General features: G+C 44.9%; 3 protein-coding genes across 15 annotated transcripts; 2 read left to right on the top strand and 1 right to left on the bottom strand.

Moving 5' to 3' along the window:
* Positions 1 to 1,395: 1,395 nt before the first annotated feature.
* On the top strand, positions 1,396 to 40,762 carry MSTO1 (misato mitochondrial distribution and morphology regulator 1). 5 transcript variants are annotated; one of them, XR_003997648.1, is made up of 17 exons: positions 1,396 to 1,530; positions 2,807 to 2,942; positions 3,283 to 3,352; positions 11,086 to 11,161; positions 12,002 to 12,056; positions 12,921 to 13,062; positions 13,223 to 13,340; positions 13,435 to 13,569; positions 13,865 to 14,017; positions 15,186 to 15,317; positions 15,630 to 15,814; positions 16,184 to 16,288; positions 16,401 to 16,516; positions 16,801 to 16,926; positions 20,160 to 20,199; positions 38,034 to 38,225; positions 40,216 to 40,762. XR_003997648.1 is itself a non-coding variant. In XM_030542006.1 (16 exons), exons 1-15 carry the CDS (start codon positions 1,438 to 1,440, stop codon positions 20,168 to 20,170), a joined length of 1,653 nt encoding a protein of 550 aa, XP_030397866.1. In that variant the 5' UTR covers positions 1,396 to 1,437; the 3' UTR covers positions 20,171 to 20,199; positions 21,524 to 21,771. The 5 variants fall into 5 exon arrangements, 4 of the variants coding, with proteins under 4 accessions (XP_030397866.1, XP_030397865.1, XP_030397864.1 ...); XM_030542006.1 differs by lacking the exons at positions 38,034 to 38,225; positions 40,216 to 40,762 and adding an exon at positions 21,524 to 21,771; XM_030542005.1 differs by lacking the exons at positions 38,034 to 38,225; positions 40,216 to 40,762 and having other exon boundaries at positions 20,160 to 20,357.
* Positions 17,459 to 65,464, bottom strand: GON4L (gon-4 like). 8 transcript variants are annotated; one of them, XM_030541996.1, is made up of 33 exons: positions 65,182 to 65,464; positions 64,004 to 64,579; positions 60,022 to 60,243; positions 58,524 to 58,720; positions 57,012 to 57,086; positions 56,603 to 56,653; positions 56,099 to 56,149; positions 55,397 to 55,492; positions 53,687 to 53,806; positions 51,763 to 51,933; positions 51,286 to 51,348; positions 50,671 to 50,863; positions 48,167 to 48,268; positions 47,353 to 47,393; positions 46,512 to 46,615; positions 42,614 to 42,812; positions 41,937 to 42,023; positions 40,772 to 40,943; positions 39,823 to 39,967; positions 39,097 to 39,265; positions 38,288 to 38,404; positions 35,774 to 37,510; positions 34,932 to 35,193; positions 31,366 to 31,547; positions 30,767 to 30,964; positions 30,165 to 30,308; positions 27,858 to 28,001; positions 27,409 to 27,528; positions 26,946 to 27,059; positions 23,531 to 23,738; positions 21,778 to 22,606; positions 19,271 to 19,373; positions 17,459 to 17,898 (listed from the first exon to the last, which is right to left on the bottom strand). In XM_030541996.1, the coding sequence occupies exons 2-33, from the start codon at positions 64,551 to 64,553 to the stop codon at positions 17,749 to 17,751; spliced, it is 7,116 nt and encodes a 2,371-aa protein (XP_030397856.1). In that variant the 5' UTR covers positions 64,554 to 64,579; positions 65,182 to 65,464; the 3' UTR covers positions 17,459 to 17,748. The 8 variants fall into 8 exon arrangements, with proteins under 8 accessions (XP_030397856.1, XP_030397855.1, XP_030397858.1 ...); XM_030541995.1 differs by lacking the exon at positions 65,182 to 65,464 and adding an exon at positions 64,731 to 64,816; XM_030541998.1 differs by lacking the exon at positions 65,182 to 65,464 and adding an exon at positions 64,731 to 64,816 and having other exon boundaries at positions 39,097 to 39,247.
* A 966-nt stretch (positions 65,465 to 66,430) lies between these two features.
* SYT11 (synaptotagmin 11) lies at positions 66,431 to 101,688 on the top strand. Of its 2 annotated transcripts, none has more exons than XM_030542009.1 (4): positions 66,431 to 67,189; positions 88,637 to 89,460; positions 94,211 to 94,331; positions 98,604 to 101,688. In XM_030542009.1, exons 1-4 carry the CDS (start codon positions 67,156 to 67,158, stop codon positions 98,912 to 98,914), a joined length of 1,290 nt encoding a protein of 429 aa, XP_030397869.1. In that variant the 5' UTR covers positions 66,431 to 67,155; the 3' UTR covers positions 98,915 to 101,688. The 2 variants fall into 2 exon arrangements, with proteins under 2 accessions (XP_030397869.1, XP_030397868.1); XM_030542008.1 differs by having other exon boundaries at positions 66,432 to 67,189; positions 94,211 to 94,334.
* Positions 101,689 to 109,449: the final 7,761 nt, after the last annotated feature.

Raw genomic sequence — 109,449 nt, 5'->3', positions numbered from 1 at the left:
TCACCCTGCTGTGCCCCACTGCCCTGGCTGGCCCCTCACCTGGCCGGGCCCCACTGCCCTGGCTGGCCCCTCACTTGCCCTGTCCCAGTGCCCAGCTGGCCGCTTGTCTTAGGGGCTGATCTCACCCCGCCATGCCCCACTGCCCCAGCTGGCCCCTCACCCCGCCAGGCCCCACTGCCCCAGCTGGCCCCTCGGCCTGGGGGCTGATCACAGCCCGCTGTGCCCCATTGTCTCGACTTGCCCCAGTGCCCAGCTGGCCGCTCGGCTTGGGGGCTGATCTCACCCTGCTGTGCCAGACTGCCCCAGCTGGCCCCTCGCTTGCCCTGCCCCAGTGCCCAGCTGGCCCCTCGGCCTGGGGGCTGATCTCACCCTGCCGTGCCCCACTGCCCCAGCTGGCCCCTCACCCCGCCGGGCCCCACTGCCCCAGCTGGCCCCTCGGCTTCGGGGCTGATCTCACCCTGCCGTGCCCCACTGCCCTGGCTGGCCCCTAACCCCGCCGGGCCCCACTGCCCCAGCTGGTCCCTCGGCCTGGGGGCTGATCACACCCTGCCGTGCCCCATTGCCCCATTGCCCAGCTCGCCGCTCAGCTTGGGGGCTGATCTCACCCTGCTGTGCCCCACTGCCCTGGCTGGCCCCTCACTTGCCCTGTCCCAGTGCCCAGCTGGCCGCTCGTCTTAGGGGCTGATCTCACCCCGCCATGCCCCACTGCCCCAGCTGGCCCCTCACCCCGCCAGGCCCCACTGCCCCAGCTGGCCCCTCGGCCTGGGGGCTGATCACACCCCGCTGTGCCCCATTGTCCCGACTTGCCCCATTGCCCAGCTCGCCGCTCAGCTTGGGGGCTGATCTCACCCTGCTGTGCCCCACTGCCCTGGCTGGCCCCTCACCTGGCCGGGCCCCACTGCCCCAGCTGGCCCCTCGCTTGCCCTGCCCCAGTGCCCAGCTGGCCCCTCGGCCTGGGGGCTGATCTCACCCCGCCGTGCCCCACTGCCCCGGCTGGCCCCTCACCCCGCCAGGCCCCACTGCCCCGGCTGGCCCCAGTGCCAGCTCCACAAACGGCTAATCCCGCGCTGGGGCTGGCGCTGTAGGTGCCTGGGGGGGGGCCGTGGGCTCGAGGGGCAGGTGGTATCTCTGCGCGCGCAGTCGAACGCGAGGTCTCGCGAGCTCCCAGCGCCTTCGGCGGAGGAGTCTAGGCGCCAGGGCGGCCCAATCTCAGCGGCCGCGAAGATTGACGGGCGGCGAAGTCGCACGTGACTGTTTTGCTAGGATACGCGACCCAGTCGCTGTTGCGCCGCTTCCAATCAGGAGTTGCCCCGCCCACATTTGGCGACGTTAGTTGCGGATTGGTGGGACTCTCAAATGGCAAGTGCTTCAGCCAGTGGGGCCAAGTAGTTAGGCTAAGCCCCGCCCCCAGCCCGTCCTGGGGCTTGTGGTCGAAGCATGTTCGAGGCGGGTGGGACGCCGCGGGCGGCGCTGACGCTACAGCTGGGCAGTTACGCGGGGTTCGTGGGCGCGCACTGGTGGAACCTGCAGGTGTGGAGCCTCCTGGTCCGGTCCTGAACCGGCCCGGCCCGGGCCTGGCCCTGGCCCGCCTCAGCCCCCTTCCCCCCCCCCCCCCCAACAGCCTGGGCCCGGCCCGTCTCCCCCCCCGCCCCCCCCAACAGCCTGGGCCTGCCTGTCTCCTCGCCGCCCCCCCCAACAGCCTGGGCCCGCCTCCCCCGCCCCCCCAACAGCCTGGGCCCGGCCCGTCTCCCCCCAACAGCCTGGGCCCGCCTGTCTCCCCCCCCCAACAGCCTGGGCCCGGCCCGCCGCCCCCCCCAACAGCCTGGGCCTGCCTGTCTCCTCGCCGCCCCCCCCCAACAGCCTGGGCCCGGCCCGTCTCCCCTCCGCCCGTCTCCCCCCAACAGCCTGGGCCCGGCCCGTCTCCCCTCCGCCCGTCTCCCCCCAACAGCCTGGGCCCGGCCCGTCTCCCCTCCGCCCGTCTCCCCCCAACAGCCTGGGCCCGGCCCGTCTCCCCTCCGCCCGTCTCCCCCCAACAGCCTGGGCCTGCCTCGTCTCCCCTCCGCCCCCCCCAACAGCCTGGGCCTGCCTGTCTCCCCCCCCAACAGCCTGGGCCTGCCTCCCCCGCCCCCCCAACAGCCTGGGCCCGGCCCGCCTCCCCCGCCCCCCCAACAGCCTGGGCCCGGCCCGCCGCCCCCTCCAACAGCCTGGGCCTGCCTGTCTCCTCGCCGCCCCCCCCCCAACAGCCTGGGCCTGCCTGTCTCCCCCCCCAACAGCCTGGGCCTGCCTGTCTCCTCGCCGCCCCCCCCAACAGCCTGGGCCCGGCCCGCCTCCCCCCCCAACAGCCTGGGCCCGGCCCGCCTCCCCCCCCAACAGCCTGGGCCCGGCCGCCTCCCCCCCCAACAGCCTGGGCCCGGCCTGTCTCCCCCCCGCCCCCCCCCCAACAGCCTGGGCCCGGCCCGTCTCCCCTGCGCCCGTCTCCCCCACCAACAGCCTGGGCCTGCCTGTCTCCTCGCCGCACCCCCCAACAGCCTGGGCCCGGCCCGCCTCCCCCCCGGCCCTAATGCCCCCTCCGCCACCGGGCTCCCCGGCCCCAGCATAACACCGCATCCCCGCCCAAACCACCTCCCTGGCCCAGCCTGCCTTATCTCACACCCGCTCTTCTCCCCGCCAGCCAGTAGCTGGAGCGGAGGCTGCTGGGAGGGCAGCATGCGTGCGGGGGCGTAGTGGGGACCGTGCAGGGGACCAGGTGTGTGTGTGGGAGGTTGCTCGGTCTCCCGGTAGTACCGACCCTCTCTCTCCACCGTAGGATGCTGCGTTGCGCTGCGAATCAGAGGTGCATGAGCAGGAGTGCAAGGTCTGCCCCGATGTGCTGTACCGGGCTGGGCGGACCCTCAGTGGGCAAGAGACATACACACCTCGACTCATCCTTATGGACTTGAAAGGTAGGGGTGGGAGGCTGCTGCACCTCGGGGGGGGGGGGTGAGTAAAACCCTGATGCCAGTGGTCCATGGGAGGTACCTGCAAAGGATCTTGCCCCAGTGGGGAGGACCTCCCACCAGCAGTGCTTTGCTGACCCCTCATGTTGTGGTGCTAGAAGCATCACTTCATCCCACTGTCTGTGCAGGCGCATGGTGCCTGGTGGTGCTAGCCTCAAACCGCTGTGGGGTGGGGTTCATCTAGAATGGAGAATATGGTGCGATTTCTTACTGTCTTTAGTCCCAAGTACTGCAAACCTTGACAATATACTAAGCAGCAGCTTCAGTGACCTACTCTCTTATGCAGGAAGCCTGAACTCTCTGAAACAAGAGGGATATTTATATGGGGACATGAAGATAGACACCTCGGTAGCATGGTGAGTGTTACCATTTGTTCTTTCATCCTCTTAGCTGGAGAGGTTATGCTGCTGCAACAATGTGAGTCATGTGCCTCCTGCCCTTCTTCTCTGGAGCCTGCACTTAGACCTAGATGGACCTCAGCTGTTGGTCTTTCCCCAGCTGCTAGTTCTTAGACACATTGTTCTCTCTCTGCCATCTCATGCTCTGCTTTAAAATGGACAGCAGCTCAGTGAGAGATTTGTAGCTGTGCCTTTGTAGTGGCCTGGAAGCACTAGTGAATGCTCTGTATTGTAATGGTGCTACTTGGTCAGCTGCAAGGCTTAGCTCAGTCACTGCACAGCTGCTTTCAGGTGTTGTGGCTGTACTAAATAATCATAAAAGTTAGGTTTCAGAGTGATAGCCATCTTAGTCTATATCAGCAAAAACAATGAGGAGTCCTTGTGGCATCTTAGAGACTAAAAAACTTATTTGGGCATAAGCTTTCATGGGCTAAAAAGTTAAGAAGTGTCAAAGACATGTTAGATGCTATCCTGGGTCCCCTCCAATCTGGCTTCTCCCCTTTCCCTAACAACTGCTCTCATTCAGGTTTCTAATGCCTCTTTGTGCTTTCAGGGCTTCTTACTCAGTCCTCAGCTTTCTGAAGCTTCCAGCTGCTTTTGGTTCTGATCATAGAATATCAGGGTTGGAAGGGACCTCAGGAGGTCATCTAGTCCACCCCCCTGCTCAAAGCAGGACCAATCCCCAACTAAATCATGCCAGCCAGGGCTTTGTCAAGCCTGACCTTAAAAACCTCTAAGGAAGGAGATTCCACCACCTCCCTAGGTAACCCATTCCAGTGCTTCACCACCCTCCTAGGAAAAAAGTTTTTCCCAATATCCAACCTAAACCTCCCTCACTGCAACTTGAGACCACTGCTCCTTGTTCTGTTGTCATCTACCACTGAGAACAGTCTAGATCCATCCTCTTTGGAACGCCCTTTCAGGTAGTTGAAAGTAGCTATCAAATTCCTTCTCATTCTTCTCTTCTGCAGACTAAACAATCCCAGTACTCTCAGCCTCTCTTCAGAAGTCATGTGCTCCAGCCTCCTAATCATTTTTGTTGCCCACCCCTGGACCCAGACTAATGTTTGTTTTTTCTTATATTATAAATTCTTCTTTGGGAAGAGATTGTGATTCCTGTTTGTATGAAAATGATCTAGTATGTTATGCATGATACTGGACTGCAGATAATTATTAATCTAATTCCTCCTGCTGCATGGGAGGTCATGATTAAACATTTGGGATCTCTGTTCTCAGCCTGAAACTGTCCCCCCCAAGTGGATTCACAGCTCAAAACTGAAGTCCTCTTCTATTTGCAAAAGTTTCCCCTCTTGCTCCCTCTCTTCCATGGCCTGCTATAAATTAAAGGAAGTTAAAGAAACTGACAAACACAACCTCTTTTAGTAAAGTCCCATGGACCTAGAAAAGATGGTTACTCACCTTTGTAAGTGTTCTTCGAGATGTGTTGCTCATATCCATTCCAGTTAGGTGTGCGCGCGCCGCGTGCACGTTCGTCGGAAGATTTTTACCCTAGCAACACTCGGTGGGTTGGCTGGGCGTCCCCTGGAGTGGTGCCGCCATGGCGCTGGATATATACCCCTGCCGACCCAACTGCCCCTCAGTTCCTTCTTGCCGGCTACTCTGACAGTGAGGAAGGGGGGCGGGTTTGGAATGGATATGAGCAACGCATCTCGAAGACCAACAGTTACAAAGGTGAGTAACCGTCTTTTCTTCTTCGAGTGTTTGCTCATATCGATTCCAGTTAGGTGATTCCCAAGCCTTACCTAGGCGGTGGGGTCGTAGTGAGATGTGGCAGAATGCAAAACTGCTGAGCCAAATGCTGCATCATCTCTGGACTGTTGAACCAGAGCATAATGCGAAGCAAAGGTGTGGACCGAGGACCAGGTAGCTGCGCGACATATTTCCTAGATTGGTACGTGAGCCAGGAAGGCAGCAGATGAAGCCTGAGCCCTGGTAGAATGTGCGGTGAGATGGCCCGAGGGAACATGAGCCAAGTCATAGCAAGTGCGGATGCATGCCATCATCCAAGAGGAGATCCTCTGGGAGGAGACAGGTAGTCCCTTCATTCGGTCTGCCACTGCAACAAAGAGTTGGGGCGATTTACGAAAGGGCTTCATCCGTTTGATATAAAATGCGAGCACCCTTCAGACATCTAGGGAGTGCAGTTGTTGTTCCCGTCATGATGAGTGCGGCTTCGGGAAGAAGACCGGAAGGAAGATGTCCTGATTGGTATGAAAGGCCGATACCACTTTAGGGAGGAACACTGGGTGTGGTCGCAACTGTCCCTTGTCCTTGTGAAAGACTGTATACGGTGGGTCCACCGTGAGCGCTCGGAGACTCGTCTGGCCGATGTAATGGCTACGAGGAAAACTGTCTTCCAGGACAGGTATAGCAGCGAGCAAGTTGCCAACGGCTTGAATGGTGGAGACATAAGTCTGTTTAAGACTAGGTTGAGGTCCCAGGTAGGGGCAGGGCGGCGTACTTGGGGGTATAGGCATTCCAAGCCCTTAAGGAACCTGGAAACCATAGGGTGTGAAAACACGGAGTGGCCACTTTCTCCTGGGTGGAAGGTAGAAGTGGCTGCCAGGTGCACCCTCGATGATACCGCTAGGCTCTGCTGTTTGAGAGACCAGAGGTAGTCCAGGATGGTGGGGATCAAGACCTCGATGGGAGTAACATTTTGTGTTTTGCACCAGCAGGAGAAATGCTTCCACTTGGCCAGATACGTAGACCAAGTGGAAGGTTTTCTGCTACCCAGGAGTACTTGTTGCATTGGGGCAGAGCAACGTAACTCTGACTGGGTTAACCATGCAGGAACCATGCTGTGAGGTGAAGGGACTGCAGGTCTGGGTGGTGAAGCCTGCCGTGGTCCTGAGTTATGAGGTCTGAGGTGTAAAGTAGATGGCTCTTCCATGGAATCAGGAAGGCGTCTGAGATCGAACCCCGGGAGAGACCTTGGAAGGAGCAGTACCTCTGGCATTTCCTGTTCTCGCGGGAAGTGAAGAGGTCTATGTGGGGAAATCCCCACTTGCGGAAGACAGAATGTATAATGTCCGGACGAATCGACCACTCGTGAGACAGGAAGGATCTGCTGAGTTGAACTGCCAGAGTGTTCCGAACTCCTGGGAGAAAGGACACTACCAGATCTCTCGAGTGGGCTATGCAAAAGTACCATAGTTGGATCGCCTCCCGACAAAGCGGGAAGGATCGTGTCCCTCCCTGCTTGTTTATGTAGTACATGGCCGTTGTGTCTCAGTGTTTACAGACAACACAACGGCCCTGTAGGTGTTGCGGGAACGCCTGGCATGCCAGGCGGACTGCTCTTAGTTCTCGGACATTTATGTGTAACGCCAGCTCCTGAGACGACCAAAAGCCTTGAGTGCGAAGATGTCCGAGGTGAACACGCCAGCCGAGAGATGACGCGTCCATCGTCAGGGACATGGAGGGCTGTGGCAGATGAAACGGCAGTCCTGCACACACCAGGGAGGGCGTCAGCCACCAGTCGAGGGAGCTTAGGATGCTCGGGGGAATGGGGATTACCATGTCTATGGCATCCTTGCCTGGGCGGTAAACCGAGGTGAGCCAAGTTTGAAGGGGACGCAGACGTAGTCTGGCGTGCTTGGTCACAAACGTGCAAGCAGCTATGTGACTGAGGAGGCCGAGACAAGTGTGAGCCAAAGTTGTTGGGAAGTTTTGAAGGCTTTGTATAGTTGATACTATTGCCTGAAATCGGGGTCGTGGTAAACTGGCCCTTGCGAGATTGGAGTCCAGGATGGCCCCAGTGAACTCTATTCCTTGCATGGGCAGTAGAGTAGATTTCTCTAGGTTGATAATCAGGCCTAGTCGCATGAAGAGGTCCTTGACGACGCCCATATGACTGGTGACTTGGGCCTCGGAGGTCCCCCGAATGAGCCAATCGTCGAGGTACGGGAAGACATGTATTCGACGACGGAGGGAGGCAGCGACTACAGCCATGCACTTCGTGAATACCTGAGGGGCTGTAGAGAGGCCAGACGGAAGGACCGTAAACTGAAAATGCTGATGGTTGAGCACAAACCAGAGGTACCGTCTGTGCGGAGGATAAATGGCAATGTGGAAATATGCGTCCTTCATGTTGAGGGTGGCATATCAGTCTCTGGGATCCAAAGATGGGATGATGGTCCCCAGGGATACCATGTGGAACTTCAACTTTTTCATGAACTTGTTCAGTCCTCGCAGGTCTAGGATAGGCCTGAGGCCTCCTTTCGCCTTGGGGATTAGGAAATATCTGGAATAGAACCCCTTTCCCCTTAAGTGCTTCGGTACCTCCTCTATAGCTCCCATGGCAAGGAGTGTCCGTACCTCTTGCAAGAGGAATTGCTCGTGAGAGGGTCCCTGAAGAGGGACAAGGAGGAGGGTTGGGAGGGAGGGAGTGAAATAAACTGGAGGTGGTATCTGAATTCTACCGTGCGTAGGACCCAACGATCCGAGGTTAAATGGGTCCACGCAGGGAGGAAAGGGGAAAGGCAGTTGTAAAACTGAAAAGGATCCTGGGAGACAACTAGTACACGGCCCTCGAGCGCACCTTCAAAAGTTCGGTTTGGATCCCATCGTTGACTTGGAGGGACCATTATTCTGACCCCCTTGAGGCCCAGACTGTTGTCTGCAGTTGCCTCGACCTCGCCTCCTGCCAAAGTCCTGTCTTGGTCTAGGCGGCGGGTAAGGGTGTTGAGGTTGGGTGCGGAAGGATCTTCGTTGAGTCTGTGGTGTATGCATCCCGAGCGAACACATAATCACCCGATTTATCTTTCAGACTCTGTAGCCTAGGGTCTGTCTTCTCGGAGAAAAGACCCTGGCCATCGAATGGCAAGTCTTGGATAGTGTGCTGAAGTTCAGGTGGCAGGCCTGGCACCTGAAGCCATGATATATGCCTCATGGCGATTCCAGAGGTCACAGTTCTGGCTTCCGAATTGGCAGCGTCCAGCGAGGCCTGGAGAGAAGTTCTTGCCACCTTCTTTCCTTCCTTCAATAGTGCCTTAAATTCTTGGCGGGAGTCTTGTGGGACCAGCTTTGTGAATTTCCCTACCACCTCCCAGGTGTTGTAATTATACCTGCTAAGTAGGGCTTGCTGGTTCACCACCCTGAGTTGGAGGCCCCCGTGGAGTAGATTTTACGGCCCAACAAATCCATGCGCCTAGCCTCCTTAGATTTTGGGGCAGGGGCTTGCTGGCCATGGCGCTCCCGTTCTTTTACGGACTGTACGACCAGTGAGCAGGGAGGAGGGTGCACATATAAGTACTCGTACCCCATAGAGGGCACCATGTACTTCCGTTCCACTCCTCTGGCCGTGGGCGGAATAGATGCCGGGGATTGCCAGTTGGTATCTGCCTTAGCTTGAATCGATTGAGTGAACGGTAAGGCCACTCGAGTTGGTGCATCCGCCGACAGTATATCTACCACGAGGTCCTCAACCTCCGGAACCTCCTCCACTTGGAGGTTTATATTCAGGGTGATGCGCCTCAGGAGGTCCTGGTGTGCCCTGAGGTCAATTGGAGGCGGGCCCGATGAGGATGTCCCCGCTACCGCTTCATCCGGGGAAGAGGAAGACGAAAGTCCCGGGACGAGTGGGTCCTGTATGGTCTCCTGATCATGGGGGAGGTCAGGGACCGGTGGGACTTGAGGGTCCAGTGCATGGATGGAAGCTTCCTCCGTACCCGCAGGAGGGGGGCGGCTGACAGTGGCCTCTGGCACCCAGTGTTCCGATGGAACAGAGCGTGATGTCACTGCGGGTCCACCTTGGGCTTGGTGATATGCGCAAGGTGTCCAGAAGGACCACTGATGAGGTCCCTGGTCTGGGCCGTGGGTCTCTTGGAAGACTCTGCTGTGAGTATCCGAATCACAGTCGTGTGCGTAGGAGGCACTGTCCGTGTGTGATGATACTGATGTATGGCGAGATGGCCACGGAGGAGCTGAAACCACTTGGGAAGGGTCTCTGCGTCTGGTTGATCCGTCTCCACGCGGCACCGGAGAACGTTACCGGGCGCCATACTGGTACCGGGAATGAGACCGGGATCTGCGACCGGAGTGGTGCTGGGAGGTCGACCAGGACCTCGAAGCTCTATGTCGAGAGTGGCTGCGAGAGGTGTGGTGCCGTGAACGGTGCCGGGAGCTGGATCGGTGTCGAGAGTATTGGGTTGGCGAGCACGATCTCGAACGGTGCCACGAGTATGACCAGTACCGAGATGGAGAGCGGTACCGGGACTGCGAGCGGCATCGGGACCGGGATCGGTGACAGGACCGAGAATGCCGGTGAGACCTCGATTGTGTTGGGTGCCTTTCAGAGGTGCCGAGCGAGGATGGTCTCAGGAGGGCAGGCTTGCCTACTGATTGGATAACCCACACCAGGGGTTGAGGCAGCGCAGGGTCTGTCAGGTCAATCAGCTCCCTTGCCATAGAGAATGTCTCTAGCGTGGAGGGAAGGATAAGCTCAACCACGGTGCATGCCAGGGAGCTGTCAGGCACCGGACTCGACAGCTCTTGCGAGGCCGGAATCAACAGCGCTGAAGTTGTCGGTGCCGGGTGGTCCGACTTAGGCGGGTGCTCTGACTGCGACATAGGCACGGGCGTCGCAGGAGTCTTGTGCCTCTTGACCCGCAAGGAGAGAGAGCGGTGCCGGGCAGGTTTCTGGGCCAGCGACGGTTGGTGCCGAGGGGCCTTCAGCACTGGAGCGCACCGGCACCGTGAAGATGCACTTCTTCCCGGTGCAGACTGTCTGGCGCTCGGTGCCGAGGGCGGAGGAGTAAGGGCTGCCTCCATCAGGAGCTGTTTGAGACGAAAGTCCCGCTCCTTTTTCGTCCGTGGCTTGAAGGCCTTGCAGATGTGGCACTTGTCTGCGAGGTGGGATTCCCCCAGGCACTTAAGGCAGGAGTCGTGAGGATATCCTGTCGGCATCGGCTTGCGACAAGCCAAGCAGGGTTTGAAACCTGGTGAACCGAGCATGGGCCCCGGCAGCGGGTGAGGGGAAAGGGCTAATCCCCAACCCCTCTTAACTATATACAATAACTACGTTAAAGAACTAATAAAACTAAGTAGAAATAAAGAAAATTGAACTATATACACAATAACAATGAAAGAACTACAAGAAGCTAGGGAGGTGGAGATCAGCTAAGCCACGCTCCACTGTTCCAACGACCGACATGGGCGGTAAGAAGGAACTGAGGGGGCGGTTGGGTCGGCAGGGGTATATATCCGGCGCCATAGCGGCGCCACTCCAGGGGGCGCCCAGCCTACCCACCGAGTGTTGCTAGGGTAAAAATCTTCCGACGAATATGCATGCGGCGCACGCACACCTAACTGGAATGGATATGAGCAATCACTCGAAGAACAAAGAATTTTCTGCTGCTCTTGTAGCTTAGAAGGAATCATCCCCTCTGGGTAGGTTATTCTTAGAATTGTCCACTAGGTGGTTTCTTGCATCGTCTTCTGAAACATGCAGTGTTGGCTATTGTAATTAATTAGGAATTACCATAACAGATCAATGTTCTTATCACAACTCAAGAGCCAGGTTGTATTTAGTGAGGTAGATACTAGACTGTAAGCTCTTTGGGGTGGGGGGACTGTCTTGCTACATGCATGTAGAGTGCCCAGTGCAACCTTGTTCTCTGAGGTCTCTTTATGCTCCTGTAGTACAAATAATGAGATTTATTTTTCAGGCAGGGTAATCTGATGACTCATCAAGAAGAGCCTCCTGCAAAGAACCTTTTTCTACAGGACCTCAGCAAACTGGAGGTGAGAAGCCAGAACTCAAGGTGTAGAGACTGAACGGGTTTGATTTGTATCCTAGAACCAGAGATGCTAAATTAACAGGGTTTTGTTCTCGGCAACAGGGTTTGTTAGATATTGTTGTTGGTAGGTTTTGGTGTCTAGAACTTTCTACTCCCTCTACCCCACATACAAACAGCTGACTTCTCCATGTCTCCAGTGGCAATGCTCAAGGGCAGAGAGACTGAGAAGCTGCAGTAAAGGCAGGACTGTAGGTTCTGGATTTAGTTATTGGTGATGGGTGTAGGCGGAAAAGCTGTCCTTGCACAAACTGTGTAAAAAGTACAACCGTAAATGGACCAGAGACAGCCATTGGAATTGCAGCAACAATAGTTTGGTTTTGTTTGGTTTTTTTCTCCAGAGGATTCAAGAGCTGTGAAAGGGTCTTTTCTCTAATGTTGAGCTGTCTGTGCAAATCAAAAGTCTCCTGTTTTGATGTGAAAGAAATGGATGAAACATTGTCCAAATAACACATCCCTGTAGCTTGGCAGTTGGCCTACAAATTCAGGCTGAACATCTACCATTGGTGTCCTTGATTAAGACTGCATTCCTCCCCTAGTGCCCTGCAGCATGCGTTATACTAGTTGTTGCCTGCATCACAGTACTGCTGTTTGTGTGAACCACTTTGCGGTCATTCCGGATAAAATTACTAGAGAAATGAATGAGACTTTATGAACTGTACAGCATAGCATAGAAGCCCAGATGTAGAACAATGTTCAGAGCCCCATCCCACTATATTGCCCTGCTACCCATTTACAGGTGAGGCAAAGCCATAGTAAAACCTGTCTCTGGGGCTTTTTATTGCAGGGAGGCATGTCCTCTGATGGAGACTTCAGTCCCAGAGCTCTTCCTCTCAGTAAAGGTGTGTAAGTCTTCCATGCCTGTCTGTCTAGGTCAAAGATTACAGAAATAGAGAATTGTAAAGCGAGTGAAATGGGGAAGGGACATCATTGCAGTCAATCAAGAGATTAATTTTGATTAAAGAATGTAAGAAAGGCCATTCTAGGTCAAACCAAAGGTCCATCTAGCCCAATATCCTGTCTCCCAAAAGTGGCCAATGCCAGGGACTTCAGAGGGAATGAATAGAACAGGTAATAATCAAATGATCCATCCTTGTTGCCCATTCCCAGCTTCTGGCAAAACTGAGGCTAATAGCCATGGATGAATTTATCCTCCATAAATTTATCTAGGTTTTTTTAAATCCAGTTACAGTCTTGGCCTTCACAACAGCCTCTGCTAAAGAGTTCTACAGGTTGACAGTGCGTGATGGGAGGAAATACTTCCTTTTGTTTTAAACCCATTGAAAAGTCCCAGTCTTATTAATCTCTCCTATTTTAAGTCCAAATTCATCATACTCCGTCCTGTGGCTGCTTTCCTCCATTGGTTGGTTTTGTATGCTAGTATTCAGCTCTACAGCACTCTATTTAGCACAAAGTATAATTTTACACACAGGTAGTAGTCTTATCACAGTGCTATTCTGTTGCTATGAGTCTGTGACAGGCAGGGGTTTGGAATAATGCCATGGTGTGAAGGGCAAAGGAAATAAGTTTGGGACTAGGTTAGTTGGTTACCAAGAGAATTATGGGTAAAGTACTGGGAGCTTGGTTTAAAATAAAAAACACTTTAGCAGAGAGCCCTGTGATCCCCACTGTCTGGGTTATTAGAAGCTGAGTGTTGGAAGGACCCTCTGACCTGAACCTTTTATCTGTAAATGTTCTTCTTGCAGATGTATCTCAGCTCCCTACACAGTTGCATGTTTCCCAAAAGGGTCACCAGTTGGAAGGCAGTGTGCGGGTTTGGTCTGATTACCTCCGAGTGCGTCTGCATCCTAGAAGCATCTTCATGATAAATCAGTACAACGATGATGGGTATGTCTATTTCACTTCAAATGCAAACTGAGGCAAAGTGGTAGCTGCACGAAGGGGCACAGCTGCTGACTGTAACTTAGGGATCAGCCTAACTGGATACGTGCTAAAAGACACAGAAAGAGGGAGTGGAGTTAGATGCTCACTTTGTCCCTTCTGTTAGGGAGTCCAGTCAACTCGAAGCCTTTGGACAAGGGGAAAGCCTCCTGCATGACCCCACTTACCTAGAGGAGCTGGAAGATAGATTGCACTTCTACGTGGAAGAGTGTGATTATCTGCAGGTACATGGGGTTACATTAACCTGACCTGGTTGGGGAACTCTGCCAATTGAACTTTTGGTAGAAATTCAAATACTATTTGTCCCTTTTGGTATAGGGTTTTCAGATTCTCTGTGACTTGAACAATGGATTTTCTGGAGTTGGAGCTAAGGTGACAGAACTTCTCCATGATGAGTATTCAGGGAGAGGAATTCTGACATGGGGATTGACTCCAGTCATTGATAACGTTGGGGTAAGTGTGCAGTGGGAAGAGACTCTGCCTGATCTCCTGACATTAGTGCACACATTCTGACTCAGACTGCTTCCTGTAAACCCGATATTGAGAAGGAAGAGGGTTGATCAAAAGAGCATCTCAATGCAGTGGGTACTGCAACAGTAGCTGCCCTTCTATCTGCCTGGCATAGCACTTTTACTTCCAAAGGAACCTAAGGCCAAGGCAGATTAATTGGGGGGCATTATGTTTAATTACTAAATTGTTTAAGTGCCAAGCAGAGCTGTGTGGATTTTTTGGCATCTTTTGTCTGCAGGTGTCCTGGAAGGATTTTTACAGGCTGATGAACACAGTCCTGGGAATTGTCCATCTCTCCAGTCACAGCTCACTCTTTTGCCCACTGTCACTCAATGGAAGTCTGGGACTCAAACCAGAAGCCCCTGTTACACTCCCATATGTACATTATGATGTGAGTATACACTGTCACTGACTGTGCAGACAGACTGGAAGCTTTTGGGAACTCTTTGTCTGGAAAGGCTGACCACACTAGTGTGTATATTCTGTATTGTCAGAACTTTGTGCAAGAAGGGCTAAATCCTCCCATGCTAAAAAATCAAGCTATGCTCTATATAGAGGGAAATTCTAAATAATAGTTTGTCTTGGGGAACCTGCTTAATCCCATCCCTAACATTTGAAGTTGATTACATAATTCCATCACTGTATATTTCCTCAATTTTAAACCTACAGCCCCCTTAGTTCTGGTCTGTCCAGTGACTGTGGTGATCTGTTTAATAACCCTTAGATTACTGACAGGCCTCAATTATTTACCAGCTGTTTTCTGCTCGCACATGAGCCTACATTTCAATTACCTGTGCTGCCATTTACTGCACTCTCCATTTTAACTCTGGGTTATGGCCCTTTACAACATTAGTTGTAATAATTGTAGGTTGCTGAATTGTTTCACACACTTACCTTGTGTTGTAGGTAGAGCCCTGCATAGATACAAAATTTGTATGCCTACATGATCGGCAAGCATAGTCTGCAGATATAAAGCGGGTAGCCACAGATTTGCAGGACTCTAGTTACAGGACTAAGATGGATTCATTCACATAATTGAATTCAGTTTGCAGAGTCTCGACTCTTGTTTAACTGGTTCAGTCCAAGGCTGGAGCTAATGCATATGGGTAACTGCACAGGAAATCTAAACTGGTGCAAAGTTGTAATTGCAGGCTGACACTGGCTCATTGCACTTTGATTTAATCAGCTTCTTACAATGCTAGTTGAATTGCAGAAAGCTCAAAACTTTGTAGATTCTAGGATGTGGTGTCAGTGACCTGAACCCCCCAGAGGGAATGCACAGCAGAATATATGGGATGACCATAACACTAAATTGTGTCATTGGAGAAATTACTAATGAGGTAATCAGCAATAGCAATTTTTTTATTAACAGATTTCTACTGAATGAATGTCAGCAAGTTATTCAGGCTTTAAAATGTAACATCAGTTTGTGTCCTCTGGGCTGTTTTGCTCTGAAACAGGTTTAGTTGGTTTGGTTAAGGAACTGAACAATCTGAAATTCAATCTTAAATGACCTTTTCCTCCTGTAACTTTGCTGTGGTTTAATTGTTCTTCTGTAGGCCTCTCTAAACTTTCATAGCAGTGCAATCTTGGCAACAGCAATGGATACCTTCAGTGTTCCATACAGACTCCATTCCTCCCAGTTCTCCATGGTACAGCTTGCTGATGCATTTAACAGCTCTGGGAGAAAGGTAGTGTTCTTCTAAGAAAATCATTATCATTCAGCCCTTCCAGCCTCACTGTGCTCATTGGTGTAAGATAGAAGTAATATGGTGAATGTGTTACTATAGCTATTCTGTTTCATACCTCTCACTGGCAGAATCTTTCCTCTTGCCTATAAATTGAGCCTCTGTGCATGTGGATGTTATATAACATGCTGCATCAATGTCTGCTGGTAGTTTTGAATACAGATCTCTTGCACAAGTCCCCCCTGATCCCCAGATAAAACTAAGCTCAAATTATTACCAACATTTCTATTGGCCTGTTCTCCCTCTGGCTCTCAGGTTGTGGCTGCAGGAGCTGCTGTGCCCTTTCCTATATCATATGGTCAGTCTCTCCCAGATGCTTTGTGCAGCTACCAGCTTGCAGTGCCATGGACACCATTGTCTTCATGTGGGGAGCAAAAGGACAGCTGCTGTTTTGCTCAGTCTGTTGTGCTGAGAGGAATTGGCAAAGAAAGTCATATCAGGTAAGAGAAACAGCTAGATCAAATACTTGTCTTTCAGAGCTGGCTCCTAGCCATGGTGATCTCTGACAATAGGGGCTTCTTTAAGGATTTAAAGGCTATAGTCCCTCCCTTCTCATCCAAAAGAACTGAAGCAGGTAACCTTTCAGATATGTGGAAGGCCTGCTTTGCTTGTCAGGTTACCACCTGACAGGCTGGTGTCAATAAGGGAGAATCTCTTGGTACTGAGAATTACAGTACCCTTGCTCTAGTACATGCTGCTGTTTTTAGATCAGTATAGAACCATTGCTGGCTCCCTATAGCTCAGCCACAGGTACCAGCATCTCAGTTCAGACACTCCTATAATATGCATTTACTTGTTTTTCTTTGCAGTAATCTTCCTCCAGGGTCACAACCCAAGTCTGCCCTCCATGTTTGTGAAACTGGAGAGGAGGTTCTGGGAAGCTACTTACATGCTCGGTGCCCAGGGACATTCAGGTTGGTGATATGCTCTGACTAGCCAGCCTGGGGGAATGGGTCACTGACTGCTAAGTATGAAACTTCTATAGTGAATTTTGGATAATTCTTCCTCACTTTGTTTCATTGGCAGCACCTCATATTTGCTTCAGGGCCCATGTAAAGTGTTAGCCCCATACCCCCAATTTTTCTCTGCTCTTCTAAACAAGCAAGGTTTCCTCCTGGACAAGCTTCCCAGCTGCACAACAGGTAAGATACTCTCACACACCCTATGTGTGACAAACTGCTCACTACCATACAGCTGCATCAAACCTATGAGGAAGGGGTTAATGCTTAGTTAATATCCTCTTAGTTTCCAAGCTTTTTTTTTTCTTTAAAACAACAGCTGGAAAATAGCTAGCTTGAGTAGGGCCAGTGCATGCCAATGACATTGTCTTATAGGCTCTCCCAAAACCCCTGCCCCCTAGAAGAACTTAAGGGGACATACTCTGAATGTAATGACAGATGATTCAGTGGAGATGTTTTTTCCACAGCTGTTGAAAGCATTCCTGTCCTAACAGCACTGCAATCATCACCTACTCTGCACAGTGCTCTCTACAGTTTATATAAGGAGCTGCACCGAGTGGATGTACGGCGCTGGGCTAGCTTTTTCTCTGCAGGCATTGAACTTTATGATTTTCAGGAGGCCCTACATGAGCTAAGAACGCTGTCCCAATGCTATAAAACAAGCTCTGACTTGGATGAATCTGAGGATGAAGCAGACTAACTCTACTTCCTATCACTTTAGGAAGAAGAGAAACTTAAAAAAAAATAAAAAAAAAATCAGTGTTGAACTAGGGCACTGACTTTAAAGAATAAAATGTTAATTTGCAGTAAGCAACAGTTGTGCTCCATCTTGTTACACAAAGAGAGGGTGGTATTAGACACCTGTAATTCAAGCATGGGACTTGCCCATTTACAGCAGCAGTGTCCATCATTTATCACAACAGAATAGAGTTATGCTTTAAAATGAGACTGAATAGCCATAGATCATTTCAGCTTATAGCCTTTCCAGATATAAAAAAGGGGACAGTAATGAAATTTACAAAGTTTGAGTGGGAAAGCATTTACTTTACCTGAAAACAAGACACAGCTTATGATATAGCAGTAAAAAACTTGTAATTATTGTATCTGCAATAAATCACCAGGATGTTCAATTTAAATCTTTATTACACAGAGGCAGAGCCTAGCCCCAATAGTGTCTTTATAAACTTTCCCCTTTTAGTCATGCAGATCACATTTGCAGAATGAAAAGCTGTCAGGGTAAAATTATCCTACTAATTTTGTAGGAAACATTAGACCTGTGCTCCTGTAGAAATGAAATTTAGTTGATTTACATATGTAGCAAGATTATCCCAAAAAGTAAGGTGCCATTTTAATTTACAGTCCTGTGCAAATATTCCTGCCTCTACCAGCAAACTGGCTAGTACCTAAAGTGTAGTTTACTCATCCTGTTCTTCTTCAGAGAGGAGCAGATCCTTATCTGACAGCTGGTCAGTATTGCTGGTGCTTGTTGCATCTTCCTCATCCTCAGAGCTTCCGTCATAGGATGTATGGAAGAGCCTCATCAATTCCCTGAACCGGTGGGACACCTGACCAGAGAGAGAGTTGAGATTAAATGGCTCATGCACTGGGGTCTGTAGGTCCTACCCATCCATAACACCAAGATTAGACATTACTGTGAAAGCAGAAGCATTTAACATACCCCAATCCCATCAAAGGAGAAAGAAATGAAGGACTCAGGAATCATTTAAAAAATCTTGGATGCCAAGCAGTCAAGTTACAGAGCTGAGTTAATTATCTAGTGTTAATAGCAAACTGTGGAACATCACAGAGCTTCCTTAAGGCAAAGCCTTTACACAATCAGCCTAGTACATGATGGTGGGAAACACAAGTGTTATAGCTCAGAACAGCTCACACCTAGCAACTCTGCCAGTGCACCACCTCCTAAAACATTGTGCAATTAGTCCCAGCACTCTTCTGCACCGACCCATAAGCTATGAAGGTGGACTTTTTTTTTTCGTTTTGTGGCACAAGGTAGCCTGGGTGCCAAGCCTAATGCAGTAACCATCTCTCAGTCCCTTAAGCCAGTGGTTTTCAAACATTTTTTCTGGTGCCCCAGTTGAAGAAAATTGTTGATGGTCGTGACTCAATGGAGCTGGGGGATGAGGGGTTTGGAGGAGCTTAGTGCTGGGGCAGAAGGTTGGAGTCTGGGGGTGAGGGCTGCAGGGTGGTGATAGGAATGAGGGGTTCAGGGGGCTCGAGTGTGGAGCCAGAGAAAAGGGGTTTGGGGGGGCTCAGGGCTGGGGTACACGCTTACTCTGGCATCTCCCACTCAGCAGTGCAGCTGGGGTGCAGAGGCAGGCTTCCCACCTGTCTGGCACTAAGGACCATGCTGCATCCCAGAAGCAGCCAGCAACAGGTCTGACTCCTAGGCGGAGGCACACAAGCAGCTCTCACCCACTGAGCTTCCCAGCCAATGGAGTGCAGTGCACAGAGCCCCATGGCCCCCCTGCCTAGGAGCTGGACCTGCTGCTGGCCACTTCTGGGGCACAGCACATGTTGGAACAGGTAGGGACTGACTAGTCTGCCTTAGCCGGGCAGCACCACCAACAGGACTTTTAACAGCCCAGTTGGCAGTGCTGACCAGAGTTGCTATGACCCAGTGCTTTACATTCTGTGACCCAGTACTGGGGTATGACCCACAGTTTGAAAGCCACTACCTTAAGCAGTGGTGCTCAAAATATTGTATTGGTGACCCCTTCCACACACCAAGCCTCTGTGTGTGACTTGTTTATATTGAATACTATTATAAATTCTGGAGACAAAGCAGGTTTTGGCGGTGGAGGCTGACAGCTCAACCTCCCACCCGACAATCTCATGACACCGTCCCCCCCACCCCAGTTTGCAAACCCTTTAACAGCTTTCAAAATGATCTTCACCCTCTCACATACAAGCACTTACCTCACTAGCAGTTTTATTGCCCAGTTCCTGTGAGATGGCACTGAAGGTTTCCAGGTGGGCTCCTCGCTCCTGGCAAGTGGTAAGAATGACACGGTCAGCCTCCCTGTAAGCAATACACCACAGTTATGGACACAGCTTGGAGCAGGAGGAAGAGACTGACCCTACAGCCGCCTCAAGTATGGAAAAAAAAAAAAAACCCAAAACCCAACGGTGCACTTCAGGGTGGGATGCACAAAGGGACTCAGGTTGTTGCAATGCTGAGCATCATGGTGTCTAACTTTTAGGTCCTTAGAAAAATCACAGGAACAACTCTGCAATCCCCAAAGCCCAAGTTAGCCATCTATGGGGGACCTTTGACTGCGCCTCAAAGCCAGCACAATAGGCCAGGAGCCACCTAAACTACCCACTGGGAAATACCAACCAGAGCTCTTTCAGAGAGGACAACAAGTCTGGGCTGCACAGAAGACATCTAGCTCTGCTAGTGAGCCACACAATGGAAAAGATTGGTGCTTGGCTGCTCAAATGGTGTACAGAATTTGAAATAAAACAGCTGGGGGTGGTGCTGCGTGAAAAGGGACAACACTGCCCTTGGAATCTTTAGCTTAGTGAATAAGGTACTCATCCAAAATATAGGAGGCACCCCCTCCTCCCCTTCTGAGGTAGAAGTGATTTGAGCAGGGATCGCCCACCTCACACAAGTATGCTAGGCTCGGCTGTGGAGAGTCTCTTACATTCTCTAGCTTAGTTTAAGTATTCCATAGTTTAATTAACATGGAACTTCAATAAGAGAGACTGAGGGAGTGCTACATCAGCATAGTCCATAGCCTAGTTGTTAGGGTACTCAACTGTGAGGTGGTAAATCCCTGTTCATATTCCTTCTCTCCCTTAGGAGGACAGTAGACTTGAAGTAAAGATTGCTAACATTGTGGGTGAGTATCTTGGCCCCTAGGCTGAAGACTATAAGGGAGATCCTCCCGCCAAGGCTATCTATGTATGAACTCACCAGAGAGGCTGGAGCTGGGAGGCATGCTCAGAGGCAACTGTCACAGAGTGTAAAGGAGTCAGGGCCCTGCACCCCCAGTTCCTGTGATTCACCATGACTCTCAGCCAGCCAGTAAAATGGAAGGTTTATTAGACAACAGGAACACAGTCCCAAGCAGGGCTTGTAGGTACAGCCAGGACCCCTCAGTCAGATCCCCAAGGGGATAGGGAGCTTATCCCTCAGCTTTGGAGTTCTCTCTGCTTCCCCAGCCAGCTCTAAAACTGAAACCCCTCCAGCAGTCTCTTCCAGCCACTACCCCTGGCTCCTCCCCCAGCCTTTGTCCAGTTTCCAGGGCAAAAGGTGTCACCTGGGCTCAACCCCCCTCCTGGGCTCAGGTTACATGCTCAGTAGTATCCCATCACCAATGCAGACAGTCTCAGTAAAACTCCCACGCAACCTTCCCAGGTCAATGCGCCCCACTCCCTACTCCGTCACAGTGACCTACCACATTGGGTCCCTTGCCTACAACTTGGGCAGCCACACACCTATTTTTCATTGTTTGTGAATCACGCTGAGGCTTAGGTGGGACATAGGTGTCCAGATGCCTACAATAGTGCAGCAGTGTACATCCATATGCAGGAGACAGGTGCCTTGCTGCCTAGAGTGAGGCTGCAGCACACATGGCCCAAGGGGGGGAAAAAAAAAGTTGGGCACTGAGTAAATTTAGGTGCAAGAGTTAGGCAACAGCAAGCAAGCGTTTCATGAACATCAGGTGTGCCTAAAACTAGGACTTAGGCATCTTCATGGCTCTCACCCTAAGAGTGTCTCTCAAGAGCTGCCACACACTGGTGATGGCCAGCTTCAGGCATTGTGCTTAGCCTTTCTTGGGCAGGTGCATAAGCAGCAGGTTGCATAGGAAGGGGAGGAGTTGCCTCCCCAAATAGCCAGGCATAACCCCACCCCTGCCGTGATGCTCCCTGAGTCCGGCTGCAGCTCCAGTAGTCCTCCCAGCTCTGGGGTTGCGGCCGCGCACTGTCCATGTGCCCGCCCCACCCCACCCCAGGTTGGGGCCCCCTGCCCTCCCAGTGCTCCTTTGTGACTGGGGGGCTAGCTGTGGGACTGGGCCGGTGGCTGCGGTGTGGGGGAGGGAAGGGGGCGCTTGGCTCTGGTGGGGCCCTGGGCAGAAGGGGTGGGACTAGCCTCCCCCAGCCAGCAGTTCACGTGCTGCCCTTGTGCAGGGGGGCTCCTAGGGAAAATCCCTTCTTTCCCAGCTCAAAGTACTGGACTTATTAGAACCTGCCTGAGACAACAGTTGGGATGAAAAGTGTTATGCTGCTGTTCTGGGCTGCTCCAGTAAGAAACTAGACTGGAGAACAAGATGAAGATAGACGAGAAGACACAAGGAAAGACATCAGAAATGGGAGACAGCAAGATGGAAAAAAGGGAAACTACAGCAGCTGAGAGATGAGCCACTGCAGACACATTATAACAACAGGAACATAAAATATGATGCACGAGGACATACCTGGTCCAGAGAACAACCTTCTCCCCAGTAGAGCTGACTTTGCTATTCTTTGCACACACGGTGGCTTCCATGATTTTCTGCTGCTGCTCATCTTCCCTTTGCCCCATGTCAGAAGGAACTGCTCTACATCCCAGCTCTTCAGACTGTTGGTGCACCTCAAAGCAGCAGTTACTTTTATTTGACTTTAATCTGCTCTGTGATTCCTGGTCAAAAGGAGAGACTCCAATGCAGCCAGTACCATCTGCTTCGGATAGTATATGATCACTGGGGACCTGCAAGTGGGAGCTCTTATCCAGTATTTTCAGCCTGAGTTTTCTAACTGCTCCCAACCAATTCCTCTTCACTTCAGGTTTTCCTTTCAGAGGGAAGGACAATCTCTCCATTTCTCTCCCTCCTGATTTTGAAGGAGCATGTCCAGGTTTAACTGATGACTTGAACTGAAGAGCTACATTCTGTTGCAAGCTCCTTCCAGGGAAAAGATCAGCTCCCATGCAGCCTGTCCTTGCAGCTGAATCAGACCCTAAAACATGCTTGGCAAGGCCAAGGGAACCCTCACCAGTCCCTCCTTGTCTCTGGTTTAATCTGGTCTCACTATAACTTCCTAGAGCATAAGGGTTGCTTTTGTTCTGTTGAGGCAGCTTTATATTAAATCCAGAGTCAGCAATTCCAATTTGACTTTCTTTTGCGGTGTCCACAACAGCAGTGACCCTAGCTTTTGCAGAGCACAGAGGGCTTCCTGTAGAGCTCAGTTCTAGGACCCTGCTATTCGGCAATCCTCCTTCAGAAGACACGCCTCTGCAGCAAATCAACTGTCCTTCTAGTTGAGATCCTGCCCAAGAAACCCCACAAGATTAGTAGAAGGAACTTCTGAAGGACAGAGATTTTAGATTGGAGCACAAAGTGCTATAAACCAGAGAATACAGTTTTAACCTCTGCTGTGTTTTGCACAGATCACTCCCCAGTGCAGTTTCCCTACGTACGTTACTGTGTAAGAGTGCTGGGTGCAGAGGTAAATCACAGCTAGCGAGGCTGTGAATATCCTGTGCCTGTAAAAAGGTGTTACACATGCTAGTATCCCAATGTGGACTAGGTGCTGCCTGCCTCTTAATAGTAAAACATGGAAAACAAGATGGCAGCTCCATATATGCTAGACATCCCGAGCAAGTTGTAATCCAACTGCACTTATGGACAGGAGGGGTATGCCCTCTTAGTGTATTTACACTGCCAGTCATCCTGTGTATTTTGTGTGTGTCGGACAGAAGGGAAAGTAATTGAGGAGGAGATAATTTAAAAGAAGGCTGGGAGGAGGTTGGTTTGAATTGTTGTGTTAAGATCCCAGAGGAGGGAGAATAACTTCATAAGTACTCTGGATAGATGGAACTGCAGGGAAAAGTGTGCTGGCAAGGAGATCTTACATAAATTAGTAATTTTATGGAGGTGTCAGGAAGGCTCTCCAGTCCCGTGGAGGGGAGAGTTCCACAAACAATTCATCAGAATAGTTTAAATTTGATGGGGGCTCAATGTCCAGGTGGGCTAAGATGACTGACATGGGGGCACGTATACTCATAGATTGGGTATTTAGGCCGCCTAGAGCCAAGGGAAGGCACATGGAAGGAGCTGAATTAACAACTATTTCTAATCATCCTCATTTTAACCTCAATGAATTTGCATTTAGACGACACTTAAGACCCATCTCAGTTTGTCTGCACAATTTACAAAGTGAGAGCTGCCCATACATATGACATTCACAGACCTGAAGCCAGGGAGTCTGCTTTCCTAGACATGTTTTTTGTTCTGCTCTGGCCATTCTCCTCTTCATCCCTGTACTCCAGAGACTCCTCTGCAGGCTCCTTACATGTCCCAAGCTCCTTCTCTTCAGGCTGAGGGCTCAACTCTCGTTGAGTCAGGCTGTTAGTGAGCTCTTGAGAATCTTTATTTTTATAGGATTTGCTATCACACACCTGAAGATCAGAAGAAGAACTTCAGAGATTACAAACGGACTCTCAGGGTATCTGACCAACCCATAGCACCACAGCTCTTGTGTAGAATCATAGAAACAATGGGGCTGGAAGGGCCCTCTGGAAGTCATGAAGTCCAGCCCCCTGAACTGAGGTAGGACAAAGTAAACTTAGACCATCCCTGACATGTGTTTGTCCAACCTGGTCTTAGAAACCTACATGATGGGGATTCCACAGACTCTCTTGGAAGCCTATTTCAGATCTTAACTTCCCTTATCAATGAAAGGTTTTTCCAAACATCTAACCTAAATCTCCCTTGCTACAGATTAAGCCAGTTACTTCTTGTCCTACCTTTAGTGGACAGGAAGAACAATTGATTACAACAGCCCTAAACATATTTGAAGACTGTTATTAGGTCCCCACTCAGACTTCTTTTCTTAACACTAAACATGCCCTGTTTTTTTTAACCTTTCTTCACAGATCAAGTTTTCTAAATCTTTTATCATTTTTGTTGCTCTCCTCTGGATGCTCTCCAATTTGTCCACATGTTAAGTGTGGTCCCAGAACTGGTCATAGTACTCTGAGGCCTCCCCAATACTGAGTAGTGTGGAACAATTACTTCCCATGTCTTGCATATGACACTCCTCTTAATATACCCCAGAATAATATTAGCAACTGCATTACATTGTTGATTCATAGTCACTTTGTGAGCCACTATAACACTCAGATCCTTTTCATCAGTACTACTGCCTCTCACTTATTCCCCATTTTGCATCTGTGTTTGATTTTTGCATCCTAAGAGTAGTACTTTGCACTAGTTTTTTTTTAATTTCATCTTGATTTCTGAACAATTCTCCAATTTGTCAAGATCCTGTTGAAATCTAGTCCTCTCCTCCCAAGTACTTGTAACCTCTCCCAACTTCATGCCATCTGCAAATTTGATAAGCACACTCTCCATTCCATTATCCAAGTCATTAATGAAAATATTGAATAATATCAGACCGAGGACTGACCTGACAGACCCCGCTAGATACACACTCCCAGTTTGGCAGCAAGCCACTGATAACTACTCCTTGACTAGTCTTTCAACCAGTTGTGCACCCATTCTTAGAATAAATTAATCTAGACCGCGTTTTCCTAGAACCCTCACTATCCCTCAGTCCAGACTCCGCCTTCAACTTAGTGGTTTATGTACTTTGTCTTTAGGAAACCAAACTTCTATGTCCATGAACAGATAAAGGTTCAGCTCACATAGTGTCTAAGCAAGCTTCCTCCACACCATTTTGCTTGTCCTGGAAGAGCGCAAAAATCTCAGTTATGTAACACAGCAAGGGAGGGGTAGTAAAAGGGAATGGAAGGCATATAGGAAGAGAAAGGTTAACACGGTTAGAGCTCATAAGAGGGAGGTGCTTATTTGGGTGGTTCCCCTTTGGATGTTTGTTTTAATTAGGACTGTCAGACGATTAAAAACATTAATTGTGATTAACCGTGCTGTTAATAGAATACCATTTATTTAAATATTTTTTGATGTTTTCTACATTTTTCAAATATATCGATTTTAATTACAATACAGAATACAAAGTGTACGGTGCTCATTTTGTATTTATTTTTTATTACAAATATTTGCACTGTAAAAAAAAAAATTGTATTTTTCAATTCACCTAATACAAGTACTGTAGTACAATCTCTATCATGAAAGCTGAACTTACAAATGTAGAATTATGTACCAAAAAAACCTGAATTCAAAAATAAAAACAGTGTAAAACTTTAGCGCCTACAAGTCCATTCAGTCCTACTTCTTGTTCAGCCAATCGCTCAAAAAAGTTTATTTACATTTATGGGAGATAACACTGCCCATTTCTTAATTACAACGTCACCTGAAAGTGAGAACATGTGTTCGCATGGCACTGTTGTAGCTGGCGTCGCAAGATATTTACATGCCAGATGCGCTAAAAATTCATATGTCCCTTGATGCTTTAACCACCATTCCAGATGGCATATGTCCATGCTGCTGACGGGTTCTGCTTGATAATCCAAAGCAGTGTGGACTAACATGTTCATTTTCATCATCATGAGTCAGATGCCACCAGCAGAAGGTTGATTTTCTTTTTTGGTGGTTTGGGTTCTGTAGTTTCCAAATCAGAGTGTTGCTCTTTTAAGATTTCTGAAAGCATGCTCCACATCTCATCCATCTATTTTGGAAGGCACTTCAGATTCTTAAATCTTGGGTTGAGTGCTGTAGCTATCTTTAGAAATTTCACATTGGTATCTTCTTTTCATTTTGTCAAATTTGCAGTGAAAGTCTTCTTAAAATGAGCATGTGCTGGGTCATCATTCAAAACTGCTACAACATATGGCAGAATGCAGAAAAACAGAGCAGGAGAAATACAATTCTCCCCCAAGGAGTTCAGTCACAAATTTAATTAGCGCATTATTTTTTTTAATGAGCATCATCAGCATGGAAGCATGTCCTCTGGAACGATGGCCGACGCATGAAGAGGCATATGAATATTTAGCACATCTGGCATGAAAAATTTTTGCGACGCCAGCAACAATAATGCCATGCAAACACGTGTTCTCACTTTCAAGTGACATTGTAATTAAGAAGTGGGCATCATTATCTTCATAAATGTAAACAACCTTGTTTTTCTTAGCGATTGGCTGAACAAGAAGTAGGACTGAGTGGACTTGTACGCGCTAAAGTTCTACATTGTTTTGTTTTTTAGTGCAGTTATGTAACCAAAAAACCTACATTTGTAAGTTGCACTTTCATGATAAAGAGATTGCATTACAGTACCTGTCTGAGGTGAATTGAAAAATACTGTTTCTTCTGTTTATCATTTTTACAGTGCAAATATTTGTAATAAAAATAATATAAAGTGAGCACTGTATATTTTGTATTCTGTGTTGTAAATGAAATAGATATATGAAAATGTAGAAAAACATACAAAATATTTAATAAATTTCAATTGTTATTCTATTGTATAACAGTGTGATTAATCGCAATTAATGTTTTTAATTGCGATTAATTCTTTTTTAGTTAGTCGCATGAGTTAACTGCGATTAATCAATAGCCCTAGTTATAATACATTACAATCTGGAGACAGGAAGAACAAGCCTGGGTGAATTAACAGACACCATACAACAGGATACACTGTTACAACTGTTCCTTGCCCCCACCATCCCAGTGCTCAGCCCCCTTCAACTGACCTTACAGCTGGAATGGCTGCAGGTCCTCCTCTTGCTCTTCTTTAGTTTGGGGTCACTGCTCCCTTCATGGCAGGAGCATGAAAATTCCTTCACCCCATCCACCCACTCCATCTCCTGGAAATAAACACACCAGCTGACATGGACTTTCCTGATCCACACAGAGCACTGCACAGATAACACGTACACACCAAACAGAAGCAGGTCACAGGCTGGCCAGTCCACAAAAAGAGCCAGAGCAGGGCCAGTCTGACACCCCCCAGGGAGAACTAAAGCAAGTAAATTGCCAACAGAGATCGAAGCGGCTGAAATTTGGGCAGAAGCATTTTAATCCCTTTCACAGCCTGTTGCCTAACTCTTTAGAGACTAGGACTATTTCTACAGACATTTGTCTTCCTAGACATGTATTTGCCTGGAGTATGAAAGAGGCCACATGCTGTGGGCTAGTCAGATATCCCAGTCCCACCTTGTCATTGTTCTGGCCTCCAATCTCTTTCCTCTTTTTATTTTTCGAGGCTGTGTGCATCTTGGGGGTTTCCTCCTCCTCTTCTACATCTGGTAACGACACCTCTTCAAACCCATCAAACTAAAAGAAGCACAGAGGCTGTGTTACCAGTACAGCAAGGGGAGCTTTCAGCAGACTGACCTTTCATACTCTCTCCTACAAAGGGCTTTCTTTGCATCAAGGCCCATTTCAGGGCAGCGTGACAAGTTCACAGTAATGTCAAAAGTAACAAGTGCTGAAAGAATTTGAATTTTCCACCCCGACCATCCCCAGCCACCCACAGTCCCAGATCTTTATCCCAACTCTTCCTTTCTGGGTCTGTCACCTCCCTATTAAGACTTTCAGTCTGAGGGATCCAAGCCTTCCTACTTCTCTCTCTCTCTCTCCTAGTTTAGAGAAAGGGTCTCCACCTCATACTCTTTCTCCTCTGTCCAGTTGATCTCCTCAAAGTCTCCCATGCGGCTGGCTGATGGACGTAAATGATCAAAGAAGATGGAGAATTCATCCTGCAGGTGGTCATGTCCTTTCAGCAGCTGCCACATCTGGGTCTTCAACTGTGGGAGAAAACTCTGGAGTAAGATAATGGTGGAACATGGCAACGGCTTCAAGGTCTGCACGACAAACAAGACCCTTTGCTAGAAACAAACACAAAAGCTCAGGCTCAGTGTTACCAGCTGTACTGTATTTCATTTTTGGATCAGAGTACTTCCAGGAATCATCCTGGCACTGAAGAATCTCCCCAGAAATCTTAGGGAGAGGTTACTTGAGAGAAACTAAAGCATCAACCTGCAGGGTAATAAAAGCAAGGTGGGAAAGAGAAGATACATAGGGGCCAATTAGCTGTACAATCTTGTGCAGGTAATGATTAGATCAGTTCTCTCTGCTCTTACTCCAGATGAGGGGTGTATCTCAGAGCTGGTTACACCACTGCAATCTGAAAGTCAGAGGGGAAAGCACTATGGGGTATGTATCTCTGCATTCTCAGGGCTGGCTGAGGGGGAGGGGAAGATATAGAACAGGCCTGCACAACATGCGGCCCGCGGAGCCTCACTGTGTGGCCCGTGGGGGGATTCTAAATCCCCCGCACATGGCGCTCTGAGGACAGCCCAGAGCCCTTTAAATATCAGCTGGCCCGGAATCAAAGGGCTCTGGGCTGCCCACAGAGATTCCCAGCTGTGGCTGGGATTTAAAGGGCTCACGGCTGCGGGCAGCCCAGAGCCCTTTGAATCCCGGCCCACAGCCGCTGATTGCCCCCTCCCCAGACTCCTGCCCCAACTGCCCCCCAGGACCCCCACCTCTTATCTAATACCGCTGGTCCTTGTCCCCTGATACCCCTCTCCCAGGACCCCTGCCCCTAACTACTCCCCAGGACCCCACCCCCTATCTAAATGCTGCTTCTCCTTGTCCCCCGATTGCCCCCTCCCGAGACCCCCCCAACTTTCCCCCAGGACCCCACCCCCTACCTGTCCCCTGATAAACCCCTCGGACTCCCATGCCTATCCAACTGCTGCCTGTCAGGACTGTCCCCCTGAACCTCTGCCCCATCCAACCCCCCTGCTCCCTGTCCCTTGACTGCCCCCCCCCGAACCTCCTACCCCTTCTCCAACCCCCCACCCCCTTACCGTGACACTCAGACCAGCGTGTCTGGTGCCATGCAGCTCCAGACACGTTGCTGCCATGCTTCCCCGCGGAGTCCACAGGCCCCCCACCCCAGCACCTGCCTTCCAGATTTGAACACCTCAAAATTCAGGAGTGCTCAGTCTCAGTTTGGGCAGCTGTTACTTCATTTCTCTCAAATCAAATACACTGATTCACTGTAACTTGCTGTAGAAAAAGTAGGATAAAATTGAGCAAGAAATGCTTCCCAGTGGTTATTGGGACTGGAATTGCTATTTTCAACAGCCATTGCCTTTTTGTTTGTTTAAAAAGAAGACAGTGACATTGCATTGGCAAATTCCCCATAGAAAGAAAAAGTGGAACAAAAGAATAATAAAGGCACCTCAACTTTTCCTCATTTATGGAGGACAGTCTTATAATATGCATCCAGATATCCTCCAATCACACAAGCTGAAAATTGTTCCACTTTGCTGCAGTTCTGTAACCATAGGGGAACCAATCCTGTCTGTTTTGTGCACATCCAAAATTCCTGCTGAATGACCCGCCCTGGGAGTGTTACCAGTGACCCAGGGCTGGGGCGGCGGCAGGTGTGTGTGGGGGCACTGATGGGGGGAAGCCCAGGGCTGGGGCAGCAGCGGGGTGGGGGGAGGCCACTGGTGGGGAGGAAAGGGGGAAGCCCAGCACTGGGGTGGCAGGGGGTGTGGGTCGGTAAGGGGGAGAGCCCAGGACTGGGGAAGGAGGGTACGGGGGGAGCCCAGGGCTGGAACGGGGGGCAGCCAAATTTTTTTTTGCTTGGGGCAGCAAAAAACCTAGAGCCGGCCCTGCCGGGTTCCCCCAGCCACTGGAGTGCCGGGCCCTTTAATCTGACCCTGAGGGCTCCCAGCCACCTTTTCAGCTGGGAGCCCCCGGTTGATTTAAAATAAAGTATCACCTCCCCACCCCCAGCCTTCCTTTTGGCCCACAGCTGTTTTGGTGGGGCGGCACTGGGGCGGGGTGTTTCTGCAGGGCTGGGAGGTTTCGGCCCTCAGCTGTTTTCTTTGGAGTAACGTGGCCTTCGCTGCTTTACGAGTTGTGCAGGCCTGATATAGAAGTTTGGTTACCTCTGCAATGTCCTGGGGGAGGCAGTCTGCACAGCTTTGCAGCACTTTGATGATCTTTTGATGGTGAGTGGGATTTTCAGCAAAGCAAATTTCCAGCTGCCTGAGGAACTTCCGGCTTTTGTCAAATGCTTGCTGCTCTTCAAACTGATCAGAGAACAAGGAGGATCTTTTCACTCCGGATACACCAGTCTATATTTACAGGCATTTCTGATCTGCTTTGAGAAGCTATGTAAAGTATATCTGCTCCAGCCAAGAGTTTTACAACTCACTTTGGACTGCGGACTGCAGGCCTCAAACAGAAAACTGGTTTCAAATCTCTTAATGGCTTAAGAAGTGCAGTGCAGAAGTTAAACAAGGCCACGTTTACTGAAAGCAGTTTAGATTTAAAAATTTACAGATATACCAAGTTACAGAAGGCTGTAGCTGTGCATCATGCTGCAGCATTCCTCAGCACTGGAAGATTTTATGGAAAAGTTAATTAAATAATTAGCACCTCCATCCAATTTATCCCTGCCTCTATACTTAATTCTTCCTCCATTCCTGCAAGGTTCACTACACTTGTCTTCTCAAACTCTCCTGTTTGCTTCTTCCCTTTTACCTACCAATCCACACTCCAGAGCTTGCTCAGGCAAAAGAAAGGCAGCAAAGTCTGTGAGTAGCTGTGGCCACTCCTGCAGGAGGGTCTGGAGAGTGGAATACAGATCCACGGCAGTTCGCTTGTGAGTGCTGGTCTCAAACTCATAGATAACACGAAGAAAGTCTTCATACTTCCCAGGCACATTCCGCAAAGCTTCGCGCACCTGCAAAGCGCATCAGACAGTTATGAGACTTTCTCCCCGCTTATGAAAACTCAGGAGGAAAGAAAAGTTAATTCAATAGCTACTTCAATACTCAGCACTTCTACATTACTTCACTTTTTCAAATTGCTGTACCAACAAACTAATTATTCTCTAGATTCAGGAGCTTGGAATGGTCACAAGATAGGAGTGATCCCAAGTGGGTTACAAATTTTGGAAACACATCAGATCTGGATGGATTCTTCAGCTAAGTGGCTCAGGTGTTAATTCTGTTGCAGAGGAAACATTTATCAGGAAATGGTAACTGGACATGCCAGCAATTTGATTTTCTTTATTTTAATAGAAATACAAGATTCACGTTCTGTCTGATGACAAAGCTCTAAGGTCAGCCTGTTCGTTCTTACCCTGTTCAGATAGGCTTGTGCAAATGCCAAATCCTTCTGTTCCCTGAGAGGGTCTCTCTCCAGAATCTCCTCATCATACAGCAGCAGCAACTTGGAGGTGTCTTTGCTGGCACGAGTCCGTCCCCTCTTATTCCTGGCTCTGTGGGAGTTCCTGTTTTTCCCAGGCACTTTCACATTCTCATCTGAAAGCACAGTCCCCATGCAAATTCCTCATTCCAGGGAAATGCAAAACCCGTCGATGTTGGTGCTGTGGACCATACTAACTGCCAGGAAAGGGTTCCCTTCCTTTTATTCATCATTAGGCCCTGACCCACAGACATACTCACGTCCTGTCAGAGCAAGGAATGTGTTTGTGAGTCATATAAGCTCCCCTTTATTTTGTGGGAGTCCACATAAAATGAATGTAAAGAGAAGTGAACTGTGTATTATAAATTTTATTGAGTATCCTTATCCCATTGAGTCAGCTGAACAGATTTCTTCTTTAGAGTGTGGAAACACTTGCTTCATTTTCACGGTCACTGAATCCTTTCCAGACTTACAGCTCAAATTACACCCAGTTAGCAGAGACCATGAGATAAAGACCAGTCCAAGGCCTTGATGCAGAGACTGAATGAACTGAGTACAGTACATCTGATCTCTGTTACTAATGTGCCTCAGATTCTCATATTTTGGAGCGTTAGGGCACAACAGAGCTCGTATCACAAGGGATGAAGAATAGGAAAGATACTTCAGTGATGAGGGAACTTGTCTAGAACTTAGGAGACACAGATTCAGTTTCCTGCTCTGCCACAGGTTTCCCAGGTGATCTTGGACAAGTCACTTAACCTCTCTGTGGCTCATTCCCCATCTGTAAAAGGGGAATAAGAATACTTCCATACTTCACAGGAGTGTCATGAGGATAAGTACATTAAAGACTGTGAAGCACTGTGAAATCAACTTATGAAAAGCTCTACATAAAAATCTAGATGGTGGTATTATTATTATTCATGAGGGTCTAGGTCTCTGCCTTTTCCTGGGCCTGCTTCACAATCTGGGAAGGCGCAGTCTGCTTTTGGAAAATAAATTAAAAAAAAATGCCAGAAGCCCACAGATCCGCTGGATTTAGGGTTATTTTCAGCATTGCTAGCTCTATCTTCCTCCCCATTCCTAAACCCTGCGGTTTTGAGTCCTGCTTACTGACTTCACTTACATGGGGAATTTTTTAGTCCCATTAGCAGATTCTGCTTTGTTGCTAACGTATCTGGATTCTATTCTGAATTACACAGAATAAGCAACTCCATTCTGACTGCAGAATCTTTATTATCAGTGATGTCTGATGAAAAAAGAATCCCAATCACTTTTCAGTTCCCAGGATGAGCCACCGGAAAACTCATCTTGTGACTTGTACATTCAAACAATATGACCCGTAAAGGCCAGAAAGAGACCACGGAACCCCACAATCTCATTTATGCAGTCAGATTTCAGAGTATAACTGCACTGCAAGTGGATAGATAGGAGGGGATGCAGAGAACTGTTTTTGTAGACTCGTTTCTCAAAGCCTCTTTTCCAAAAGCAAGGCAACACTGTTAAACCTTGAGGAAATTACACACTTGTTGTTTTGCTGCAGCAGACCAGTTCTGTTTCCGCACCGTGACAGTCTGCACCCCTATGTTCATCCCTTTTACAAGACTATGATAAATTTTGTATAAGGTATACTTTGTGAGGTATCGCTTGAAAACTCAAGAAATTGGTGATCATGATTGTCCTGGTAAAATACATGTAGTAACATTGTATATAAAGTTATAAAATTCTACTCTATGACATTACTAAGACATGTTCCAAGTTTAGAAAAGCAGCCACAAACCAGTTCCTCAGAGACAAAAAGCAAACTGATGCCTCAGCCAGGTGTTGTCAAAATCAAATGGACTATCACCTGGTTAAGTGTTGCCAACTTAGCTACTTTGTCACTAGATTTAGTGACTTCCTAGTGAAGAAATAAGCGTCAAAGTAACCAGTGACAAATCTAGCAACTTTCACCGCTGATTACAGTGACATTCAGAGAAAAAACCACCAATATGCATAGTCAAAAAAATCATTCTCAAGCAGCTCAATAATGTTAATAAAATCCACTCTATGCTCTTACTACATTCTGTTGCACTCCACGTCAATCTCATTATGTCTCAACTGAACATGTCCTCAGAAGGAATCACATTCCAGGGCTTCTCGGGCTGAGATCACTAAAATCTGCAGGCAAGGAAAAGAAGTTGGAGGAGGCTAATTAAATGCTTTACTAAAGCCAGGTGCACTTTGGAGGGAGCAGCATATTAGCCAGGGCTTGCTTTTAACCAAATGTGTTTTCTCACTGCTCCATAGTAAGATAAAAGGTGTAGCTATCTTGATTTCGGCTCCCCTTTACTCCTTCCCCTGGGTTGGCCTGGGATTAGCTGCCCAGCTGTTACATTTGAGCCCACTACACAGCAGCAAGAAAGAATACATTTGGATAAAAACAAATCCTGGCTAATGTGGTGCTGTCTGCAAAATGTGCCTGGCTTTAGCAAAGTATTTAATTAGCCTCCAGATTACAGCGATTCCTTGCCTGCAGATTATAGTGATCTCAACCTAAGAAGCCTTGGAATGAGTTTCCTTCTGAGGACATGCTCAATTGAGATGTAATGAGATTGACTTGATGTGAAACTGAATGTCATAAGAAGAGCATGAATGGGTTTCATTAACACTATAGAGCTGCTTGTGAATTATTTTGTAACTATACTCACCTGGGCGCACACACACAATATATACCTCATACACACACACACTCAGGAGGTTCCAATCATCACAGACTGTGTCTCCTAAACCTCAGATGGAGATGATTCTTAAAGAAGAGGAAAAAAAGCATAAGAATGGGGAACAGATCCCCCAAGTTATTCCTCTTTCTTTCTACCCATGGTGGCCACAACATCTGAGGAATAAACAGCTTTGGACTGAGGGAAGGATGCTGTCTGAAAGAAATTCAGCCAGTAGAACTGCTGAAGCATGTGGTGAGAGAGACTTTTGTGTAAAATTCACTTAGCTGGTTAAGATAAGTGTTACCTTTTACTTTTATTTTCTTATTACCAATTCTGACATTTTATGCCTCATTACTTGTAATACTATAGAAAGCCAGTTTCCTGTTTTATCTGAACCAGTGTCCTTGGAATGAAGTGTCTGGGAAACTCCATTTAAGATAAGAGGATTTGGGCATATTTTCTATTAATAAAATGACAGACTTTATATGAGCTTGTGTCGTCCAGTAGAGGGCTAAGCAGTACAAGATGCTCATTTCTAGGGGAAACTCTGTGACTAGGAATTTGCTTGGTATTGCTTCACAACAGTGTAACTCAAGAGTTGCTGGCCATAGCACTCATACAGTATAGTTAGAGTAATTTACATGCTGAAGTCTGCGTGTGAACAGACCAGGAGTGGTTGCTCTCACAGTGAAGCAGTGTAAAAGGTACCTCAGGTTGGAGAATTGAGGGGACACAGCTATTCAACAGTCCAGATTGTACCCTAAGTAATGTCACACCTCCATAGAGAGATAATTAACTCACCTGGTGGCACTCTGTTGGTTTCCACCTCTGGGGCAACCTTTGTAAAAATGAAGGCAGATTTGGGTTCCTCTGCTAAATCTTCAGCTATCTCATCTGTCATTTCATCTTCTTTTTGCAAACTCTCCATTCCTTCCCCTTCTCCCTCCTCCTCCTCTTCCTCTTCCGGCTCTGAGTTCTCTTCCTGGGAATTCTCTTCCTCAGAATCTCCCTCCTGGCTCAGATGCCTCTCTGTTGCAAGCCAAGTCAGTTTTTCCATTGTCTCCTTTAGATCAAAGCACCCAAAAATCTTTAGTCCTTGTATGCCATTCAACTACCTCCTCATTTAATTATAATCCGAACTACTAACCCCAGGTATCAATTTAGTTCTTGCCAACTAACGATTAACATAATTAACAGTGACATGACACCATCTAACCCAGGAACGGAAGCTGCCAGCCTCCACACTGCTGCTAAAATCGGAGTAATCTGACATTCATTTACAAGTGTGAAACTGTGCATGTATTTCTTTGGTAGAGTTTTGTCTATTTTTTATGCTCTCTTTGAATTACTTTATCGTGGGGAACTCTCATTAAAAATAATTTCTGCAAAGTACGCAGAACAAACAAGGAGCAAGCTCAGCTGAGGAAGCCCTTACAACTCCAGAAGAACTGAAACCTGGCCATTTGCAATTTATGCTCCTAACCTAGTCTGTAAGCTCCTCAGGACAAGAGTTGGTCCTTTAATTTGTAATGTGCCATGCACACTCTTGGCACCATATAAATACACAATGAGCTGGTTCTTACAAAAAAAGTGTGGCTTTATCTCATTTGCAGAATTCATTATCTAGGCTGCTATGTTTTTACCTGAAGTTCTGGCACAGAAAGCACGGACTCTTCTGATGAGGAGGAAGAAGAAGAAATGTCATCAGCATCTTGAGTAAAATCATCGAAATCCTCCTCCTCTTCCTCTTCTTGTCCATCCTTCTCTCCCACTGCTTCAGGGCCAGCTGGTGTCCCTACAGACTGACCATCCACACTGGATGAGTCCTCTGGTTTCCCCAATGGACTACTGAATTCTGCATCAACATCTACTGAATGAGAGGCATTCTTGGAAGACTCATGGCTCATTTCCATCCCAGCTGTATCAATGTCTTCCAACTGCTGCTCATCCTGGGTGGGTGCCTCTACTTCTCGTCCCTTCTCCTGATGGGAGGTGCACTCTTTTTTAATTTCCTTTTGTTCACTCAGATGCTCAGATGGGACCTCCATGTCCAGCTCTTGCCCTAGATCCAGTATGAACTCCTCCTTTATTTCAGCGTTCAAGTTTTTCTTCTCCTGAGTTGGGTTTTCTTCTTCTAGGGCATCACTGGAATCTTCAGGTTCAGTTTTCACTGTTTCTCCTAAATCCTCCAAATGAGGTAAGAGGTCCACTGGTAATGGCTCCAAGGCCGCCTTTTCCATTGTCTCCACAACTATCCAACTATAACACTCACTCTCTTTAACCTTCTCCTGGCTGTCACTGTCTGGAGTAGCAGGACCTGTGCTGTGTTCCTTCTTGGGGGAGATGGCAGAACATGAAGAGTAAAGCTCTCGGGGTTCGACTTTAGGCTCAGCTATGGGGAAGGAATTTTCATCATTTACAGCAAGATGGGAAGTGACTAGATTCAACTGCTCTTTTTCTTCAGCAGTTGATGAAGCAGGAAGACCTACAGAGTTAGGAGAGGCTATCAAGGGAGGAATAGAAGAGGACACTAGAGGCTGATTTAATGGGCATGGGAAGGTGGTGGGATTTACCAACAAAGCTGTAATTGGAATAGCCTGAGTGCCGCTGCCAACTGTTGTCTTTATGGGCTGAATCATATTGCAGCCATTGCCAATACTAACCACTTTCACTGTAGCAGCAGGTACCGTAAAGATGACAGGGGCTGGATGGATCAAAGGGGCAGCCTTTATCAGAGGGGTGGATTTTGTTCCCTTTTTCTTTTGGTACCCCCTGCGGACACAGGGTTTGCGGATTTTTGAGGCAGTCAATGCTGGCATCATTTTTGTCTGAAAAGTCACAGGGGTTGAGGATACTAGTGCTGGTGGTATATCAGCTGGAAGAGAAGTTCTGGAATCAGATTGTAAAGTGGAAAGCACGCTTTGAAATTCAAAGCAATCGCCACTCCCCACTGCTGAAGGGATGTTCAAATGCTGCATTCCTGGTATAGTCTGCATAATTGTAGCTGGCTGGATTAACCGGGGAATTTGAACCACAACTTTGCTAGGAGGAGCTTCTGATTGGGGTAACTTTACAGCAGCTTTCTGAATATTAATAGTGTTGGCACTCGGCTGCAGACAAGGACTTGGTCGAATGAGTAGGGGCTTCAGGGCTGCAGACCCCTGCCGCCTCCAAGCTCTCCTGGAGAAACGGTTGGCAAGAGGCTTCAGTGTCAGCACTATTCCCTTGGGCATGAGCAGGGGGTATTTTTCATCACACTGCGATTCCAAAGTTTCTTTTTCTGTCCTCAAAAGAGCAGATTCTGTACTGGGTGAACCTGCTGCCTCCCCAGCATCTTCTGCTAATTGCTTCAGCTCCCTTTGAAGGGAGGATAAACTTGCCTGCAGGAGAAAAGAGCTTCAGTTATTTAAGTCCCCTGACCCTTACCACCTTCAGGCAACACAGAAAACATTATTCCAGCGCAAGAGGCAGTGACTTATTTTGATTCACTTTATGAATAAGTATATTTTATTTACTGCCCACTGTAAACTCTGACAGGATGTAACGATCTGGAAGGAGCAATGTGATCATAAAGTTCATGACCTTGATGTGTCTCTTCCAAACTGGTTTGTAAAGACTCTCTTAGCAAGAGTCAAGTGTCATCAATTCCCCAATAGGATGGTCATGTGATAAAACCCTGAACTGGGGTTTGGGGGATCTAGGTCCAATTCTTGGCTCTGCCACATACTTCCAGTGTGACCTTAGCAAGTCAGTTAATTTCTTTGTGCTTTGGTTCATCCCTTCCACACAAGGGGTTGCGAGGAAAAAAATAATGGCTGAGAGGCATTTAGGTACTACAGGTATAAGGGTCCCGTAACATAAGAGAACAACATTCAAATCTCAAATCTGCACTTTTATTCCCAGGGCAACAAGTCCACAATGAGAACGTCTGTCTCTCAATAAGACTGTTTGGTGCAGCGAGGAAGATGGTAATTGCTGCCTGTACGGTGGTGGCCATCCTGCCTTGACATATAAACTGCAACTAGCAGCCCCAGTGTCACACAGCCAATATTCTAACCAGCTGAATTAAACCGTTCAAGCCAACAGCACTAAAAGGTAATCAGCGCTAGGGATAAGATGGGTGGAGGCATGATGCTTCTAAACAGCAGGCACTGTACCTTCAGCCAGAATGGCAAATGCTGCTCTTCCCTCTCCACAGGGGGTTTGCACTCAGAAGGCTGGATCTCCTCACAACACTTGAACAAAATGGGCAACTGCTTTGTTCGTTTATAATACTGAGGAGATGGGGTGGTGGAAGAAGAGAAAAAAAAAAAAAGGTCAGCAATCCCCATCCTTCATTAGTCTAACTGCCAGAGTTACTCCTACACTGATGGAGTGTTGCTCAATTGTGTATCTATTAAGAAATGGAAAGGAGGGCTGAACAAAATCTTATGTCCTTTTTGACCCATTTCTCTGGACAGATCATTGGTGTAGCACATGTGTGCACTCACTCTACTTCCGTACAGCATGCAAATCTACTGGTAGGAAGCTCATTATTTCTGCATTATGTGAATTACAGTTGTATGAAGTATCAGAGGGGTAGCCGTGTTAGTCTGGATCTGTAAAAGCAGCAAAGAGTCCTGTGGCATCTTATAGACTAACAGACATATTGGAGCATGAGCTTTTGTGGGTGAATACCCACTTCGTCAGATGCATGACCTTGTATCAAGGTTCTCTGTAGTAGGCGTTGTGTTCTTGAGAGACAAGGCGACAATCAGAGCAGTTGTAAAAGGTAAGTACAGAGGGCAGGGTCTCTGAAGGAGTCTTCATTCTTATTGGAAGTGAGGTGTCATGGTCTCTGATGAAATTAAGTGCAGACCGAATGTAAACTCTTAGGGAAAGGAACTGTGTCTTTCATTATGTATGGGCAACACCTCGCAAACATGTAAAATACAAATGCATATGAACTATAGATTGTGTCACTTACTCTGATGATATTGTCAGGGGCACGGTTCATATTGAGGTTCTTGATTCTCACTGTCAGCTGGTGCGCAGTCTTTGCTGGCAGGAGATACTTGCTGATCAAAGGTTTAGGAAATTCTGTCCCTTCAAAGTGTTTCAGACCCAAAGCTAATAAACTGAAAGGAAAAAAAATTCTGCCAGACAATGATTCAAATCAAAAGAAACTGCAAATACTCTCAGCTTGTCTTTCCTATCCGTTAACATCCCTGGAGTGTCTCAATCTGGTTAGCCACAGCAACACAGAGAAGACAGTATGGAATTAAAACAGCCCAATCAACTGCTGAATGCTCAACATGGCTTAATCTAATGAAACAAATTGTTAACGATGCCAACACAGAACTCGACTGGAGACACATTAATAAATCAAGATGGGGAGTACATTGGCTCAGGAACATCTCAACACACTCAGATTTGTCCCTCTGATCACCTTGGAAGTCAGTACACATATTGGCATGGAAAATCCACAAAAGACTAAATCTGTCTGGCCTACTGAACTAATAGCAATTGTTCTACGGCTGGGAACAAGGGGCCAAAGTCGCCATCTGATTGTGCTATTCCAGAATGTCCAGATATCCCATCAGTTGGCTACAGCACCCTACTTTTTCCCCGATGGAAAGATGCCCCCATTTTTTTTTATTTATTTATTTTTATTTTTATTTTTTTAACACACACACTAACATTGAACACCTACTTGTCCTCTGCCTTTGTGAATATAATCTTGTTCTGGGGGGCTTTGGCCTTCAGGGAGCAAATTGGTAACAGCTCTGGGTACATAAACACTTTTCTCGTTGCCAGAATCCATGCCACTTGCTTTGGAATACAGGGGAATTCATTTGCTGTGAAAAGAATCCACAGATCAGCACAAGTTGATGAACCTCCCAAGCATAGATGCTTAAATTCTGAAACTCACCATTACTTTATTGTAAATGCTGTGGTCCCTATAACTCCTGTTGTGAAAGCAGTACAGACTGGGGTTGCTTTCCCCCACAAAAACCTTTGGACTTTGGTTTAGAACACAAGAAACTAAAACTAAGAATATAATCTAGCCCAGCAAAAGTTACTTTTCTTTTTGATTTCTCCACAGAATTGTGTGTGCAATATCAGCTCTGTGGAAGGATGGAGCAGCTGCATTTGACTCTAATCTGCCTATCATTTGGCTAAGAGAAAGTTATGACAAAAATTTCCAAAACAATCCATTCAGAATGCTTTTTAATTTTGCAATTTCATAGTTCAAGTCCCTAGTCTTGTTAGTAGAACCATCGCAACCAAAAGAAAATGTCTTTGATGCATCACTCAAACCACTGGAACAGATTTTTCCCATCTATTGTTGCTTTCCTGATGGATTTCCAAAGCTTGAAACATCTGCAAACATATCATGCATTCCAGACTACCAAGCTAAGCAATCCTGTACAAATCCCTACGATGTGATCTTACTGTGTCACTTTTCATGGCTTAAGTAGAAAAAGATAGCCAATAATATTGAGGTCATTGCTTAAAGACATGTTAGAAACAGTGCTGCAAAACAACACTAAATTCCATTTCAAATCATAGCAAAAAATCTGGAATCCATCTCATTTGAGGGGAGGGCATCATGCAAAAGGCTATTACTACCCTACAAACCTGCCCCTTCAGCTACATACCACTCTTCTTCACAGTTTTGCGAGGGCTCCAATCAACTTTGACCTGGGCATGAAAGTCTTCAATGAGCTGCAACGCTCCCTTCAAGTTACATGGTTGGAACTCTGTTTGAAACTTGGGATGGAACTGCTGACGAAGGAGCATGGAACTGTGAGCAAAGTTACTCAGCTCAGTCTGAAGAGTCAAATACAAAGGAAATAAAGGGACTTGCTTTCAATGTAAGTACTCATGTATGTAGAAGTCATTCAGAAAGCAAACTTGCCAGATAGGAGGCAGAGAAAGTTTCAGTTATTGTCAACCCTGCTTTTCAGAGATACCAAGCCATGAGACACAAGTGATTACATTTATTCTGCTCTGAAACTGTAAGGCCCCAGCTCTGCTGTGAGTTATTACTCCCCCATTCCCATGCAGAACCATTAAAGATCACAGACCAGACACAGAAACTGTTCTAAGAATGACCTTTTCAAGCTTTGTTTTTAATCTTTCAAAAAAAAATACAAAAAACATGCCAACACAGAGCACTGTGTTATTGCCATTACCACACAGATACAAACTCGTTCAGTAAGCAATTGATCAAGCATTAGTATGTAGATGATACTATCATTTGAAACAAATGTTAAGGAAATATTTCTCAGCTGAATGAAGTCAGATTTTGGGTTTTTTAAGCTTTGCAGGGCATTCCCACTAACCAACCCACTCTCACTGGGATTTTTTATGCTTCCCTCAGCAAATACCCACATAGGCTTCAGACAAGTATAGCATAGGCATTAGCTGAACACACTTCTCTCACCCAAGCCTTCAATTCCAACCTGTAGCAGTCCTGCTAATCCCACCCTAGTCATCTCTAGAGCAGGGACTGTCTGTAGTGCCAGACTGGAGGGAGGTGTGTGTTAAAACTAACCAGAAAGCAAAACTAATTTTCACCTAAACTGGCACCGTTAGTGTACTAGCCCATTGCACTAACTAGGCTACCCTCCCATGACAGCAAACTCTCTCTCACAGTGCTGAACCATTTAGCAATGTAAAAGCAGCTGCAGCTACATAATACCGCCTCTCCTTCACTGCTCATTTTTGAAAATACAGACCAAGTCATCTTGATTAAAGACAATGGCGACCTTTATTTTTGTGATAGAATTATTGTATTTCTAACTTTAACTAGATCCTTACCAGAAACATCCTCGTGGTGCTAGCTTCTGAACTCAGACTAGAGTTGGAGCTGGTGAGAAGGTGGATTTGAGTCAGGAGCTGGACATGCTGGAAGAACAGGGCAGACAGATGAAGCTTTTCCATACACAAGACACTAATATCCAAAAATACTGGAAAATATTCTAAAGCACCAACAGGCGGAGCAGGTTATATCTCCTGGGTCTCAAAATAAGTGTTGGCTACAGACATACCTCAGCTAACAGAGAGCTTGAAATAATTTTTAGTGCAGACATCTTAAGCAATTACCTTAAAAATACACAAGCACACACTAGTGACAACTACAGTTCAGATAAATTTCCACAGTAAGCGAAACCAGTAGTAAGAGGTTTGATGCAGGAATCACTTGGGGAAATCCTGTAGTTTGCATTTGTAGGAAATTATCCTAGATGATCACAGTGGTCCCTTCTGACCCTAAACATTTATAAATCATTTAAACTAAAACACGATAGCTGAGAATATAAATGCACAAAAAAGTCAGGAAATACACAATTAGGGTTCGTAGAGCAACGTGAATGGGTACTCCTAGGAATTCTGCACAGGTGCCACCATGATATGCAGAGGCCTTTGCCTTGCAGTTGACAATGAAGCTGTGATAAGATGGTGTAATATTTGTGTCTGATAATATCTACATCTCTTACCTGCTGCATTTGCTGATGCAGCCTCTTTCTCTGCCCCATGTCCAAAACTAGGGTCTGAAGTGGCTTCTCAATTTGAGGTTTTGACCCCTCCATCTCCTGTGGATGCTTGGTCGAAGATTTCTTTATTCTCAGCTGTTCAAGCTGTTCCTTCACTGTCCGGTGCTGTTCGTTGAGTAGGTTGGCCAGAGGCTCTTCAAATCTGTTTCAGATCAAGCAGACAGTATTATGCCAAATCCATGACTTACAGACACCACTCTTAATGACCTGGTGTATCAAGTAGATTTCACTTAGTTTCTGCAAAGCACAATTAAAATATTAATTACATTTCTAAAGCACCATTCATCTCAAAGTACCCAAAGTATTTTATAAACCTGGTATACAGCACCTATTCCTTCAACAGCCCAAAGCAAAAGTTAATTTCCTGTCCGAAACTGTTAAGGCAAATCCCGCGTCTCGTTAAAGCTGTGAGAACTTAGAGAATCAGAATAGAATTACCTGAGGTAAAGTTTGGCCACACACCAGGATTAATTAATAATCCTGTTCTTGAGAAAAGTGTCATGGAATCTTTAATGACCACAAGCAGTCAGGGCTTTAGTTTTACATCTGAATGCAGCATCTTCAGAAGCACCATGCCACTCTAACACCATGTTGGGGTACTGGTTAGTTACAGACTCAGGCCATGGCTACACTGGAGAGTTGCGGTGCTGGTGGTGGGTTTACAGCGCTGCAACTTACTCACCGTCCACACTTCCAAGGCACATACAGCGCAGCAACTCCCTGGCTGCAGCGCTGGCTGTACTCCTGCTCTGCCTCAGGTATAAGGATTGCAGCGCTGGTGATGCAGCGCTGCTCCGCAAGCATGGCCACCAATAGCACTGTAATTGGCCTCCGAGGTATTTGGAGGTATCCCAGAATGCCTGTTCAGCCACTCTGCTGTTTTGTTGTGAACTCCGGGCTCCCGGAGCTGCTTATCTAAAAAACAAACACAGCTCGTTTGCTGGAGAAGAGGCAGGCAGGGGAATTCCTTTGGAATGTTCACAGCTTGATAGTGTTTGCTTCAGGAGAGAAGCAACACGGCGGGGGGTGCGGGAGTCTGTTTTGGAGCAGCTGCTTATCTAGTCTGAAGGCTATTTGCATTTAGTGAATAAGAGAGGGGTGGGGGAAGGGCTCGAAACTTTTAAAATGATTGAAGGTTGGTGCTGTGTATCTTCCAGTCCTTAGAACTTGCAAGGCAGGGAGCTGACACAGTGTCAGCTCCAAAAATCCACTCTCTCTGTCTCCCCCACGCTCCCTGTCGCACTTCACCCCACACCCCCCTTTTGAAAAGCACTTTGCAGCCACTTGAACGCTGGGATAGCTGCCCATAATGCACCACTCCCTACAGCGCTGCAAATGTGGCCACACTGCAGCGCTGGTAGCTGTCAGTGTGGCCACACTGCAGTGCTTTCCCTACACAGCTGTAGGAAGACAGCTGTAACTCCCAGCGCTGTACAGCTGTAAGTGGAGCTATACCCTCAGGGTATGTCCACACTGCCCACGGATACTATCGGGGAATTGATTTATCACATCTAGATGAGACACGATAAATCGATCCCCGAACGCTCTGCCATTCACTCCGGAACTCCACCAGAGTGAGAGGCAGAAGCGGAGTCGATGGGGGAGCCGTGGTCGTCGATCCCGCGCCATGAGGACAGGAGGTAAGTCGATCTAAGATACGCAACTTCAGCTATGTGAATAGCGTAGCTGAAGTCTATGTATCTTAGATCAATCTCCACCTCCGCAGTGTAGACCAGGCCTCAGATAAAAGCATTCCCTACTCAATCACCAGTATCATTTCCTCCACCATCTTATTCAAGTACTCACATACCACTGTTAACGGCCATGGTATAAGAAGCTAGATAAGACATTGCTAAAAAAGAGATCATTCGAGAAATAGACCAGACCTGACCCAAGCTTGTCGGATTAAACAAGATCACAGCCCAAAGTATTATGGCTGCTGGCTATTACCATCATCAGTCCCAGTGAAATCACTTGCAGCTCTCCAATGCTGTGGACACACTTTGTAAATATTAATGATGTGCCCCTGAGTTTTACTCAGCAGGCTATTTCATTATGTTTGTTTCTGCTGCAGCAGAGAAGTGGTGTAAATATTCCTGTCATTGCAAACAGCTTTAAGTGTCAGCCTGCTTATGACAGAGCTCTATAGATAGCCCAATCAACACTTTCCCACCTCTGACCCAACTAGGATCAGCTCCACTTCCACAACAGACCCAGCATGTGCACTCAAAGCTAGTCACAATCAAGGGCCCTCTAAGACATTTACATTCCAAGATACTAATGAGAAGGAACCAATGGAACAAATAGGTGAAAATTTCCCACAAAATTACCTCCCTAAAGAAGTCCAGGAACAACACTATGTACAGATAATACCAGGGAAGAGGAAACCAGTTAGGAGGAGGACTTACCCCACCTTACCCCATACAGACGAGGGAAATTAGCATGAAATACCCTTCACACTAAGACTGTAGCTGGTCTAAGATTTCCACACTCCCCTCCAGTACTGCTCATCTGGAGAGAATTGTGCAGTTGCCCAGCAGTCACTTTAGCTCCCTTCCCAAACAGATACGGCTTAGTCTTGAGCTGAGCTGCCCCATAGACAAGGAGTCTTCATTCAAACTGCAGTTCACTTTCAGCCCCTCAGTTACTGTTACTGTTACCATTTCAATAGTAAGCCACAATTTGTCAAAATAAATATTAACTAAGAACAGGAGAAGGATCATGAGATCTGAAGCCAATCAGCTCCAAGTCACTGGCTAAAATTTAGCCCATGCTAGTAATTATCAAAAAGATGTCATATGTTGTCCATAGCTGACAGTTGCTTCAGTCTCGTGCCCCTACACAGCTCTGCCAGTCCAACTCTTTCCTGACTAGCAGCACCCACCTGTTCAAGAAGTGATGTGCACTGGGAGATTTGGTAGGCAATGCCAGTACAGTAGAACTTTAGAGTTACGAACTGACAGGTCAACCACACACTTCATTTGGAACTGGAAGTACGCAATAGGTAGCAGCAGAGAACACCCCCCCAAAAAAAGGAACAGTACAGTACCGTGTTAAACATAAACTACTAAAAAACTAAAGGGAAAGTTTAAAAAAAGATTTGATAGGGTAAGGAAACCGTTTCTGTGCTTAGTACCAGAGGGGTAGCCATGTTAGTCTGTATCCACTGAAACAACGAGCAGTCACTGGACTCCTCATTGTTTCTGTGCCGGTTTCATTTAAATTAAGATGGTTAAAAGCAGCATTTTTCTTCTCCATAGTAAAGTTTCAATGCTGTAAAGTCAATGTTGAATTGTAAACTTCTTAAAGAACAACCATAATGTTTTGTGCAGAGTTACAAACATTTCGAAGTTATGAACAACTTCCCTTCCTGAGGGTTCGTAACTCTGAGGTTCTACTGTATTGAGCAGCCCAGCTCTTCAACAGTACCTTCATATTACCAAGAAAGCTGGAGGTAGTAAGTGAACTCCTCTGGAGGAAGTTAAAAAAGCTGTCACCCTTCAGCTGTGTTGCTAGAATACAGTCCAGTCCCTCAATGACACCTCTTTCTGAGGTCCACTGCCTTTCCTCCAATAAAAGCCGCCATTACACTCTCCTTCAGGGCATTGCCTCCTTCTTCCTGGCCCCTTCACTGAGAAGCGCTGTCCATACTGGCTCCCTCCATGATACCTACAAATTGCAGCAAATACGCTGCTGTATCAGGGAGTCAGAGCAAAAGGGCCATGGACACCATCGCCATCTGGATGTTATGTCTGTGGCTTCCATCTTCTTTCTATTACATATTTGACAGCTGGGTGCCCAGACACCCTCTGCAGTTTTTATTGAGACCAGACAGTCATACCTAAGTGCCTGTGGTGTGTTAAAATTCGGCCGTGACTCTGCAACGGTGTCCTCATCTTCTGGGCCTTCATCTTCCATGTTGGAGAAACCCATCTCATCCTGGAACTGACAGGAAATAAAGCTCAGCAGTTGTCAGGTATATGAGGCTCTGTCTGAAGTTCAGGGAATTACTTTTAGTACAGAAGGGTTTCTGGCTCAGTATAAAATTAATCACAATGGACCTATACTGATGCCATCAGCAGCAGACATGCTCAGCCCCCTTGGGTCTTCACTGGGGTACATGCTTTTACCGCCTCACAGTTGCACATACATGACAGGACCCCTTACAGTGAGTTTATGCTGAGACATCCAGTAAAGTTCCCTCTCTTTGGCTTATGATGGCACCTTCAGGGACCCTCTGTCAGTTCCAGGATAGAAAGACTCCCACATATTGTTAAACATCTCACTTAGACCTAGTGTACATTACAGAGTTAGATCGACCTAAGGAAGTTTACATCAACCTAACAATGCAAGGGTCTACTCTAAAATGCAGCTTCCACCAATGTAACTCACCCACTACAGTGACTTAACTCTGCCTCCGCGAAAGGTATAGTGCTTAGGTTGATGTAGTTAGGTCGATGCTGCATCAGTGTAGATACTGCATTGAGTACATCGACTGTTGCTGCCTTTCAGAAGCTGTCCCACACTGACAGTTAAATTGGTGCAAGCGTTCCTAGTGAGGACACGCACCACTGACACAAGAAGTGCAGTGTGGACATGCAAAAACTATTTAATTACTGCAGTGGCTGTATGTTGACATAACTAAGGTCGACTTTAATTATGTAATATAGACTTGCCCTTACAGTCTCAAATAGCTCCTCCATCAGTTCATTTACTTCTTTCTCTGTAAGAGACAAGACAGGGTGCATGAAGAAACAGTTAGTAATCCAGTAAGAAAAATTTCAGCAATTTGCAGGGTTTCCTTTTCAGAAGATGACAAACCCTTGCAAACTTTCCAACACAAGTGGGAAGAAAGGGAACCCTCTCATATACTCTTACATTTTCTCTTTGTGATGGGGATCAGCCCTGAAGCATCCAAGTACAGCCTGCCTCTCAGCCACTCAATCCTAATCCCTTGTGTATGCCAGAAGGGCTTCACCTCCTTGATCTGTGATTTAAGAGATCAGCATCCCGCAACTGTGGTCACAAGGTTTTCATCCACATTCAGGCTGCTATTTCTCCCCACATACTCTCTATGCGCCTAATGATGCAGCTTTGACCCCACTCACAGGTGAAGGCCTGAGCAACACAGTAAAGTCCTTCAATGCAACCCTATCTAACCTCCTTAACACCCACATCAGACTCTCAGAGTATCTTGGCTACTGTTTCATTTTGTCTAAAACAGAACTCAAAATAAACAAGTAGCTGTACCTGATAGCAATGGAATGGTAAAGCTGGACCACTGGCCAGATCCATTCATGCATTTATGGTGAGTCATTACTATACAGAGGAGCAGGAAAAGTTAACAGCATGGGGGGTGGTTCTGTTTATTTATTTTTTTAAATTAGCCCCGCCTTGCAAAACCTTCGCAACAAACACTGAAGTTTTAAATTTGGATCAACAATTCTAACAGAAGCAGTGCTGAAGGAGCTGAGCTTCGGTTATCACAGTACTTACTGGTGATTCTCACAGCACGATCGTTCCTGAAGTCTTCTGTATCTGGTTCATCCAGATCTTCCAGGAAGTTATACTCAGGGTCATCATCATCATCAGCCTCATCTAACAAGATAAATGTTTGAAACATATTTTTTCATAAATCAGACCGTAAGGGAGACCGTGCTAATGGCAACCTGGGGAGAAACACTGGGCTTACTGGCTATCCCGCCAGACAGAAGCAGGACTTGAGTTAGTATTAGTTTTAACAGGGTCCCAGTTTGCTCAATTGCTGTGGTAGCAATAAAAAAAAAAAAAAACTATCTTCCTTTCACTCTGCACTTATAGCACCCTCATTTCTTTCCCTAGTATTTTAAATATTCCAAGTTTAGTAAGGCGAGACTGATTCTCCACTAGCTGTAATTTGTGTCATCTAAATTTGCAGAAAGTGAGTATATAATGCCACTATTCTAATTGGTGCGTTTTACACCCACTGTACACAGGTGGTGTAAATGATGACACAAGAGGCAAGACAGAGAATCAACCTCTGAATTATTTTCTTGTTTCTTATAAGAGCATAAATCATGATGGTAAAAACAACATGGTGCCCCTCACATAAAAACACCACATTGATAAATAAAGGTGTGCCCTATACTGTACTTTTCAAGTTAGACACTACTACAACAAGAAATAGGCCTAACTATGTTTTCCTATCTGACCAACAAATCCAAGGTCCAGGTTCTCAGTGGATAATTCATTTTAAGATTTCCTCCTGCCCATCCTGGGGCTTTACTCTTCCATTGAAGTCAATGGGAGTTACTCATATAATGTTGTGAAAATGGCAAATGTCATTCTGCAATGTATTAACAGGAATGTCATATGCAAGATACAAGAGGTAATTGTTTCACTCTACTCGGCAATGAGGCCTCAGCTGTAATAAGGTGTGCAGTTTTGGGCCCCACACTTTAAGGAAGATGTGGACACACTGGAAAGAGTCCAGGAGAGAAACAAAAAATGGTAAGATGTTTAGAAAACATGATCCATGAAGAAAGTATTTTCATGCTACTTCTTCTAAAAGAGGTCAACGCACATCCCCGTCAGTACCCAGGCCAGGCAAATTAATGATCCAACCAGCAGACCAAATTCAGTGATGCATCCTGGGCATACGCCACCTAAGGCACATGCTAAGAAAATGATTCCAGCAATGATTCCAGCCTCTGCTAACATTATTCTGCTTCAATAGCCCTTGTTAAATTCAGTTTGCAAATGAAACTAAAGCCAAAGCAAAGCAGTTATATTAGTCCTTATGACAGGTTCAATATCTATTCATCTCGCTCTTGCCAACAACAAAACCAGTTTCTCCTCTCTTGGTTTTCACACCTCAGCTACTAGAAGAGGGCCTCATCCTCCCTGACTGAACTAACCTTGTTATCTCCAGCCTGCTTCTTGCTTGCATATACATACACACCTGCCCCTGGAAATTTCTACTACATGCATCCAACGAAGTGGGTATTCACCCATGAAAGCTCATGCTTCAAAACGTCTGTTAGTCTATAAGGTGCCACAGGACTCTTTGCTGCTTTTACAGATCCAGACTAACACGGCTATCCCTCTAATACTTGACAAAAGAGAAAGGCAGCATTGACATTAAACCAACAGCTGGCTTCATCCTGCTAGTTATGGAAGCTGTCTTGTGGAAAGTTTCAGCAATGGTGAAGGTTGAAACGTTAAATACTTCACTCCAGTTTCTGGGATCAGGTTATGTGAACAGCAGCTTCCAAGTTTCATTTTAATTTTTATTATTAAACATTTATATTATATATTTGCATTCAAATGATCAAGCAGGATCAGAGACCAATTGTACTAAGCACTGTGCAAACACATATTAAGTCTATGGTCCTTCCCTGAAGGGCTTACAGTCTAATGAGAAAGGTAGAACAAAGTACAGGAAAGGAAGCTAAGTTTAGAAAAGAAGAAATCTCCAAAATATCTGACACAAGAGCATCCACTGTGTTAACAGCCATTATAAGCTCTTTGTATAAGCAGACTCAGCCAGCCAAAACTTTTCATCTCTAGATCCATTATTAAAGCTCATTTTACTGTAGTATCTAGGTTCTGACACAGACAGTGTGTTGGAGCATGGGGAAGAAAACAAACAATAAAAACAGCAGAGCTGGTTAAACAGGACGCTGGAGTATTTATAGTGCAACTGAAATGCACAACACCCTCATTATTACTCATAGGCAGCAGTTAGCATATATACTAGTACACTAGTTTACGAGTCAATGCATGTTTAACCTTGAAGAGAGGATTGAGCCTAGAACCAATACAACAAATATGTGGAAGGTTAGAAAGGATGTTGGCATAGAGAACATATCCATGTTACTAACCAAGCTAACGGCTGTACATGAGACTGCCTGGGATAGACAGGAAGAGAAAGCTTCAAGCTTCCCACAGAACTCTTAATCAAGGTCAGAGATGAAAATGCCCCCATCAATACCACTAAATAACCAGGTATTGCTGCATACCCTCGCTCTCCACATCATCATTCATGAGTCCCCCAAGCCACCTTTTCCAGTCTTCATCATCTGCAGTATTTGGGTCATACATGTCTGGTGTGATATCTGGGGCACGGAGCTCAGCCTCCAATTGACCAAGAGGAACATCCTTCAAGGGTCTCTTTGATCGAGTGCGGAAAGCAATGAGGCTATCATCCAAAGACTGAAACATGGAGAGAAAGCACAATCACAACCGTCCCATTATTCTTTTAACTTCAGTGCAGCCAAAAAACCAACAACAAACCTGACACCAGAAAAATCTGATTCTTGCCACAAAAAAAGATTCATGTTACTTTGTTGTTCCCTCCAAGGGTAACATTTAATTAATCTGTAGTTATTACACTAACATCACTTATAAATATCTTTTCAACATGCACCTCATTCAAACCTATTGCCTTAAGAGCTTTCTTCCCCTTCAATATTTTACTCCTTATCAGTTGGTTTATCCTGTCCATCCCCACTGCTCAGTTATCACCACAACAGCCCTTTCCAAGACAGGAGCCAGGCAGAACAACTTCTGCTAGAGTCTGTATCATTGCAGCTCCATAGATTCACTGAAATACAATCATTAACACACTACATCACCCTCTTAGGTCTCTTGCTCCCAATTTTACAGTCTACTGCTTCCCTGCTGAGTCTCAGTGTCACCTAAAGGGAGCAATTTACATAATCAGCTTAAATTTGGCAAATGTTACATTTTGTAAAAACAAGATTTATAAAATATAACAAAAAAAGAAACATTTCAACAATTTAAAAATTCTAAAACACTTTAGAAACATTCTCCTGCAATGTTTTAATACCTGAGCAATATAGCACAAAGAATACAAATGTGAAACTGATGGAACTGATTTTCATTATCCGAGCTGAGAGAAATGCAGAGTGTAAACAAAGGGCATAAATAAGGAAAAGTAATTGATTTGTATAATTCTCTCACTTTTAAGCATCTTAAAGTGTTAGCAATGTGCTTTACACAGTACAGATCAAACAACCACCTTACATTAACAACAATACTGTTATACTTGCACCACAGTGTCATTTTTGCAGTATCCCTGATCACATTACCTGGTAGGAATCCATGCACACTGGGCTGGAGGCCAGTTCCTCATCCACAGCATGCAGCTTCTCCATAAAAGTGCTATCTCTGCTCTGTTTCGGTTTAGGTGGTGGTGGAGGTCCCATGGGAACCACTTCAGCACTAATATGCCTAATAAGGGGTGTAGAAACCTTCTCCACCTAATCAAAAGAAGTCCTTCATGTTAAAAATATTTTACTTAGGTCAGTCTCTGCAGGGCAAGGATTTCTTTTTTCTGTTTGTATAATGCCTTGCACAATCAGGTGCTACTGCAATACAAAATAAAACACGGCAACACAGGGGAAAGGGACTCTCCTGATTCTGGTAGACTTGATGTTTAGCAAGAATAGTGGTGAGAATGTAACTATTCAGAGCTCTGCAGGAGAGGAGAAAGTTTCAAAGATTTCATTCTAATCCGTTTCCAAAATTATCAGCTCTGGAAGCTTTTTAACTATATGAGATTAAATTGGTGATAGGAGACAATGGCAGGGAGAAAGGGAGGGAGAGGAAAATCAGTACATTCACCGTGTTGCCTCTGATCTCATACACTGTGCCATAGGTGAAGAGTTAATAATTGCTTCTGAAGAGAAAAGATAAGCAGTACCATAACCTTCCTGTTTACTGCAAGGAGCATCATTAAAAACAGAAAAACTAGGCTATTTGGGGAGGGCTGGGGGGTTATGTTGAGAGGTATGTGAATGTGGGGTTCCAGGAAGACCTAACTTCTAGAAAATACAGGCTCCAGAAACAGAATAAAAAGTTTTCATTCTTTAGAAGCCAGGGAAACTCAGACTCACTTTTGCACATAGCACACAGCACTATCTGTTCTCATGATCACATATTCCCAACCTACAGTTGCACATGAGGGAATCAGACAAAATGAAGCTGTTAAAATCATGTTCCTTGCTCATCTCTTGAGCAGATCATCCCCCCTTTTTTTAATTCCTCCAATAACTCTCTTCCTTACACTAAATCAAAAGTAAGCTTCTTATCCTAATCTTCACAGCCCTTTCCAACTTTTTGCCTTTCTACTTATGCATTATGTATCTCTTATCGCATCATCCACCTCCCACATTCCCATTCCTCCACCTGCAATACCATCTTTGGCAGCCCACAGCCACCACAAACATTTTGGTACTTTTTTCCACACTACTCCTTATTCATGGAGACTCGCCCTCTACTGATGCATAAGGTCACTAATGTCTCTTTCAAATCTCTCCAAGGCCCATATCTGTCTCGATGCCTATAAGAAATCATCCAATGTTTAATGGCTCAGCTGAGGTGCAGTTGGAGGAGTTAAGTACATGTACGTAACTAGAAAATATATATATATATATAAAAAATTGCATATATTTTAACTGTCTCTCTCTCCGATTCTTTGTAAACTGCTATTCATAGACTATAACAGGGGAGGCAACCTATGGCACGTGTGACAAAGACGGCACGCGAGGTGATTTTCAGTGGCACTCACACTGCCCAGGTTCTGGGGCCAGCGGTCTGGGGGGCTCTGCATTTTAATTTAATTTTAATGAAGCTTCTTAAACATTTAAAAAACATTATTTACTTTACATACAATAGTTTAGTTATATATTATAGACTTACAGAAAGAAACCTTCTAAAAACATTAAAATATATTACTGGCACTCGAAACCTTAAATTAGAGTGAATAAATGAAGACTCAGCACACCACCTCTGAAAGGTTGCCAGCCCCTGGACTATACGGTTTTTGGGCATGGGTTGTATCCATCTCTTTATATTGCACCCATAACAATGGGACAGAGTCAAATCAGCACATGAGTGCTACCAGTACATAAATGTTAACAATCAACATTTATTATGGATTTCTCACTGGTGACTCAGAATGAAAGACTGAAGCTATTTCAGAAAGTACTGGAGCTTTGACGTGAACTGTACCTCAGATAGGGTTGCTCCCTCTTCATCTGTCTCTATCATATCTGATGATCGCCTTGTCCTAGATCGCTTTGCTCCCCGAGGAGAAGAGGCAGTGCTCTCCACATCACTTTCCAACAAGCTCTATAGAAGAAAAGAAAAGCAAAACACAGCCAAGTAATTTTGCAATCACTAACATACCCTTTTTCAACTAATATCTCATTCCAGTGATTTTCTTTTAACATAATTAAGTCATAGTCTCAGTATACTACGAAGGAAAGAATGAACCAAAACCAGTAGGATAATCTTTCAGGGAGGACACCAAGGGATGAACCTTAGAAAAATGTTGGAAGAGTGAGGTTCTGGAACAACCCTCCAACAGGAATTTTGGGGCACACACCTTTAATTAGTTTTTAAGGGATCTGGATAAATGTACGTGTGGTATTGTATGATGGGGTTGTTTGTGATGGTAGCAGGTAGGGCTCAGCACTCATGAGGGTCCCTTCTGGTTTCTATCTAGCTGATGTTCCTAAAAAGCTCATGCCTTCAGGGGTGCACCTGGTTTATCTGCAAGAGTCAGGAAGGGATTTCCCACCCAGTATATTCTGGGTTGGTTTGTCTGTCCTCTTCCTGTGAAGCATCAGAGATGGCCACAGCTGGAGATATGACATTGGATGGGGTGGGCTGAGGTAGTACTAAGAATTCTGTCTCTCAGATGCTTGCCTGGTTGGTTCTTACTCATAGGATCTAACTGATTGCTATATATGGGGTCAGGAGCAAATTTTCACCCAGGTCAGACTGACAGGAACCTCGGGTTTTTTTTGCCTTCCTCTATTGCATGGGATGCAAGATTACCTGGGTATCTCTCATGTAACCATTGGTATGCCTCTGTCCCTCCTAGTCTCTGCCTGAGGGACGTAATAGTTCAGACTCCTGAGGGCTAGAATATCTTGATTCAATTTCTGTTGTGGGATTTAGTGTGCAGGTGCTGAGTGGCATTGGTTGTCTGTGATATACAGGAAGTCGGACTGGATGACCTGGTGGTCCCTTCTGACCTTAAATTCAATGAATTTATTAACCCAAATGTTCTACATCCCACAGCAGTGCCCTAACCATTGGGTCAGAGCATAATTCTCGCTCTCTCTAGGGCCCAGTGAATATTTAAACATTTTATGCAAACTAGAAAAGCTTCAACAGGAGAGACAGAGACTCTCTCCAGAGTAACTCATGCCTCAACAATTAGGGCACTCACCAAGACATGAAAAACCTGGGTTCAAGCTGCAGATTCTCTCAAAGAATAGGGATTTGAACTGAGCTCTCCTACATCCTGGATGAGGGCTCTAACCACTGAGCTATTGGATTAAAAGAGGGATGGTGGGGAGAGAAACAACCTCTGACTCAGTTTTGTGCAGGACCTAATCCAGCAGGGTGTGCTCTAAGGCAGCCTCTGAGCACACATACCAGATTGGACCCTGTAGGCACCATAGGTGGGGGAACACTCAGTTTGAAGATTCTGCTAGGACCTACGTCTGAGCTAGGTGCCCAGGCATCAGGACTTAGGTGGCTGTGCACATACCCCCTGGCAGATTTTTAGGTACCTAGGAACTTTACCAGCAGCAACTCAGCCACCTACAGAATTAGACAGCAGCTGATTTTGAATATGGGTGCCTAAAGTGGCTGTTAGGCACTAAAATCCCTTTGTGGATATAATCAGATGTGTTTAGCCATATTTACCTCTTCAGCAGTCTCATCTTCATCCTCATCCTCAGGCTGGTATTCCTCATCAGATGAATCATCATCTTCAAGGGGAATGTCCACAAACTGAGGAGGCTGCAGTGAAACCAAGGGAAATATAAGAACTTTACAGATGTAAGCAAAAAGTTTTACAGTTTCAAATGCCCATACCACAGGACATGTGTAGAGAAGCTTAGAGAAGGAGCCAAGATAAGGAGAGAGCTCCAGAGGATGTGGAACTGTATCCAAGTAAGTCTTGTGGAATGGGTGGATTCAGAGGTGCAAGGACAGGCCCAATTTACAATATTAAAAAGCACTGAATGAGTTCACAGCGTCTCATATTGCACAGTCTATGAAACCACATGCTTCTAGCACTGATACCCCTGTCATCCTATTGTTTGTTACACTGACTTGTTGCATTATATCTAAAATTAAACTTTCAACTCTTTGAGATAGGCAGTGCCCAGCCCTCAGTGGGGTTTCTGGGCAGTACCACAATACACATAATAAAACATGGAAGAGGAAAACAAGCTACAAGTCAGGAGAAGGAACAGTCAGAGAGAAACAAAAGGCCGAAGATGTGAGCCCAAGGTGAATCAGATGAGTGTATTCACTGGAGGTTTTTGTGCAGGGATGCAAATCTGCTTGCAACAGACTCTGGAGACAGAGGAAACAGCACAGATTCACCTTTCAGTTGCTAACCTTGATCTCATTAGCCTTCTTAATTGGAGAAATATTCCATGCAGGGATTACCTAATGGAAATAAAACAATTATTTGAAATCTAATGTTACACGGATTATTGAGTGTTAAAACAAAGGACCATCTGCGTTTTGTGATCCTATTTCCCCAATTAGTCAAGTAACATCTGACTTTAAAATATATGCTTTCTAAACCGCTCAGCAGATTTGGGCGTCGGGCAACAACTCTCTCCTCTATTAGATATTCTCAGTTCCCTGTGTGCACTTTACCCACTCCAGCTCTGATCTGGCACATTACTGTTCATCTCTAAGGAATCTCTATTTTCTTTGTTTAGGATCACTACAAATATGGGCACATGCACACACCTCCCCTTGTAACGTTTTTTAGGCTTAGGAATAGTTCACAGAAAGCATCCCCGGTCTACAGTTCCTACTGTCCCAGAGGCCAGTAAAGCATCTTCTATCCTTTCCCAAACCAATGGGAAAAAATGCAAATGACAAACTCACCACTCCTTTCTCCACAACTTCCTTCAGTTTAGAGCGAGTCATTTTTGGCTCCTAAAAGAGTTGAAAAGAAAGCAAACTCTTAACTATAACATTTTTCACCGGTCTCTCTCTATGGAAAATGTCTTTGTTTCTTGTTGCTAAGTACACTACCTGTCTGACATGGTGGGCATGACATCTCTGCACTAAACTATACCTGATGATTCTGTTTAGCAGTTAGGTTCCAACAGAGTAGTAGTTAGCGTCTCTAACTGCCTATACATATTGCAATACAAGTTCTCCCATGATCCTACCTTTATCCTATTCTCTCCCCACACCAGATCACTAGCAAGATTCAACAGTCAGAGCAGCGTCTGAAGGTACCATGCATATGGATAGATAGCAATGGGGAAGGGGAAAGCTTGTTACTCACAAACATGGGCATGTCTTCTGTCTCACTGATGGCTGCTTTCATCATGGCGACCACGTGCTCATTTGTGATCACTTCCTGCAAGAACATAAAAATTGGCTTCAAGTCTCCTTTTTTATTTGTGTTGTGAAAAAGAATCAGACTTCAGCTCAAAATAATCTTGGAAATGTGGTGGGTGGTGGAAAGAGGACAAGAAAATATTAAGTGCTCCTCTTATGATAAAGTGCAGGCCCTACATTACATGCAAAGATTTTGTAGAATGAACCTATCAAACTTTCTAATGCTATTAGGAGGGACAACAGTGCAGTCTATACACACATCAGTTTCATCAGCTCTGTTCTTCTCACACAATGTAAAATCCCAAATTTGCTGGTTTTAAGAACATGAGAAAAGCTACTGTGGGGCAGCACTGGAGAATTTACACCTTCAAACATATATTCACACACGTGAGAGTGAGAGTATGGTATCTATTCCACTGCTCCAGGGCAAGTTTAATGCTACAACATTTCAGAGCACACTGATTACTAGAGAAGAGAGATACAAAAAACAAAACTGAAAAACAAAGGAGAGTTTATAGAAAATAAAAGTTGAGGAGATAAGACGAGATCAGAGACTCTGGATCTGAATCCAAATATTGTAACTAGGTTGCCAGCATGGGGAGCTCTGGGAAGGAAATGACCACATCAGCACCAGGCTGTAGAGAAAGATAAACGAATTGCATTCTGACATTTACATAGTAATGACTAGTGAATCTGCCTGAAACAGAAGCAGTATCAGTCACTTGTCACTATAGAGGGAATAGACAAAGGACAAATTCCTGTGACCATCAGGCATGGAACATTATTAGAATGCAAAGAAAAGCTTAAAATAAACAGTATAAATTATTATTTTGAAAACAGCATTGGTGTTCCCTAGGCTCAGTTCAGGGATGACTGGAATCTGACAACAAGTGCTTCACTACAGAATTAGCTGGCTCAAGTTTTGCACTAGGTAGCTAAGGGGATGTGGATTTTCTCTCCACTACAATTCATTCCCATGTGGAAATTGTGTGATAGGATAAAAATATTAAAAAAAGAAGGAGGTGGCCTTTGGCACTAAGTACACTACATTTCCATAACAGTCCCACCAGAATTCATGAAGGCCTTTAACAAGAAACCCAGTCCTCATAGAAAATACGAAGTTTGTACATTCCCAGTCTATGTCCTCTCATCCTATCTTAATAGCTTTTGCCTTTGTCCTGGACATCTCAGGTGTGGTACAACCAGTTGCAAAAGATCACACTACAGGAAGTTAAAGATTAACATCTGCTAATGACAATGTAAGTGACTGAGTTCTGGATCAATTCCATCTATAACAATAGGTAGCTCTAGCTTTACTAGTCTGTGTTTACCCCGTTTAGAAAATCCTGTGCAATCCCATAGGCTAACCTCAGATCAGCCAGCACTTTTCCAGGAAGATACACAGGTCTATTCCTTTTCTTAGTATTGACATACATCTCCACTCCACCCCACTCACATGGAGGATATTTCGCACATTGACGACGGTCAAGTTGTGCTGTTTCGCTCCATCTTCTAAGGTGCGATCAAGCATATCATCTAGTTTGATGTCACAAGCCAAGGACGCCTCCTCTTCTTGGCATCTCTCTTCACGTTTACGTTTGGTTGCCTTCCTCCTCCTCTTCCTCCTCTCGCCTTCCTCTAAATCTTGCTCCTCTGCAGATTACCAATAAACGATTCAGTTTCAAAATACAAAGACAACCTCCCACTCAGGCAGTGGGACTCTCCAGAAGACAGAATGCAGCAGACATTAACAGGTCTCATCTGCTTTCCACCTACTGATCACGAACAGGAACCATGAGTCACTAAAACACTGGTGTTTTGACCTGCTCCTATGCATGTTATAACTAGTGCGGGGGTCACGGGTCAGGGGTGTCAAACTCATTCTTCGGAAGAAATATGGATTCCATCTTCAGTTACAGTATGTGGGCTGGAACATAAATTTATAACCACATACAAACCAAATCCACAACAGACTCGGGCAGACAAGAGTGCACTGATCCTTCACAACCATGAGAACTAGGAACACATTTTTCAAATGGAAGGCTCAGATACTGAAAAATCTGAACAAACCACAGAGGCCACAAATACATTAAGCTAAGTATTTAACATCTATGCTCTAGTGACTTCACAGAGCTGCCATACTAGCCACTTCCCCTCCTCATGAAGGAGTTGCCATGAAGCAACCATGTAGTCAGGCTACAAATCACGAAAATCCTGGAACCCAGCACCAGTGGGCAGGGGTGAAAGTGAGCCGGTACGGGCTGGTACTCAGTACTGGTAAGAACCCCCACTAGCCCATACCCAGCCCACATTAATTAACTGCAAAGGGAGCAGCTGCCCTGGGACCGGCGATTTAAAAGGGCCTGGGGCTCTGGATGCTGCTGCCACTAGCACAGCAGTAACGTCCGGAGCCCCGGGCCCTTTAAATCAACATGGGAACACCAGGTGGCACAGGCCAGGCGGCCTGAAAGGGCTAGTTGGGGGATGCTGACCCCCAGTCCTGATCCTTCCGCCCAAGGCCCCATCCCTTCCGGGGGCTGGAGCCCCCCCACCCCTCCCCGGGTCCGTACCGGCAAGTGACCTAACTGATTTTCACCCCTGCCAGTGGGTTAGAAAACTTATCAGACTTAACATGCTTCTCAAGCCTAAGTATATTGCTGACTCAGGAGAAGAGAAGGGCAGCGTTCAAGCTCTTCTCTTAGGAGGCCAGTGTTTGGGCAATAAGTGAGACAGACCACTGCAGGGATCAGCTCTAGTTTGTTTCACAACATTCTCCTCACTGGGCTCCTTAGGCTTAGTCAGCTACTGAATTACAGTGCAGAAGTTTAATATTTCATTCAAAATGGCTGAACCCAAAGGCTGGATTCCTGCCCCCATTTTGTGCTTCCTTTCCAGAGAATTTCTAGTTGTACTGTGTCACCATATCACAGGTTCTCCTCCTGCAAGACACTTACCCAGTGGAATAAACAGCCCAACGTCCTCAGTTTCCTCATCAGTCTGCTGCAGCTGCTCCCCTGTTTTGGTGTTTTTCGATGTCTTGATCATGGCAGGAGCTTTAATGGGCAGCAGCAAGGAACTTTTCACTTGGGCCAATTGTTTTGGTGAGTGGTTGTCAGATGGATGGGGGTGTCTCTGCAAAATTACTTCTACCCCTGTATGCAGTTTAGGAGATTTCCCTGCAAACAGCACATATTAGGGTCATTTTGTTCAAGGTGCTGCTCCCCAGTTAGCTTTTCCTCTTTTGCACAAACCTATGATACAAATACAGTAGGGATTCCACGAACCCTACAACAATATACGTCTCATGGGTTCACTATTCAAAGCTTGTGAACTTCAGAAAAATGGGTCACCTAGGCTTCTGATGCTGCCTCATCACTTCTCCCAGTCATTTAAAAAAGTGGACACCCATATAAGTTGAACAAGTAATAAGTGCTTTTGCTACCTCCTGGATTTTAATCACAAGTGTTCAGATATATTAGAAATCACAAAAACTCCTTTAAATACGTAAGTCATATAGCGTCAGGAAAAAATGATGGTGTGAACAAGCTAACAAATTAGCATTTTGCCTACATAGTTTCTTTGTGCTTCCTGTGACACACTGTGGTTCAGAAGTCTCTCCTGCCACTTGATGTCACAAAACCCAAGTGCTATAATAAATCTGTATAAAGTTATAAACTTGCATTACAGCTTAGGGAATGTCCTGCTAAGGATTGTGGTGGCTTCCCATTACAAGCCCTAACAAGACAGATCTAATCTTTCACCTGTGTGAAGGAATACTATTCTGAGAATGAAAATACAGGGTGACAACTCATGCACAAGCCACCAATAGCATGAAATATCTGAAAGGACATTTGGTTGCATTTTGGTCAGTTTTTACACATATCTAGCCCAATGTTTAATCTTGTAATGCCAAGATGATTACTTAGCTAGTAAGCAGTGTAGCTGTAGCCATGTTGGTCTCAAGAGATTAGAGAGACAAGCTTGTCTCTCTCACCAGCAGAAGTTTGTCCACTAAAAGATATTACCTCACCCACATTGTCTCTCTATTTAGCTAGTATTTAGACAGCACTTTCAAGATGTAGATATATGTTTTAAAGACAAACTTAAACAATACCAAGTATTTTACACTGTACATTATCTACAAAACTTACTGATACAAGGTATTGAGTCCAACCACTTAGTAGGGTTCATAAAGATTAAACTCATATGGATAATGAGGACATCAGTTACATTAGGCAGGATAACTAGGAAGTTGCATGCTTCCCAGCTTGTGTAGACTGAGCTTACTGCACAGCAAGAGCTCCTTGCATTGCTCTATTCTACCCAAGGCCCTGTGTGCCATCGTCCTCTCTCTCTCTATTTCAGGGACCCCCTGCAACTTCTCTCTCCCCTCGCCCCCGCCCTGCATTCTCCTCTCCCCGAGTAGCAGGAACTCTGTGTGTTCCCCATCCTCCCCTCAGCAGAGTTCCCCATTATCTGTCCCTGGCTGGGGCTCTTTGTACATCCCCATGCTGCCCATACCAATGTCCATCAATCCCCCACCCCCAGCGGATCTGTGCACCTTCCCAGTCCTCCCTCTACTCATCCCAGGTTCCCCTATTTGCCTCCTATAGCAGGTGCTCTGTGTGCACTGCCACTAACTCCTTCTCCCTCATTCCCCACTTTTTCATGCTTGGAGTTCTGTGACCTTCTTCCCCGATCCCCATACCTGGGTCCTCCAATTTGCCACGTGCCAAGGATTCTGTGTGCCCCATTCCCTATTCTCCCCCCCACCCTTGCCAGGGTCTGTGTGCATGCCCTCTTCCTCACTTTCTCCCATGACCCACATCCCCCATTATTTTTCTGTGTGAGGGTATGTCTACATCTACAATTTTGCAGCGCTGGTTGTTACAGCTGTATTAGTACAGCTGTATAGGGCCAGCGCTGCAGAGTGGCCACACTTACAGCAACCAGCGCTGCAAGTGGTGTTAGATGTGGCCACGCTGCAGCGCTGTTGCACACCGCGGGGAAGGAGACCTGCTTGGAGGGGGGGTCGGGGAACGCCAGAGCACACCGTGGGGAAGGAGACCTGCTTGGAGGGGGGGGTCGGGGAACGCCAGAGCAAACCGCGGGGAAGGAGACCTGCTTGGAGGGGTGGGTCGGAGAACGCCAGAGCACACCGCGGGGAAGGAGACCTGCTTGGAGGGGGGGGTCGGAGAACGCCAGAGCACACCGCGGGGAAGGAGACCTGCTTGGAGGGCAGTGGAGTTTGCTTAATTACCAGAGAGGCTTCCTCAGGTATGCTGGGATACCTGCTTATTCCACGGAGGTCAACAAAAACGCTGGTGAGTGTCTACACCTGATGACCAGCGCTGGATCACCAGCGCTGGATCCTCTACACCCAAGGCACGACCGGGTGTACGGCCAGCGCTGCAAACAGGGAGTTGCAGCGCTGGTAATGCCCTGCAGGTGTGTACACATCCTAAGTTGCAGCGCTGTAACCCTCTCACCAGCGCTGCAACTTTGTAGTGTAGACAAGGCCTGAGAGATAAGTCATTCAGGGTATCATCATGTTAAATTCTATGGGTAAGATGAGATAGCACCCATTAACACCTCCAGCATAACAATATCCTATCAACCAATCGTTTGACCTACAAACAATTGCAAAGGTGCCTGAAGATGGCAGAGACTCCCACGTGTCCTCCATTTTACCTTTTTCTCATATTCCCCAAAATCAACAGGCCTGTTGGCCACTGATGCTTAGAACATTCCCTGAGATTTTGGAATTCATTGTACAAAAAAGTGTTCAAAAGTTATCACATTACACACAGACAGACAGACATGCAATCAAGTTGAGCCTAAAGCCTTTGCAAGCTCAGCCAAAACTGTGTAAAAGATGTAACGCTCAATGCTTCAGGACATAACCCAATCATTAGAAAAAAGTTGCTTCTTAGCACCTGTTACTGTCCAATGTCAGAAATAAATCTCAAGTTCTCCCCCAGTTCCCCATGAGTTTTCAAAAAAATAACTGTCAAAACAAAAAGAATGTTTACCAACTTCCATAATATCTCATAATGCAAATCAACCAGGACACGCATTTTTATATGCTCAAAAGTAACAAGAGTTTCCTTATCTGATTTTTATCAACAGATAGGAAGTACCCTATCAGATTAAAAGTAAGGCTTCCTCTAGTCCAATATCCTGTCTCCAACTGTGGCAGATACTCATATTTCAGAAGCAGATGCACAAAATCCTGCAATGGAACAACCTGTCCTCAGAAGAAGTTTCTTCCTAATCCCTCAGTAGATGGCTGGCCTACACCTAAAGCATCATGGCTAATATACCTTCTAAAAGAAACATTTATTGTACCAGATAAACTCTGGATATTCTTACCCCATAAACAGATTATCTTTTTTTGACTCCTATTAAACTCTGGACCTCAATAATATCTAGTGGCAATGAGTTCCCTGGATTAAAATGTTGTGGGAAACAGCTATTTCTTTTAATATTTTAAACGTGTTGTCCTTTCAATTTTATTAAATAATATCTTATTCTCTTTGACTTTCTAATTTTTTGGTTTTTTCTCTTTCTTCTGAAGATTTGGACAAAACAAGAAAGTGGCTCTAAGAGCTAAATTGAAGTCTCCTCCCTGACAAACATCACCACTCCCAGAACAAAGCATGCAGAACAACACCACTTAATTGGTTTCTGCTGCATCCCATTCCCCATCCTTTATCTATATATTGGCTATCTAGATAACAAGGGATTGAATTTCAAAACTGATGCACTCCTGTAATAGCTTAAATTCATGAGTTTATATTTCAGCAGGGCTGAAAATCAGACCGAACATTCTATGAGGCAGAGCCCTAATCCCCTTTTGTTTGTAAGATACCTCCTGTGCTTCTGCTACTGTGTAAATAATGACAGCAGCAAGCAACCCATATCAAATTAATTTTCCTTCTTTAGTGAATTCTTGCTCCTTACCCTGCTCAAGAAACTCAGTTGCCATCGCAGTTTCTTTTGTGTTCAGTTGACCTTCACCACTGTCTTGACTGAGATCTGATCTACACTTCATTGGGATTCTTTCCCCACTTCTCAGGAAATTCTCCACTGGTTCTTTCCAAGCCCTTTGGCTACACACCTGGGAGGTCCCTTTTCCTGGGATTATGTTTCCCTTAGAGGCTCCACCATCAGTGGTTTCCAAAAAGGGCAACTCCTTATCCAGTATGATAGCAGTGCTTACAGAGCACACAGGCTGTGCACCAGTCTTCGTGGCAGCTGACGCAGGCTGAGTATCTGTAATTTTGCTCACTCGCCAGTGCTTTGATACAGAGTCTCTGAGCTCCTCAGCGCCACTAGGATTAGAAGACTCCAGTTTAACAGACTCTGCATCTGAGAGGAGAGCTGCACACTCCTTGTGATAGCTCAAGTCGACAGAAGGACTCCGGGGCTCCACAGCAACAGCTCTTCTCTTCTTGCAGGGCAACATCTTCAACGAGTGCGACATTCTGCTACCAGTCCCCCAGCTCCGCCCTGAAAGAACAAGTGCAATTTCTAACCACAGCAAAGCCCCCCCCCCCCCCCGGACATGAGACCGGGGCCCTCCCCCGTAGCTAAACCCACGACAAGCCCTTCCGGGCGGCCCGGCCTCAGCGGTCAGACCCGCGAGCCCGCCTGGCGGTACCTAAGCGCCCCACAGCGCCACGACCCGGGAAGCCGTAACCCCCACGCCAACCAGACTCCTCAGGTCCATCTTCTCGTCCCGCTTGCCGCCGCTTCCTCCAGCGGGAAACGGAAATGACGTCCGGACTCCCGTGTGGAGCGCAGAGCGCGCGCCGGCACCGCCATGTTTGTTTGGGAGCAAAGGAAAACGAGCCGCCCTGGTTCCGGGGGAAGGTAAGTAGGGCGCCGCCATAATTGTTCCGGGCATGGGGGGGAGTATGACCGCCAATTTTAGGCGGGGGGGAAGGACAGCTGCCATGATTGCTACAGGCTGAGCTGGCGTCGCTGCCCTGGTTCTTGGCTATGTAGCTGAGACCCCTGCCACGTTCGTTTGGTGAAGAGACGGTGGGGCGCCGCCACCTTCGCAGGGGGCAAAGCTAAGGATCCGCCATGTTTGTTTTCCGTCTCTTTACCGCGCTAGGAGCGTCTCCTGCGGAGATTTCTTCCCTCCGCCCCACGCGTGCGTTGTGTGGGAGCAGAACAGAGCAGAATCCAGACAGCCGGGAATCCATCTGCCTCACGGGGGGGAGGGCAGACCATGTCTGTCACACACAAAAGGCCTTGGGGAGATTAACATCTGGTACAAACGGCACCGTTCCGCGCGAGGGGTCTGCGCCTGCTCGGGTGCGGCTCGCAGGCGATACTGAATTGGTCCGTACAGCCACGGAGGCACTGAGCGACTAAGTGTCTTGCCCGAACTCAGGCCATGTCTACATCTAAAATTTTGCAGCGCTGGTTGTTACAGCTGTATTAGTACAGCTGTATAGGGCCAGCGCTGCAGAGTGGCCACACTTACAGCAACCAGCGCTGCAAGTGGTGTTAGATGTGGCCACACTGCAGCGCTGTTGGGCGGCTTCAAGGGGGGTTCCGGGACGAGAGAGCAAACCGGGAAAGGAAACCAGCTTCGCCGCGGTTTGCTCTCTCGGTCCCGGAGCCACCCAGCAAACCGCAGGGAAGGAGACCTGCTTGCTCGGGGTTCCGGGACCGAGAGAGCAAACCGGGAACGCCGCGGTTTGCTCTCTCTGTCCCGGAGCCAGCCAGCAAACCGCAGGGAAGGAGACCTGCTTGCTCGGGGTTCCGGGACCGAGAGAGCAAACCGGGAACGCCGCGGTTTGCTCTCTCGGTCCCGGAGCCACCCAGCAAACCGCAGGGAAGGAGACCTGCTTGCTCGGGGTTCCGGGACCGAGAGAGCAAACCGCGGCGTTCCCGGTTTGCTCTCTCGGTCCCGGAACCCCGAGCAAGCAGGTCTCCTTCCCTGCGGTTTGCTGGGTGGCTCCGGGAACGCGAGAGCAAACCGCGGCGAAGCTGGTCTCCTTTCCCGGTGTGCTCTCTCGGTCCCGGAACCCCGAGCAAGCAGGTCTCCTTCCCTGCGGTTTGCTGGGTGGCTCCGGGACCGAGAGAGCAAACCGGGAAAGGAAACCAGCTTGATTACCAGAGGCTTCCTCCTTCCACGGAGGTCAAGAAAAGCGCTGGTAACTGTCTACATTGGATTACCAGCGCTGGATCCTCTACACCCGAGACAAAACGGGAGTACGGCCAGCGCTGCAAACAGGGAGTTGCAGCGCTGGTGGTGCCCTGCAGATGTGTACACCTTCAAAGTTGCAGCGCTGTAACTCCCTCACCAGCGCTGCAACTTTCTGATGTAGACAAGCCCTCACACAGGGGGAGCCTAGAGCGAAGCAGGCTTCTCCCAAAGCCCAGGCCAGTGCCCTGACCTAACCCGTCTTCACTTCGCCTTAAATCCGTGATCTCTTTATGTCTCTTTCGCGCGCACACTCTCTCTTCTGCTATTGTATCAGATTTATTGCACAGTGTGACTCATGGCCCTCAGTTCTGTGCAACTGGAATGATCTGGTAGGGGACATGTCCCCTTCCAACTCTGCGGGAAAGATAGACCCCCTACAACACCCAGTGAGGGGCACAGCTCCAGCATGGCATGCACCACTCCCTTAGCCCCGCCCAGTGCCGTAACCCGCCCTGGGTGCACACACTATCACCCTAACGTGGGATAAACCAACTCCCTAATCCCGCCCCCGCCCAGGCCCCGCGCTGGCTATCCACCCTGCGTCGGATGCCCTGTCTCCCTGAGCGGCTCCACCTCCCACGCTGGTGCTGGATACGCCCGCCTGTTGCCAATGTGGGGTGAGCGAATCCACAGACATCTGCCCACCCCGCCGGCGTTTGGGCGGAGTTTCCTCTTCGGGTGACATCGGAGAGGGGCGGAGCCTAATCCCCAGATCGTTCTTTGTGGGCGGAGTCTGCGCTGCATCGGGGCCAGTCGCCAGCTTCTGCATCCCAGGCTCGGAGCATCCTCAGGGCGGAGGCTGGTACCGGGGGACCCCAGTGTACAAGATCCCGCACCCCCACTGCACCTGTTCAGCTGCACCATGGCTGAGATCGCCAGTGTCCGTCCCGGCTTAGGTGAGTGGAGCTAGGTCACCGGGTCCTACCCAGCGCCTGTCGAGCCGAGGCCGTGCCCAGCGCCTCCCCTCCCCCATCGAGACTGTGCCGTGCCCAGTGAATTGCCCCTGCATCCCCGCGGCCGTGCCCAGCGCCATCCTGCCCGCCCCCTCCCATCGCGATTTGGCCCACCACTTTCCTCATCTGTAGACCGGGCCATACCCAGCAATAGCACCCCTCTCAGCATGCCTAGGTCTTAGCCTCCCATCTAGAGCAACACGGTCAGTGTCCACCGCCGGTCGGCTCCTTCAGTCTGGGTCGGTGCCAGGGACTCGCCCAGGCCGATGCGGGGGGGGCAAAGATGCTGCGAAATGCTCTGCCAGATACAGAACATGTAAACTCCGCATGTGGGAATAGGAAAACGGGGCGGGGGCGAGTCCCTGCTGCCCACCCATCGGAGGGAATGCTGTGGGCAGAGTTCTTGTTACTCCCCGTCGGGACGGGTTGCAGTGGCTAGGGGCCCCTCTGCTCCCCGTTTTGGGTGAGTAGAATGCAGTCAGGGGGGCTCTCCCCACGGCTGTGGTGGGGAGGAGTGGGGCACAGCATTAGAACTGAGAGAGCAGGTTGCGAGGGAGGTCGGGACTGGAGCTGGCGCTGCTCTTCGGCCTGATCTCTATCCCCGCGGGTTCCGGGGGAGCAGGTGCGGGGAGCCTGGGCTGCAGCGCAGCTATGGAGCCGCTGCTGCCTAATGGCTTCGAGCGGGATGACGTGATGTCTATTCCGGGCCAGGCAGCGCCCCGGCCTGTGGCTGGAGCCTTTGTTCACAGCTCCCTGGGGGGGAGAGACGGCTCCGAGGGGGCTGCCGCAGCAACACAGCTCCCGGCTCCAGAAGCAGGTTCTAGCCCTTAGACGAAGTTGGATAGATGGAACATTTTTTCTGCACTATGTACCTGGATGCGGGCAGGGCGGTCTGGGGAATCTAAGCCGTGTCCCCAGAACTGAAGAGAGCCGCGCCCCATCGCACATACCCTCTTTCCTCACTCTGGAACAGCCGGGATGCAGGTATCCCCAACCTCTCTGTTTCTTAGCAGGCTGAAATACCTTCTGCTCAGATCAGTCTGTTAGTTGTGTGGGTCTGGAGAGATGCTTGGAGGCTGTAGCGCTGGGAATAAGAGGCCCTGCTTTGGGGCCAGGGACACATTGTGTTTTAAGAAGCTGCTTAATCCGTGTAGTAAATCACTAAGTGTAAAAGAGGCAGAAATTGTGCCTGTTCAGTGTTATTGTCTGGTGCACATTATACTACATCTTGCAGTCTGTGGCTGAGTAATAGGCATGACTGTTGGTCCCCTGGGTCACCAACAAAAATGTTTCTCCTGATTTTCCTAATGAGCAACATTTTAAATAAAGTAAATTTTAGCAATTACTTTTAAGGCCTCAAGACTTGCCTACATAGCAAATGATGGGGGGGAAACAGCAGGTGAATATGTGCATTTCTCAGGAATACAACCTGCTCCCCCTCTCTTTCCTCCAAATCTGAGACTTTTCCTTTAGGCCACTCTTGAATGAGGCCTCATGGTTAAAAAATGGTTGCTACATTTCTTTTTTATCCTCAGGTGTTATATAAAACACACACACTCTCTCCTCTCTCTCTTATGGTAAGCACACAATGTATCTATTTATATTTACAACCTGTGCAAATCACTGTGGAATCTAGGTGAATTTCACTACTGATAATTGGTATACTATAGCAACATCATTAAGAAACCCCCAAATAGTATTAAAAACAAAGAAAATTAAAAGTGACATTCTGCCTTTTAATTAGTTTAAATATTTATAGAGTGAAATTTAACTTATGTGAGAGCCCTGATTTTAAATTAGTACTGGCATGGTACTAGCAGAGTACTAGGAGGTTTATGACAAGGATTAAGACAAAATTCCTGCCCCATACAACTTATTCACTAAAGATAATGTTTAATTTTTGCTGTATAAAGTTGCAAACTGTCTAATAATCACTATATGCAGTGTCATTGTAGCCAGTGGGTCCCAGGATATTAAAGACACAGTGGGTGAGGTAATATCTTTTAATGGACCAACTGCTTTTGGTGACAGAGACAAGCCCTCAAGCTTACACAGAGCTTTTCTTTAGGTCTGGGAAATTTACTCAGAGTGTAAGGTGGAACTCATGCTAAACAATCTGTTTCACTTTATATAAGCTGTGATACTCAATACGTTTCCCAGACCTGAAGAAAAGGTCTGTGTAAACTCAAAAGCTTATCTCTCTCACCAACAGAAGTTGGTTCAATAAAATATATTATTGTGATGGTTTCCCCAGAGTGCAGTCTGGGACTGTGGGACTGCTGTACCCCCTAAACCTTCCAGCCTGGGTGTCTCTCACAATACTTTGCTAGTGACAAGCAGCAAACCCCTCCAGGCACTGCTCAGTTGCAAACTGTTTAATAATCACTCTATGCAGTATCATTGTAGCCAGGGCTCAGCACAACTGCATGTGGAGCCCCACACCTAGCTATATTGCATGAATGCTCCCAGAGCCACTCATGAATCAGACAAGGAAAGGCACCAGCCAGATCACCCCAGCTCCCAGCCTTGCACCTCAGGAATAATACCGTCTTGCACTGCTCAAGATGAGCAATGCAGATTTATTAATTGGTTCGCCACTTCATCAAGGGAAACTGGATATAGACCAGCCTTTGCAAACCTGAGCAGTTATGCCACACGCTTCATACAAACTCTCTGGTAAAGCTAAACAGTAAAATAAATTTATTGTCTACAAAAGATAAATTTTAAGTGATTATAAGTGATGGGGTAGGCAAAAAGTCAAAGTTAGTTACCAAAATAAAATGTTAGCATGCAGTCTAAACTCTCAACCCTATTAGACTGGGCAGTGTCTAGATAAAGCAGTTTTCTCACTCCACCGGATATTGCAGTTCATAGTACAGATTTCACCCTTGAAACCTGGGCCAGTCTCCTCTGTTGGAGTTTTAAATCTGCTCAGCATCCTTGTTGCTTGCAGCATAGATGAGGGCAGTTGAAAGATGAAGCATGGGCCTCCATGTCCTGTTTTATACCCTTAGTCCATGTGCTTGGAGAACACAAGACCAGGCATGTCTGGTGGGCATTGCTGAGTCCCCAGGTAAGGTTGTTCAGTTCCCCTGGTGTGGTCTTATGCAGGTGAATCATTGCATTATAGCTCCTTTGCTGGACAATGGCTGGTGATGTCTGTTCAACAGAATCCAACCAGGTGTTGGTTACCTCCCTTGTCATTGTCTCTGTAGGGCTAGTATCTGGGCGCCTCCCAAACCCACATCATATTTTAGTGAAAACCATACAACACAATTCTTATAATTTCATATGTATTGATGATACACATATTTAGATAGAACAATGTCTTTCAGCAGATCATAACCTTTCCCCGATACCTTACAATGCATGCTTTAATGCAGTATCACAATTATATACAGATGAGGAATATGGGGATTACAAGAATGTCACAGTTATCTCTGAAAGAACAGGAGTACTTGTGGCACCTTAGAGACTAACAAATTTATTTCAGCATAACCTTTTGTGAGCTACAGCTCACTTCTTCAGATGCATAGAATGGAAGACACAGACCGAAGCTTATGCTAAAATAAATTTGTTAGTCTCTAAGGTGCCACAAGTACTCGTTCTTTTTGCGAATACAGACAAACATGGCTGCTACTCTGAAACCTACAATTATCTAACTCATCATGTCTCTCTGACAGTTATTCTCAAACTTTTGTACTGGTGACCCCTTTCACAGAACAAGCCTCTGAGTGTGACCCCCCCATATAAATTAAAAACACTTTTTAATATAGTTAACACCATTATAAATGCTGGATGCAATGCGCGGTCTGGGGTTGGAGCTGATGGCTCATGACCCCTCATGTAGTAACCTCACAACCCCTTGAGGGGTCCCAACCCCACAGTTTGAGAACCCCTGCTCTAACAGTCCTTATGGCACTCTTATAAAGAAGCCATCAAACCTTGTAGACCATTGTTAAATGGTTTGGTTTCCAGCAGTCTTTCTTGTGTTGTGCATTACCAAAGTACACTCTGCATCAGGGACATCCAAATATTTGTTTGTGCCATTATTCAGAGGACTTGTCTACACAAAAATTTGGACCAATTTAACTAAAGATGTTTTTAAATAAATTTAGCTTTACTGATGCAAAACCCTATATGGACACTCTTAAAGCAGTTTAAAAATGGCATGTATCAATGTAGGTTATATCAGTAAGGGATCTACCTATGCCCTTAATAATGTACACAAAGGGGTTTGGATTGGTTTAACTAAATACATTTAAAATCCAACTTTTAGTTAAACTGGTGTATGTAGATATTGCCTAAACACATCCAATAATACTAATTCTAGTTAGCTGTGTGATTTAGTTACAGTATTACAACCTTTCAGACCTAGAGAATGTCCTTGGCCTTCTACTGTACAATTGTACACTTGTACAGACTGTCTAAAAGTGGTTGGTCCTTTTATTCATACAGCTCTGCATCTTTTCTTGAAACAATCACTCTTCCCACCTCTTCTAGTTCTTACTTGCAGAGAACTTATAAAATAATCTAAAATTATGTAAGAAACATAAGTTATTATTGAACATATATAAGTGCCTCCTGGGAATGAATAAACTATGAGACTCACAGAAAGTCCTGATTAAGAATAATTGACTGCTTGACAGAGTAGGCTTGTGCTAGTTAGTTTGAATGACCGAGATTCATAAAGATATTTGGGTGCCCAACTTCTACTGAAATCAATGGAAGTTAGGAGCCTAATTACCTTTGGGGATCTGCGTCAATCAAATGTCCATGACTTTCATCTGTTTTTAAAAGCTAAGGTGGCTTGCCCTCAAGTAAGTACTCTGAGACAGAAAAGCCTTTGCATTATGCACCTCTGAGGCCTCAGTCTCCATTTTTACACCATTTATATGCTTATGTAACTCCATTGAAATCAGTGGTGTCATACCAGCATGAAACGTGTGTAGCAGACTAGAACATCAGGCTCCTTTTGTGTGCCAGTGTTGTCACTGAGAGAATAAATAGAACCTTATTTTTTATTATTTTGTATTATGGTTGCATCTAATGGCCCCAGCCAAGACTGGGGGTCATTGTGTTAGGCTGTATAGAAACCATAAGAGGAATTTCCTGTCCCAAAGATGTTGAAGTTTAATCGGGAAGAAAGAGAGAGAGGAGGAGGAGGAGGCAGCATATAACAGACAAGGAGAATGAACAATGTGATGGTTTGAAAATGTCATGTTAGTTACATGATCTTCTTGCCCTCAGTTTGACTGGGGATTTTTGTTTTTGATTTATTTACTAAGTGGTGTCTCCTAGGTGGGGATTAGCTGATCAGAAGGATGAAAGAAAGGAATAGAGACACTGAAGGGAGGAATGTGAGAGTGATTGGGGAGGGAGGAAAGGGCAAAGCACAAAGGACAATAGGTGTAAGGAAAAAGTGAAGAAATTGGTTGGGGGAAGTTGGAACAAACTGCTCATGAGCAGATGGGAAGGACTGTTTGGAATAAGCTTTGATAGGAAACTCTACTGCTTCTGAATGCAGAGGTCCTCAGTTAGTTTCTTGCAAGAGTGATTCATCATTTGGTGCGTACTCACTAGAGAACCATGCTGTTGCAACTTACACCACTATAACTACACCAGTGGACAGTAGGGTGCCATGTTGTTTTGAGTGCACAAATGCAGTGTATTTCCTGCTGCATTGTGAGTAACTTTCCAAGAGTTACTGACACAACTCCTAGAAGATTAACAGGATAGATGCATTAATGAGATGTGGATCTTCTAAGGTCCACGGTGCCTGTGCTACCTTCCCCTGCACTTCCTAAAGTGCACAGTAGGGGAATGTGGTACTGTAAACCACCTGCAGTCCACATCTCCTTAGACCACGAGTGGGCAAAATAAGGCCCGCAGGCCTCATCTAGCCCGCGTACCATTTCTGTCCAGCCCATCAGGCTCTTTGGCTGCCCCCTCACGATCTCCAGGCTGCTAAAAGTCCCGTGGTGCAGCGGGGCGCTCAGGCAGGCTGCTTTCCTGCTGTGGCCTCAAGCTGCTCCTGGAAGCAGCCAGCTGCTGCTGGCATGTCTCTGCGCACCCCTGGCAGGGGTAGGGGGAGGCATCTCCATGCGCTGCTCCCAGCACTGTCTTCAGCAGAAACCGGCCAATGGGAGCTACAGGGGTGGTGCTTGTAGGCACGGGCTGTGCACTGAGACCCACTGCCGTCTCCCCAGAAGGGTTGCCCAGGAGAGGTGTGGGGCTATGGCAGGCAGCCTGTCTGAGCCCTGCTGCGCCGCCAGCCAGGAACCACCTGTGGTAAGTGCCTCCTGGCCACAGCCCTGCACCTTGCACCTCCTCCCGCACCCCCAGGTCAAAACCCCCTCCTCCACCCAAACTCCCTCCCAGACCTTGCCCCTCCGTATCCCAATTCCCAGCCCAGTGCCCCCTCCTGCACCCAAACTGCCTCCCAGACCCTGCACACCCCCCCATTAATATAGTAGAAATGTGCGGCCCATGACGACTTACCAAAATTCATGAAATGGCCTCCCTGAAAAAATTGTTGCCCACCCCTGCCTTAGACTCATACCATGTAGATCAGGCCCTTTTAGTACCATTTCCAGTGCCTACCCGTACATCAACTTTTCCTTCCACTCCCAAAACTACCAGAGGGATGGAGGGGCAGGAATACATTTCTGCACATCTTAGGCAGCATATAGGAATGATTCCCAGTTTTTGTAGACTGCTGCCGGTCCCCAGTAGGAGAAAGGAGAAAGTACTCCTCCCTCTGTTCACCTCCACATGCACCCAAGAAATTATCAGGATTTAAAATGGGATTGTTTATTTATATGGATAATAAAAACATCCAGGGTCACAACTGCAAGTTTTTGAAGGGATATAAATTCTCACATTTCAGGGCATACCTCTAATTTAGTGGTTTTCAAACTGCAGGTCGTGACCCAGTACTGGGTTGCAGAGTATAAGGCATTGGGTCTTGGCAGCTCTGGTCGGCACTGCTGACCGGGCCATTAAAAGTCCCATCGGTGGTGCTGCTTGGCTAAAGCAGGTTAGTTCCTACCTGTTCTGACACTGTGCTGTGCCCCGGAAGTGGCCAGCAGCAGGTCTGGCTCCTAGGAGGGGAGGCCACAGGGCTCCACACACTGTCCCCACCCTGAGCACCGGCTCCACACTGCCATTAGTCGGGAACTGGTCAATGGGAGCTGGGGGCGGGGTGGGCAGTGCCTGCGGGCAAGAGCCTTGCAGACCTTCTTGCATGCCTGTGCCTAGGAGCAAGACCTGCTGCTGGCTGCTTCCGGGGCACAGCGTGGTCCATGGTGCCAGGACAGGCAGGAAGCCTGCCACTGCGCTGCTGACCGGGAGCCCCCCGAGGTAAGCCTGTGCCCCAGCCCCATGCCCGAATCCCTACCCCCTGAGCATCCCAAACCTGGAGCCCCCTCCTGCATTCCAAACCCCTCATCCCCAGCCCCATCCTGCAGCCTTCACTCCCACATCCCAGCCCTCTGCCCCAGCCCTGAGCCTCTCCCACACCCCCTCATCCCCAGCTCTGTTGGATCACTAGTATCAAACATTTTCTTCAACTAGGTCACCAGAAAAATTTTGAAAACCATTACTCTAATTAATGGAGGTTCAGTAGCAGTCTTTCCCGTAAGCAGGTTGTCAGGGCCGGCTTTAGGCCGATTTGCCCAATTCCCCGGAATTGGGCCCAGCGCCTTAGGCGCTGTTTAATTATTATTTTTCTTTTTTTACTCACCCAGTGGCAGTCCACTCTGGGGTATTCGGCGTCATTTCGGCGTCGGGAGGTTCGCTTCAGGGGTCTTCGGCGGCAGGGGGGTTCTTCAGTGCCGTGAAAGACCTGGAGCGGACCCCCCGCCGCCGAAGTGCCGTCGAAGCCCTGGACCGCCACCGGGTATTGGAATCAGGCCTCACAGTTAAAGCTGGCCCTGCAGGCTGGTCCATAGCTGCCTCCTGACGGGTTTCTTGGACCTTCTTCTGAAGCTGTTGGTACAGTCCACTGTTAGACACTGGACTAGACTGACCACTGTTCTGAGGCAATCTGGTAATTCCTATGTACCTAATACGCCAGCCTGCTCTTCCTGGTGTGGTCTTCTAGAGGCAGAATAGGACCTTATGCTTGAGGTCTGCAAGGGGCTCCTATAAATTGCACTGTCTTTGTCAGGCAGTATAATTTTTATTTCTTTTGGCCAGAATGCGTTTATAGTTAAGGAAGAGGTTGTTGTAGTTTAATTATAAGTTATAAATAGGGGGTTAAAACTTTCAGAAACAAAAAAACCGCCTTTTCAGATGAGTCTTTTTAATTCCTGTTCCCAGCCCAGATTTGTGTGGGGTTTTTGTTTGAAAATTTGCAGGTGGCTTTTTCTGCTGTTTTTGAGGATTGTATAGTATTTTGAGATCAGAATGAATAGGGACAGGGATTACAGCATTTGTCAGTATCTTCTTTGCAGTTGGTATGTAACTTGTAATATCTACAAAGGTGCGAAGTATCAGGCGGTAGCCATGTTAGTCTGTATCCACAAAACCAAGAAGGAGTCCGGTGGCACCTTAAAGACTAACCTCACTTCTTCAGATGCTGAAGAAGTGAGGTTTTTTACCCACTAAAGTTTATGCCCAAATAAATCTGTTAGTCTTTAAGATGCCACCAGACTCCTTGTTGTTTTTATCTACAAAGGGTAACTGTAGTGATTTATACAGATAATCTGTTAACAGTTATTTGTCTCTTTTCAAAGAGGATAAGAAGACTAGTAAAAAAAATCCTGTCAAAAGCCGAATCCAGTTCATATGGAGGGTACAGGGAGTATTAGAAATAAAAACAACCAAAGACATGTCCACTGAATTGTAAATGTCATCTATGAAAACTGTATGCTCTAGTTATTCTAGTCACAGATCATGGGATCTGAGGCCAATTTATCATCTCTCGGATCAGTTACCTTTGGGAAGTCGTGTTTTAGTTGCAGTCCAAGAAGAATTTTTTTTTCTAACAATAGGGACAAATCAGTGAATAGGATACAGATATTGGCATCCTGAGAGAATTCAAGGTTTTCACTCAGCTCAATAAATGTTAATCTGTTGCAGTTCAGCTAACTATCAAATGACATCATCCTTCTTAAGACCAAAGAGCATTTAAAGATGATAAAATGAAAAATCCAAGATGTCAAATACCTTTCCAATTTGCCACTTTCAAAGTTGCGTTGTTAAAAAATTGGGTCTAGCTGCTGTAGCTGGTGTAGAACAGTGATTCTCAAACTTGTGTACTGGTGACCCCTTTTGCATAGCAAGCCGCTGAATGTGACCCGCCCTTAAATATATAAAAAAGTGTTCTTAATTTATAACACTATTATAAATGCTGAAGGCAAAGCGGGGTCTGAGGTAGAGGCTGACAGCTCATGACCCCCCATGTAATAACCTCACAATCCTCGGTGGGGTCCTGATCCCTAGTTTGAGAACCCCTGGTGTAGAATGAAAGTCAGTACAAAAAGTTAGTTTTTTAAGACTGTGCTGCCCATCACTAACTAAGATTGTAATAATGCAGAGATCAGGCTGATTTCTGGTGTTTTATTTTATTAAGCAAGTAGTGTATGCAGGTCTCTGACATGTTGTAGGCCAGGGAGGAAGAAAGATGGGATTGAAAGCTTTCCTCTCATCATTCAGTTGAAGTATAATGGGGATTTGAGAAACAGCAAACCGTAATGAACAATGATGGGTGAAGCTAAACCAGGCAGAGGTGAAAGTAAGACAGTCCGGTGCGGTCCGGTCTCCATATATTAAAGAATATTAAAGGAACTGGCACATGAAATTGCAAGCCCATTAGCAAGAATTTTTAATGAATCGGTAAACTCAGGGGTTATACCGTACGACTGGAGAATTGCTAACATAGTTCCTATCTTTAAGAAAGGGAAAAAAAGTGATCCGAGTAACTATAGGCCTGTTAGTTTGACATCTATAGTATGTAAGGTCTTGGAAAAAATTCTGAAGGAGAAAGTAGTTAAGGACATTGAGGTTAATGGTAATTGGGACAAATTACAACATGGTTTTACAAAAGGTAGATCATGCCAAACCAACCTGATCTCCTTCTTTGAGAAGGTGACAGATTATTTAGACAAAGGAAATGCAGTAGATCTAATTTACCTCGATTTCAGTAAGGCATTTGACACTGTTCCACATGGGGATTTATTAGTTAAATTGGAAAAGATGGGGATGAATATGAAAATCAAAAGGGGATAAGGAACTGGTTAAAGGGGAGACTCCAACGGGTCGTACTGAAGGGTGAACTGTCAGGCTGGAAGGAGGTTACTAGTGGAGTTCCTCAAGGGTCAGTTTTGGGACCAATCTTATTTAATCTTTTTATTACTGACCTTGGCACAAAAAGCAGGAATGTGCTAATAAAGTTTGCGGATGACCCTAAGCTGGGAGGTATTGCTAACACAGAGAAGGACCGGGATATCATACAGGAAGATCTGGATGACCTTGTAAACTGGAGTAATAGTAATAGGATGAAATTTAATAGTGAAAAGTGCAAGGTCATGCATTTAGGGATTAATAATAAGAATTTTAGTTATAAATTGGGGACACATCAGTTGGAAGCAACAGAGGAGAAGGACCTTGGAATATTGGTTGATCACAGGATGACTATAAGCCGCCAATGTGATATGGCTGTTAAAAAAGCTAATGCGGTTTTAGGATGCATCATCAAGGTATTTCCAGCAAAGATAAGGAGGTGTTAGCACTGTTATATAAGGCACTGGTGAGACCTCATCTGGAATACTGTGTGCAGTTCTGGTCTCCTATGTTTAAGAAGGATGAATTCAAACTGGAACAGGTTCAGAGACGGGCTACTAGGATGATCCAAGGAATGGAAAACCTGTCTTATGAAAGGAAACTCAAAGAGCTTGGCTTGTTTAGCCTAACCAAAAGAAGGTTGAGGGGGGATATGCATGCTCTTTATAAATATATCAGAGGGATTAATATTAGGGAGAGAGAGGAATTATTTAAGCTTAGTACCAGTGTAGACACAAGAACAAATGGGTATAAACTGGACACTAGGAAGTTTAGACTTGAAATTAGACAAAGGTTTCTAACCATTAGAGGAGTGAAGTTCTGGAACAGCCTTCCAAGGGGAGTAGTGGGGGCAAAAGACATATCTGGCTTTAAGACTAAGCTTGATAAACTTATGGAAGGGATGGTATGATAGGATAGCTTAATTTTGGCAACTGATCTTTGATTATCAGCAGGTAAGTATGCCCAGTGGTCTGTGATGGGATGTTAGATGGGATGGGATCTGAGTTACTGCAGAGAATTCTTTCCTGAGTGCTGGCTGGTGAGTCTTGCCGACATGCTCAGGGTTTAGCTGATTGCCATATTTGGGATCGGGAAGAAATTTTCCTCCGGGGCAGATTGACAGAGGCCCTGGAGGTTTTTCGCCTTCCTCTGCAGCGTGGGGCATGGGTCACTTGCTGGTGGATTCTCTGCAGCTTGAGGTCTTCAAACCACAATTTGAAGACTTCAATAACTCAGACGTAGGTTAGGAGTTTGTTATAGAAGTGGATGGGTAGGATTCTGTGGCCTGCTTTGTGCAGGAGGTCAGACTAGATGATCATATTGGTCCCTTCTGACCCTAAAGTCTGAGAGTGTGCTGGCAAGAGCCAGTACACCGTGCCAGACCGCACTGGCTTCCACGGCGGAGATTTAAAGGGCTCTGGGCTCCCTGCTGCAGCAGGCAGCCAGAGCCCTTTGAATCCTACCCGCAGCTCCGGCGGCTGGGCTGGGGCTGGATTTAAAGGGCTCAGAGCTCCCATGGCTGCATAGAGCAACTTGGCAAGCTAGCATTTTTTAGGTGGCCATCTTCTACTACAAAATGTCAACTTTCATAAAAAAGTCTCCAAGCCCTTTTTGTTTGTAAAGAAAACCATCAACCTGGGCTGTCATGAGCTATCAAAATGCAACTTCTTAGTGTGGTGTGATAGATCTCTAGGATCCCAGCCTGTTTGCCAGAGAAAAACACAGAATCTGCGTTTTTAAAGAGAATCATTAGTTTTTAAATTTTGTGAAAAATAAAAACATAGAATGGGACCTCGATTATCTGATCTAATTGGGAATAGGGGCAGGTCAAATAATCAGGAGAATAGGCAGGGCTTGGGCTGTCAGCTTGAAAATTGTAAATATATCAATAAAAGAGTGTGTTCAAGTAATACGTGTATATAGCGTGGCTAGAGTAACTACAGTTTAGCATTTAATTTTCATTGTGAAAAAATGTGGATTTTAATGTTTTTATTGGAAAATTTTGGTTTTTGTATCACAGAAAACTAGGATCCTTGGTGATAGGCAACCGCAATGTCTGCTACTGCAGTGACTGGAGGGTTCAGACACTCTGAACAGCATTACACTAGATGAGATGCACCATGAAAAGTAACAAAGTTCAGCCAAACTGTTTGCTTGTAATAATGCAAATCTCAAGTGCAGATGGAGCTAGTGTGTCTGCTGGGACTTCAGACTGCTGTTTTATGCAGACAAGACCTTGGGCTTCCCCATCAGTCAATCTCAGTGCATGCAGATCTTAATGCAGAAGAAAACCAGAGTCCAAGACAACACAATTTCCCAAAATCCATCAAACTTCAAGAGAATCTTTGAAGGCACAAGAACCACAGGGGGATATCATTAGTCTTTTCTTTTATACCTGTAACAAAAATGTCTATTTTTCACAACCCTGAATGTAAAAAATTTTTATTAGTGCCACAGTTTCAGGGTAGCTATACTTCTGTTCCCCTCTGTGGTCTAATTCAGAAGTGCCCAGTCAGATCTCTGGTATTCAGCTGTCACCTTTCTGTGGGCAGTAACCCTTGTCTCACTCCCTTCTGACCAGGGAGGCGGGGTTTAAGGCTGCAAATCTCCCCGCCTTGCACAGTTATATCCCTGGCAAGCCCCTCTGCCTAATGTCCAGCCCATATGTTATTTTATCTCAGAAGACAATTAGTGTTTTTACCAGTGACAACACACCATTCTTCCAAGCAAACACATTTCTACATAGGTCAAAAACAGTACAGGGAAGCCATTAAAAAATAAAGGTTCCTATATGCATGCTAAAAGCTAGCCATCCATCAAAGTTCCAGTAAGTCAAGGGCCATCCAAACCTTCCACAAGTGAGTCCTGTCTGTTTGCCAAATCCAAAGAAAGCCATGTATCAGCTTTTTATACCGAAAGCCCTCTCTTTGTCCAAATCTCTGGAAAAATCAAGTTTCAATCAGTATATTCAAACACCCATGGGGGTGGTGTTTCTTTGGAGTTGTTTACAATCTCTGGGGTAATCACACCCTTATAATTACTCCCTTACTCTTTTTAGTTCCTGGAGGATCCATGGTAAGCTTCCACCATGGAGTAGAACACTATCCTGCATAAACCATTAATAAATTTCATAGAATGGACCCCAAAGATAGTGCATGGCATTGCAATATGTGTCACAATTAAAATCACACAGGCCTGTAGCTAGGAAAGCAAAAATAGGGAGGCAATAAATAGTGGTCATCACCCTCCTGGCAAATTTTAGACTAGCAAGTGCAATTTCCTGTAATTTAGAATATTTTATATTTTAGTAATTGCAAATAAACTTTTTTTTTTTTTTTTTTTAAACTTGAGGCCTGCTCTGAGCAAAGACAGACAAACTCAGTGTTTAAATCACCAGAAGCCACCTGGAACCCTGTCTACTTTAATGCTTTCACCATTGCTTCCATTGGTGGAGCTGAACTGGTGGTAATGATGGTGTGACACATGGCTAAAAAGGGTTAAACATCCTGCAAAATAAACGACTCAAGCTGGATCCTTAAAGACATGTGGGGAAGAAATGGTTATGTTTTTGAGTATTTGCATGTATATGGATAATGGGCAACAATGTAATCAACAGTCCCTGTCTATGCTGTATTCTGATCATCCAGATTATCAAAAGAACACCCTAGCATTTAAAAGAATTGTAAGCATGGGATCACTCTGTATTCATCTCTCTTTGAAATGTATAGCAAATCATCTGCGAATGGTGGAGGAACAAGCAAATTCCCTTATGTTAATTCTATAGCCAAGTACCGGTGATGGACCTCCTTCAAAGTCATCCTAATTATCTTTTGTTCCCGGAAGAACTCCAGCTTGTCAATGAGGACATGAAATTGTATAAAAGATCCTTGGGTCCTGATCCTGTTCATCTCACATCTGCTTGAGGCTTCATACACTGGAAGCTTACGCCATTAAGGACTGATATCCCAGTTCTAACTGGATCACCCTGAAATATAAACATTGGACTATAACCTATGGACTATTTCTTAAAGAACTCTTTGCAGCTACAAAGCTCACCATCTCTGCTATGAATCTGAATTTTAAGAACTGAACTCATGTCTGTATGTATATTGCTCTTTTAACCATACTCTCTCTTGTTTTTTAATACATTTTAGTTTTGCTAATAAGAATAGGTTGTAGCGTGTATTTGGGTAAGATCTGGACTATTCAATAACCTGAGAGGTAATGTGTCCGATCCTTTGGGATTGGCAGAACCTTTTCTTTGATATGATGAAATAGATTTTCAGAAATCATCATATTTGACTTAGGTACCTGGATGGAGGCCTGAGGCTGGATCATTTTAAGGGAACTGTGTTGTTTGGACTTCTGAGTAACCAGTAAGGTAATAAAGAAGCTGTTTTGTGCTGGCTTCGTAAATCTAAGTATTGGAATAGCCACCAGCTTTTTGGGGATTGTTTGCCCCATTCTTTGCAATTCACCCTGAGTGATCACAGCTGGCCCCCACTGGGACCCTGGCCACAGTGGTGTAGTTGTGCTACGATACACATTACCACAGGTTAATTGGGTTTTTGGATCAGAACCATACACTTGTCAAAAATTAATGTTGGATATTGGAGAGTTTAAGGGAAAATCAGTTACAGTGAGTGACCCATGATCCTGACAGAAAAAGCCTGGAAGAATTGTGCTCACAGAGGGGGTTGTCTTTTAAGAAAAAAGCCCCAGAGCAGGAATTGAAAATCTGTTAATTACCAGTGATAAGGAAGCAGACCCAGTGAAAATGCTTGGAGTGAGAAACCAGCAGAAGTTTGAACAAAGAATGGCATATCTTCAGTTTCTGGAAAGGCAAAAAATAATTGATATGGAAAGAGAACACCTGTGTTTTGAACATGAACAGAGATTGGCATATATTTGATTGCAGGAACTAAAAGCTAACGCAAAAGTGAACAGACTTAAGGTCCAATTCAAGAGAATAAAGGAACAACAGGAACTTATCCTGAAAAGCCAGCTCCTCTCAACAACAAAGATGGGGATAGAATCTGTCCAGTTTGTAACTATGTTGTTTGACTCTAAGCTGTTTTCTGTATGTAACCAAATATACCCCAACACTGCCACCTTTTATGTAAATGATTTTTCTGTGATCTCAGGTGAAGGTAACCCCATTACTTGTGCAGAGAATGTAAAAGTCAATGCTAAAAGCTATTTAGGGCAAGTTACAGCTACTAACATCACTCTTGTTAAAGCAGATTTTGTCAAAGAGGAAGATTACTTACCAGACCAGTGTGTGAATATTGTAATCCTCTGAGTTTACTGTAAGTGTGCCTTTAACCAAAATCTACCTTGAATTAAATGTTAAATATGAAGTTATAGATGGTGAAGGACAGTTATTGCCTAAGGATCTTTTGATTGGGAATGATATTAAAACTTTGTTCAATCAGGTTGATATAAATCAGTCACAGGAAAGAATAATCCTGAACCTGTGTCTATTAGAGGGCAAAGACTTGCCTATGGAGTGTTTTTCCAAATGCTTGTCTGATGAAGATAGCTGTTTGTGCAAGAAGGCAGTGTGTATGTGGAAGAAATTTCTGAGTGTCTGATATCTCAGAAGTAAATCTGCTATTAGATAAGGCTCAGGGAAATGTTTCTCTAGAGCTGGTGATCAGATTAAAGCCCTAACTGAGGAAGGAAAGGGTACAGTCTTGGTAAGTGATGAACTGTCAGCAAGTGAAGTTTGTGAAAGTGAGCCTAAAAAGGGAGATTATTTGTTTAAAGCAGCTCAGTGTAATTAGACTCTTATCTATGGAGAATAGCAGTTTATCTGTTGGGAGTGGCAACTTGCCTGATAAGGAAGCTGTCATCACTGTCTGGGTATGTGTCTGAAATCAGCCATGGGTGCTGAGACAAAGAGAACGATATCTCCAATTGTCTGTTTTGAATAGCAGCATGCCTGCTGAGAAACAGTGTCTCTCTAGTTCTGTCTGTAAAGCAAACAGAAGAAGCCTGTCAGCCTATGATGGTTGAAAATTTATTATTTAACTTGGAGTTGATTCTGGATACAACTAAAGCCCAGGAAGGAAGTGGTCCTAAATTTGTGTCTACGAGGGATAATGACATTATAACTAGGTTGCATCCAGTTAATGTCATAAGTAGCTCCCAGAAACCAAGCGATTCTGGTGCTTTTATTTTGCCTGTTGCTAGTGTGTTGCTGGGTAAAGATATGACAGCCTTGTCTGATCAGGTTGATATAGCCAGGGCACAAGGAAAGCATGAAGGTGATTTAACTATGTTACCCACTGACAGTGTGGAAACTTTTAACAAGGAAGAGAATGCTTCTAATCTTTGGACTATGAAGTCTAGCAGTTTACCTGAAAGGGGATTGAAGAATCCTCCTGATGGGCCAGAGGTGATTCTGGATGCATGTGAAACTCAGAAGGAGGTTGGTGATTTGTCTGTTGTGCCAAAGTCAGCTCTGGACATAAATAAAGCTCAGAAAGAATCTGTTGCAATGCATGATATTGCAGAAGGAAAGGAATTTCTTGGTGAAGTCTATGAAAAGAAATTGTTTCCATTGACTCTTAATGGGCCACTGTTGATAGTAAACAGTCTCTCTTCTGAGGAAAGTCTGTTGGTGCCTAATGGCCAAAGTCTTTCAAATGAAAATGAATCCACTGAATTTGCTTTGGAAAAATCTACTGTGAATAGCTTAAAGGAGGCTTCCTTTAAGCTATTCACAGTAGATTTTTCCAAAGTGAACAAACAGTCTGTGTCTCAGGTTGAAGAAAGAGTCTGTATTCCTGGTTTTACACAGCAGAGCAGCCTTATGAATAGACCCATAGATACTTTGGATTTGTCATGTCATTTCTTAGTAAGCTCTAGTGCAGGGGTTCTCAAACTGGGGGTCGTGACCCCCTCAGGAGGGTCACAAGGTTATTACATGGGGGGGCGTGAGCTGTCAGCCTCCACCCCCAAAAACCACTTCAACTCCAGCATTTGTAATAGTGTTAAATATAAAAAGAAGCCTTTTAAATTATAAAGGGGGTCACACTCACAGGCTTGCTGTGTGAAAAGAGTCACCAATATAAAACTGAGAAACACTGCTCTAGTGCATCTGATACGTTGTGGATGCAGAAATTGCTTGGTGAAAAGCAGAACTGTAGTTAAGACATACTGATAGAAAATGGTTGGGTCTCTTTAAGGAATGATGTCCATACAAGTTTTCTAGCTGAGAAAAAAAAAAAAAAAAAAAGCAAGCTAACTCTTAAAAAGCAAAACGTCCTTACAAACTTGCCTCCCTCATCTCTCAAATACTAAAGCTTCAAAGAAGTGGTTAAACTGACATCCAATGTTAAGAAAAATCCTAAAGTAAAGAAAAAGCTACTAAGGGCTTGACTACACTCGAAACTCCAAAGCGCTGTCGCGGGAGCACTGCCGCGGCAGCGCTTTGAAGTGCGAGTGTGGTCGTGGCGCCAGCACTGGAAGAGAGCTCTCCCAGCCTGCAGGTACTCCATCTCCCTGTGGGGATTAGCTTGCAGTGCTGGGAGCTGTGCTTCCAGCGCTGGGGCACTGTTTACACTGGCGCTTTGCAGCGCTGTAACTTGCTGCGCTCAGGGGTGTGTTTTTTCATACCCAAGCGAGTAAGTTGCAGCACTGTAAAGTGCCAGTGTAGCCAAGGCCTTAGGTTCAAAAGGGATATTGAACAAGCTAACCTAACAAATGATTTGTCTAAACAAAAGGCTTGGTATGACAAAAATGATTGCAAAGGTACACACGATAGAACTAATGTTAATATTATTGCTAATAATTGTAACTAACATGTTGGCTAATACCAAAAACTGTAAAAATGTACAATGTGCCTAATCTTTTGAAAAAACCCTTGAACATGTTAAGAGTGATACATAAGAACACACTTTGTTAAAAGGCCTTATGATACTGATATTTCACAGTTAATGCCTGTATCTAATCTTGAAACTGTACACAGGAGAAAAGACACTGTGGACCCAATGTGCTGTGCAAAAAAAGGGAAACTGAGATATAACACCTCACAGCCTTCATGGCTGAATGCCAGAGTAAGTGCTCTCTGAAGAGCACCTAGGCTAAACCCTGGAATCACAAGTGTTACACAAAGCATGGACTAAGGTTCTAACTTGGGCCAAAACACGCATCAATAATTTGGCCTTACTAAGAATTCAATGTAAACACAGCACATATCAATGTTGAAAGGTCCTTAAATTGTATCCAGGAGCTTTAATTTCTCCCTTCCACACAGTCTCACGTTGAGGGTATGATGACCTGGGTAATGGTCAATAATGTAATCAACAGGCCCCTGTCTATGCTGTATTCTGATCATTCAGAGATCAAAGAACATCCTAGCATTTAAATGAATTGTAAACACCTCATCTCTCTTTGAAATGTATAGCAAGTCATCTGTGAATGGTGAAGGAACAATCAAATTGCCTTATGTTAATTCTGTAGCCAAGTACTGGTGATGGACCTCCTTCAAAGTCATCCTAATTATTTTTTGTTCTTGGAGGAACTCCAGCTTGTCAAAGAGGACATGAAATTGTATAAAAGATCCTTGGGTCCTGATCCTGTTCATCTCAGATCTGCTTGAGGCTTCATACAGTGGAAGCTTAGGCCATAAGGACTGAGATTCCAGTTCTAACTGGGGGTATGGCTACACTTACAGTTGTACAGCGCTGGGAGTTACAGCTGTCTTTGTACAGCTGTGTAGGGAAAGCGCTGCAGTGTGGCCACACTGACAGCTACCAGCTCTGCAGTGTGGCCACATTTGCAGCGCTGTTGGGAGTGGTGCATTGTGGGCAGCTATCTCAGCGTTCAAGCGGCTGTAACGTGCTTTTCAAAACGGGGGGTGGGGTGGAGTGTGACAGGGAGCACGGGGGAGACCGAGGCCTTGGCTACACTGGCACTTTACAGTGCTGCAGATTTCACGCTCAGGGGTGTGAAAAAAAAAACCCTCTGAGCGCTGCAAGATACAGCGCTGTAAAGCCTCAGTGTAAACAGTGCCACAACGCTCCCAGCGCTGCAAGCTACACCCGTAGAGGATGTGGTTTACGTGCAGCGCTGGGAGAGCTCTCTCCCAGCGCTGGCGCTCCGACCACACTCACACTTCAAAGCGCTGCCATGGCAGCGCTCCGAAATTTCAAGTGTAGCCATACCCTGAGAGAGTGGACTTTTGGAGCTGACACTGTTCTCAGCTCCCTGCCTTGCAAGTTCTAAGGACTGGAAGATACACAGCACCTACCTTCAATCATTTTAAAAGTTTTGACTCCTTCCCCCACCCCTCTCTTATTCACTAAATGCAAATTATGCACTCCTAAATAGCCTTCAGACCACATAAGCAGCTGCTCAACACGGATTCCCCTCTCTCCTCAAGCAAACTGCTGTGAACATTCCAAAGCAATTCCCCTGCCTCTGCTCGCTTGCTGGAGCAAAGAGCAGCTGTGTTTGTTTTTTAGATAAGTAGCTCCGGGGAGCTCGGAGTTCAGCCATTCTTCTGGTTTGTTGTGGACAGGAATTCTGGGATACCTCCTAATACCCTGGAGGCTAATAACAGCGCTTTTGGTGGCCACACTTGATGAGCAGCGCTGCAATCATTACACCCCAAGCAGACCAGGTGTACAGCCAGCGCTGCAGCCAAGGAGTTGCAGCTCTGGATGTGCCTTGCAGGTGTGGACAGTTACTAAGTTGCAGCACTGTAAACTCACCACCAGCGCTGCAACTCTCCAGTGTAACCAAGTCCTGGATCACCCTGAAATATAAACATTGGACTATAACCTATGGGCTATTTCTGAAAGAACTCTTTGCAACTACAAAATTCACCATCTCTGCTATGAATCTGAATCTTAAGAATTGAACTCATGTCTGTATGTATATTAATCTTTTAACCATACTCTGGCTTGTTTTTTAATAAATTTTAGTTTAGTTAATAAGAATTGGCTGTAGCATGTATTTGGGTAAGATCTGGAATATTCAATAACCTGGGAGGTTGTGTGTCCCATCCTTTGGGTGCAGCTGCCAGTCTACCAAAATATGGAAGACAACAGGTAATGACACTGAGAAAGGTGTGGAAGCAGAGAAATTCATTATCCATAAATGGGAATGGTTAACGTAGAAATAAACTTTTGGATGACACACACTTGTGGGCATTTCATATCACATAACACTCTTTTCAAAAGGAGAGATGTTAGATTTTAACCAAGTGGTGAGACTTACTAAAATTCTCTTAGCAGGTTGACTTTTATGAAATACTACACTTCCTACCTTACACTCTTGTCTAGCGTCAACATGCACTCTTACCCAGCTACCACTTTCCATCCCAGAAACAGTTGCATTTAGTGATCAATGAAGTGATTCCTCTATGTGTACTCTGTAAGGCTCATAAAATGCTATGGGATCCTTCAGGATGAAAATCCTTATATAAATGGAGACAAGTTTTGTAAATTTTTAATATATACAAAATTACAATTGCCAGTCTCCAAAATCTATAGCAGTGTCTGAGATTCAAGTATCTGAAGAAGTGGGAGGTTATAGTCCTAACAGTTAATTATTTTAGGGCCAAAATGTTTAATATTTAAAATTACTTAAGTGTGACATAACTCTGGATTCTAAATAGTGTAACTACTTATTACTCAACTGCTGATATTGAAATAGAAACAAGTACTATTCTTAAAGAAGCTATAAAGTGTGAGAGCACCTCTTATGGCCCATGAAACTGTAGTTCCCTAGTAAACACTTTTACTAGAGCAATGCTGACAGTGATGGTGATGGCATACAAAATTGATTTGAGAGGATAAGGCAATAAAAATTTGAAGATGTTATTAAGCAAAACCTAGGGCATCTATAAGTGTGGGGAACTGACTCCCACATGGAAAAGAACAATTTTAGAGAAATAATGTCAAACTCCAAAGGAATTTCTGTCACCAAGATCTTTGAGTAATACATAGACCATATTTACTTGAGAGGTTCATTGGTTGTACGAGGTGTAGCGGATATTTTAATTAGCATAACATGCTTTTTTTAAGTGCTGTATGAACATACTCATCCTAAGGGACTCTCTCATCCCTAATTGTTTTGTCTCCTTTACAGATGTGCCTCCGATTGTGGCAGGACTTATTGGTGCCACGGTCCTTGTGGTATCTGTCTCAGTAACAGTGTTTGTGTGGACATGCTGCCACCAGCAAGCAGAAAAAAAGCACAACCCCCCCCCTTACAAATTCATTCACATGCTGAAAGGCATTAGTATCTATCCGGAGACCTTGAGTAACAAGAAGAAGATTATCCGGATCCGCAGAGACAAGAATGGCACTGTCAAGGAGACTGGAAGAGGAAACCTTTTGGTAGATGCTGCAGAAGCTGGTTTAGTGGGCTCTGAGAAGGCACCAAATGGGATGAATGCAGCCCTGTGTATTGACCAGCTCCCAATAAAAGTGGATTACGGAGATGAACTAAGTCCAGATCAAAGCATCACTCCAGGTGGGAGCAAAATCTCCTCCCCATCTTCCCCAGAAGAGGATGTCCTGCTGGGAACACTGACTCTCTCAGTGGACTACAATTTCCCCAAAAAAGCATTAGTGGTGACCATTCAAGAGGCCCATGGGCTGCCAGTGATGGATGAGCAGACTCAGGGCTCTGACCCCTACATCAAGATGACGATCCTTCCAGACAAAAGGCATCGAGTGAAGACTCGTGTGTTGCGCAAGACCCTGGACCCTGTCTTTGACGAGACCTTTACCTTCTATGGGATTCCCTACAGCCAGCTCCAGGATTTGGTACTTCACTTCCTGGTGTTGAGCTTTGATCGTTTCTCTCGAGATGATGTGATTGGAGAAGTCATGGTGCCCCTCGCTGGAGTGGATCCAAGCACTGGAAAGGTCCAGCTCACCCGGGAGATCATCAAAAGGAACATACAAGTAAGTAACCTCTCTCTCTCTGAGTTTGGAGACACACTTCACATGCTATGCTTGACCTATTTAAGCTGATCCCCAATCAGGCTGAGTTTTCTTGGCACAGGGGACTCAAAACATCTGGGAACTAGGAATATAGCAAACCCTTATTCATGTGAGTAGTTCTTACCTGTACTAGTCCCATTGAAGTCACTGGGAGAAATTATAACAGAAAGGCTTGCAGGATTAGATCCCAGGTTATGTATGTTCTGGGCCCTTGTCCAAAAGTCACTATGTAAATGGTTCCAGAGTCAAATACCCCCAGAAGTACTTGTCTCCTCTTATATTTAGTACCTGATAATCATTTCATTTAAACCTGTGTTTCAAACAGCTAGGTGTCACTGCTGCAAAAGTGAATCGCAGCATGTCACTAGAACTAAAACAGTAAAGTGTGGACCACATCAGCCAGGAGGGAATTTTTAACAGAGTCTGTAAATGCTGGTTGACTCTTGTAATTTGCTGCTGTGTATATATGTCTCCTTTCTAATTACGGGTTAATGCTTTATCTTCCATTTTTGTTTAGTACCTGTCATGCAAAATTAGAAATAAAGCATACTTGGGTAAGGAAATTTTAATACACATTGATTTGTTTTCTTGTACATTTCTAAACTGAAAGTAGTTTAGTATTGATTTCTTGTTATACATTTTATCTTTAACTCACTGGGGCCTGAATGCACAAAAGGAGTTTAGGGATTGTGATGCTTAATGTCACCATGCCTAACTTTTCGGCACCTAGAAAATCACTGTAATTCACATACTGGGACAAGTACTCCAAATCTACTAAAGGTCAAGATTTTAAAATGATAGTAGAGAAAAGTACTATAGTGCTCCAGAAGTGAATGTGTAACATGGGACTCTGTATTTAAAATTTAATTATTCCATGGCTATTAAACATTCCTGATTTTTATATTCTGCATATCCTTCACACTAATATTTTTTATTACAATAGCCTCTGAAGCCTTCAGCTAAGACAGGGCCCCATTGTGTTAGGCCCTGTGAAAACACATAGTAAGAAACAGTCCCCACCCCCAGGAATTAATCTAAATAGACAAGATAAAGGGATTATTGTCATCCTCATTGTATAGATGAGGGAGAGAGGCACATAAAGATAGGTTACAGTGGCCACAGTGGTAACAAAAGCCTGTGGCTAAGATGGGAATTAAACTCAGGGTCTAACATAGAATTACTAAGCAACAATTATATTGCAGAATGTATATTAATTTTCTTCCCAGAAGTGTTTACATTGTTTTGTATGGCAAAAACAATTAAAATTGTACAAATAAAAAAATGTTGATCTATGGCAAATGCCATCATTATAATCTGACACCATTATTAGACAGCTTTCTAACTGGCACTTGGGAAATGGGAATTACATCTGGTAATACAAAATCTCATTCTGTTGGAGTTCAGAAATTCTTCCAACTGCTTTTGAGGTACACATTAGCTCTGAGCTGAAATATGGTAAAAGCAAGTTATCAGAATTATAGGATGTTGTAGGCTTGCTAGAGAATACAGGATCAGAACGTGGGGTAAATGGAAATTTTAAATGAAGTAGATATAATTATTTCTGCATATAATTGTTCATGTTTCTGTTTAATTGTTAATGCTGATGTTGGTGAACAAATGTGGTTAAAAGAGTGGCATAATCCCCAAGAGAGACTGACTTTTCATATGAATCAAATAGTTGACACATTAGTCGGGGCTTTGGTACTAGATTTCACATTTTGCAGTTACAGTGCATTGTATCATAACTGTATGCACTAATATACAAAACAAACATGTTCTGGGCAGTTATAATCCCTGCTTTGAGTACTGCCTCTGAGATACAACAACACTGCAGTTTTATTTATCTGTGTTGGTCCCAGAATATTATAGAGGCAAGGTGGCTCTTTTATTGGACCAACTTCCGCTGGTGAGACAAGCTTTTGAGCATACACAGTTCTTCATCAGCTCTGGGAAATACTATAACGCACTAATCCCCTCCATCTCCAGCCAGCTGCCTTCTCCTCCCTCCCTCCCTCCCTCCATGACTTGAGTGGTGTTAACAGGCCATTTCACCTTGACTGGTCCCTTGAAATATGTGAAAGCAGCACAGAATCCTGTGGCACCTTATAGATTAACATATGTTTTGGAGCATGAGCTTTCGTGGGTGACTACCCACTTCGTTAGATGCATGTGACGAAGTGGGTATTCACCCATGAAAGCTCATGCTCCAAAACGTCTGTTAGTCTATAAGGTGCCACAGGATTCTTTGCTGCTCTTACAAATCCAGACTAACACGGCTACCCCTCTGATACTTGAAATGTGTGTTAATTATTTATGCAAAACCATTTGTTCTACCTTGTATTTAACTGAGACACACTGAGTATGTTTCCCAGACCTCAAGAAGAGCTCTGCGTTAGAGTATGTCTACACCAGGGGTCAGCAACCTATGGCATGCGTGCCAAAAGTGGCATGCGAGCCGATATTTGATGGCATGCTGGGCAGACTGAGCCGTTCGGCACGTGGGGCGGGCTGAGCCATTTGGCCCGCTGCCGCTCTGGGGTTCCCGCTGCTGGCCCCTGGCCAGCTGGGGTGCTGCCGCCTGTCCCACTCAGCACCCACTGCTGGCCTGGGGGAAGGAACCCCAGACTGGCAGCGGGCTGTGACCCCAGCTGGCAGGAGCTGGCGGTGGAAACCCCAGAGTGGCGACGGACTGAGCCGCTCAGCCCACTAGTGCTCTGGGGTTCCCGCTCTTGGCCCCTTACCAGCTGGGGTCCTGCTGCCAGTCCCACTCAGCGCCCGCTGCTGGCCTGGGTGAAGGAACCCCAGGCTGACAGTGGGCTGAGATCCTGGCTGGCAGGATCCGGCGGCTGAAACCCCAGAGCAGGGACAGGCAGAGACACTCAGTCCACCCCTGAAACCCCTGAACTCCCTGAGCTGGGTGGGCTGACCTGCTCAGCCTGCTGCCGCTCTGGGATTCCAGCTGCTGGCCCCTTGCCAGCCGGGGTCCCCACCGCAGCCCCACTGACCTTGCTTCCAGTTGGAGTTCCTGCACAGGCCCCCTATCAGACAGGGTCCAGGCTTCCAGCCCTGCTCAGCCCTACAAGCTGTCAGCTCAACTCACCTCAGCTGCCGATCAGTTGATAATCAGTTGCTGTTATCAGTTGATAACCAGGTGGCAGGAGGTCAGCGGCTGGCCTCCTGCCACCTGGTTATCAACTGATCACTCAGAAGCCTGTGTGCAGCTTAAAGTATCCAAATACGTGCCACCAGACACTGGAAAACTCAGCAAGGAAAAGGAAGGGCAAGGATCACACTAAACTAATAAGATCTGCATTTTAATTTAATTTTAAATAAAGCTTTGAAACATTTTGAAAACCTTGTTTACTTTACATATAACCAAGCTACTGTTATATGATTATAAACTTAGAGAGACCTTCTAAAAAACATTAAAATGTATTAACGACATGCGAAGCCTTAAAGAGTGTATACATGAAGACTAGGCACACCACTGCTGAAAGGTTGCTGACCCCTGGTCTACACTTACCATTTAAAGTGCAAAAAGTCCCTTTTTTGCACTAAAACCGCCAGAGCGTCTACACTTATTAATGACTTTTTGCAGTCAAACTCAAAAGTTTGACCGCAAAAAGAAAACCACCTTCACGAGAGGCATACAGCTCTTACTGTTATTCTTTTTACACTGTTATGAAAGTGAAGACATGTTCTAGCAGTGTAAACACCTTTTGGCCTCCAGAGGATATCCCACAGTTCCAAAAGCGACCACTCTGGCCAGCATCTCCACTACTCTGACACTCGGATGTCTGCCCCTCCCCTTGTAAGCCGGGGACATTTGAAGCTCCCTTTCCCTTGGTCTGTAGATGTGGCAGGGAAAGCAGCCAAACAGCAGGAGGTTAAAAAAAAAAATGCCATGAAGAAACCAGGAAGTAATGGGGCTCCTGAGACATGAAGCAGGGCAGCCCAGGGCACTGAGCAGGGACCCAGAATGCCTTCTGTTCACCTCGTCCTTCCCACAAGACCTATAGGGAGAGCTGCACTGTGGGATAGCTGCCTTACAGTGCTGCTCTGGTGATGGAAGTGCTGGTAGTGTAAACATTTTCAGACACCTGAGGAATTGAGTACATACACAAACCAGCCCTTTACTTCCACCGGTTCCCTATCACCAGTGAAACTTACAGTGCAAAAACTCTGCAAGTGTAAACATAAGCTTTTGAGCTTAGGGTGTCTCTCACTAACAGAAGCTGGTCCACCTTGTGTGTCTGGTATAAAATTAACACATATAACAGTAGTTTCATCTTTTGGGATTGCTGTATCTGTGAAATTCCTGCAGGCAGTGTTCCTGCTCCTCGCTTTCTACAGTACCTCCTGGTAGAAAGGCTGGCACTGATGTGACTGTAAATACTGAGTTCACATCCCCCAATTCTAGCTGAACATTGGTACTTTCAAAAGCTTTTCCAATAAGAGCCTCATATTCCCACATAATTACAAATATTGATCCTAATCTGGTCATTGTTTTCTTTTCACAAGCCAACCTCTGAGGCAGTGATTCTCATTTTTTCCATTGTGAGACAGCCCCTGGGGATCTCCCTCCCATCTAGCTGAGGCCAGGTCAGGCCTTCTCATTTAGCAATATGGGAAGGGTAATGTGGTCGTGACCTCCTGGCACCTGTTCATTACCTCCTAGGTCTTCTCAGTTGTATCTGCTTCTTTTCCACAGAAATGCATTAGCAGAGGAGAGCTGCAAGTTTCACTGTCTTACCAGCCTGTTGCACAGAGAATGACTGTTGTGGTACTGAAAGCTAGACATTTGCCGAAAATGGATATCACTGGCCTCTCAGGTAGAAGCTATTTTCTCCAGCCTATTAATAGTTTACTGCCCTCCACCTGATGCATAGTTTGTTTTTACAGGGAAAAACAAAGGGAATGCTGTGAAACCGAATGTTAATTTACACTATATTTACTGATCATTTGTTTCTTGGTTAACTCATCAACTAGATCTGAAGTGTTTGTTCTTCCATTTAATGCCTTGAAGTCAGTGCAATGGTAAAAATTTACCACACACAGGCACAATAGAGAACAACTTAACATGGCATGCTGTGTGTGTGTCAATGCAAAGAAGGGTTGCTCTACCTTCATGCTAGCGTGTGTCACACTTCTACTTACAGTATGAACAAAAACCAAACTGCTTGCTGGGGATGAAAATACAAGACAAAGGGTTCAGGTAGGGGGGCTAGATGGAGGTGCAGAAAAGGCAGAAGCGTTTAATAAATATTTGTTTGGTATTTGGAAAGAAACAGGATGATGTTTTCATATTGCATGAGGATTAACTCCCCCCTCCCTCCCCCCCCAGTCCAAGGAGGATTGGAGAGAGCATCTACTAGGGATAAAGTTGGCAGGCCTAGATAATTTGCACCCAGGGTCCTAGAAGAGTTGAGTGAGGATCCCTCTGAATCCAGAAGACAATGAGAGTGCTAAAATCGTGCCTGTACTAAAAGAGGGCAAATGGGATGACCCTAGGTAATTAGAGGCCACTTAGTCTGATATCAATCCCAGGAAAAATTATGGAAAAACTAAAAAGATTCAGTAAATAAAAAATTAAAGTATAGGAATATAATTATTGCCAGTCAACATGGTTTCATGGAAAATAGGTCTTTCCAAACAAACATTCCATTCTTTGATTAGATAAGTTTAGTAGAGAAAGGTTTAACTGTAGATATAATACATTTAGACTTTTGTAAGTGACAGTTCTCGGGGTGCCTAGAGCTGTGAATTACTTTGTTTCCCCATGCCTCCAGCATGAGAGAATTATGCTTGTTCTTAACTGGGTGTCAGTTTCCTAACACTGCCAGCCTGTTAGCTAGGCAAGCACTCTTCTCAGGGCTATGACAGCCCTTACTTTGCCTTGCAGTTTAACACTATGTCCACCTAATTCCCCAAGTCCCTTTGAAGCATTCCCCTGTGATATCTAGCTCCTGACACTAGCTACTCACAGAACTACCAGGTCCGCTATTCTCAAAGGAACAGACCATACCAGCTTGTAAAATTCCACTTAGGATCAGCACTTCGCTTAACATCACAGCACTTAGCTAGCTATAGGTATAGTGAAAACAAGAGTAAGTTTACTATCAAAGATTCAAGTGATAGTGAGTAAAAATATTAGAAACAAATGGTTGCATATAAAATAAGATCATAATACTTTCTAGAGACTAAGCTTAGCTACCAGGTTAACCTCCCGTCTAAAGAAGTTTCTCTCACCTAGAATCCTCCGCAGCATTTTAAACCAACCTTGGCTAAGATCCCATTTTTATGAATGTAAACATGCTGTCTGTTTACTTCCTAAATCAAGGATGAAGGGATGTCTTCTTTACTTCCTAGCTTTACCCCCAACATTCACTGTCTTAGCTCATAGCCAAAATAACCACACGTCTTGTTTTTCCTGGGTGCTGCTTCCCTTTTGATTTCATCTCTTTATATGTTAACAGGCATCCATTGTGTTAGCTTACAATGCGTAATTTACTTCCTGACAGAAAAACATTTCTTACCTCCTATTTGGAGGAAAACATGTTTTTCACCTTTGCTAGTGACTAATATCTTGAGATACAAACATTAAAAACATATTTTTCAGTATATATCCATGATGCTTTACATAGTATCTGTATACTCAGTGTTTCTGTAGTAGTGTGGGCCCCAGGATATGAGCCACACAAGGTAGGTGAGGTAATCTTTTATTGGCCCAACTTCTTAACTTTAAAAGATTACTGCACCCACATTGTCGCTATAGTGCCTGTACATATGTTTCAGAACAATATTAATACCAGAATGACACTTGGTTTCATTTGAGATCTCACATTACATTCTTTGGTGAACTAGAACGTAAATACCAACCTCATGAAATTTCTATAACCGCATCAGAGTTGGCTTTAAGAGGTCCATGGGTCATAGAAAGTACTTGACTTACTACTGCATGACATTCTGATTTTAAAAACAGCATATACACATCAAAGCATGTTAAAGGGCTTAGCAACTGGCCTACAACTCTCAAAAAGTAGTTAATGAGGAGTCAGCAAAATGGGGTATTCCTAGTGGAGTTCTGCAGCCATCTGTTCTAAGCTGAACACTAATGATTATTTTAAGTATTTAAATAAAAATTACTGTTGATAAGTCTGTAGATACCAAAGACCTATGTTAATGACACAATAGTTAGAACAATCTGGACTGTTTGATAAGCTGGACTAAGTCAAATTCAATGTATTTTAAAACAGTCAAATGCAATGTCACATAGGGGAAAAAAATGCAGGCCATACATACAGAATGGGGCAATTGAATCCTGAAAGCCAGTGACTGAAAAATAGTTAAGGGCATAGCGGACGAACAACTGAACCTGAGCTCCCAGAGTGATGCTGTGGCAAAAAGGGCTAATGTGATCCTTTAAAAACAGTGGAGTAATGAGTAGGATTAGGGAGGTGATTTTACCTCTGTATGCAGCATTGGAGAGAGACACCCCTGTGCACACGTAAATATTGCAACTAGTTCTGGTGTCCACATTTTTAAAATGTTGAAAAATTGGAGAGGGTGCAGAGAAGAGCTACAAGAATGACTTGAGGGATGGAAAAACTGTCTTACCATGAGAGACTTGGAAAGCTCAATCTGTTTAGTTTATCAAAAGAAGATCAAGCTGTTACTTGATTACAGTATATAGGTATCTTCACAGGGAGAAAACATGAGTTAGTAAAGGGTTCCTTCAACTAGCAAGAGAAAGGCATAACAAGAACTACTATCTGAAAGTTAATGCCAGCTGAATTTTCAAATTAGAAATAAAGGTACAAATGTATAATGAAGATAAATTAACCATTAGAAAAATCAACCAAGAGAAATGCAGATTTTCCTTCTCCTGAGGTCTTCAAAATCAAGACTGGATGCCTTTCTGGAAGATATGCTTTAGTCAGACATGAATTATTGGGCTTAATACAGGGGTAACTAGGTGAATATGGAAAAGGATAAATGGACACAAATCAGACATTAGGAATGGCAATATACAAAAACCTGTAGGAGAGCACTTCAACCTCCCTGGCCACACTATAGCAGACCTTAAGGTGGCCATCCTGCAGCAAAAAAACTTCAGGACCAGACTTCAAAGAGAAACTGCTGAGCTTCAGTTCATCTGCAAATTTGACACCAACAGCTCAGGATTGAACAAAGACTGTGAATGGCTTGCCAACTACAGAACCAGTTTCTCCTCTCTTGGTTTTCACACCTCAACTGCTAGAACAGGGCCTCATCCTCCCTGATTGAACTGACCTCGTTATCTCTAGCTTGCTTGCTAGCATATATATACCTGCCCCTGGATATTTCCACCACATGCATCTGAAGAAGTGGGTATTCATCCACAAAAGCTCATGCTCCAAAACGTCTGTTAGTCTATAAGGTGCCACAGGATTCTTTGCTGCTTTTAGGTGAAATTCTATAGCCTTATTACTGAAGGGATCAGGCTATATGATTTAATGGTCCTTCCTGGCTTTAAAAATCTATGAAACTAAAGATTCAAATCTTCCCTATCCTTCTAAATAAGGCATGAGAGAGCTTCTGCTCCAGTCTGCCATGGAGACTGCCAGTGACAAGGACAATAAGCATTTTTCCCTCTCAAAATAATAAAATAATTTTTGATTGTGGGGAGACTGGGAAGTAGGAAGTTAGAACAAAACCTTTTTTGCTTCTTTACCCAGTATAAAGAAGGCCTGGAAGGGCACAAACTTCCCTTTTTTTAAAAAAAATGTTTTTCCTCCCTGAATAGATCTCTTTTAACGAAGTTTTTCACTTGGGGAATTCTTGATCACTTTGGTACTTCACCTTTAAGGGAACCAGGGATTTAAACAAACACTCTCAGATATTTATGGGGGGATGAACTTCTATTTCTGTTCAGATTCTCTGATTTCCATGGTTATGGTTTGCCTTTTAATGAAAGTGGTTTAGGGTTGGAGGGCAGCCAATGTGTAGGGAGCTATGGGGTGCTGCGATGTCTAATCTTTAATTCATTCTTGACCTCTTAGACATACTATTCCAGAGTATTATTAGGCTGTGTTATTGGTTTGCTTTTTTCCCCCCTCTGGCAGACCCCTACGTTAAGGTGAACGTTTATTATGGCAGAAAACGCATAGCAAAAAAGAAGACCCATGTGAAGAAGTGCACTTTGAATCCCATCTTCAATGAATCCTTCATTTATGATATCCCTGTGGATCTCCTTCCTGACATCAGCACTGAATTTTTAGTCATCGACTTCGACCGTACCACAAAAAATGAGGTGGTAGGTCGGCTGATTTTGGGAGCACACAGCATCACCCCTGGAGGCGTGGAACACTGGCGAGAGGTGTGCGAAAATCCCCGAAAGCAGATTGCCAAATGGCACAGCCTGAGCGAATACTAGCAGAGGCTGCAGCAGTGACTGCTGGCTCATAGAACAGACTTAAACCGTGTTTTAGTCATAGAACTAAACTTTTGTAAGATGCAGCTGATTGGTTCTCAAGTGATGTGATTTTGCAGGGCACTAAAATTCTAAAAAAGCATTCAATTTACAAATACCACAAATATATAAGTGTAATCACGCTATTGCATGCCTAATACAAACTAAAATTAGTGTAACTTACCAATATCAAGTTGCAGATTTTAATATTATCTGTTACTATGGAAGTTGTGTTTGTGCCGAACTGTCTTTGCTGGTATTCACCACAACTGCCCTCTCCTTATTAGGCTTCTCCCAAAGTTTCTGAATTCTGCTGTTTAACCTCTAGTTTCTTATTAGTTTATCTGCCCATAGATTCTTGCTGTTCTGTCCTTTGATTTGGAAGCAATAACTGCATTTCCATATATGAAGGTTTAGAATTCAGCAATAGTTCAAAGAAGTACAAGTAAGAATGGCTCTCTCCTCTTAAGAAAAATGCGTTCTAACCTGGTATTTCCCTTTGTGATGTATTTGCTAGAGAGTTATAAAGTCATGCTTGAAGTTATAAACATCTCAAATTGAAATGCTAGCAACCTGATCACTTTGCTTTTGCCATACGGGACTTAGTTCAGGATAAATATTTGGTGCATCCCAAATTCCCACAGAGCACAAACTGTATTTTATTCAACTCTATGTATGTATGTATAAAGGGTCCATACAGAACATTATAAACTAAATGTGTATGATTCATTTTAGGGCGACTGAGGCAAATTCTCTAAAAGGATTTTGAATTCTAACTGAGCATTATCGTCTTCTAGATTGGCAGTGAAATATCTGAAATTAGTCAGGAAACTTTATGCTAGAGAAAGGCTTTTAACGAATATAATCGAATAATTAATGATACAGCCTCCTCCACATTTGATTTGAGATTATATTAGATATACTATTTTACCATTTGTTTCTATAATAGCCAGTATTCAAAGCATTAGACTTAATTTATATTGAGAAAAATAAACTGTCTTCTCAAAACATAAATAAATTAAACTCTTGACGTACAAAGCATTCTGAACTATCCTTACATTTTTGGCTTCCAATAATTAGAATTTGCTTACTGTCATCTTTGGAATTTAAAAACATTACTAGATAACTGTGACTTGTAGCACTTTGTAGGTCATTTGCCTGAATAGTCAACAACTTCTTTGTACAGAAGGACATGGACCCAAGTTCTGTAAAAGAAAACAAAGGGTGGAAGCGGTTGCACTAGATCTCACTGTAAAAACACTTGGCTAAACTTTTGTACAAGAAGATAATACCTTGACAAAGTAATCTGATTTGGCTTCCTATAACAAGTCAATTTTTATTTTAAACATTATTGGCAAGCGGATCATAAACAATTATGACAAGAGACCTACTAAACAGCTCCTCTGCCAGGATTTGAATTTGTTATTTTTAAATGCTACACATTAAAAACAAAGAAGAATTGAGTGGGCAGAAAGGCACACAGAAGACTACAAGTTTTCAGTATTTGTTTTGTTGCTTCCATGCAGCCACTGTTGTGCCCTGTGGAATGTAAATAATGTATCATAAGACATTTTTAAAAGTTCATTTATCTGTTTACAGTACTTGAGACCACTGACTTTTAGAGCCCTGTTGGAAAAACATGATACTCACAATGTTCTTACTATTGAAAGCAGAATAACAGCATGTCTTAGTCTCCAGTTTCCTCTGCAGCCATAAGAGAGCAACTGCTGTTGGGTTGACAAATAACCTAAGTTTTACCACCCATTAATGTCTCAGCAGCAATTTCTGACAAGCTGTCTTAGTGGAAAGATTCAACTTTCCACTGACAGCTTTTGTTGCTTGTAGGAACCTTTTCAAGAGAATGTTTCAGTTTAGCTGTGGCTGTTAATGGCTCTGGGACTAATAGTGACACTGAGACTGAAGTCCTCTCAATATTTCTAAGTCTTGCAGTGAAGTAAATACAGTGTGAGCTTCCCCATATGACTTACCAGGACATCTCAATCTTGAAAATGATTCCTGCTTGAGGTTACAGTAGATTTTGATCTTTGTCTTAATTCCTTGGTAGCTCTTACTCTATTAGTGGTGCTCAGCCATGAACAGAAAAGATTTTCCTCTGGAAGCTGGTGTAGATCTATTTAAATCCTGTTTTTTGCACTGAGCAATCTGATTGTTAAAGGTTAGGATCTGTCACTATTCCTTCCATATTCTTCCCCCACTATAAATATGATTACTTGTGTACATTCCATTCAAAAGTAACTAAAAAGTTCCCTTTTTGTCTTCAATGTGAAAAGTATACTTAAGCCTAGATCATCTCCTTATTCCGATTCCTTAGTTGAAAAAGGAAAGATTAACATCTTGTCAAGGAAAAGTGCTCAGGGTAACTAAACTTCGGCTTATTGGGCAGATGTGAATAGCTCCATTACTCCTTAGGAATAATGGGAAACTGAAGATGTGCAGATAATTTTTCTTTGGTGTAAAACTGACAGTTACTGACAGCTGCCTCACCGTGGCATCTCCCAGATGTGTTTTTTCTTTACCTTGTGTCTTCTGTTGTAAAATTAACTTGGACAGTTACAACTTTGTGGTAAAAAAAAAGTTAAAAAGCAAAAAAAACCTAACATGAAATGTGTGAAACTGCATAATACTGTATGCTAATCTACAATATGTAATGCTATCTTGTATGTTGAATTTGTTAACGCACATTGAGTGTGCAAATAAAGATTGATTCACTTTAAATAGCTACTGACTGTGGACCATTTGTAGAAATCAGAAGAATACAAATGTATTTAAAAACATAACTATACCAACTACCTTTAAGAATTAATTTCTAAAATTTGTGGTCCTGCCATAACCTGTTATGTTTCATAGAAAGCAGCAGCTCATGTACAAGAAACACAAAGTAATAGCTGAGCAACATCAAATGCAGAAACCAAATTAATGAAATCTACTTGTCCCTTCACTGCATATATCACCATCACCACCACCACAACGGCCCATTGTTTGGACAAGATCAGCTTATGGATGAAGATAAGCTGTTTGGAGTGGAACCCAAGCAAGACAGAGATGATGCCAGTAAGCAGAGAAAAAACACTTGTCAGTTTGCAGTCCTGATGCAGGCTCCTTTTGTGATGGTGCACAGCCGCTATTAATCAGTTCAGTCTGTCTTTTAGGAGCGTTCCTGGAATGCTAGCCCTGACACTAAGCTGTAAGATACCTGCATCTAAGGGCTGGTCACTCTGAACTAGGAGGTCAGTGTGTACCAGAGAATCTTTTAGTGCATGGTAGCAATGTCCACACAAACAGTTTGAGCATGTTATGCTAGTTCATTTTAGATTTATGCCCGTTTGCCACACACTAACTATTCGATAAGCCCTAAGACTAAACACTTTCTACCATTTCTGGTTGGCTAGGAGATGTTGGTCAAGCCTGAAGGACAATGATCTGGCCACAGTTATACACTCCATCAGCTCCCCTCTGGACTACAGTAATACAATATATCTGGGCATGAAGCCATCAACCCTTAGGAAATGCCAAATACAACACAACACTTGAATGAGTCTCCCCAGCAACATAGGCTACTGTGAGCACATTACATCTGTCCTCTCCTTGTTTCACGGGCTTCCCACAGAATATCAATTTAAGCTCAAGGTCTCAATCTTCATCTTCAAGGCACTCAATGGCCTCAGTCCAGAACATATAAACACTGCCTAAAGCTCCAGGATGAGCACCATGGTCAACAATTCAGCTCTTCAAGCACAATGAAATTTTCTACCATATGGGGAAAGCTTGTCTATGTAGGAGACAACTTTCCCAACGGACTGCCACAGGAACCAAGGACCATCACAAATCTCACTACCATCCGCTTCAAGTGCAAAGTGCACTTTTTTGATCATGACTTCACAAATATAAAAACACATAGCAGCATGTATATTTAAAAAAAAAACCTTACCAGAACAAAACGCTATACTGTCATCCCCCCCGCGGGGGATTTTTTTGTAATGTATGACGCACATGTGATAAATGTTACTCACATCATTTAAAGCACTACTGGAAGATGCGCAGATACCACAGACTCATAAAACTGCAGGTGAAGTTAATTGGCAGATCTGACTTTATATATTAGTAAAAGGTCCTCTTGTTTATTTAAGTTATTTTTGGAGCTGTCTTTATTAAACTGGTATTATCATGGTGGAATTCAGTCCAATTTGGCACCTGATGCATTAATTAAATTTCAAAGAAGCTACTACAATTACCTATGAATCTCACAGTTATATATACATATTAAAATAAATGTCTTGCAACAGGGATCTTAGTTATCAAAACAAGTAAATTTTCCACTAGTTATTGCTGTTCTCTGCACTTTGGTTCCGAGGTTCAGCACCTAACCAGTGTTAACTGCCTGTCATTATCTCAATAACTGTGGAATATGAGTAATGATTGGCTAATAATGGCTGTCTGTCAAAGTATAAATGTTTTCATAATCATTGGTTATTTTTCACCAACTCTACTGTAAACATTAAAAATCTTTTCACAAGTCTCTTATTGGATTCCTTACTTAGTGCTGCCACTACCTGCCATTAACAACTAGTCCACCTCAGTGTTTTATCCCCTTCAGCTGAAGAAGAAACACTCCAAACTTTACATAAGGGAAAAAAGAAAGAAAATGGGTTTGATAAACTGAAAAGGGAAACAGTTTTAAAAAACAAGCAAGTTCAACTTTCTCTCTTTCCATTGAGTCTGGCTCTGGATCCCACTCAAGTAGACAGATATTTTGCCATTGCCTTCAGTGGGAGCCCAATTCAGCCTTTTTGCCCCTGACACTTCCACCTCACATAACTCTACACATTAACAATGTTCTTATCAGCACAGTAAGTCATTTATGTTTATTTCTTCATTACAAACTCCAGGTCAGGAATCTCTTGCAATTTGTGTCCTGTGGAGAATGTAGGCTTTGATGACAACCAGAAAAAAATTAAACTCCAGAGTCTGATTTAAGAAGGGTCCCGGAGAGGACCAGGAAGTGGTTCCTCTTTCTGATCTCAGGGAATACAGTATCATAACATCAGGAATAGTTTCTTGGTCATGACATAGAAGAAAAAAATGGAGAAAAATAAAAAAAGCCTGTAAAGTCAGATTTTACCTGAACTTTCTGGAAAGTTTTATGGCATCAGGGATGAGGTGGCTTCTGGGTCTTTGTGAGATTACAGGATAAGCATGTCCTTTTCTTTGGGTCAGCTCTCTTTCTCCTTGAGTAAATCTAACAATCTTAAACACAAGTCATTTGCCTGTCATATTCCTTAAACAGCCTTTCTAGAATTTTTATTCTGTACTCATAGACTCTGACTTTTCACCATTATCCATGTTGCTTTTGAGTATTTTTGATAACCCATGAGAAGCAAAAAAAAAAAAAAAAAGTTATATGTAAACATTATTAGCCATTCACCTTTAGTAAGGCCACCTAGTGGTTTAGCTGCTTACAGTGCAAATCAAGTTACAAGGCTTCCCATCTCATGTGCAATTTTTTTGTGCTGTCTCACTTTGAAAGACATTATCTCATTCCATTTGTGTTGGCTGGGTTGTGGACATTTCAATATCACTTCTTTGCTGCGACTAACGTGTTGGTCAACAAAGACACCCATAATTTTTTCAGGGACTATCTTTGCCAGATTACTTGCAGCTAGCCTTACACAAAGTGAAAGGGAAATGAGAAGGGGAGGCAAAAAGAAACAGCCCTCCTCATGGGACTTGACAACTCAACTACCTTTAGGCCACGTCTACACTACCCACCGGATCGGGGGTAGTAATCGATCTATCGGGGATCGATTTATCTAGACAAGCCATAATAAATTGATCCCTGAATCAACGCCCGTACTCCACCTTGGCAGGAAGAGTAAGCAGAGTCAGCTGTGGATCCCCCTGTAGTGGCACCTTCATGGCGCTCAATATATGATCCTGTCGACCTGGCACCTCCTCAGTTCCTTCTTGCCGGTTACTCCAACAGAGGGGAAGGAGGCGGGTTTGGAATGGATATGAGCAACACATCTCAAAGAACAACAGTTACAAGAGGTGAGTAACCGTTTTTTTCTTCGAGTGAGTGCCCATATCGATTCCAATTAGGTGACGCCTAAGCCTTACCTACACAGTGGAGGCCGGAGTTAAAGAAATGCTGATTGCAGCACTGCTCTGCTGAAAGACGCATAGTGAGAGGTGAAGGTATGCACCTAGGACCAAGTTGCTGCCCTGCAGATTTCTTGGATCAGTACTTTTTCTCAGAAGTTGCACCCAGATTGCTGAACAAATTCCCACCAGACCGAAGAACTACCACAAACTTCACTACCTTCTTCTGCACATGCGAAATGGACTAAATTTACTTTATTTTCTTTAATATGAACACATTTTTATATTTATTTTAAAACTCCAAACAATACACTGCACACGTCACAGAGTATTAGAGAAAGCGAACCACATGAAACGTGCCATGTAGCTTAATGCGTTACTGGCACTCATACTATCATGTTAAGATTGGTACAAGAACTTCTATAAAATAAATTAGGAAGACAAATGCTCGTTAAATAAATCCCTCATGATACTTGAACCAAGGAACACTGGTGTCTGCCTAACTGAAGGGGCTGACTTGAGAGCTCATATGGATCAGACAGGGATGCAGATAGAACCAGCCCAGATGATCAACACAAAAAAAAAAAAAGTGATTATAGTTGCCTTTCATTTATTATAAAAACAAAAAATTTCAGATTAAATAATAAACTTTGTAAACTGGTGGAGGACAAGATGTTTTTAAAAAGGAATTGTACAATAGCTTCAATTAAAAAAAGATTATTAACCTGCCTTTTTCAAAAGGGTATCAAAACAATTGCCTCATCGTTAGCTAGTAAAAACTAAGAGCAAATAATACACCAAGAAAACGATACAATGAGAAATACAGGATTAAGTTCTCCTGTATGCTAATATCAAGTTTTCCAGACCAAAGTTTAGCTGCTTACCCTTCAAAACACCATTATCTTCCCAACCCTCAAATTAAAAAAATGGCAACTCAAAGACTCTTATATAGTACATACAAATCTGAACTATTATATTAATGAAAATTCTCTCTCTCTTAAGCAGGTCGTAGCACCAAACTCTTCTTATGGTACTTCTTAGCCTTGCATCTTTTAAATGATTATTTAGTTTTACAGCTCACCTTCTAAGCCTCCAGCTAGTAAGCTCACTCCACCAAAAGTTATGCACTACAAACTTTCTACTTATTTCTGAGCCCCCAGCCGCAATGTTTTCTATTGACAGTCTTAGGCACCTAGGATTAAAACACAAAATACAAACATTTATATTAAAAATTCTGTATTGTGTCAAATGAAATAATCATATCTTTGTGTACAAATGTATACATGACAAAAATAAAACAATCTTCTTGAACAACATTGTGTAAAAAAGTGCTTGCTGTTCAGATTTATTAATTCCACAAGCAACAGGCTCAAATGGAATCATTCAACATTGAATTGTTAAAGGGCTAATTTAAGGCACAGAAATCCCATCATTTATCAGAAGGCAAGAGTAGGAATTAGCCCCATTTATCGCTGCTCACAGGTTATGTTTTGTTAATGCCAGCAAGTTTTGAACATACTAGTAGCCGAGTAGAATTTCAAGTCACATTTCTATCCTTGAAAAGTAGGAATTAAAATGGTTTTTAACTTTCAGAAAAAGCTGGTATTGTCTCATCTTTTAATTAGAAACGTGTGTGTGTGTGGGGGGCTTTTCTGGGATTTTTATTTCATGGTTAAAGACAGTACTTACTCCAATACTGAATAACTATTAGGGCCTTAATTTCTAAATTGGTTGGTATGGATGGGTACACCTTGCTCAGGAAGGATAGACAGGGGAAAAAGGGAGGTGGTGTTGCCTTATATATTAATAATGCACACATTTGGACTGAGGTGGAGATGGACATAGGAGATGGAAGTGTTGAGAGTCTCTGGGTTAGGATAAAAGGGGTAAAAAACAAGGGTGATGTCATGCTAAGAGTCTACTACAGGCCACCTAACCAAGTGGAAGAGGTCGAAGTTTTTTTTAAAAAACAAAATCATCCAAAGCCCAAGATTTGGTGGTGATGGGGGACTTCAACTATCCAGATATATGTTGGGAAAATAACACAGCAGGGCACAGACTATCCAATAAGTTCCTGGACTGCATTGCAGACAACTTTTTATTTCAGAAGGTTGAAAAAGCTACTGGGGGGAAGCTGTTCAACATTTGATTTTAACAAATAAGGAGGAACTCGTTGAGAATTTGAAAGTGGAAGGCAGCTTGGGTGAAAGTGATCATGAAATCATAGAGTTCCCAATGCTAAGAAAGGGTAGAAGGGAGTACAGCAAAATAGAGACAATGGATTTCAGGAAGGCAGATTTTGGTAAGCTCAGACAGCTGATAGGTAAGGTCCCATTGGAATCAAGACTGAGGGGAAAAACAACTGAGGAGAGTTGGTAGTATTTCAAAAGGACCCTAGGGCCCAAAAGCAAGCTCTTCTGCTGTGTAGGAAAGAAAGAAAATGAAGCAAAAGACCAGCGTGGCTTAACTATGAGATCTAGCATGATATAAAAAATAAAAAGGAGTCTCATAAAAAATGGAAACTAGGACAAATTACAAAGGATGAATATAGGCAAACAACACAGGAATGCAGTGGCAAGATTAGAAAGGCAAAGGCACAAAATGAGCTCAAACTAGCTATGGGAATAAAGGGAAACAAGAAGACTTTTTATCAATACATCAGAAGCAAGACGACGACCAAGGACAGGGCAGGCCCACTGCTCAGTGACGAGGGAGAAACAGTAACAGGAAACTTGGAAATGGCAGAGATGCTTAATGACTTCTTCGTTTCGGTCTACACTGAGAAGTCTGAAGGAATGCCTAGCATAGTGAATGCTAATGGGAAGGGGGTAGGTTTGGAAGATAAAATATAAAAAGAACAAGTTATAAATCACTTAGAAAAGTTAGATGCCTGCAAGCCACCAGGGCCTGATGAAGTGCATCCTAGAATACTCCAGGAGCTAATAGAGGAGGTATCTGAGCCTCTAGTAATATCTTTGGAAAATACTGGGAGACAGGAGAGATTCCAGAAGACTGGAAAAGGGCAAACATAGTGTCCATCTATAAAAATGAAAATAAAAACAACCTAGAAAACTACAGACCAGTTATTTTAAACTTCTGTTCCAGGGAAGATAATGGAGCAAGTAATTAAGGAAATCATCTGCAAACACTTGGAAGGTGGTAAGGTGATAGGGAATAGCCAGCATGGATTTGTAAAGAACAAGTCATGTCAAAACAATCTGATAGCTTTCTTTGATAGGATAACGAGTCTTGAGAATAAGGGAGAAGCGGTGGATGTGGTATACCTAGACTTTAGTAAGGCATTTGATATGGTCTCGCATGATATTCTTATCAATAAGCTAGGCAAATACAACTTAGATGGGGCTACTATAAGGTGGGTGCATAACTGGCTAGATAACCACACTCAGAGAGTAGTTATTAATGGTTCCCAATCCTGCTGGAAAGGTATAACAAGTGGGGTTCCACAGGGGTCTGTTTTGGGACTGGCTCTGTTCAGTATCTTCATCAACTACTTAGATATTGACATAGAAAGTACGCTTATTAAGTTTGCAGATGGATACCAAACTGGGAGGGATTGCAACTGCTTTGGAGGACAAGGTCATAATTCAAAATGATCTGGACAAATTGGAGAAATGGTCTGAGGTAAAAAGGATGAAGTTTAATAAAGACAAATACAAAGTGCTCCACTTAAGAAGGATCAATTTCACACACAGAGAATGGGAAGAGACTGTCTAGGAAAGAGTATGGCACAAAGGGATCTTGGGGTTATAGTGGACCACAAGTGAAATATGAGTCAACAATGTGATGCTGTTGCAAAAAAACAAACATGATTCTGGGATGCATTAACAGGTGTGTTTTGAGCAAGACACGAGAAGTCATTCTTCCAATCTAGTCTGCGCTGGTTAGGCCTCAACTGGAATATTGTGTCCAGTTCTGGGCACCGCATTTTAAGAAAGATGTGGAGAAATTGGAGAGGGTCCAGAGAAGAGCAGCAAGAATGATTAAAGGTCTAGAGGACATGACCTATGAAGGAAGGCTGAAAGAATTGGGTTTGTTTAGTTTGGAAAAGAGAAGACAGAGAGGGAACATGATAGCAGTTTTCAGGTATCTAAAAGGGTGTCATCAGGAGGAGGGAGAAAACTTGTTCACCTTAGCCTCCAATGATAGAACAAGAAGCAATGGGCTTAAACTGCAGCAAGGGAGGTTTAGGTTGGACATTAGGAAAAAGTTCCTAATTGTCAGGGTGGTTAAAACACTGGAATAAAACTACCTAGGGAGACTGCAAAATCTCCATCTCTGGAGCTATTTAAGAGTAGGTTAGATAAATGTCTATCAGGGATGGTCTAGACAGTATTTGGTTCTGCCACGAGGGCAGGGGACTG

This window comes from Gopherus evgoodei, chromosome 24, assembly GCF_007399415.2.
Source record: "Gopherus evgoodei ecotype Sinaloan lineage chromosome 24, rGopEvg1_v1.p, whole genome shotgun sequence".
Taxonomy (NCBI): domain Eukaryota; kingdom Metazoa; phylum Chordata; order Testudines; family Testudinidae; genus Gopherus; species Gopherus evgoodei.
Note: the sequence above shows the minus strand (reverse complement) of the source record. Positions and strands in the feature narration are given on the sequence as shown.

Excerpts from the sequence above, each read along its gene's own strand:
- MSTO1 (XM_030542004.1), top strand. The coding sequence starts at position 1,438 with ATGTTCGAGGCGGGTGGGACGCCGCGGGCGGCGCTGACGCTACAGCTG. Across the intron at positions 13,341-13,434 it reads AAGAGTGTGATTATCTGCAG|GGTTTTCAGATTCTCTGTGA; the intron begins GTACATGGGGTT and ends CTTTTGGTATAG. Across the intron at positions 15,815-16,183 it reads GGCAAAGAAAGTCATATCAG|TAATCTTCCTCCAGGGTCAC; the intron begins GTAAGAGAAACA and ends TTTTCTTTGCAG.
- GON4L (XM_030541996.1), bottom strand. The coding sequence starts at position 64,553 with ATGTCGCACTCGTTGAAGATGTTGCCCTGCAAGAAGAGAAGAGCTGTT. Across the intron at positions 40,944-41,936 it reads GCACCACGAGGATGTTTCTG|ACTGAGCTGAGTAACTTTGC; the intron begins GTAAGGATCTAG and ends TTGACTCTTCAG. Across the intron at positions 17,899-19,270 it reads GCAATAAAACTGCTAGTGAG|GTGTCCCACCGGTTCAGGGA; the intron begins GTAAGTGCTTGT and ends CTCTCTGGTCAG.
- SYT11 (XM_030542008.1), top strand. The coding sequence starts at position 67,156 with ATGGCTGAGATCGCCAGTGTCCGTCCCGGCTTAG. Across the intron at positions 67,190-88,636 it reads CAGTGTCCGTCCCGGCTTAG|ATGTGCCTCCGATTGTGGCA; the intron begins GTGAGTGGAGCT and ends TCTCCTTTACAG. Across the intron at positions 89,461-94,210 it reads TCATCAAAAGGAACATACAA|AAATGCATTAGCAGAGGAGA; the intron begins GTAAGTAACCTC and ends TCTTTTCCACAG.